At 34.7% G+C, this 137,997-nt stretch overlaps 23 protein-coding genes and 1 long non-coding RNA gene across 30 annotated transcripts; 8 read left to right on the plus strand and 16 right to left on the minus strand.

The window, feature by feature from the left end:
* Positions 1-1,710: 1,710 nt before the first annotated feature.
* On the minus strand, positions 1,711-2,756 carry LOC9321093 (protein LURP-one-related 11). The gene is made up of 3 exons (XM_002884981.2): positions 2,389-2,756; positions 1,923-2,303; positions 1,711-1,850 (listed from the first exon to the last, which is right to left on the minus strand). The coding sequence occupies exons 1-2, from the start codon at positions 2,701-2,703 to the stop codon at positions 1,926-1,928; spliced, it is 693 nt and encodes a 230-aa protein (XP_002885027.1). The 5' UTR covers positions 2,704-2,756; the 3' UTR covers positions 1,711-1,850; positions 1,923-1,925.
* Positions 2,757-4,843: 2,087 nt separating this feature from the next.
* On the minus strand, positions 4,844-5,889 carry LOC9321094 (protein LURP-one-related 11). 2 transcript variants are annotated; one of them, XM_021032997.1, is made up of 3 exons: positions 5,522-5,889; positions 5,056-5,436; positions 4,844-4,983 (listed from the first exon to the last, which is right to left on the minus strand). In XM_021032997.1, exons 1-2 carry the CDS (start codon positions 5,834-5,836, stop codon positions 5,059-5,061), a joined length of 693 nt encoding a protein of 230 aa, XP_020888656.1. In that variant the 5' UTR covers positions 5,837-5,889; the 3' UTR covers positions 4,844-4,983; positions 5,056-5,058. The 2 variants fall into 2 exon arrangements, with proteins under 2 accessions (XP_020888656.1, XP_020888655.1); XM_021032996.1 differs by having other exon boundaries at positions 4,844-5,436.
* Positions 5,890-17,075: 11,186 nt separating this feature from the next.
* On the plus strand, positions 17,076-24,822 carry LOC9321096 (1-phosphatidylinositol-3-phosphate 5-kinase FAB1B). The gene is made up of 12 exons (XM_021033706.1): positions 17,076-17,295; positions 17,683-18,562; positions 18,827-19,570; positions 19,716-19,869; positions 19,983-20,327; positions 20,428-21,285; positions 21,389-21,720; positions 21,823-21,946; positions 22,029-22,157; positions 22,298-23,782; positions 23,861-24,127; positions 24,215-24,822. Exons 2-12 carry the CDS (start codon positions 17,958-17,960, stop codon positions 24,539-24,541), a joined length of 5,370 nt encoding a protein of 1,789 aa, XP_020889365.1. The 5' UTR covers positions 17,076-17,295; positions 17,683-17,957; the 3' UTR covers positions 24,542-24,822.
* A 46-nt stretch (positions 24,823-24,868) lies between these two features.
* LOC9318941 lies at positions 24,869-25,861 on the minus strand. Its single transcript, XM_021033707.1, has 3 exons — positions 25,527-25,861; positions 25,270-25,394; positions 24,869-25,180 (listed from the first exon to the last, which is right to left on the minus strand). The coding sequence occupies exons 1-3, from the start codon at positions 25,689-25,691 to the stop codon at positions 25,045-25,047; spliced, it is 426 nt and encodes a 141-aa protein (XP_020889366.1). The 5' UTR covers positions 25,692-25,861; the 3' UTR covers positions 24,869-25,044.
* A 1,535-nt stretch (positions 25,862-27,396) lies between these two features.
* Positions 27,397-29,978, plus strand: LOC9321097 (proteasome subunit alpha type-5-B). The gene is made up of 10 exons (XM_021033415.1): positions 27,397-27,604; positions 27,709-27,759; positions 27,886-27,967; positions 28,130-28,210; positions 28,499-28,612; positions 28,705-28,806; positions 29,064-29,122; positions 29,218-29,320; positions 29,415-29,480; positions 29,578-29,978. Exons 2-10 carry the CDS (start codon positions 27,746-27,748, stop codon positions 29,668-29,670), a joined length of 714 nt encoding a protein of 237 aa, XP_020889074.1. The 5' UTR covers positions 27,397-27,604; positions 27,709-27,745; the 3' UTR covers positions 29,671-29,978.
* Positions 29,979-35,235: 5,257 nt separating this feature from the next.
* LOC9321098 (pectinesterase 1) lies at positions 35,236-37,588 on the minus strand. The gene is made up of 2 exons (XM_002884986.2): positions 36,271-37,588; positions 35,236-36,055 (listed from the first exon to the last, which is right to left on the minus strand). Exons 1-2 carry the CDS (start codon positions 37,355-37,357, stop codon positions 35,376-35,378), a joined length of 1,767 nt encoding a protein of 588 aa, XP_002885032.1. The 5' UTR covers positions 37,358-37,588; the 3' UTR covers positions 35,236-35,375.
* A 2,539-nt stretch (positions 37,589-40,127) lies between these two features.
* LOC9321099 (pectinesterase/pectinesterase inhibitor 3) lies at positions 40,128-43,316 on the minus strand. Its single transcript, XM_021031187.1, has 3 exons — positions 42,554-43,316; positions 41,658-42,144; positions 40,128-41,026 (listed from the first exon to the last, which is right to left on the minus strand). Exons 1-3 carry the CDS (start codon positions 43,145-43,147, stop codon positions 40,335-40,337), a joined length of 1,773 nt encoding a protein of 590 aa, XP_020886846.1. The 5' UTR covers positions 43,148-43,316; the 3' UTR covers positions 40,128-40,334.
* Positions 43,317-44,988: 1,672 nt separating this feature from the next.
* On the minus strand, positions 44,989-47,325 carry LOC9321100 (putative RING-H2 finger protein ATL61). The gene is given in 2 exon segments (XM_021032992.1): positions 44,989-46,374; positions 46,377-47,325. Coding segments are annotated over 2 exon segments (714 nt in total). The 5' UTR covers positions 46,918-47,325; the 3' UTR covers positions 44,989-46,201.
* A 1,287-nt stretch (positions 47,326-48,612) lies between these two features.
* LOC9321101 lies at positions 48,613-49,252 on the minus strand. Its single transcript, XR_002333454.1, has 2 exons — positions 49,218-49,252; positions 48,613-48,684 (listed from the first exon to the last, which is right to left on the minus strand). It is a non-coding gene; the product is annotated as an uncharacterized LOC9321101 (long non-coding RNA).
* A 948-nt stretch (positions 49,253-50,200) lies between these two features.
* On the minus strand, positions 50,201-53,818 carry LOC9321103 (pentatricopeptide repeat-containing protein At3g14330). The gene is given in 6 exon segments (XM_021030937.1): positions 50,201-51,257; positions 51,259-52,706; positions 52,791-52,814; positions 52,817-52,847; positions 53,355-53,480; positions 53,594-53,818. Coding segments are annotated over 6 exon segments (2,259 nt in total). The 5' UTR covers positions 53,741-53,818; the 3' UTR covers positions 50,201-50,774.
* Positions 53,819-54,043: 225 nt separating this feature from the next.
* On the minus strand, positions 54,044-58,535 carry LOC9321104 (protein STRUBBELIG-RECEPTOR FAMILY 7). Its single transcript, XM_021031013.1, has 16 exons — positions 58,187-58,535; positions 57,531-57,663; positions 57,379-57,450; positions 57,219-57,284; positions 57,063-57,134; positions 56,915-56,983; positions 56,758-56,829; positions 56,596-56,661; positions 56,446-56,508; positions 56,039-56,364; positions 55,660-55,949; positions 55,313-55,584; positions 55,094-55,226; positions 54,860-54,993; positions 54,611-54,767; positions 54,044-54,523 (listed from the first exon to the last, which is right to left on the minus strand). Exons 1-16 carry the CDS (start codon positions 58,287-58,289, stop codon positions 54,392-54,394), a joined length of 2,160 nt encoding a protein of 719 aa, XP_020886672.1. The 5' UTR covers positions 58,290-58,535; the 3' UTR covers positions 54,044-54,391.
* LOC110229894 lies at positions 54,115-54,386 on the plus strand. Its single transcript, XM_021031014.1, is given in 3 exon segments — positions 54,115-54,299; positions 54,301-54,337; positions 54,340-54,386. Coding segments are annotated over 3 exon segments (258 nt in total). The 5' UTR covers positions 54,115-54,125.
* Positions 58,536-69,304: 10,769 nt separating the features above from the next.
* On the plus strand, positions 69,305-71,587 carry LOC9321105. Its single transcript, XM_002882830.2, has 5 exons — positions 69,305-69,875; positions 69,967-70,223; positions 70,314-70,347; positions 70,444-71,105; positions 71,203-71,587. Exons 1-5 carry the CDS (start codon positions 69,521-69,523, stop codon positions 71,458-71,460), a joined length of 1,566 nt encoding a protein of 521 aa, XP_002882876.1. The 5' UTR covers positions 69,305-69,520; the 3' UTR covers positions 71,461-71,587.
* Positions 71,588-71,719: 132 nt separating this feature from the next.
* LOC9318943 lies at positions 71,720-73,628 on the minus strand. Its single transcript, XM_021033413.1, has one exon. It carries the CDS (start codon positions 72,229-72,231, stop codon positions 72,085-72,087), a length of 147 nt encoding a protein of 48 aa, XP_020889072.1. The 5' UTR covers positions 72,232-73,628; the 3' UTR covers positions 71,720-72,084.
* Positions 73,629-74,455: 827 nt separating this feature from the next.
* Positions 74,456-76,869, minus strand: LOC9321106 (serine/threonine-protein kinase WAG2). Its single transcript, XM_002884994.2, has one exon. The coding sequence runs from the start codon at positions 76,091-76,093 to the stop codon at positions 74,651-74,653; it is 1,443 nt and encodes a 480-aa protein (XP_002885040.1). The 5' UTR covers positions 76,094-76,869; the 3' UTR covers positions 74,456-74,650.
* Positions 76,870-84,938: 8,069 nt separating this feature from the next.
* Positions 84,939-86,071, minus strand: LOC9321107 (CASP-like protein 2A2). Its single transcript, XM_021033382.1, has 2 exons — positions 85,550-86,071; positions 84,939-85,459 (listed from the first exon to the last, which is right to left on the minus strand). The coding sequence occupies exons 1-2, from the start codon at positions 85,735-85,737 to the stop codon at positions 85,111-85,113; spliced, it is 537 nt and encodes a 178-aa protein (XP_020889041.1). The 5' UTR covers positions 85,738-86,071; the 3' UTR covers positions 84,939-85,110.
* An 8,123-nt stretch (positions 86,072-94,194) lies between these two features.
* LOC9321108 (diaminopimelate decarboxylase 1, chloroplastic) lies at positions 94,195-96,655 on the plus strand. The gene is made up of 8 exons (XM_021030423.1): positions 94,195-94,734; positions 94,890-95,064; positions 95,148-95,297; positions 95,453-95,614; positions 95,708-95,893; positions 95,996-96,118; positions 96,185-96,274; positions 96,377-96,655. Exons 1-8 carry the CDS (start codon positions 94,244-94,246, stop codon positions 96,455-96,457), a joined length of 1,458 nt encoding a protein of 485 aa, XP_020886082.1. The 5' UTR covers positions 94,195-94,243; the 3' UTR covers positions 96,458-96,655.
* A 1,697-nt stretch (positions 96,656-98,352) lies between these two features.
* On the plus strand, positions 98,353-99,445 carry LOC9318944. Its single transcript, XM_002882832.2, has one exon. It carries the CDS (start codon positions 98,827-98,829, stop codon positions 99,238-99,240), a length of 414 nt encoding a protein of 137 aa, XP_002882878.2. The 5' UTR covers positions 98,353-98,826; the 3' UTR covers positions 99,241-99,445.
* Positions 99,446-99,546: 101 nt separating this feature from the next.
* On the minus strand, positions 99,547-103,565 carry LOC9318945 (ubiquitin carboxyl-terminal hydrolase 25). Its single transcript, XM_021030422.1, has 8 exons — positions 102,951-103,565; positions 102,397-102,859; positions 102,245-102,320; positions 102,064-102,156; positions 101,334-101,420; positions 100,405-101,255; positions 100,189-100,314; positions 99,547-100,025 (listed from the first exon to the last, which is right to left on the minus strand). The coding sequence occupies exons 1-8, from the start codon at positions 103,129-103,131 to the stop codon at positions 99,914-99,916; spliced, it is 1,989 nt and encodes a 662-aa protein (XP_020886081.1). The 5' UTR covers positions 103,132-103,565; the 3' UTR covers positions 99,547-99,913.
* A 97-nt stretch (positions 103,566-103,662) lies between these two features.
* On the minus strand, positions 103,663-105,983 carry LOC9321109 (probable sugar phosphate/phosphate translocator At3g14410). 4 transcript variants are annotated; one of them, XM_021030424.1, is made up of 8 exons: positions 105,725-105,983; positions 105,222-105,329; positions 105,082-105,116; positions 104,852-104,964; positions 104,493-104,754; positions 104,133-104,401; positions 103,868-104,046; positions 103,663-103,734 (listed from the first exon to the last, which is right to left on the minus strand). In XM_021030424.1, exons 1-7 carry the CDS (start codon positions 105,824-105,826, stop codon positions 103,916-103,918), a joined length of 1,020 nt encoding a protein of 339 aa, XP_020886083.1. In that variant the 5' UTR covers positions 105,827-105,983; the 3' UTR covers positions 103,663-103,734; positions 103,868-103,915. The 4 variants fall into 4 exon arrangements, with proteins under 4 accessions (XP_020886083.1, XP_002885043.1, XP_020886084.1 ...); XM_002884997.2 differs by lacking the exon at positions 103,663-103,734 and having other exon boundaries at positions 103,756-104,046; XM_021030425.1 differs by lacking the exons at positions 103,663-103,734; positions 105,222-105,329; positions 105,725-105,983 and having other exon boundaries at positions 103,756-104,046; positions 105,062-105,122.
* Positions 105,984-106,357: 374 nt separating this feature from the next.
* On the plus strand, positions 106,358-108,912 carry LOC110230512 (peroxisomal (S)-2-hydroxy-acid oxidase GLO2). 2 transcript variants are annotated; one of them, XM_021033759.1, is made up of 12 exons: positions 106,358-106,468; positions 106,576-106,728; positions 106,816-106,940; positions 107,068-107,114; positions 107,221-107,298; positions 107,378-107,502; positions 107,607-107,673; positions 107,793-107,855; positions 107,955-108,024; positions 108,116-108,216; positions 108,291-108,395; positions 108,480-108,912. In XM_021033759.1, exons 2-12 carry the CDS (start codon positions 106,592-106,594, stop codon positions 108,663-108,665), a joined length of 1,104 nt encoding a protein of 367 aa, XP_020889418.1. In that variant the 5' UTR covers positions 106,358-106,468; positions 106,576-106,591; the 3' UTR covers positions 108,666-108,912. The 2 variants fall into 2 exon arrangements, with proteins under 2 accessions (XP_020889418.1, XP_020889419.1); XM_021033760.1 differs by lacking the exon at positions 106,358-106,468 and having other exon boundaries at positions 106,617-106,732.
* Positions 108,913-109,442: 530 nt separating this feature from the next.
* LOC9321110 (peroxisomal (S)-2-hydroxy-acid oxidase GLO1) lies at positions 109,443-112,013 on the plus strand. Of its 2 annotated transcripts, XM_021033757.1 has the most exons (12): positions 109,443-109,549; positions 109,685-109,837; positions 109,924-110,048; positions 110,149-110,195; positions 110,341-110,418; positions 110,500-110,624; positions 110,698-110,764; positions 110,892-110,954; positions 111,036-111,105; positions 111,195-111,295; positions 111,381-111,485; positions 111,571-112,013. In XM_021033757.1, exons 2-12 carry the CDS (start codon positions 109,701-109,703, stop codon positions 111,754-111,756), a joined length of 1,104 nt encoding a protein of 367 aa, XP_020889416.1. In that variant the 5' UTR covers positions 109,443-109,549; positions 109,685-109,700; the 3' UTR covers positions 111,757-112,013. The 2 variants fall into 2 exon arrangements, with proteins under 2 accessions (XP_020889416.1, XP_020889417.1); XM_021033758.1 differs by lacking the exon at positions 109,443-109,549 and having other exon boundaries at positions 109,726-109,841.
* Positions 112,014-112,023: 10 nt separating this feature from the next.
* LOC9318946 lies at positions 112,024-112,736 on the minus strand. Its single transcript, XM_002884998.2, has 2 exons — positions 112,376-112,736; positions 112,024-112,274 (listed from the first exon to the last, which is right to left on the minus strand). Exons 1-2 carry the CDS (start codon positions 112,535-112,537, stop codon positions 112,206-112,208), a joined length of 231 nt encoding a protein of 76 aa, XP_002885044.1. The 5' UTR covers positions 112,538-112,736; the 3' UTR covers positions 112,024-112,205.
* A 7,308-nt stretch (positions 112,737-120,044) lies between these two features.
* LOC9321111 (9-cis-epoxycarotenoid dioxygenase NCED3, chloroplastic) lies at positions 120,045-122,725 on the minus strand. Its single transcript, XM_002884999.2, has one exon. It carries the CDS (start codon positions 122,200-122,202, stop codon positions 120,403-120,405), a length of 1,800 nt encoding a protein of 599 aa, XP_002885045.1. The 5' UTR covers positions 122,203-122,725; the 3' UTR covers positions 120,045-120,402.
* Positions 122,726-137,997: the final 15,272 nt, after the last annotated feature.

Raw genomic sequence — 137,997 nt, forward strand, 5'->3', positions numbered from 1 at the left:
ATTGGGCTAGTAAACCCTAAAGCCCAAAAGCCCACTAAGTACAATATAGGCCGTCATAAGGAGAATCTTCAAGAACATGGGCATGGGCCTTCTAGGACATGGACATGGGCCTTCTAGAATATGCATAAGGTCCACGGTTATGGAGTCCATCCAACATGTGGTTTATAACACATACGTCCCATTCTCGAACGTCGTCGTTTTCCAGTTCTTTGGCTTCCACCTAACGTTACGTTGTTAAACGATATACCGTGTCGACTTGCTTATAGTTTACTTACATTACATGAGGCCATTTTTTTTCTTAAATGCGTATCTTCGTAGTTCACTAGTTACACGAAGACATAATGGCCAAGTTTCTTCTAACTATCTTATATGACATAATGGCCAAGACATATATGTTCTTGACAATCTTATATATCCCAAAAGCTCTTAGTCTTATATAGTCAAACTGGTCCATAGAAAAATTCGCTTGATTTTAAAGCTCGATTACGTTGTTAGGCTTTTCGAACATCTAATCAGTATCTGGCCACGAGTGCGTGGTGCGCAAACAAATCTGGTAATCCGCCGAGATAGGTGGGATTAGGGTAGGCATGTCAATCGGGCTAGTCCGGCCCGGCCCGGTCCGAAACCCGCAAAATCAGTACATATTTGAGTCCGGTCCGGCCCGGCCCGTAAAAATTCCGAACCTATATTTTAAAGCCCGGTCCGGCCCTAACAGGGCTATAGGGCTTTTCCAGATTTTTTTAGGCTTTTCTTCCGACAACAAAAAATAAACTTATAATTTCTAATATCTCTTAAAAAATAATCTATATATGAAACGAGTCAATCAAAATTTAAATAACCACTAACGCTAATTTAGTTTTTTAAAAAGAGAGTTAAAATCAAATAAATAATCTAAATAAATTGTTTAAATTTATACTAGATAAAATATAAAATCAAAATAATTCAAATTAGGTAGTAGAGCTAATATTTACTTCGATTTATAGTAATACAAGAAAAAAAAAAAACTAAGTTTATGGTTTTCTCGGCAGTCTTTCTAGTTATTCCCCTTAGGTATGAATGGTAGGGTCCAGGTGAATGGGTAAAACTCTATCAAAAATTTTTTTTACAACAAATCTTATAATCAAACGAAAATATTAACAAAAAAGGATCAAATTATTTTTTGAAGGGTTTTTCGGGCTAGTTCGAATCCGGCCGGGCTAAGCCCAAAAATTTTTTTAGCCCGAACCGGCTTAGCCCGAAAGGCCCGGTTTTTTCTGGACATATAATTTGAAATCCAAGTCCACTGTTTTTCAAGGCCGGGCCGGGCTAGTCCGCGGGCTTTGGCCCTAATTGACATATCTAGACTAGAGTTAGGAGGGTTTGCTGACGGAGGAGGAGAAAAATGGGACGATGGAGCTACAAAGATGGTGCGGCGTCGTTTTAGTGTCTCCCAAAGATGAACGATACAGATCTTCTCCTAGGAATCGAATCGGATCTGACCCATACAATTTTGTAATTGGGATTTTGCTGGTACTTAAACTAATCATTTTCATATTTTAATGGACTTTAAATTTTATTTGAGTAATTATCAGTTGGGTCCTCAAACATTTACTATACTCACTAATTAGCGTTACGGCGCCCCTACATATATAATTATAAAATCCATCTTGAAAATATTTGTCACTTGTCAAATTGTTTTTTCTGTTTGTTGAAGAACATTTTCAACGAAGAAATTAAAAGAGAGCTTACACTCACTTTATTAAAACTCTACTTTACAACAAGTAACAACAATTGTACCTTGTTTTCTCTCTTAAAATACCATTGTAACATTAGTTGTACTTTGATAAGTAACAAGACAAAATTTGCGGAACCTAAAAATAAAAAAACTAGTTTACAACCCAAAAATCTCATCAATTTAGCAAACGGTTAAGTAAAGTATATACCTGTTACAGTATACAATTGATAAGACTATGAGCTAAAACAAGTCCAATGATGAAAGAGTGATCAACTTGTGACTCAACCATCATCGTCAAAACATCATCTCCTAACTTCAAACCATTTATCGATTGCTTTCTCTTCACTTCTGCCAATAGTTTTCCACAGTGATCCTCAATCGCTAGACTTGATCCGCGAGTTACCATCTTATAACAATATTGTTCATCGTTTCTACACGATCCCGCGATGACTCTATAGGAAGATGATGAATCTTTATTCGGAATTTGAAAAACATTATTTTTCACTCGAAAATATTCAAGTTTTGTCGTTGATTCAGCTGTTCCAGATGATGATCTATATCCTTCCCAAGTCTTGAATAATCCAAATTTCTGCATAAACAGAAAAAAAAAATTAATTAGTACTTCGAAGTGAATAAATGTGTTATTGCATGAAAAAAATGGAACGTGCGTATACCTGTCTACGTAAGGTAAACAAGACATGACCGGACAAATCCATGAGATAAACTTCACGGCAGCTCTTAGAGTTATAATTATCGACACGATAGATTATTTTCCCTTTGGAATCGAAGACGGTGCAGCCATTTGTGTTGAACACCAACGACTTCATCCATATAGTGAAAGTCTCTTGCTCCGTCGTCAAGTACGGCGATATTGTTTCTTCTCCGGTGCCGGAGGTTATCAGATCGGGATGAATCTTCACCATAGTCTCCGATGGACAGATTCGATTCTGCCAAGTTTTTGTTTCAAAAGGTCGTCGGTTTATTTGCATATATATCTATATCGAGACTGATTTGGAATTTTTTTTTTTTTTTTTGTTGATTCGATTGGTAGACATAAGTGGATTAAAAGTTGGGTATATATGCACAGCCGATTGGTGGAAGTTACTTACTTTGTTCGTTTATGATTAATTTAAGTCAACTTAATGATTATTCAATGTTCAAAGCAATTAAGTTCTTGTCATATTTTTAATTCCTCGTGTTTTAGAAGAAAGCTCTCGTTATATGTTTGAATCTTCGATGTTTAATAATTATATTATTGATTATATGCATGTGATTTCGAGTTATTTTATTGTTTTCTTTGTGTATATTGATGTGTGAACTACTATATATCGATCTGATCAAGGTCTTCTTCCACATGTTTAATTTGAAATCATAATTAATTAATAACAATTTCTGGAGAGAGAAAAATACTATACATTAATTTATAATTTATATTATAGAAAGATCAAGGCACCTTGAGAGTTAGGGAGCTCTAGGCACCTTGAGAAGTTGCTCAATCAATTTTGACTTGTATTTCCTCGTATGCGTATGTCACACTCACAATGCTCAACACAATGCTCAACACAATGTTTGTTATACCTTTTAAATACTAGATTATATAATTTTATCTCTTTAGATGTTTTTTTTTTGTGAAACAAAATATTTATTCTAAAACTTATTATGGAACGGAAAGGATTAATGTGTGTGAGTATTAATTTGCAGTATATAAAATGATGTTAGAAAAGGTGAAATTTTCGTAGCTAAAAGAAGTAAACTGTCATTATAAACTCATGATTTCGTTCAATATACTTTAACTTTTGGTATCATCGTTCAATATACTTCTCTAGCTACTAAATTAAGTATAGTCACTTTTCTTGTTGTAATTAGATCACGCAATATCAGCAACCACATAAACAAATGAGTCAATGCTTAATATAGCCCACCAACTGAATAATTGTTAGACGCATTAAAAGATTAATATACATATACAGTGTACTACTGATATACGGTGGCTATGGATTTATTAATTTGGTCGTCGCTGTTTTGTAAATGAAGTTGAAGTCGACGAAGAGTGCATGTGCATCGTGTCACAGGTTTTAATTTAGGTCTTAGGCGGATAAGCGTGAGTCGTCAGACATCATTACCTTTTTGTCCCTGTCTTAATTACATATTCTAGTTTCTTTCTTTAATCATATGAACTAAAAAATAAGTTAGGTTTTTATTTTTGTCCTATTAATTCATACACTTGTAATTGAATAATATCAAACTTTTGGCATGTTGAACCTTTCTAGTAGCTGACGGATTCCCGAATTGATACTAAACAGCAACTTGAGTATATATTATACATAATGAGATCACTGAATTTTTTTTTTTTTTTTTTTAAAGATAAACAGAGACCCTTTTCTTATACCAGGTAACAAATTATGAATCCGGCCCGGATTGAAGAAAGTTTATGGTTTTCTCGGCAGTCTTTCTAGTTATTCCCCTTAGGTATGAATGGTAGGGTCCAGGTGAATGGGTAAAACTCTATCAAAAATTTTTTTTACAACAAATCTTATAATCAAACGAAAATATTAACAAAAAAGGATCAAATTATTTTTTGAAGGGTTTTTCGGGCTAGTTCGAATCCGGCCGGGCTAAGCCCAAAAATTTTTTTAGCCCGAACCGGCTTAGCCCGAAAGGCCCGGTTTTTTCTGGACATATAATTTGAAATCCAAGTCCACTGTTTTTCAAGGCCGGGCCGGGCTAGTCCGCGGGCTTTGGCCCTAATTGACATATCTAGACTAGAGTTAGGAGGGTTTGCTGACGGAGGAGGAGAAAAATGGGACGATGGAGCTACAAAGATGGTGCGGCGTCGTTTTAGTGTCTCCCAAAGATGAACGATACAGATCTTCTCCTAGGAATCGAATCGGATCTGACCCATACAATTTTGTAATTGGGATTTTGCTGGTACTTAAACTAATCATTTTCATATTTTAATGGACTTTAAATTTTATTTGAGTAATTATCAGTTGGGTCCTCAAACATTTACTATACTCACTAATTAGCGTTACGGCGCCCCTACATATATAATTATAAAATCCATCTTGAAAATATTTGTCACTTGTCAAATTGTTTTTTCTGTTTGTTGAAGAACATTTTCAACGAAGAAATTAAAAGAGAGCTTACACTCACTTTATTAAAACTCTACTTTACAACAAGTAACAACAATTGTACCTTGTTTTCTCTCTTAAAATACCATTGTAACATTAGTTGTACTTTGATAAGTAACAAGACAAAATTTGCGGAACCTAAAAATAAAAAAACTAGTTTACAACCCAAAAATCTCATCAATTTAGCAAACGGTTAAGTAAAGTATATACCTGTTACAGTATACAATTGATAAGACTATGAGCTAAAACAAGTCCAATGATGAAAGAGTGATCAACTTGTGACTCAACCATCATCGTCAAAACATCATCTCCTAACTTCAAACCATTTATCGATTGCTTTCTCTTCACTTCTGCCAATAGTTTTCCACAGTGATCCTCAATCGCTAGACTTGATCCGCGAGTTACCATCTTATAACAATATTGTTCATCGTTTCTACACGATCCCGCGATGACTCTATAGGAAGATGATGAATCTTTATTCGGAATTTGAAAAACATTATTTTTCACTCGAAAATATTCAAGTTTTGTCGTTGATTCAGCTGTTCCAGATGATGATCTATATCCTTCCCAAGTCTTGAATAATCCAAATTTCTGCATAAACAGAAAAAAAAAATTAATTAGTACTTCGAAGTGAATAAATGTGTTATTGCATGAAAAAAATGGAACGTGCGTATACCTGTCTACGTAAGGTAAACAAGACATGACCGGACAAATCCATGAGATAAACTTCACGGCAGCTCTTAGAGTTATAATTATCGACACGATAGATTATTTTCCCTTTGGAATCGAAGACGGTGCAGCCATTTGTGTTGAACACCAACGACTTCATCCATATAGTGAAAGTCTCTTGCTCCGTCGTCAAGTACGGCGATATTGTTTCTTCTCCGGTGCCGGAGGTTATCAGATCGGGATGAATCTTCACCATAGTCTCCGATGGACAGATTCGATTCTGCCAAGTTTTTGTTTCAAAAGGTCGTCGGTTTATTTGCATATATATCTATATCGAGACTGATTTGGAATTTTTTTTTTTTTTTTTGTTGATTCGATTGGTAGACATAAGTGGATTAAAAGTTGGGTATATATGCACAGCCGATTGGTGGAAGTTACTTACTTTGTTCGTTTATGATTAATTTAAGTCAACTTAATGATTATTCAATGTTCAAAGCAATTAAGTTCTTGTCATATTTTTAATTCCTCGTGTTTTAGAAGAAAGCTCTCGTTATATGTTTGAATCTTCGATGTTTAATAATTATATTATTGATTATATGCATGTGATTTCGAGTTATTTTATTGTTTTCTTTGTGTATATTGATGTGTGAACTACTATATATCGATCTGATCAAGGTCTTCTTCCACATGTTTAATTTGAAATCATAATTAATTAATAACAATTTCTGGAGAGAGAAAAATACTATACATTAATTTATAATTTATATTATAGAAAGATCAAGGCACCTTGAGAGTTAGGGAGCTCTAGGCACCTTGAGAAGTTGCTCAATCAATTTTGACTTGTATTTCCTCGTATGCGTATGTCACACTCACAATGCTCAACACAATGCTCAACACAATGTTTGTTATACCTTTTAAATACTAGATTATATAATTTTATCTCTTTAGATGTTTTTTTTTTGTGAAACAAAATATTTATTCTAAAACTTATTATGGAACGGAAAGGATTAATGTGTGTGAGTATTAATTTGCAGTATATAAAATGATGTTAGAAAAGGTGAAATTTTCGTAGCTAAAAGAAGTAAACTGTCATTATAAACTCATGATTTCGTTGTGAAAAAAAAAAAAAAAAAAACTCATGATTTCGTTCAATATACTTTAACTTTTGGTATCATCGTTCAATATACTTCTCTAGCTACTAAATTAAGTATAGTCACTTTTCTTGTTGTAATTAGATCACGCAATATCAGCAACCACATAAACAAATGAGTCAATGCTTAATATAGCCCACCAACTGAATAATTGTTAGACGCATTAAAAGATTAATATACATATACAGTGTACTACTGATATACGGTGGCTATGGATTTATTAATTTGGTCGTCGCTGTTTTGTAAATGAAGTTGAAGTCGACGAAGAGTGCATGTGCATCGTGTCACAGGTTTTAATTTAGGTCTTAGGCGGATAAGCGTGAGTCGTCAGACATCATTACCTTTTTGTCCCTGTCTTAATTACATATTCTAGTTTCTTTCTTTAATCATATGAACTAAAAAATAAGTTAGGTTTTTATTTTTGTCCTATTAATTCATACACTTGTAATTGAATAATATCAAACTTTTGGCATGTTGAACCTTTCTAGTAGCTGACGGATTCCCGAATTGATACTAAACAGCAACTTGAGTATATATTATACATAATGAGATCACTGAATTTTTTTTTTTTTTTTTTTAAAGATAAACAGAGACCCTTTTCTTATACCAGGTAACAAATTATGAATCCGGCCCGGATTGAAGATTTTCGCATTTATCTCAATTAAACTAGATTGAAGTTTAAAATCTACGTAATTATTTTTAAATGGCATGGTGATCAGACTCGTCAGAAAACACTAATATTAACACTTTAATCTCGTGTTCTTTTTTTTTTCACCATTTAGATTGCATTAGCTAGTCGAAGAGCTTTCGTAGTTTCAAGAAATGAATGACACTTTTTGACGTATGCATTTTAAACAATTTACTAATGGTAGGTTTGTTCCTAAGTGTACATCATCTGTTACAAATCCAATTTAGATGACAAACGGTCCAATATAGCTAACTTTTTTGGGGTCACTTTTTGTGCCCTTTTTCTGTTAGGATAAGCACCAGGTCCATATAACGATTACTGACAAAACAAAAAAAGTAAAAAGAGAGGAGTTTTAAAATTTTGTTAGATTAACTAAATTAAAACAATATATGATCTAGTGTATGAAGTACTTTATTTGAAGTATTAGGTAGCCTAATCTTATTTTAATTTGCAAGCACGTATATCTCTATTGGTCTGCAAAAGGCCAAATTAGCGATACATCTTATTCTACGTGTGAGTAATATTCCTAATTTATAGAGTGATTAAAACGACACTTTTTGGGGGCATTTTAAGAAATTGGAATGAGACACATAAGATTAGCATGCTTGAGCTTGACCGCCAAAAAAAGATAAGCATGCTTGATATATAAAAGATAAACTCATAGACTTAAATTGGGAGGGTGTTAAAGAGATGAGAGTTTAGGATTTGAAAAACTGTATTTACTCTCATAGAAATATAGTAATGCTTACATATGTTTATATGTGAGAGAGAATGCTAAACCTAATTAACCTAATTTTCTAAACTACATAGATACATATCTTGGTAATAATATCTTGCATGTTGATAATATCTTCTTGATTCTCTATAGACGAAGGTGTATAGTGCTTTGTCTACGGACGTAATAAACGAATATAAAACTACAAATCAAGTTGTAAGAATTTAAAAAAAAAAAAAAAGTTGTAAGAATAATAAATACAAATGAAAAACAATAACCACTGTATACGAAGAAATATTCCACTATAAATGTTATAATTTTTTTTTGAATCTCACTATAAATGTTATAATAAGAAAGCTAAAGTTAAAAATCAAACAGTGCATAGCCTTTTTCAATTACTTTATGCCACTTAGCTAACTCCAAACGGATTATGCACTTGTCTTAATTTTTCTTTGTTGTTGTCACAAATAGACCTGGTTTAAGTTAAACAGATACATATAAAACATATTGGGCATGTAGGTTAGGTCCATTGAGTCCATTAAACTTCAAGCACCTATAGATGGCCCAAAATCTCGACTCAAAATTATGGCAAGAACAGGGCAATTATGGTATCAATTAATTCCAAATTCTATGATTATATGATCCACCGAGTTATTTCCATGTCTATATATAAAAAGGAAAGAAACATCTGTGTAATGTATATTGGACCCATGCCGGTATAGGCTGCTATTATGTTGCATTATCCAAAGAAGAAAGAAATGAAAATGTGTGTCTGTTGTATATAAGGAAACTTCGCGTCCAAATCAAAATCATGAAATTAGGATAACTTTTTAGCTGTCAATGATTGCAATTTGCTCCTTTCTTTGCCTTCTAAAAATGGTTGACCAAAGGCTGTGTTTCTTATTTTTAAACGATATACATTATCCATAAATATCTTAGGTTTGTCACCTTCCACCGAATTATTTTTAGTTTGTATTTCCAAATGTATTAAAATCTTAATAAATTCAATTTGGGTTGATATTTTCGACTTGAAATGAAATGGATATGAGTTGTTAAATAAGGGAGATTTAACTAAGACAGGTTGAGTTGAATAAGAAATTGCTTACGGAAACCCAAATGATTAGTCGATTTTTTTTGTTATTTTTTTAACTACTAATGGAGAAGAAATAATTAGGAGTGAAGGAATGTTCTTTGTTGATAACGTTCTTAAAATTTCTTGTGAAGAAAGAAAGACACATAGGCGTATTTGGTTGGCTTTTGGAAACAAGTAAAAAACTCACGAGAACTAATCAAATAAAGCAGATGTCGTGTCCGTCTCCTATTGAAAAAATAAAATAAAATAAAGAGTGCATTGCATGTGATGGTAATCTATTAGTATTATCATGTAGATCTGGAAAAATGTCGTTTAATAGCCGAAATTTAAAAAAATGGCCGTTTAATACGTGAACTTGTTATATGACCAATTTAAACATGAAGTAAATGTTGACCGGTCAATCTAAACATGAAGTATTCGTTGACCAGGCCAAAAACCACCCGCTGTTATCTGTCGTTAACAGATTCGATAACAATCGTTAACGATTCCGTTATTACTTAAAACAACGTCGTTTTGGGCTTAATCTAAACCCCGAAAATCCCCAAATTGATTTTCAAATCCCTAATTTTGAAAAATCCCCAAAATTAGAACCCTAAGGCCAATTTTCGAATCCCAAATCTTCTAATTGTCTTTCCAAATGGTGTTAGTTAGGAAGAATAGCGTCACATCGAGGATTGGATCACCTATACGAGGCGAAGCAGAGAATGTTGTGGATGCTGGAGTTGAAGCTCGAGGCGAATCTGAGATTTTTGTCGGAGACGGAGTCCAAGCTCCACCGGCGGAAGGCGTTTCAGAGCCAGGTGGCGGAGATGGATTTCTAGTTCAACCGAATGTCGGAGACAAAGCTCGTGGCCGGCGAAGAAAACGACGTCGATTTGGGGATTTAGAGATTTCGATTAAGCGCAAAACGACGTCGTTTTAGGTAATAACGGAATCGTTATCGGCTGTTATCGGATCTGTTAACGACAGATAACGGCGTGTGGTTTTTGGCCTGGTCAACGAATACTTCATGTTTAAATTGGCCGGTCAACGTTTACTTCATGTTTAGCGGTTCTATGTTTTGGGAATTAGAATTAACTATAGTATATGATAAAATCTCAATCATAATATTTGACAAATCTAAATTTTTTCAATAAAACTAAAAAAACTAATTTCAGAAAATATTTCTAAAATTAAAATTTATTTCTCATTTATTTTTTTCCAAATTTTCCTCGATTTCCTTACTAAAACAAAACTTTTTGATTTGTAATGTATTTTAGAATAACGCGTTTATACACAACTAGGGGAGGTCTCCGCGCCCAGCGCGGGGTTATATGTTGATTAAGATCAGAATTAATAATTAATATTTAGGGTTATCAAGTTAGGGATATTTATTGAATTAATTTTGTCAAGAGTCTAATTTTTATAACGACATTAATATAGAATTATGGTAAAACGCTATAACTTTTGATATATATTATTAGTAATCAACAATTAATAGTGTTTTTGAATCACAAACAATTATTAGTGTTTATATCTTGATATATATAATAGAATTAAATATAAAAAATCTATATATTTAAACCAACAATATATTAGCAACGCCCCGACCGCCACTGTCCATGGGTTCCCACGTCCAGTCTCGGTCTTTAGGCCCATCTTCTTTGTTTTGTCGTACTCTTGATTTTATGACATATTCATGCTTACTCGTTTCTTTCATATTAGCAACGCCCCGACCGCCACTGTCCGTGGGCTCCCCACGTCCAGTTTCGGTCTTTAGGTCCATCTTCTTTGTTTTGTCGTACTCTTGATTTTATGACATATTCATGCTTACTCGTTTCTTTCATATTTGTAATGCCACGACCGCCACTGTCTGTGGGTTCCCACGTCCAGTTTCGTTCTTTGAGCACATCTTCTTGGTTTTGTAGTACTCTTGGTTTTATGACATATTCACGCTTCCTCGTTTTTTTCATATTTGTAACGCTCCGACCGCCACTGTCCGTGGGTTCCCCACGTCCAGTTTCAGACTTTAATTTGGGCCCATCTTCCTGGTTTTTGTTGTATTCTTGATTTTATGACATATTCATGCTTTTAGATTGTATGTCACTGGAGTTTTTCGTAGTAGGAAACAAATAATTGAAAAATATAATCTCTTACCATATCTCTTACCTATCAAGTAAGTCATCTTGCTCTTTGAAGTAGTTATGTACGTAAAATTTCAATGGTATAGAAACAGGCATCTCCTTTGTATATATCGTGTCATATTTATCGTCCCTATTGTAGTATCTTTGTCTCTACCTTCGCCATTGGTCGCTGCGTAACCCTTCAGTTGATCTCTTGTTTATAAAACCCATATAAAAAGTTGTAAGAGAAATATCATTTTCTTAACTGTATCGTATATGTATTTGTAGTATATTGATCTGAGATTGCAAAGATGTATGCCTATCAAGAAGCTCTTAGCAAAGTAAACACTGAAGATAGGTACTAAAAATGAGAGGGTTACAGAGAGCAAGTATCTATCCCTTAGAAACCACTATGTGCAACTGAGAATAATTCATATATGTACATACATACACATGTATACAACGTATTGAAGCTTTTAAATTTAAATATCGAATGCTACAAAACTGGAAAATTGCTTGTGGAGAAAGCAATATGAACATGGCCACATATATAACAAATAACCGATTATGCTTGTCGTAGATCATTCTCTTTCAAACCAAAAGTTTTACCTAAACAACATATCAAGTGACTCACAAGAGATACATAAGAGCCATATCCTAAAAATATCCGGCAAAGCAAAAACGCTCCAGGTTCGAGAAGGAAGTCATTGGAAAATTTGAGTATATACCAAACTGGAGAGTAATTCGGCTACAAAGAGAGATGTGTTGGCTTTGAAGAAAAAGCTATGTGATGCTCTACCTTTTATTTATGAATTTTATGCTATGAATATATGTTTTTGTTAGGGTTCAACTTCAGTCTCCGGATTAGAGACTTATATTCATCCGACAAACAATTCGATGTCACAATCAACGCTACAAAATTGGTGGGTTCTCTCTATTAACAAACAAAAAAAAATTCTGGGGTATATATATTTTTTTTGTTTTGTTAGATCCATACGACGAAGAACATGACGAAGAACACCAAAAATTCTCATCAATCCGGTACGTTTGATCTTATTTTTATTAGTTTAACAATTACGGTTATGTCCGAATCTGAAATAACCATGGCTCCAGACTCCTTCACACCATGGCCACATATCACCGGAGTGGAGACGATTTCAAATTCGGAGCTTCTCTTCGCATATAAAATCATACATATGGTCTCTTTGTTTCGGGTTCCCTCTACAATAATTAGTACATATTTCAAAACTGAGCTACAAAAGAGCACATTGGATTTTGGTAAACATCAAGATTGCTTCCTACCTTCCAAGAAACATGATAGACTAATTCACATCCAAGACCAAACATTAGCCACATAAATCCTGAATCAAATTAAACGATCTTAGGATGCTCTTCATAATCCGTAAGTTAAAGAGACTTGCATTAATATTGCAAATTAGACTCTAGAGGTCCACAATGGTTAATCAGAGTGTATCAAAGACGACGAATAAAGCATGAATTAGAATATCAGCAGAGGAAGCACACAAATATTCAATAAACGTAATCAATCACTGAGAATAGCATGGACCCAACTTTTGAAAGATTCATAAAAAGGAAGATTTTTCCTATGCAACAATATTCAAACAATGAGAAGATCAATGATTGATGACTAACCATACAACCGAAGCAAAGCCATAAACAGAAACGAAAGTACTAAAGAGCCACAACAGCAGTGATACGACATTTGTTTCCTCGCACTGGAAACAATGACGTGCTTCCATAAATCCAATCTAGTTTTTATGGAAAACAAACCTGCATTCATAATAAACACTACTATTAATTATTATTTTTTATGCAAGAATTAAATGGCAGTATAAAAAATTCAATGGTTAGTACCGAAAAAAAAAGCAAGGATTAGTTATGATATCAAATCAAAATTAAATATCAAGCAAGGTATTTACATAAAATTAAGGCAGTGGAGGATCTAAGAATTTTTTATATGATAATATCTACAACTAAACAAAGAAAATTTATATATTTTTAAAACAGAATCATTATTTGTTTTTTGGTAAGATTAAAACCGAATCATTATCATATTAGTAAAATTATCATTTATTTATTATTATCCACGTTAATTTAAAAGTTTAAGAGAATATTTGCTTTTTTCTCATAAAATGATGGAATAATAACATAACTCTTTTAGATTTATAACTATATTTGACATTATCATATTAAATCTATTAAGATAAATATATTTCTTTTTGAAAAATATAAATAAAATGATAATATAATTATTATAGATTTACAATTATATTATTATCCATGTCAAAATTTTAAAACATTTTACTTTTTTTCTCACATAGGAAGATAGAACAATAACGTAACAGTTTAAGATTTACAACATAAAAATAATATCAGAATTGGAACGCCAAATCATAATCAACACAATTAACACAACTCTAATGGGAAATTAGAGTTATCTTGTGATTAAAATACTAAACAAACAAAACTAACCGAAACAAAACAAAAGTCTTCCTTTCAAAATCATTAACGTGACGGATTGCTGACTGATTAAGTTGAAGTTTTAGGCATTTAAAGATCTAGAAAGATGATTAAGGTTAAACATTTTTATTTATTTTAAACAACGTTTGAATGTTGACAAAAAAAGAAGAAGAGAGTGTTGGGACCATCGGGAGAGACAACGTTGAGCAGCTGCGAAAGAAGCCAACGTTGTCTATTATGTTCCTCACAGTGTTTGATTTGACTTTTGATGACATTACACTCATGTCCACTTGTTGTCTCGAAAGTTCATGCAATGGAAAATTATTAAACAAAACAATTTACTTTTATGTATAAATCTTAGGGAAGAACCGATCAAGCTAAGATCAATGGTTGTGGTTTTAGTACCGTATACTTCTCAAATATACCCATTATATAACGGAAATCCGCAAGACGGAGAGGAGACGAAGTCAACCTAGCTGGCAAAGGAGCTAACCCAGCTCCTTTGGTCTTATTTATGGTCATATGTATTTAGCAAAATATGGTATACAAACCGAACCAATCAACAACAAAACATGGTTTTAAATTGTTGTATATTTCTCAAAAGTCAAAACCCATAATAACCAATGGAACAGAAGAAACTAATGCAGAGCATACTTACGCTTGGAGTAAAGAGTGATGCAAGCTTCCATTGGCACACCCGAAAACACATCAGAGCATGGAAAGAAACCTAAAAACCAATAAATTAAACAATAATTAAATCTTAGTGCATGGAAAACGAATCCTATACATACCAAAGTCCGAATCTCAGTGCCTTAGAATGACCTCGATACCAAAAACTTTAAGTTACTACTTCCATATATGTAATATTTTAGTTTGGGAAGAGAGATTGGCAACGAAGAGTAATTCCTGAATTTAACAGCCAACTTTGTTATCCCTAATCTAAAGAGAGGAATACTTAAATTGTATTAACGACAAAAATTAGCCTCCTCTGAAGATTCATCCCTGAAATAAGTCATCTTTCTGACTTTGTGGCAACTGTGTTATCAAAAGTTGAGTGTTTCTTCTGAAAAAGACATATTTGAAAATAATAAGAACATGTACCTCAACAAAATCGGGAGGTACCTCATCTTTTTACAACAAAAAGAAACATACCAAACCATCGATGATTACCTTCTCAAAAGTTGAAACCAAACTTTTTGATTATCAAAATTGATTAGTGGTGAAAATAGTGAAACCATAAATACAAAAAAAAAAATCAAATTTGTACATATAAACTATAAGATCACCTGTTTATTCATTGAATTAGGTCCAAATTTTCCATACACCAGTTCACATCGTCCCCTCCATACATCCACCCTACAATAAAAAGAAAAATTAAAATTAGGTAGAAGCAAAAAAAAGTTTGAAAAAAAAGAACAAAAAAAACAAGGGTTAGTTATGATCTGAAATTGAATACCATGAGCAAGGTATTTATATTGAATAGGAGACGGTGCATGATTTAGGGTTTCTAAATTTTTCGACGATAAATACAAAAAAAGAAAAGAAAATTTACATATTTTAATAAGCAAATCACTATCATAATAATAAATATTTGTAAAACTGCCATTTATTCATTGTTATCCATGTTTATTTAAAATAATATTTATTTTTTTCCGTAAAAATATGGAATAATAACAACTATTTTAGATTTACTACTATATCTTATAAAATATATTAAAATTTAAGGGAAAAATCCTTTCTGTTTCAAAAATAAGGCGGAACAATAATATAATTTTTGATTTACAATAGATAGACATGCATGGTATCCATATGCGTCATGTCACGCTGATCCATATTTTTTTCCAAAACTCGATCTAATTGCTATTATGTGCAAAAATCACCGCCGTTCACGTTCATGTTCACGTTAGCACTCCATACCTTAATTCACATGTAAACCTCTCTGCCTATCTCTGACTTCAGCTCTCTCATCTTCGAGTCTCCCCAAGAAAGTTTTGACACCACACCAACATTTCATTCGTCAAAATTAAATCGAGTTTGCACAAGGTTACAACCGATTAATAGGTGGTCTTTTACCTTCTATTTACGATTTTATGCTATGAATATATGTTTTTGTCAGGGTTCAAGTCAATCTCCGGATTAGAGACTTATAATCATCCGACGAACAATACGATGGCGTGATAACCGTTTCTAAATTGGTGGGTTCTCTTTCATTGATCTACATATTATTTTTTTTGTTCTTTTTTTTTTTCCAAATATTTAGATTGAAACGACGACGAACACGACGATCATACCAAAAATTTCATCTATTCCGGTACGTTCGATCTTTATTTTAATTAGTTTAACAATTAATAGCCGTTTACGATTAATTTCGGATATCTAAATCTTATTAATTTGAGTAAGGTTAGAATATTATTCTTTTATGTTTATATTAATGCTCCGATTAATAATTTTCGGATATTTGACATTATCATCTTAAATATATCAATATTATAATAAATATTTTCTTTTTCCGATTTTTTTTTTTTGGTATAATTCCTTTTCCGATAAATTATAAAACAGATCTGTTTACACAAAAGGTAAAAAAAAAAAAAAAAAAAAAAAAAAAAGCCATCAACCGTCTCCATTCACACGTTTCTTCATTATGATCACGAATTCACGTTCATGGAAGCTTCATCATACATTAACACTTACAAGTTTCTTCGTCGAGTTTTTATCCAAGGTTTCTTCGTCAACTCTGTATCCAAGGTAATAAATATTTGTTCTTTTCATTGGTTAGAATTATAGGGTGCAGGATAGTATTGACATCTTAAAGACATAACATGGGCAAGATACTATGAGAAGCTTGACTATTCTGCTTCGACAGATCAACAGGTGAAATTCTATCACTAAATTATTAAATCTCTGTTATTGCTATGAATATATGCTTTATGTTAGGATTTCACGTTTTGCCTTCGTTTAGAAGAATTATATTCACACGACGAAGAACACGATGAATTCAATTAAAGCTTTCTAACTGGTACTTCGTTGTTCCTTTTTTTTTTTTTTGGTTAATTATCATGTTTATTGTTTCCAAAATTATTTTTTCCTGGTTAATTCCGAAATTCAATTTAATTTTTCCAAAATTAATTAGATTTCATTAAGGGTAATTAAGTAATTACGTAAAATCAAGGACTCAATAAGAGCCGAGAGTCCGACACGTCAGCAAAAACACTTCTCAAATATTGTTATATATAGATATAGAATATAGATTATGGAATCTACAAGTATTTTAGGGTCCATGGGCCAAAAGAACATAAGTTACGCAGAGGGTTAAGATAAGGTACGTGAAGGTGTAGGTTAAGATCCGTGAGACATAGATAATTGACGTGACGATGTCGCTTTCTCTGCCACAGAAAAACATGAATATCATATCACTCAATAGCTCCAAATTTTCTTATTTTTAAAATTTTCAAAAAAACCTGAAAATCAAAGGGGGGAAAAAAATCCCTCAAAATTCGAGTATTGAAGACGACGACGACGATCTTCTGGTGGCCTGAAGGTTTTTGTTAAAGGTAAAATTCGATTCCAATAATTCAGATGAGTTTTAGGGTTGAAGATATTTGGAAACGATTCGCCTTACTTTTGGAATTCGTGATCGTGAAATTTTGAAGGATTTCGATTTTGATGCTTGTGATCAGTTCCTGTTAATTATTGGTTTTTGCTTGATTTTTTGATTCTCCGTTACATATTCTGGAAAAGATCTAGCTTGTTCATGAACCAAATTTTTTAGAAAACAGAACCAAGTTTTCTCCGATCGCTCCCAGAATTGTATATATATTTTTTTTTCTTTCTGATTGTAATTCGTGTTAATCCGGTGATAATTGAATTAGATCGTCATAAACCATGTCTTCTTGTTGACACTAATTTTAGCGTTTTTTTTTAATTTATTATTTTTTCAGTGAGAGGTTAAGCTCAAGGTCTCTGGATTTCTCTTTGATTTGCCTGCTATTGGAGGGGATGATAGACCATCGGTATGTGCTTGAGTTTTCTCGAGGAACGATGAATCGATACGAGCCATCTTATTGATTTATTATATGTAGCTGAGTGCCTGAAGGAGATATAGTAGGTAGCAGTTGGATATTAGGGTTTCCATTTGTTAGGTGTTGAGCTTTGTTGTTCATTTGGATTCTAGACTTCCATGACCATCGGAGCATGATGGTTTGGAAGATTTTAGATGGGTACAAGAGATAGTAATAGGACATTCTCTGAGATAGTGGGTCTGATTAAATCCTGGCTTCCCTGGCGATCCGAGCCAGCTACTGTGTCCAGGGATTTTTGGATGCCTGATCAGAGCTGTCGTGTATGTTACGAGTGTGATTGTCAGTTTACCCTCATCAATCGTAGGCACCATTGTCGTCTTTGTGGCAGAGTTTTCTGCGGCAAGTGTACAGCCAACTCAGTACCTTTTGCTCCCAGCGACTTGAGAACTCCTCGTGAAGAGTGGGAGAGGATCCGTGTTTGCAATTATTGTTTCAGGCAGTGGCAGCAAGGTGATGGTGGACCACATGTTTCAAATATCACGGAACTTAGTACTTCACCTTCAGAGACAAGTCTTCTTAGCTCAAAGACCAGTACAACTGCCAATAGTAGTAGCTTCGCTCTTGGCTCGATGCCAGGACTGATTGGTCCTTGTCATAGGGTTCATCATGGTTCTGATGTCAGCTTGCACGGAGTATCTTCAATGGAGACAAGCACGACCAGGCAAGGCAAAGAAACTTCGAGGAGGAGCAGCTTCATTGCCACAGATGTGGAAGATCCATCTCGCTTTGCTTTAAATAGGTACTCCTTTCCTCGGTGTTCTCTTTGGTCTCATAGGTATGAATGAAGCTTATTTAGATTCTTCAAACGAGCTGTAGGCTAGGTCCTGTGGCCTTTGACCACGCTTCCTATGCAATTCCAAGGTAGAGATTGATCAAAATATTTATACGGCATGTGAAGTATCTAACAGCAACTTTTATTTTTGAGTGAAAACTAGAAAATCAGCGTACTTTAACTTCACTATCGTTTTTGGGTAACTTATTTATTTTTTCTTTTCAACATCAGGAGTGATGATGAGTACGAAGAGTATGGTGTATACCAGACTGATATTGAGACGAGTCATTCTCCTCGAGCTAATGAATATTATGGTCCCATGGAATACAATGGAATGAGCATTGATGATGGCCCCTGTAAGCATCTGAGTGGAGAAACCGCTGACCAGAAAAGTTTGAGCGTCTCGCCACTCATTCATCAGTGTCTTGAATCTCTGATTCGGGAAGGATCAGAGCAATTCCAGAAGAAAGGTGAGCATGATGGTCGTGACGAATGTGAAGCTTCTTCTCCAGCAGATATTTCAGATGATCAAGTGGTAGAACCGGTGGATTTCGAGAACAATGGACTTTTGTGGGTTCCACCTGATCCAGAAAATGAAGAAGACGAAAGAGAAAGTGCTTTGTTTGATGAGGAAGATAACGAGGGAGATACCTCAGGTGAGTGGGGATACTTACGACCTTCCACTAGCTTTGGAAGTGGAGAGTACCGTGGCGAGGATCGAACAACTGAAGAGCACAAGAAGGCTATGAAGAATGTGGTTGATGGGCACTTTAGGGCTTTGCTTGCACAACTTTTGCAAGTTGAGAACATCTCTGTGAGCGATGAAGAGGGCAAAGAGAGCTGGTTAGAGATTATCACCTCTCTTTCTTGGGAGGCTGCTAACTTATTGAAGCCTGATATGAGCAAAAGTGGAGGAATGGATCCTGGTGGCTATGTCAAAGTAAAGTGCCTAGCTTCTGGATTTCGACATGATAGGTAATAGAAGCAAAAACATTTAATCCCAAAATACTGCTGTCGAGCCTGTAGTGCGTCATTTCACGCACTGTTTATTTTCATCATGTCATCTGGATTCTTGTGAAGTTTCATTCTGTAGTAATCCATCTCGTGTGTTATTTTACAGCATGGTGGTGAAGGGAGTTGTTTGCAAGAAAAATGTTGCTCATAAGAAAATGAGTACGAAGATTGAGAAAGCTCGACTTTTGATTCTAGGCGGTGGACTTGAGTATCAAAGGGTCTCAAATCAGTTATCAAGTTTTGATACATTGCTGCAACAGGTGAAATTTGCCTGGCACTTACATATTTCTTTTTCTTCCCGTTGGTGGTTAGAATTGGATTTTCTTATCTCTGTCTAAACCCTTCTACTCCTTACACATATTTTGGTTTTCAGGAAAAGGATCATCTAAAGATGGCTGTTGCTAAGATTCATGCTGAACGTCCAAATATTCTACTAGTCGAAAAATCAGTTTCTCGATTTGCGCAAGAATATCTTCTAGCCAAAGACATATCTGTTGTTCTAAACATCAAGAGGCCACTTCTAGACCGCATTGCTCGCTGCACTAGTGCTCAAATAATTCCTTCAGTAGACCACCTCTCCTCTCAAAAGCTGGGTTACTGTGAGAATTTTCGGGTGGATAGGTTTTTTGAGGAACATGATTCAACTGGTCAAGTTGGAAAGAAAGTGGCGAAGACGTTGATGTATTTTGAGCATTGTCCAAAACCATTAGGCTTTACAGTAAGCACTCCCAACTATTAGAATTTAATATAGAGACCACATTTTATATCTGATTGCCTCAGGATGTTACCTCTTACTTTTTATGTCCCTTCTTCTTCAGATTTTGCTTAGGGGTGCAAATGAAGATGAGTTGAAAAAAGTGAAGCATGTGGTCCAGTATGGAGTTTTTGCAGCTTATCATTTGGCACTCGAAACATCGTTTCTTGCTGATGAGGGAGCCTCACCTGAACTTCCTTTGAATTCCCCGATTACGGTGGCACTTCCGGATAAATCTACGAGCATTGAACGTTCAATATCTACTGTGCCAGGTTTCACGGTCTCAACATATGAAAAATCTCCGACAATGCTATCTTGTGCTGAACCACAACGAGCAAACAGTGTTCCAGTATCTGAGTTGCTCTCGACCACTACCAATCTATCCATCCAGAAGGATGCAAACCCTCTTATACCCAATGGTTCAGGCTGGCAGGCTAGAGAAATAAACCCGAGTTTCATCTTTTCACGCCATAATGTTTCATTGAATTTGCCTGACCGTGTGATAGAGAGCAGAAACTCAGATTTGTCTGGAAGATCTGTACCGGTGGACACACCAGTTGACAAAACCAATCCAGTTGTTGTGGCAGATGACACAGTGGAAAATTCCTTACATTCATCAGGGCAAGGCTTTGTGCGAAAGAGTTCTCAAAGTGGTACGAGCATTATGGTCGAAAACCAAGACAATGGTTCAGAGCTTACAACCGTCCAACAACAAATCAATGAGAAACCAAAGGAAACACAATCCCAAAAAGAAGAATTTCCTCCGTCACCCTCTGACCACCAGAGCATTTTGGTTTCTCTATCTTCCCGATCAGTGTGGAAAGGAACTGTGTGCGAGAGGTCTCACCTCTTTCGGATAAAATACTATGGTAGTTTTGATAAACCCTTGGGACGGTTCTTGAGAGATCATTTGTTCGATCAGGTGAGATTATTTCTATTTTTGTTTTGTTTTGTTTTATAAGACATCTCTATTACAGCTTACATAATAATTTAGTAACCTAAATGCATGCTCAAAATTTTTGTAGAGTTACAGGTGCCGGTCATGTGAGATGCCATCAGAAGCTCATGTTCATTGTTACACTCATCGACAAGGCAGCCTTACTATATCTGTCAAGAAGCTCCAAGATTATCTCTTACCTGGTGAAAAGGAGGGGAAGATCTGGATGTGGCATAGATGCCTGAGATGCCCGCGACCTAACGGCTTCCCTCCAGCGACTCTACGAGTGGTTATGTCTGATGCTGCATGGGGATTATCGTTTGGGAAGTTTCTGGAGCTCAGTTTCTCAAATCACGCAGCTGCTAGTAGAGTAGCTTGTTGTGGCCATTCTCTGCATAGAGATTGTCTTCGCTTCTATGGGTACTTTTTTTCTCACGTCCTCCTTGGGCCAATTATGATGAATTGTTAAAAACTGTCTTGTTTAAAAGTCTGTTTTTTTCCTAACAAGTTGTGCCCGTGCAGCTTTGGGAACATGGTTGCTTGCTTCCGGTACGCTACTATAGATGTTCATTCTGTCTACCTTCCACCATCAATTCTTAGTTTCAACTATGAGAATCAGGACTGGATACAGAGAGAGACAGATGAGGTGAAATATCTGTGATTCTCTTGGATGCAGTTTTGAAATTGAACACTTTAACTTCACTGAGTTCTCCTTTTTTATTAAGCAGGTGATAGAGAGAGCAGAGCTTCTGTTTTCTGAAGTATTAAATGCTATTAGTCAAATTGCAGAGAAAGGTTTTAGGCGTCGAATTGGTGAACTCGAAGAAGTGCTGCAAAGAGAGAAATCAGAATTTGAGGTGAAAATTTGTTTTATTAGTAAAGAGTATCTAAAACTCAGTGATGCAAACTAAATTGGTTTTATACCTTATAACAAATGGAAGACAATTGCCAAAATAAGTCAAGGTCCGTTTTGTAACTATTCTTACATTTCTTCCAGGAGAATATGCAAAAGATGTTGCACAGGGAGGTGAACGAAGGCCAACCTCTCGTGGACATTCTTGAGCTATATCGGATTCGCAGACAACTGCTTTTTCAGTCATACATGTGGGATCACCGCTTGATTAATGCATCTACTTTACATAAGCTTGAGAATAGTGATGACACAAAGAGAGAAGAGAACGAGAAACCTCCCTTGGCTAAGAGCCAGACGCTCCCCGAGATGAATGCTGGGACCAACTCTCTTCTTACTGGCTCAGAGGTTAATCTGAATCCTGATGGTGATTCTACTGGTGACACTGGCTCCTTAAATAATGTTCAGAAGGAAGCGGATACAAATTCAGATTTGAATCACGAAAAGAATGATGGGGGAGAAGTTTCTCCCAGCAAGACCTTACCAGATACATCTTATCCTCTGGAAAATAAAGTCGATGTTCGTAGAACACAGTCTGATGGCCAGATAGTTATGAAAAATCTATCAGCCACTCTTGATGCAGCATGGATAGGTGAACGTCAAACATCTGTGGAGATTCCAACCAACAATAAGGTCTTGCTTCCTCCTTCCACCATGTCAAACTCTTCAACTTTTCCTCCAATCTCAGAGGGGCTAATGCCTATAGACCTCCCAGAACAGCAAAATGAATTCAAGGTGGCCTATCCTGTTTCCCCAGCATTACCAAGTAAGAATTATGAGAATTCAGAAGACTCTGTCAGCTGGTTAAGTGTGCCATTCCTCAACTTCTACCGTTCCATTAACAAGAATTTCCTGCTTAGCTCTCAGAAGCTTGATACATTTGGCGAGCATAGCCCTATCTATATTTCATCTTTTAGAGAGGCAGAACTTCAAGGTGGACCAAGGCTACTTCTGCCCGTAGGCTTAAATGATATTGTCGTTCCGGTTTATGATGATGAACCCACTAGTATGATCGCATATGCCTTGATGTCACCGGAATATCAACGCCAAACTTCTGTTGAAGGGGAATCTCTAGTTTCATATCCTTCTGAACTCAATATCCCTCGCCCAGTTGATGACACCATTTTTGACCCTAGCAGAAGCAATGGTTCAGTCGACGAGAGCATACTTTCAATATCCTCATCTCGCAGTAGCTCACTTTTGGACCCACTATCATATACAAAAGCTTTACATGCTCGAGTCTCATATGGAGAGGACGGTACGCTTGGAAAAGTGAAGTACACTGTTACTTGTTACTATGCAAAACGATTTGAGGCGCTGCGGGGTATATGTCTCCCTTCGGAACTCGAGTTTATAAGGTCTCTTAGCCGGTGTAAAAAATGGGGAGCTCAAGGTGGCAAGAGCAATGTCTTCTTTGCTAAAACCCTGGATGATCGATTTATCATCAAGCAAGTCACCAAGACAGAGTTGGAATCATTCATCAAATTTGCACCTGCTTACTTCAAATACTTATCTGAGTCTATCAGCACGAAAAGCCCAACCTGCCTGGCAAAAATATTGGGAATCTATCAGGTACGTAACTGCTAAGATGAGAGACTTTCCCGGTCATGTTTGATTCACTCTTGATGAAAATATGTATTGTGTTAATAGGTCGCAACAAAGCAACTTAAGAGCGGGAAAGAAACAAAGATGGATGTTCTGATTATGGAGAATCTTCTGTTTGGAAGAACTGTGAAACGGCTATATGACCTTAAAGGATCTTCCCGGGCGCGCTACAATCCTGACTCCAGTGGGAGCAACAAAGTCTTGTTGGATCAAAACTTGATTGAAGCAATGCCAACTTCTCCCATTTTCGTTGGTAACAAAGCAAAACGATTGTTGGAAAGAGCTGTCTGGAATGATACTGCTTTTCTTGCAGTGAGTTTTATTTTTCTGCAAACCATTTACTCTTCACTACTCTTTGAAAAGGTATATTAGCAATAACTATATTTTTCGTGTTTGCAGTTGGGTGATGTGATGGATTATTCGTTGCTAGTAGGCGTGGATGAAGAAAAGAACGAGCTAGTTCTCGGGATTATCGACTTCTTGAGGCAGTACACATGGGACAAGCATCTAGAGTCTTGGGTGAAATTTACAGGAATCTTAGGAGGACCAAAGAATGAAGCACCAACAGTAATATCTCCAAAGCAATACAAGAGAAGATTCAGAAAGGCGATGACAACTTACTTCCTCATGGTCCCTGATCAATGGTCTCCTCCTAATGTCGTTGCGAATAACTCCAGGTCTGATCAACCTGAAGAAACCTCTCAAGCCGGTACACAAGCAGAGTGATACAAGAGTGAAGATTGTAAGTTTATTTTTGGTCTTGTATAGATTTTTGGCATTGGGGAACACATTATTATTCATTTTTTCTTTCTTTATTGGAAGGTTGGGTTTCTGTCAGATATCGATTTTGTTTGTGTCTTTTAGATTTTGGGTCATTTAAGTTAGAGACTTAGGAGATTGTCTGAAAATTCCTCAGAAAGATAGAGAGACATTTCTCTTGTGTATAGCTTTTGCTTTCATGTGTTATGAACTATGAAAGATTCTTTTGTCTATACATATGTTGGATCCTCGTACCTTTTTTTTTTTTGTCTTAAAAGTTAAAACTTAAGGAAAGATTGAAATCAAAATCTGGACATATATTCATGTTTTTGTTCTTACAAAAGAGAAACAAGAAAGAAGCAAATCGCTGCTTCTTTCACAGCCTTTTTTCTGTACATTCTTATTCAAGAGGCCATTTTGAAGAGAGAACCAGATTTTCGATCTTTCGAATCAAAAAGAGAAAAAGGGATTTAGAGGAAGTCAAAGCTGCTCCATTTGATCATCGTGAACTCTTGTTGTGAAGCAAGTATCTGTCTTTGACCATCCTTCTTTGAATTACTCAGCTCCTGATAACTTCTTTGCAGAAGATCAAGAATCTCCACCTCTCTGTTTTTCGTTGTTTATACCAAATCCATTTATTAAACACTTTGAAAGAAGATTGATCTATGAATTTAGGATTAGAGAATTTATCATACCTTGAGTAAGAAGCTACCATTGGACTCTGTGTGGGACAACGAGGACCTTCATCGTATCCTTCACATATAACCTCTCCATTATCATCTGTGTAACAGATAATCCCTTGTGTCGGATCTTCAAAAACCTGTTCAAGGAAAATCAAAAACAAAACAATTTCAAAATTCATATTTTACCAAATGGGCTGTGTCTGAATCCTCAAGAAAAGTATGATCCAGTTCTAAGGAGAAAAGGAACAAAGAGAGAAAGAGGATCTTACAGTGTTCTTGGTGGAGTATCTGATCGGCTGAGGCTGTGAAACTGTGACTTGCTTGACATTAACATGAACTTGACTTTGTTGAAGCATCCAAGTCTTTGATCTTACTGTCTTTGGAACAAAACATGGCGTTTTAAGAGGAAGGCAAAGTTTGGTTGAATATGCCATAGCCTTTGTGTTTCGTTCTTTTTCAAGAAGAAACTTTGATCTCTTCTTTTTGGACAAATCGTTTGGTTTATAGGTCTCAAGATCAAAATTATAAATTCCGATGATTGATTGAATCTGAGTTTAATAATAATATAAGATTTTTTTTTAGTCAATTATATATAGACGCAAGGTGAAGATAAAATAATAGCCAATAAGAGTGGTAATCTCATTAACAAGTTTAGTTGTCCTTTTCGTGGGGTTCTTCTAATGGTTTCGTTTTTCTTCTTACGTTTGATTTGATGAACGTACCACTGTGAAATCGTTGAATATATCTACACATATACATGTGTATGTCTAGTCAGGTGTATTTTATTACATAATCTTACTAAAACTATATTATTCGGATTTCTTACCTGGTTAATTTAAAAAATCTATTACTAAGGTGTATTCGTCCTACTTCTATTTAAGAAAAAATTAGTGTTATAACCCAATAAACTGTTTGACAAAAAAAAAAAAACCCACTGAAATTGTTTATAAATTTATACACTTAAGACATTTTACCTTCTTTCTGACCAAAAAAAGAAGAAGACATTTTACCTTCCATCCAAACTATTAATATGTAATTACATTAATTTCAAAAACTTGCATGCTATAGCTAATTTGCTATTCAACCAATTTTTTATATCAGTTTTTGATTATGTTGAGATAATTAATATTGGAGAAAAAGGGAAAAATAAACCACGAGCAATTAGTTGTTAGAGTGCTTATCTGCCGTCCAATGACGAATTAATTCCTACTTAATTAAATCGTGGCACGTGTCGGTATATCTAGGGTCATGATAATTTTTTTTTGGAGTATTTCTAATTGCAGAATGTCAATAATTGGTGTTAAATTATGAATTAGACAAGAGACTAATTGTAGGCTAAACATGGAGACATCGTCCGAACAGTTTCTCGGAAAAAGCCGTCTCTTCCTAACCTCAATAAGGTACGTTCGAGAGTTATGATATTTATCTCGCTGGTTTTATTACTAAAGAAATACCATATTATACATAATAATAACAACGAATAATTCCTCCACCAAATTAAATAAACTTATGCGAATCTTTTTTTTGGTTTGTTAAAAGAAAAATACAACAAATTTATACAAGTTTCTGAGTCATCAGCAACTTTGGAATCCTTAATAGTTGATGGACATTTTTAACCAAAATTAATACATATAAATGGTGGAATCATAGATTAGGAGGGTTGGTCACAAAACGTTGGAGCAAACTTCCAAAATCGCTTTTAACAAAATTTAAAAAACTTCCAATATCCATTTTTTTTACTGTCGGTTAAACCAAATTTAAATTATAATACTGATGATAGATAATGTTAATATCGATCACTCGATTCGATAGAATATAAATTGTTGTATATTGAATGAACAACTATAATCAAATATTGTGTGGTCTCTGTTTCAGGAGGTTGGGAGGTTATATACGTCACTAAAGTTTTTTAATTAATTTTCTAGATCGTCGTCCACTTATATCATTGCGGAGTGGTGGCCTAACTTATCAATATCGTACGATCTCCAAATTTTATATAAGCAAGTATGATTATAAAACTTGATACAAAAATTATTAATATTATCTTCATAGTCACTTATTTTATTATCAAAAAAATACTAGAAACATACGTCTACGAGTTGCTAAACGATTAGGTGAAGAGTTATATACATTAGCCTAATTTAAGGTCCTTTTGATGAGTACTAGCAATAAAAAAAATCCTATTTAGGGCCTAATTTAAGGCCCGTTTGATAATATATGTAGGCCCATTAAAGGCCCGAGTATTTTTATCGAAGTCTGACTTGTTACTCAAGAGTGCTTGTCTTCGGGAGCTAAAAAGGAACTGGGAAGAGTTGTTTCTTCGATTTCGTAGATCAATTTTCAGCTGGTAAAGTGTTTCTGAATCCATACAAGTTCTTTAGTTTCTTTAATCGTTTCCTAGTTTTCATTCGATCTGTAATATTTCTAGGGTTTTATAAATTTTTTTTGCAGACATTGAGGTTTGTGTCAGATCGAAATCGAGAAGAAGATGTTTCTCACTAGGTGAAAAATTAAACATTTCTTCCTTATTTCGACATAATTGTGTATTACCATTTCTGGGTTCACTTCGAATCCAACGATTATGGTTCCTGTATTGATCAAGTTTGTGTATTTTTTCTTCTTCTTTAGGACTGAGTATGACAGAGGAGTCAATACTTTTTCTCCTGAAGGTCGTCTCTTTCAGGTTGAGTATGCCATTGAGGCTATCAAGGTAACTTCTCGATTACTCTAGCTGCTAATAGCTTCTCTATAATCTAGTAAGTTGGAATTTTTCATGGATTGCTTTGTGTTAGTGTGCTTTGTTGGGGAATCACTGTTAGATTGGGCATGCCCTTGTGTATCTATTGATGGGTTTGTTATGGTTTGATTGCAGCTTGGTTCTACTGCTATTGGCGTAAAGACGAAAGAGGGGGTTGTTCTTGCAGTCGAGAAGCGTATTACTTCGCCTTTGCTGGTATAGTTTCTCTCCTTGTAGCTTCCCTGTGTGACTCCACTGTTTTAGTTACATTTGTATGTTTAGCAATTTCCATCTGGTTGATATGTTTGTATCTAAGAAGTACTCTTTGCTTTGCTATTTCTGTGCCTTTATGGTTTGGTACACTCACATTTTGCTACAAATTTAGTCTTGAATTGGCATGAAGAATTGAATCTGAAGGGTGGTATTACTTTGTTGTCGTAATACCATTTTGAGTTTACCTATAATGGTAACTGCTTTCTCAGTCTCTCTTTTTCTTGTAAGTAGGAACCGAGCAGTGTTGAGAAGATTATGGAAATTGATGACCATATAGGTTGTGCCATGAGTGGTCTGATTGCTGATGCGCGAACACTTGTTGAGCATGCACGAGTAGAGACCCAAGTGAGATCTCAGTTTCTGTATCTCATGGTTTCTTTCTTACATCCGAAAAGATCTTTCTGTTACCAGCTGCTTGTTTTTTTAATGTTGTGCAGAACCACAGGTTCTCGTATGGTGAGCCAATGACTGTAGAATCTACAACACAAGCTTTGTGTGATCTTGCTTTACGGTTTGGTGAAGGAGATGAAGAGTCAATGGTAGTAATCGCTTCATTACTCTTTATAGCATAGGAGATGTTTACTGAATTTTACTTTCTGCATGGGAGTTATGATCAATTATCAGAGATAAACCATTAAGTTTTAGTTGTGAATTGATAGATACAGGCATTCAGCTCTTTAAGATTCAGTATAACAATCCCTAATCTTCCATAATGTTTTAGCAAATATTCTTTGGTTCTTTACGGTCTCCTTTTTATATGGATGTACTTATGCTCGGTCTCACAAACTTTTTGCAGTCTCGTCCATTTGGAGTATCCCTTCTCATTGCCGGGCATGATGAAAATGGACCGAGCCTGTAAGTCGTTATTCATTTAGCTTATATCATTTTCTAAGGGTGTGTATTATCTCAAATTGGTATACAACAATGATTAACAACTCAATCCTGTACAGGTACTACACAGATCCATCGGGAACATTCTGGCAATGCAACGCAAAGGCAATTGGGTCAGGCTCAGAAGGAGCTGATAGTTCTCTCCAAGAGCAATTCAACAAGGTAAAATAACTTGATTCTTTCACTGTCCCAAGTGCATTATAGAATCTATTCTGGTTTTTTTTTTCCTTAAACTTCAATTTCACAACTCTTACAGGATATAACTCTTCAAGAAGCTGAAACAATCGCTGTATCTATCCTAAAGCAAGTAATGGAAGAAAAGGTATTCAATTGATTACAAGTTTGTTTACCAAAAACCTCCCCATTGAATCCCACTCCGGTTTAGCCCTTACTGATACTCTCTACTTTTTCTGGTTAAGGTGACTCCAAACAATGTCGACATTGCCAAAGTAGCACCCGCATATCACCTCTACACTCCTCAGGAGGTTGAAGCCGTCATCAGTCGTCTATGAAGAAATAAACCGGCATTCTCTTCATGTTATCTTACCTGGTCTGTCGGGTAATTTAGCAGGCTTGGTATGCTTCCGGTTATCTAAACCAAAGACCTTCTTTCACAAATGGCACAAAACTTTTCACTTTTGCATTAATCCTATCGAGTTGAGTTTTATTGAGCTTTCTATCTACATTTTTTAATGGTACACATGTTTGTTATTCAAAGCCTCGACTGTATACTTGTGGGCCTCTTTGTCTGTCATCTTCGGTTTATATCCTATCCATTTAACCCGGTTACCAACACTCGAAACCGGTCCATAATTCATAATCAAATGTATTGATTGATTATAAAAGTAAACTAGATATTTAAAGTTAGTATAAAAATATTTTGAAATTATATCTTCTTGTAAAATATTTCTTTATATTATAGTTTACAATTGTTATTAAATAACGGGGTACCACGAGTCAACGCGATAATTGTTAATAAACTGAAGATTTAACCTGTATTAAACGGCATGTTAATGATATTTATAAATATAGATTCAAATTCGTCCGTCATATAAACCCGTTCCGAAATATAACCCGTTCCATAATTTCTTAATCCGTCCCGTAATTTGTTTTTATTTTAAAATTTAATGATTATTTATTATATATAAAAGTTTACAAATCATATCATTCTCTAAGACATTTATATTTTATAATAAACTGAAGATTTAATCTGTATTAAAGCGGCATGTTAATGATATTTTAAAATTTTATAAATATTGATTCAAACTCACCATATAACTTCGTTCTGAAATATAACTCATCTTGTAACTTCTAAACTCGTCCCGTGATTTGTTTTCTAAAAGTAGTAATTTTTAAAATTTAACGATTATTTATTATATATAAAAGTTTACAAATTGTATCATTTTCTAAGATATTTATATTTTATAGTTTACAATTGTTATTAAATAACATTATACCACATGACAATTTTTGGTTTTATACAATCTTTTCTAAATGAGACTGATTTAATATGTCTTATATTGGTGGTATTAAAAAAAATTAGGGATTTAATCCGTATTAAAGCGGCGAATTAATGATATTTTAATCTTTTTTATTATTGTTGATTCAAAAACCTGTCCCGCCAAACCCGTCTGGCCAAAAAACTCATTTATTTTATTAATATTGATCTTATTTATGATATGATTCTGAATCATTGTCTAAATATTTTAATCGATGTAGAACGTTGAACACACATTTTTGTCAATTGGATAATATATGTCCGTTTTTAATATTTCGAATCACAATATATGCAGAAAAAATTGATTTATATTTTATTTTATGTATTATATGATTATTCAAAACAATTAAAAACAAATCAAACAAAGATGATAGGAGAATCATAGTTCTAAATCTTAATCAAATCTTCTAAATATATAAATTATTAAATATAGAATATCCAGTGTATGAGTTGGGTTAAATATAAACCGACCCAACAAATTTTTTATGACCAAAATTTGTACGGGTCGGGTATCCAAATAACCCGAGAGCATTTTTACCCACCCGTCACTAAAATGACTGCAAAAACACTAGTATAGAAGTAACTTATAACTCAAGAAAAATAGTGTAAGAAAAAAACTAATGACCTCATAAGATAGAGAAAATTTTCAAAAATGCAACATTTATTATATGATTTTTTAAAAATACGACAAATACGGATTCATAATTTTTTGATAAAGCATGTGGTAAAAAATATTTATAAACTTTTATAACAACTAATTAAATGTTTAGAAACTTTTGTAAGGTTTATAACTTTTGATTATGTATCGCGCGTTGTGCGGAGTTTTAATTTAAGTTTTTTTTTTATCAATGCGATTCTTTGAATTATTTAAATTTTAAAAGATTTTACTTTATTCATTTTCATTATTTTTCCATAGTAATAAATATTTTTTCACACTTTTCACTACAATTTTTCTTGTTATCTTCTATGATGAACTCGTCGTCTCCCGATATCTACTCTCTTCTCACCTTATATTGGCTCACATATAATATACTCGACTATGAATTAGTTCTCAAGATAGATCGTATAGATTTTCTCATTCATATCTTTCAAGGGAGACTCACAAAAATGCCCCTTTTTCAATACCCCTTTTCAAAAATGCCCCCTTTAGCTGTCCATTTTTAAAAATACCCTTTTTATGTACAAAATGACTAAATTACTCTTCTTTTAATATAAGATATCACAAATATATAAGGAAATATAACAAAATTAGGTCCACAAAATACAAAATATTTTTTGGCGGGAAAAGTGATACCGCAATTTTTCCCGCCAAAACACTTGTAAAAACTTGTAAAACCTTTAAAATACATTGTAAAATTTTCTCGTAAAATTTCTTCCCGCCAAAAATTTTTTTTTGCGGGAAAAGTGATTCCGCAATTTTTTTGGCGGGAAAAATTTACAAGGTATTTTAAAGGTTTTTTACAAGGTATTTATAAGGTTTTACAATGTATTTTAAAAGGTTTTACAACGTATTTATAAGGTATTTATAAGATATTATAAGATTTTACAAGCTATTTTATAAGGTTTTACAAGTTTTTTATAAGGTTTTACAAGTTATAAATACCTTATAAAACCTTATAAGTACCTTGTAAAACCTTTTAAAATACATTGTAAAACCTTACAAAACACTTGTAAATACTCCGTAAAACCTTTAAAATACCTTGCAAATTTTTCCCGCCAAAAAAATTCCGCCAAAAAAAATGCGGAATCACTTTTCCCGCAAAAAAAAATTTTTGGCGTGAAAATTTTTACGGGAAAATTTCAAGTGTTTTGGCGGGAAAATTGCGGGATCACTTTTCCCGCCAAAAAATATTTTGTATTGGCCTCATTTTATCATGAACCTTCAGTTTACCCATAGCTGGAACAAATTTCCCGCCAAAAAATATTTTGTATTTTGTGGACCTAATTTTGTTTCAAATAAGGGTAAAATGGTCATTAAAAATTAAAAGAGGGCAAACTTAAAAATGGACTCTCAAATGTGACATTTTTGAAAAAGAGTATTGAAAAAGGGGCATTTTTAACAATTTCTCTATATAATTTGACGTATATTGTGATTCCATATAGTATTCTTAATGTTAATTTTCGTAAAATTTGTAACTTACAAATTCATATAAATCATTCTAATTTTAAAATATTTTTTTTTAATCCTTAACTTTTACTTCTATTTATGATGTTTAGGATAGTTTTTGTTTTATTTCAAATCACCTTAAACTTTTTCGATCTATGTTAAGATTTAATAAACACTGACTAATATTTAGTTTTCTTTTTTAGGTATTCATTTGATTTTTTTTTTTAAACCCCACTTTTTAATTTAGAAAACACTGATTATAAAAAATGTAACTATTTATATCATATTATAATTATAAATAATAATATGTACTCAATCCTACTTATTTTTAATCAGTATCATGAATTGATACTTTAACATTAAAAACATATTTTAATATTTTTAATTTTAAAAATGTAGTTTTCATAAAGAGATTTCTTTTTAGTTTCAGTAAAAACTTTTAAGTTTAGTATTTTAAGTCTTATTTTTCTTTATTGTACTAAATAATTGTAACTCTCAAAAATGATTGTTTTATCACTAAAATATAGAGAAATATATGATAAGTTCTTTTTTCATATCTCTTGTCATTTAGGAATATTTACTCATTATATGTTAAGATACAATTATCTAATTTTATATTTATCTAATCTCTATTCAAAATTTTCATATTTTGGGTTATAAATTTATTTTTTGTTTTTTTAATATTTAATTTATTCTTTTATAAATTATTGTTTTTGTTTAAAATATAATAATATAAATTACAAAATATGTGAATTAATTATAGTTATTGTAATTCTTAAAATGATTGTTTTATCATTAAAATATAGAGAAATATATGATAAGCTCTTTTTCATATTTCTTGTCATTTAAGAATATTTACTCATTATATGTTAAGATACAATTATCTAATTTTATATTTAGCCAATCTCTATTCAAAAATTTCATATTGTGTGTTATAAATTTAGTATGTCGTTTGTTAATAGTATTTTTTCTTGTTGTAAATTATTATTTTTGTTTAATGAAATATAATAATATAAATTACAACATATGTGAATTAATTTTTGTTTTTTATATTATTTTATCTTTTGTATATTATTGTTTTTGTTTAATGAAATATAATAATATAAATTACAACATATGTGAATTAATTATAGTTTTAATTTTTTTGTTTTAATAAATAAAATATGTGGAGCCCACACAAAATTAAAATAGGATGACTTGGATGATGATGTGGACACCCTAGATGGAGAGAGAGACAACTCTCCCATTATATATATATAGAGATTCTTATGTTTTGCTTATATGATGCTTATGTTTTGCTCTTCTTAGGAAGTGCAGCCAGACAACGTTAAAAAGTCTCATGTTTCTAACGAAAAATTGGTATCGAGTAACCGCTGGTAAACCAATTACGTACAAAACCAGACATAATTAGAACGAGAAAATTGAATGGTTAAATAAAAAATTGATCTCACTCACAGAATATTGCGGTTTGATACGTTGTGAACTCTGGATTGTCGATTCTACTCAGATTGTGAGTGACGATAGTCTTTTCTCTTCTATCGCCATTGTTGCGTTCGGTCATGTGATGACAACGTTTTCGGCGTAAAGTCCAGCTTTAACGTGTATCACAACTCTACCATTCTTCTTAGATATTGCGACTAGACCTGCCGTGATCGTGAAGAAATCTCCGGAGCCCTCAGCCGCAACGGTAACTTTCGGAGTGAGCTCGCAGCTGATCTTCTTTAAGAACTCAAAATCTTCAGTGAAACAAGTTACAGTCTGTGACTGTGATAGAAAGAAGATGATGATTCCAATGAGAAAGCATTTTTCGGTCATTTTAGTTTTAGAAAATAACTCGATGATTGGTTGTCCAATGAGACGGATTAACTTTTACTCTTATAAGAGTTAGATGTCAATTCCTATTTCATTATTACGTTTTGTTTTTAGCTAAAATAAGACACTACTCTCTTGTGATACACATTTCTATAAATGTGAATTTACATGAATATTAAGTGAATGTTTATACGTGAAACTTATACGTTATTATACAATATATACGTGAAATTTATGTTATTACAATAACCATTTTGTATATCTTTATAACCCTAATTGAATTTAATCCAAACGGCCAAACCCCAACATTAACTAATTCTTTGCACACTGATCAAAGAATTCTCCCATCAACAATCTTCCAAGCTATCGATAGAAAAATCCGAAACATTATCACCGGAAGACGTCATAGGCGGCTTTGGAGGTCTCTTATGCTCCTTTGGATTAGATAAATCATTTTCCTAATGTGTAATTTATTGTGCCTTGTTTTTTATTTTATTTTTGCCAAAGTTACTCTCTCGCTTTAGGTAGTGCTTTTGTAATGTCTCAACATTTATTTTATATGATATTTATAAGTTTAGTAAAAAAAATTTATTAAAATTAAGAAAGATATGTAACGGGTGTTGACCAAAAAGAAAGATACACAGTAATAAAGAGATGTGCTGATCATGAAAACTTAATAATAAAATATATTTCTTTGAGGTTACAAAAGAATATATTATAGCTAAAACATTCTTAAAAAACTATCTTAAAAACTATCACAGAAATAATTAAAACCAAAAAAAAAAACAAATAATAAGTAATTAAGTTTGCTGATACGGCACTCCCATCACCGGTAACCAATCAGCCCCTCGGAGAAACGTGGCAACCGTAAACCTTCCTGCCTCATCATCAGACATAATGGGCTTATACCCAGCCCATTCAACTCTCTGGGTCACATCCGACCCAGGACCCGAATTTTTGTACTCTCCGTAAAGTATAGTACTCGGAGGCGGGTCAAGAGTCGAATTCCACGCAATCCACCCAACGGGATTAACGATCGACCCAATCACCGATTGCATAATCACCGTCGTCGAAAACTCTTTCCACGGACGGCCAAGATACGTCGGAGCAGTTACATTTCCGTTGGCAGAGATTGTGCATCGCTGGATCGATGTTCCGGAGTTCTGATGCTTATCCTTTTTACCTTCAGCGGTGATTGTGTTGAACTGATTCGGAAGCGGCTGACGCGGCCGGATGTTGCAGCCTTGGAAGACGACGGTTGCGGCTCCGAAGATGAAATCAACTGTTCCAGTGACGTCGCAGTTACGGTAGAATTGACGATTTGAATGAGGATAGAGAGTATCTTGGAAACCATCGAATGAACATTGATAGTAGACTGATAAATCGGATCCTGATCGGAACGCCACCGCTTGATGCTTCTCTGGTCCGGCGGTATTTATGATTCCGATGTCCTTCATCATAAATCCTTTGCCTTGAGTTGCTGCGTGAAGGGTAAAATAGTAATAAGTTATTACTGTTTAAAACGACAGCGTTTTATCTAAATTACCAAATCAAGGTAAGAAATTGGCCTAAAAACAAAAAGTGCAGTACTACTATAGTTCAAAAAAACTCAAAATCGGGTAAAAGAATTTTATTCTAGGCCAAGAAATAAGTAAAGCAGAGAGTATTAAATAAGAAAGATGATAGAGTTGTTACCAAACGTCGCCGTTTTGAAAGTAGATGTCCCGTCGACGTAGTTCTTGCTACCGGAAATAATGGTCTTATCCTTGCCGTCGCCGTAGATAAAAACATTCCATTTACTTTTATCCAAAAGCACATTCTCCACATACGTACCAGCTTTCACGTATATAACAAACATCGTTGTCCCATTCTTCGGAATTCTCTCCACCGCTTCATTCACCGTCCTCACATCGCCGGAGCCATACGCCGCAACCGTGACATTAGGAGTTAAATTCTTCGCCTGAAGTAACCGCCTCACCCCTGGGTTAACCCAATTTGGAAACGAATTCGAGTTTAGAAGCCGTCTCCGGTGAATCGAAATCCCGAAATCGCTTAATGTAGAGAGAATCTTCGCGACGATCGCTAAGCTGTTGCTTGTGAACTCGGTGGAATTAACCATGGCGGATTTGAGCTTCAGTGAGATTGTTGAATTCGCGTACTCGGTTTTGTTCTGGCTGAGTTCATCAAGCGCGTCGATACACGTGTCGTGATCTGTCACGGCGGCGCTAAGCCAAGTTTGGAGATCGTCGATCGTCTTCGAATTCAAAATCTTCTTCCCGTCACCAACTTCCATGGCGGAAACAGTTTCGTTAACACGATCAATCGCCTCGTCGAACAGATCTCCACAAACACCAAGCGCCGATTTGATTCTCTCATCGTCCGTCTCTTCCGCGAGCTTCTTCGGTAAATCGGCGATCGAATTGAGTTCGTCGACGACAACTTGTAACGAAAGCCTGAATAAAACCTCCGGATCCGTCGTGTTGGACGATGGAAGCTTCGAGATGCTTGAGATACAAGAAGCAGGGTAACGAGTTACGCTACAAACAGTTCTGAGTGAAGCGGCGGGAGTCAACTCGTTGACCGAACTCGGTGTTGGATTAGGTGAATTGTTTTTCCGGCTATGAACAGCGACGGCGACGACGGAGCTGATGAGAATCGACACCAGAACCACCACGGAAACGCCTATGAGAAACAACCGCTTCCGCGTCTTTCTCTTCAACGCCAAATCTTCAGCTTCGTCTACTTTGCCATAGCCTTTGTTGATTGACTTGACAGTATCCATCAAAAAACCAAAATCAAACTCGGTTTCTAGGGTTTATACTTTTGTGTGTGTGTTGTTTTTCTTTGAATCGAGAACAATAGAATTGGTGGTTATTGATGTGACTGTGTGGATGGCTTTATATAAGTAGTGGAATGTGAATATTTTTTTAACGTGACGAGTTTATTCTGTGATTGCTTCTTAAGGAAGTGTGTGTAAATGATCCATTAGAATTAGGCATGTAGAAGATTCATCGTGTTCTGTCACTAATTAATTTTATGATCATCCTATTAGGTAGTTTCTGTCACTAATTAATTCAAATCAATCTTCATTAGGTAGTTTCCTTTCACAGTCTTTCACCAAATTGTAGTTGAATATTGTATAAGTTAATGCAGAATATTCGACCTGGTTTAGTAAAAACCATGAATTTGGGTGGTACTGGTGATTACAAGTAATACTAGTTTCAAGTCAAAGTCCAAAATGTTTGTCTTTTTTGTACACATTTTAATTTAAAGTAACAATTTCACTTGTAGGCCCATAGAAAGTGATACCAAGACTCTTCACATGTACTTAAGTGTAGAAACCATTCAAGTCTTACTTACTTGATAACACATGCAAATCATTCCAGCGAAAGCTAGTAAGCATAGTAGAAAAAGTCAATGTATATAACACATTATTTGTATTGTCAACGTTGTATTGTCAACGTGGAACGTTGGATTAGAATAACAATTTAATTTCAAATAATCGTTTTAGAGTTATTTAAAGATTACAGTGTTTTTAGAACAGGGGAATTATTTGAATATGAATGCGGAAAAATATCCTCAAAAGTAAAATTGATAAATTTTTATCTTATTGAACATTTTCATGTAATCTTATATTTGTATCATGATTTTATTTGAAGATCTTTTTTATATATTCTATTCTTTGGTGTCTTTGTTATGGAAACTTTGGATGTACAAGATTTACGATTTTAATGATATAATTGGTGAGATATTGTGGTGTGATTTGGGAGTCGATTTTAGTGATATTTCCACGAGTCGATTTTAGTGATAAACTTACTGTACATTACTTTTGGCCTTTTGGGATAACTTTTTTGCAGAATACTAAGGAAGTCTGGTTGTCAAAGTTCTATAAATGTCGTTTATGGAAATATCATATTCAAAGGAATATTTGGTTTTAAAGAGGTTAATCTGATCCATTTTCTGTCATTGGAAGATTGACTTTTTTTTTTTTTGGGCAATGGAAGATTGACTTTACTTAGGGGAAAATACCAGCAAAAAAAAAGAATATCCAATTAAATAAAAATGCAAGATCAACCTCAAGTTAAAAAAAAAACTTAGGTCATATTCAAATTTAATACCCATTTAAATGTGTTATCAAGAATGTCTCCCAACTGAAGATTGTGGTCTAAAAAAAGGCCCATAAGATGAACCAACAAACGTGTCATATATCAGTACTGTTATATTTAATCAAAAGAGTTGGACATTTTTGAAATCGAAGATCAATGAATACTTAGATCAATCGGCCGGCCTAGATCTAAAAAGTTTCGAACATTCAATCAGTGTCTACCAAATGTCATACACAGATACACTCATACTATTGATTTACGTTTACCATTCATACCCAAAGTATATTATACTTGATAACACATGCAAACCATTCCACGAACTCGATACCGCCATGTGCTTTCTTGTCAAGTGGCATCTCATCCACATCTCTAGTCGACTCACTACACTAACTTGAGTTTTCGTAGCTATAATGACTCCGGTTATATGATTAATTTAGTTGGCTAAGGCCAGTTTTCCAACGGATAGTAGTTAATGTAATTACTAGATCACATACTTTCAGTTAAATGATCTAGTTAGTCGTATAAGTGGTACTAATCCACGATTTGTGAATCAAGATCCAATTTAATCCACAATTGACCTCCGGTCAGATTGAACCATCTTCGGCTAAGTTAACCACGCGCTAACATGCCCGATAGGCCAATATGCTGATTATTGTGATTTTGACGTTAAACACGTTACAAGTACAAATGAAAGTTGGAGTCTTCGAGATACTAATTTGAGTAATGATAATGTATTGATGTCAACTTTGGCCAGATAAATCTAACCAAGGTCAACGACGAGTTTTTTGTACGCTTTCGAATTGTGAATTCACCTTAAATTAATAACAGGAAACTGCGCAATTATCTGTATCATTCATGTGGTTTATATATTTCCAACACAATTATTGTCTCTTTGCTTTTATTCCTTTTCACAGTAACAAATTTCTAGATTAAACATAAAAAACATCAACCGGTCGATTAAATCAAGAATAATAATAAAACAATTAAAGTACTCGAACCGGTTACCGGTAGAGTACGTCATCCTTGAACCGGGGAATTATCCTGAAGGCCTAAAGTTCCCTTGCTTTGCCGTGACTGTCCTCATTGCTTACCTTTCTAGGTCGGATTATCTAACAAGTTTTTTGTTAATTGATTATCTAACAAGTTCTATACTCTAATGTAGTCCGCGATCCACTCTAAGTAATAGCTAACTTAAATTTATACTTGGTGATATATATATAGGATTTATCGTAATGAAAGCTCAGTATTATTGCAAAGTTCAAAAAGGAGTGTTAAACGATTCTCAATCTTATATGAATATGCATGCATGCATATCAAAATATATTTTTTTCTTATATATGGACATAAATTTCGTTGACAACAAAAAGAAAGAGAAGTTACATAGAAATACATGTATTTGTTTTGTTTTTTTATTATGACATCATTTCATCGTCAATCATCATCAGATAGGCAATATCCTCCTCCCCAAATTCATATTCTCAATCTCAAGGCGAAAAAATCCTCGTTATTTCATCTAGTTTCTAATACTACGATATAGAGAAATACACAACCCAAAAAAAAACAAAGCGAACAACACGATTTGATTCATACAATATAATCAGTAATTTTAGTAGCCCAACAATAAGTAGGAACACATTACACAACAACAATCTCTCAAAGACCGAGCGAGAAGGGGAAACCGGTCGACGATAACCAGCCTCCACCACCAATAAACTGACCAGCCGTATATTTTTGAGCTTCAGCAGCAGCCGTAATTACCTTAAAGCCCCCCCACTTCACTCTATTTGCAGTTCCAGCCCCTGCTCCTGTATTCGCATACTCTCTATAAGTCAGAGTGTTCAACGCAAAAGTCCCGGTCCACTCAGACCACCCTTCGGGACGGATCACGTCGGAGATAGCCGACTGCATTATCACCGTTTGTGAATACTCTTTCCACGGCCGACCAAGGTACGTAGGGAAACTACCTTTCACCGACTGTAAATCCGACGTGGCACCGATCCTACATTTCTGGATAACGATCCCTGTGTTCTGGTTCGGATCGGTTCGTCCCTGAGCTGTGACCATGTTTTTCTGGCCGGAGTTGGGGCGGCGAGCGTGAATGTCACAGTCTTGGAGCACGACGGCGGCGTTCCCGAAGATGAAGTCGACGGTTCCGGCGATGATACACTTGATGAAGAATTGACGGTTAGAGTGGACGTAAAGAGTGTCTTGATAAGCCAACATGTCGCAATTGTAGAAGGCGGAGAAATCAGAACCCACACGGAGAGCCACTGCTTGGTGCTTCGACGGACCCGCCGTGTTTTGGAAAGTGATGTCACGAGCTAAGAATCTCTCGCCGACAGCAGCTGGGCCCCACATAAAGAAACAACGGTTAATTAACGGCATCATTAGCTAAAAAGATTAAGACAAGACTTGTTTTGCTAGAAATTATCACTTTAGTTTAACGAACTTTAAAACATACAAATATTAATATTTTGTATAGTAAATGGAAAAGGGAATTCGAATGGTACCAAATGTGCAATGAAATGATGATACAAATTTAATTAAGGGGAAAGTTGATATAAAAGTTAACAACAATAAAACAAAAAAGATAAGAAAGAAAAAAGGTACTCCATAAAACTAACGGCTCTCTTCACTAGTGGAAGAGCCATAAAACCAATCCACATAACGTGACTTGGAAAAGCATATGAATAAAGCCAAGAAAATAATGGATAGAGACTCTTACATGACTCAGATCTAACTAAGTATTTTGTTCAATTTAGTAAATTCAAATTCACATTTAATTATATATCGTTATTTACTACTAGGCTACATGTGCGCGAATATCTGTTGTAGTGGGGGTACTAAGACAAGAATCTACATGTGTATATTTAATGTGCATGAAAAGAGTAAAGATTTTTCCACCAAATAAAGGACCACAATCGTGCAAAATTGCTTTTTATCTTTTTCAAAAAGTTAATAATTAAATTTGCTTACCAACGGTGGCGGAGTGGAAAGTGGTGCTACCGTCGACGACGTTTCGACTTCCGGTGATAATAGTTCTCGTCCGACCATCTCCCATAAACATTATATTCTTTTTCTTCTTTGCAACCTCCACATTCTCTCTATAAACCCCGGCTTTAATATGTATCACATACCTCTTGTTACTATTTTCCGGGGCCGCCGCAACAGCAGCAGCCACCGTCTTAAATGTACCGCTACCGTCAGCTGCCACGGTGGCGTCGGCTTTCACACTCGAACCCTGAAGAAGCCTCCTATCTCCAGCGGATAACCAAGTTGGCCATCCCTCCGCGTCTAGTTCTCCGGCTCCGGCGATATCTGCCACCGTAGTTTCCTGATTCTCCTCCTTGAGCTTACGGTTGTTTGAGGTTATTTTAGCTTTTTGCTCGAAGTTGGCTATGTCAGTATCAGTCATGTTCTTGATCATTGCTAGAGCGTTGCTGCACATGTGCTCTACGTGTATCTACATTTAATCATTTCGTTATAAAGCAATATATTTTCAAAAAAAAGTGTTACTAACAAGTTGATATATTTACAAGTATCAACAATAGATAGCTACTATTCGTATGTATGGACCAGCACTAGCTAACAATATCTCAATGTAAAGAATAAACAAGCTCTAAAAATTGTCACTGAGATGTGATGTGATGTATGAAGTTTTTTGTTTCTTTGATAGTTATGATGTGATGTATAATACATCTAGTTTTCTAGTAACTCTATATAATTTTTCCCACTATTACATTTTCAAAACTAGTGATTTATGTTGAGCCATTATCTATTCTATAAAATTTAATGAACATAGACAAAATGCAATTTGTCTATTTAAAAACAAATGCATTTTGTATACATTTGCGATATTTAAATTTACGTACCTGACCCTTCAACAAGGCTTTACGAACTTGCTTATCGGCGTCATCATGAGAGAAGCCGTCGAGACAAGTCTCCTGGTTGGTAATGGCGGAGCTAATTAGGGTTTTGAGATCTCCGGCGTGTTCCCGGAGAGTTTTTCTGGCTGGATACAAATGTAGATCTTCCACCGTTTCATGGAGCTCGTCCAGCGTCTCATCAATAGTCTCCAAACAGTCATGAAGCGCCGTCTTCTCCCGCGGCGTTAGTCCTTTCCTCTTCTTGATCAGCTTCTTCACGTTGAAGTAATTGTGCTCCACGGCGATTATTGTTAGGTTCAGCGATGCCTCGATGACGTCTTTTTGCGACGTTATCTCGACGCCGCCGGTATTTGCCACGGCGGAGATACAGAGCTCAGGGTAACGCGTGGAGCTGCAGGAGGATCTTAGCACGGCGTGAGACGACGGGGATAGAGTTCGTTTTTCGTTGGATTTTGAAGCTCCGGCGGAGAATCCGGCGACGGCGGCTACGAGGAGCAAAGCTACGGCGGAGGATAGCAAAACAAGTTTCTTGTTTTTCTTGAAATTATTGGAAAAGATTTCTTTCATTGATGGTGCCATTGTTTGACACTGGTGAGTGATGATGATGAATGTACTCGTGAAGAGTGGGTGTTTATATAATAACTATATTGATGAAATTGAAATCAAACACAATACTATTAAAATGGCTTTTTCTGGTTTTACTTTTCTTCACTCTATTATTTGAGTGGAATTTTCAGAAAAACAAAAAAAGTTCCTCTGGGTTATATAAGCTGCAGCCTCGCTCATAAAGATAAGGTTTTCGTTTTATGATTTTTTTTTCCCTCAAGTTTTCGTTTTATGTTTTAATCAGAATATTATTCATATTATCGGAAATTGATTAGCAAAAAAAATATTATCGGAAATTCGACAGGAATCTATTGTCGTTTTCCCAAATTTTGTATTTGATATTGATGATTTTTCTCATACAGTTGTTACCTAATTATTCGTTGTTTTGCATTGCGGGTGATGAACTCACCAGTCTCGTCCACGATTATCCTCATAACATTAGGAAACTAGGATTATATTATCAGTAACCGACAATAATATACCTTTTTCTTGTTTACGAAAAAAGCATATTCTTCTTTTGTGATTTTAATAATCGTTTCGTCATTCAAGCAATTTGAAAATCTCAAAGTGTTACAAAAACTATACTTTGGATTCAATTGGTGTGTAACTCGACCGTCGTTTTCAGAAATACTAGTTATTTCAATTTTGATTTGATAACATTTGTGTCTTTGAAGAGTTAAATATTATATTAGTTCTATCTTACTTAAAAGTATAAATCTTCAGTACTTAGATTAAAAAAACCATTAGGTATAGAGTTGATTTTTTTTTGTCATCTATAATTTACATACAAGTATAGAATGCTGATTTATGTATCTAACAACAATACTTTTAAAAAACGGCCATTATACTAAACTATGGCGGTAAAGGACTGTTTTTACCTATCAACGGTAAATGATGATGGATCTTGGAACGTCTAATCATTACATAAAAGGAATTAATTGACGTTTCTATAAATATTATGGCAGAACATTATAGTATACATGTGTAATTAAAGCAAAGCAAAAGTGTTATAGCGATTAATTATGTAAATAATCAGATTTTAGTGGCACCGAAATTATTGATGAAATTATAAATATATATTTAGGCCGATGGCTGTGGCCTAGGCTGCAAGCCTGTCATGGGTCCATCTACTATTTTTTTGAATAAAGCTATGCCAGCAATTCGATGAAAATAAAATTTAAATACAAGTTTTTGTTGCTATAACGCATACTCTAGCTTTCTCTTTAGATCTGATTGGCAAAATTTGTAAGTAAAAAAGTTAGAGTAAATGTACAGTAATTGAATGGTATAAAAGTACAGTAATTTAATCTTCTAATCTGATTGTTTGTTAACCTTGATAAATTTTGGTTCTCTTATAATAACATCTCTAAAGAATAAAGACCAATTGTCTGATTTCACTAAACATAACATGAAAGTAAGTTCATATCGGATACCTGGTACTCTGGTAGGTTTACTAAGATTATAAACATAGTCTCATATTTTCTTCAAACATAGTTTTAAGTAGATGTCATATATAAAGAAATGTTTATTTCAATGTCGGTAGTTTAATTGACCAATTCTAGAAAAACTTTATTAAGAGATACTCCTTCCGTTTCGTTTTAGTTGTCGTTTTAGAACTTAAATTTTGTTTCGTATTAGTTGTCGTTTTAGGTTTTTAATGCAAATGTTTGGTAAAAATTTCAGTATTATCCCTATTGTTTTAATGTTGTGGCCAATGAAATTTTTTATAAAATATATTAATAAAGAGTAAAACAGAAAATTTAATGCTTTCTTAATTTGTGTAAAAAAACCTTAAATGACAACTAAAACGAAACGGAAGGAATAGATTGTATCCTAAATCCAAGCATCGGATACAGGAGAATGACTATTTTTCTTGGGTCTTTGGTACAAAGAAACTATAGCATTATGAATTGTATATAGGATAAAATGCTATAGATATTTATGAATGAAGTTTTTGTTCCCTAGTTTAGAAAAGCATACAGTAAACTCGTAATCATCACATGCTTTCTTTTTAATTTTCTCATTTTTTTTGGCGATCTTTTCTACTCTTTTATATATATAAAAAGTTGATGTTATAATCATGTGAATATTTTGATTCCTTCTTTATCATTAATCTTTCATTATCTAAAGTAACTAAATTTAAGCCTGGGAACTTTTTTTCAATAAAAATAGTGATAAATCGTAACGAGTATATTAAAAGAAATAAAACATAACAACTTGCATAATCTCTTTTGTTGACAGCAACAACATGCATAATCTTTTCCATCAACAAGTTGCAATACAGGGCATCCGATGCAGTGATACTAATTTATACTCTCGACTTTTAAAAAAAAAAAAAGTAAAAATAGAGAAACTATCATGATCAAATACCTTAACTTTACAAATAATATCATAATTCGTATTTAAGTTAATTACAGTGAGGGCGTTTATTTTTCCAAAGCTAGATTAAGACTTCTCAAAATTTGAGGGCAGTTTAAACATTTTTGCAATAATGAAAATAAATCCTTTGATGTATCAAGTTGTTTTAGCATTTAATATTTAGTGAATAATAGTAGAAAACAAAATTTACATTCCCACAATTAATTTTATGAAGATACCTATTACCACACTACTTTTATGAAAATTTGTCTGTTGCAATAAAACCTCTAATCCTATTCCAACCTTCCAACAATTACGAGTCTGCCAATTATTTATTCTTTATAGAGGTCACATTGTTTGGTTGATAGATTTGTTTGTCGTCACGCTTTGAACGTGCTGCTGCACATACACAGTTTATCTATTTAAATTGTGTCAGTAGAGAGCGTTGGGAAATGTAATTGTTTCTAAGAAAAGTTACTACAAAAATAGTTATATCATCAACAAAAAAAAACATTCACCGCGACATTCACAGTATCATTCATTCGTATCTTTCTTGCAAGTTGAAATATCACGTTTGGACTATATAGTTAAGACTTTGACGTTAAAAATAAAAAATACTATAGTGAAGAAGAATCTTAAGATTCATAAAATTTGCGCACAAAAAAAAAGTCACGGTAGCTTACTAGTTAAATACATGGACAGTATAGTATCTTCACATATAATGGGCCTAAAATGACTAACATGGGCCTGATTTATCTCTTTCGCCGGAATGTCTATCACAACCGCCGTTAAATCTGGTTGGCCTTCGTTTACTTCGCCGCAACCACCATCTTCAATAATCGCGTGTCTGTGTTCGTCGGAACACCTGTCGGAAACTCATCATGATGTTCTGATGTCGGGTCGTGATTTTGGGTCAAACTCTGGTCGCCGCCGCCAAGTTCCGGTCACATTCGTGACTGCTTCAAACAAACTCTCTTTCTACATATAGGACAAGTGGAGTTTGATTGAAGCCACGAGTCGATACATTCAACGTGAAACAAGTGATCGCAGCTCGGCAAAACCCTAGCTTTGTCTCTGTCGGCTAGCTCCGAGAGACAAACGACGCATTCGAGGACGTCGTCTTTGAAGTCTTTGGAGTTGAAGTCTATGATAGGGATCGATCGGAGAACATACGGCTTTATTCCTACACATTGCCTGATGGTGATGCTGACATGATCATCGTTGTTGTTGTTGTCATGATCAGGATCATGATGATCATCATCATGAGTATAACTATAACATTTAATAAGACAACTCACTACCACGGACGAAATCCTAAAGAAAAACAAAGCGAAGCCAATATTTATTCCGAGATGTATTAGATTGACGGCATCTGATTCTTTCATCTTCTATAAAACCTATTGAAGAAGGTCAAAATCTCTGTAAAGAGAAAGCAAGGAACAAAAAACACAGTTCGTACGTAGAAAAAGCTCTTAGCTTCCAATCCTAATTAATTTGTTTAGGTATTTATAATAAGGGTTTGTTTGGAAACTAGTACGTTTCTAAAACATAATTGTAGAAGTAGTACGGTTACTATTCATAATTGTAGAAGTAGTACGGTGGGACCAGTTTGTGAGATATAGAATTGTGAGATAGAAATATTAGTGGATTTTAGAAAAGATCAAAAAGGGCTTTTGTTTGTCTCTGAGAAAAAGAAACGTGGGTGTGACAAACGTGGGTCAGGCTGTTTAAAAAGATTTTTTTTTCTTTTTTTATTACATTACATTCCTTCAAAGTTTAATAATTAAAATGCTCTTAGCTTCCAATCCTAATTAATTTGTTTAGGTATTTATAATAAGGGTTTGTTTGGAAACTAGTACGTTTCTAAAACATAATTGTAGAAGTAGTACGGTTACTATTCATAATTGTAGAAGTAGTACGGTGGGACCAGTTTGTGAGATATAGAATTGTGAGATAGAAATATTAGTGGATTTTAAAAAAGATCAAAAAGGGCTTTTGTTTGTCTCTGAGAAAAAGAAACGTGGGTGTGACAAACGTGGGTCAGGCTGTTTAAAAAGATTTTTTTTTCTTTTTTTATTACATTACATTCCTTCAAAGTTTAATAATTAAAATGCTTGTTCCTAAATTTTATTTTTGTAAAATAGATCATATACATAAAAATCTATGTTTTTTTCTCTATCATTTGATATGCATTTTGTTTGATGATTTTTAAATTTATATTACAGACCACAGTACAGATGTAAACCACTGTACAGATCTAAACCACTGTACAGATCTAAACCACTGTACAGATAAACACCACTGTACAAAAGAATATCTGTACAGAAGGATGCATCTGTACAAAAGAATGTATGTACAGAAGGATACATCTTATATTTCATCTCTTCAAGTCTAATAATTAAAATGCTCGTTAATGGTTTTTTTCTCTCTACAATTTATCATATACATAAAAATCTATGTTTTTCTTTCTATCATTTGATATACATTTTGTTTGATGATTTTTAAAATTTATATTTTAGAGACCACTTTACAAAAATAATATCTGTACAATTATAAACCACTGTACAAAAGAATATCTGTACAGAAGAATATCTTTACAGAAGAAAATATCTGTACAGAAGGATACATCTGTACAGAAGGAATCATCTGTACAGAAGGATACATCTGTACAGAAGGATTTGACAATGTTTGATAGTTTTTATTGGTTTTTAGTTTCTAGTTTTTGGATTTTGGTTTTTGGTTTTTGATTTTTGTAATTTTTGTTTTTTTGGTGTAGATTTTAGTTTTTGTAAAATCTTGAATGGTAATTTGTTTAGTTTATAGTTTTTTACATAATATCAATTTTAAAACGTTTTTAAGTTATTTATTTTAATTTTTGGTTTATATTTTGTGATTAAAATGAATAGGTGAATGGTGAAATAACATATTTAAAATAATTAAAAAAAAATTTTAAAAACAGTTTGACGTGAATTGTTAGAAAACCCACAAAACTTGGTTTTTGGATTCTATAAAGAAATGGACAAAATCTCTTAAAATCTTGTTTATCTATTTTTTCCAAGATGCAATTTCTCTTCTTCTTACCAATCTGGACATCCTCTTGCCACTTCTCCTTTCCATTGGAATATCTCTGATAGCTCTCCCACTTCACCCACCTGCAACATTTTCCATACTCCTTAAGCTCTCTTCATTTTTCTCAATTCACTTACTAAATCTTTTCTAATACAACAAAACACACAAGCAACATATAGTTTTGACATTTAATTCTGACTATGTTGACTAGATTGTAGGGCATAGAAGGTACATATGGCCGAATCAAAGTTGAACACTTTACATAAGAAAAGGGACAATCACATGTTTTTGTCATTGTTTATGTCTTCAGATCTATGAGTCTTCCACTTCCAAGTTACAATCAAAGTCCAAATTATACAACCAAAACAGAGCAAGTCACAATATATATATATATATATATATTTGTTTTTGTTACAAAAAGATTGAAACTTTTCATGGAAACAAAACATCAAATTAGAGAAAAAAAAGATCAGGAGAATAACAGAGAAAACCCAAATCAGATATCAGATTTAATAGAGAAAAAAGCCAACTTTTTTGTTTATCAAACAATCAAATAAAAACAAGACCCATTTCAATTTTCATAAGACATAAGAGATTGATCGTTCCAAGAAAATACCATCGCAAGAAGGAGATTTCTTGGGCTGTGATACTAGTTGAAGCATAACCAAAAAAAAATTAATTGAAACAGAGTATGGAATCATCGGCGAACCTTAACAGCGGCGGCTACGGCATCGCCGATGAGGCCAGGAGAAGCTTGCCATGTTCCAAGACCCACCGACGGGAACTTAACGCCGGTGTTGAGCTCGAAGAATGTGATCGCATTTGCCATTATAAGATGTGGTGGTGGTTGTTCAACGCTCAAGATTCTCGTGGAGCCGACGTCTTCATCGCCGGAGATGATGATGATTTCGCCGGAGATTTGTTTTATGATTTCGCCGGAGATTTGTTTTATGATTTCGCCGGAGATTTGTTGTTTCACTGAAAAAATCACAGAATCGGAAAGTGATAATATCCGTGAGAAATTGAAAATACACAAAGAAGAATTCGCTGACGATGGCAGCAGATCCGTGTAAAGTGATGATATCTTTAGCAGCCACTATTTTGGACGCCATTGAAGAAGCGATATAGATATGTGATTTTGAAAATCTATTGTTCTGTGGAAGCAAATTGAATTCGACGCTTAGGGTTTTGATGATTTTGAAAATGAAAAAATAAAATTGAGAGAAGATTAAAGAGATCAGACGAAATGTGTAAAAAAAAGAGAAAATTAATTTATTTTAATTTGGATGGCATGCTTGTAAATAAAATGGTTTGATGAGAGTTTGGAAGTCATATAAACAGTAGTGTACAGTGAAAACTGGGTGCTTTTCCCATTGTAAATAGTAACCGTATCACTTTTCTAATTATGTTTGAAAAACGTATTGATTTCCAACTTAACCCTTATAATAACGTAACAAAAACCCATCTCACTTGTAATTGGGAATAATAATTTCCATTTTTTTTATAGTTGCCTTTTTTCTGTGTAACTGATTTATAGATAACAATGACAAAATTTACAAATTACAATCCTAATATAAGTCACGACATTGTGAAGGCAGCTTTTTTTTTTTTTTTTTTTGCGTAATAACTATTAACGTAACAAAAGCCATCTCAATTACAATTGGGAATAACAATAATTTCCGTTTACATGATTGTAGATTCGAATTTCTGATCACGTGCTGATTTTGTCAGTGATTAAAAGATTGTAAAGCTGACGAACTTTTCTCGATCCAAATCTTCTGTCTTGATTATTTTGTTTTTCATCATTTTTTTCTTAATACTATCTTTAGTTTGATTTGTTGACAAAATCAATCACTTGCATATTGATGAACTAGGGCTCATTGGGCTAGTTAATTAGCTACCATAATGGGCCTAGGTGATCCAATTTCAAGGTTTGCCAGAATATCTACCACAATCCACAACAGCGTCTTGAGTAACGGCCACGTCTGTAGTAAAAGTAAAACCCTCGTCCCCGCCAAGTTCTGGTCTCCTTCCTGGCTGCACCGAACCAACCTTGCTTGCTTCAAAGCCACTTGTCGACGCAATCAGCGTGAAATCAGTGATTACAGTTCCCCAAAAGTCTGGCTTTGTCTTCTACTACTCACTTGTTGCACATAGAATAATACCTCACCAGTCACCAGTAGTCTTTACATGAGCAAATGCCGGCAACGAAATGGTGGAATCGTTTGGTGTCTCTGAGGACTATAACTCTCCCAGTTACTTGCGATACAATCTTCATCCATGAATGGCAGTCTGCACATACTCTGAGATTCTTGGTAACCCTAACTGGAACCCCTTCACCTGTGTGAATTAGGGAGTAGGTTGCCGCGAGTCTTTCGCTGTGTCCACAAACCCAATTTGCCTTAGTTTCTTCATCAACATCATGAAGCACCACGCTCGTATCAGGAGAATAACCGGATTTTTCAATTGCTTCCTGTAGTTCTGTCCATACTTTCTTATACTCATCCGAATTACGAAACTCGTAACCACCTCCTGCGACAAAGATTTGAATCTTGTCTTTAACCTGTACCCAACTGCAACCAGCTTCCTTTTTGATCCCTCTTTGTTTCATCATCTCTCGAATCTTATCGACATTGTCCCACATCTTTGCTTCAGCTATATATGTTCGAAGCCATAACATAGTTCCCTGGATTATGAGGTTCAAGAACAAACAACTCTTTTGCTGCAATCTCCCCCACTGAAACATTCCCATGGAGCCTGCAAGAGTTGAGCAGTGATCCCCAAATGGATGCACTTGGCTTAAATGGCATTGTTTCTATTACCTTGACTGCTTCTTCGATCTTACCAGCTCGGCCCAAGATGTCAACCAAACAAGCATAATGTTCCAAGGCCGGTGAAACTCTGAATTCAGTTTTCATGCGTTCAAACAAACTTATACCGTATTCCGTTAGCCCTGTATCGCTACACCCGGATAACAAAGCAACAAAGGTAATCCCATCTGGTGCGACGCCTGACTCTATCATCCATTCAAACAGATTTATCACTTCTTCGATATTTCCGTTGATTGCGTAACAGTTTAGAATCGTGTTCCATGTAGTCAAATCCTTAGTTAACATCCCATCAAAGACTCTCCGAGAATACTCAACATCTCCACATTTCCCATACATATCCATCAATGAATTAAGCAACGGAACATCAGGTTTCTCTTTCGATTTCAGAATCTGCGCATGAATCTCTTTCCCAGTGATAAGAGCAGCGACACGTGAACAAGCGGGTAATATTGTCGTCAAAGTCGCCCAACTAAACCCAATCATCTCTTCCTGCATCTTTCTGAACAAATTAAACATCTCATGAACCCGAACTTTCTTGCTGAGTATCGAAATTAAAGAATTCCAAGTAACAATATTTCTCTCAGACATTCCATCGAACACCTTACGTGCATCATCAAATGAGCCACGTTCCATGTAAAGCTTCAAGAGCACATTATACACCACTTGATCAACCTTCTCCTTACGTTTCACAATCTGGCCATGGATTCCTCTACCAACCCGAAGATCTTTCAAATCCACGCACGCTTTCAACGCTACAGATATCGAAAAATTCCCAGGCTCAATGAAACTACACAACATATCTACATACACGATCAAAGCATCTCTTGGTGACCCGTTTCTAGAATACCCAATCGCCATCGCTGCCCAGACTTTCTCAGTAAGTAGACTCGAATCAGTGACATCGTCGAAGATTTTCCGAGCGAGATCCAATCGGCGACAAACCGAGAAAAGGGTAATGAGCTTGCTAAGCAATTTGGGATCGTGACGGAGACTAGGATTGTTGAGAACCAAAGAACAGATTTTTATACCATGGTGAAGCGATTTAGCGGAGATGCAAGCATGAAGTAGGTCTGTGTAAGCTTCGGGAGTAGAGAGATTGGACGGTGAGGTTGATGACTTCTCTATCAAGGTCACGGCTTCGTCGAGTTTGGTGGATTTACAGAGACCTAAAGGCTTTTTGAAGACAAATTGTCTCCATGGGATTTGTAAGAATTTAGCATGGTTGATAGTTTGAGACCTCAATGGAGTAAGATAAGCTTGTGTAGTGACAACATCTGAATGTTTTTTGAATCATGATCATCAAGGGTAAGAATTCGAACCAATTATCCAAAATGTTCTAAATAAGAATGTCAACGTACCTAAAGAAGCCATTGGAGATTCTTCAGCTCAGGAGCGAGAGAAGGCGAAAATTCAAACTATCCTCTCTGTGCCACGACCAGAACAATTACAGTCAGTAATCCTCTGTGACTGTGATTGTGATTGTAGAGACGAGCGAGACAGAGAAGAAGAGGGAGATGGATAAGCCAGACTTAATGGGCCTTTACTCTTTGGGCTTTTTAAGTCACGATAAATGCATATATTATATTTTTCTTTTATTCGAGACCACATAATTAGAAAAATCGTAGTAAACTTAGCCAAAATAAGATTCGAAGAAACAAAGATTACTAGAATGCAAGAATGAAAACCAATAGGCAAACAACTTGTATTGTTGTTCCGGATGCTGTTGTTGCGCTACTTAGCGACGACGTTATTGGGTCTGCGCGCCCAAGGCGAGTTCGCTCGTAGTTTGTTTTTTTTTTTTTTTTTTTTTAATAAATGGGAGCTAGACTCCCTTTTCATACCAAAAAAAAAAAAAGATTACTAGAATGCGTATTGTAAAATTATAGAGATTAAGCAGGAAATAAAAACCATGACCATCATCACCGGTCGGAAGATGCATCTTCGCCGTTAGATCCTCTCCGAGAGCCTTCAACTTTTTTCTCAACCTCTCTTCTTTTGTGTTCTTTGTCTTCACTCCCTTTACTAATCCTCTCCCTGATCTCTTCCTCCTACGCATTAAAATAATTTGATCTCATATAACTCATAATTACTATGAAAGATAGCTTAGTAACAAACAAAACAAAAATGAAAATTATGAAATCTCAACTAATTATTGACTAACATTGTCAAGTGCTTTAGCGTTGGGAAGTTTCGAACCATGAACACCAGCTCGGTTCGAGGCTTTTCCAACCATCGTCCTCACGCCATAATGCCGACCATCACACTTTCCGACGGTTCCCACAGATCTACACAATTTTCCGATCATCATTCTTGTGATTTCCCCCCTCAACCTTTTTCTTTGCTTAATGTTTCAAGAATTCGTGTATATTATATGGGTTTGATTCAGACGTGAGGTGTGCATTACTATAGTCGAATGTCTGCCACGTGTCATAAAAGCGTCCACGTGACATATCCACGTTGCACTGAAGTGTTTCGGGTCGGGTTTCTAATATTTATGTTGGTTTACGGTTCCGTCGTCGCCTTCAATGCCGGTGAAAATCCAAGATCGCTATAAAACATGCCTTCAGTCAATTCAGAAGCAGCACACAACTTGAAATCGATCATATTCCAATTTATTAACATGAAATTTATTCAAACAAAATAAAAGATTACAATGGAAAAATACCGTCTTTGATCGGAACTCACAAAAGGGGATGGTTTTGTTCATGTTGTCGGAATCTAAAAAAGCTACAAATTGGGAACAAATTACAAAGAAACATGGGAGTGTACAATGCGTAAAGGGTTTGTTGTGCTGTTATTCTCTCATCAGTTTTATGAAACCAAAAAAAAAAAAGGATTTTGTTTTTTTTGTCTTGTCTCTGTCACTTCACTTGTTGTCGTCCGGCCCAGAATCCGACAAGACAAGAGAAAAGGGCAAATTTTTATGTTTTCTTTTGTTGGTTCTCATCAGGTAAAGAATTTACATGTAATCATTGACGCCGGAGCTACCGGACCCGGCTCCGACAGTTCTCTTGCTCATGTTAGCTCTCTGCACCAATACAACCAACGCCTGCACCACTTCAGACATTGGTGGTCTAAACTCTGGCTCTGGCTGTAACAGATTAAAAGAACAATTTACATTCAGATTTTATTTGTTCAGATCATCACATTTCATTCATTTTGTTATACAGATGATTACCTGAACGCAAAGGGCGATAACATCTGCAAATCGGGAGAGCGATTTAACCGGGTAAAGCCCTTTGAGAGCTGGATCAACCATTTTGCCCAAAGCATCAATGTCGTGAAGCTGAGGTGTTGCCCATCTTACCAATGACTGTTCAGATCTTGACCTTGAGCTGTCACACACAACAATCACCAAGACTTGCTTTAGTTCAGAACATATTTTCTCTTACAATAGGATGGCAAGGGATATGGATCGTAATAGTACCTGTCGAATGGTTTTCTTCCGGTTAAAAGCTCAAGCATCACTACTCCAAAACTGTAAACATCGCTCTTTAAAGAGTATTGGCCTGACATTGAAGTTTCTGGTGCACTGTATCCTTCATCGTTTTGGTTCAGTAGCTGCACAACATAATAGAATGCTAAGGAACAGGTTCAATGGAGTAACAAAAGGGAGATATATTAGAGTTCTGAGAAGTTAAGCCTACAACATTATATATACCTCATTTGCAGTGGGAAGGAAACTAGCAAGACCCGAGTCTGAGAGGTGCGGGTTCAGCTCTGAGTCAAGTAAAATATTTGCTGATTTAATGTTCTTGTGGACTATAGATGGTGAGCAAACTTCATGCAAGTACCTGCAACAACAACAATACTTTCCATGAGGCTCTGCTGCCTGCTGGTATATCGAGCAATAATGTGATTGAGATGTTTAAAGACTTACTCCAATGCACGTGCAGTGCCAAGAGCGATCTTGACACGGGGATTCCATATCAACGGTTTGCTTTCCTCTTCCGCAAGATGTAAAAAGTCATGCAATGAGCCGTTTCTATGGAACTCATAGACCACCAAGTGTTGCCCGTGTTCAGAACAGTAACCATCAAGCTTTGTGACATTTTCGTGATCCAAATGCGCTATTTTCGATACTATTTCGGTAAAATCATCAGCCGTATCCGTGGGAAGCGCAGATGAGTCGATTTTCTTCACAGCAAGTACCTATTAGATCAAAACAATATCTCAGCAGCAGAATATTATGACATTGTGCTCTTACAATTATATAAAATTAAATACCTTTCCATCTTCAAACTGAGCTCTGTATACTCTTCCAAATGTCCCTTCACCAAGAAGATTATCTACGCTGAAACTGTTGGTAGCTATTTGAAGATCTGCAACCGTATACGTATTCACATTTGAAGGAACAACAACAGCAGCTTTCTTTGCTACAATGGGTTTTCTCATTGTTGAATCATCGTCATCAAACGACTTATGTCGCTCAGCTGGTGGAGGACGTAGATTCATCGACAATGAAGTATCCAGTTTCTTTGTCTCAACTAATGGTGGATTCTGTACAGACTTATTCTCTGCAACCAGATGATTACAAAAGTTAGACAACCATAAGATTTTTTAATGTATATTACATTTTGACAAAAAAGGTTTAACGTGTTATTACCATGATGAAAGTCATTTGACGCTAGTATAATGGGTTGGTTAATGTTATTATCAGTCTTTTCAATATCGGTGGATGATGACCGCTTTGATCTTTTTCTCTTGATCAAGAAGAAAGCTATGACTGCTGTTACAACCAACAATGAAATGACTATTCCTGCTATTCCACCAGCTCCAAGCCCTGATTTGCTGGAGTCTTTGCTACTGCTGGAATCACCATTGGACCGAGTTTCACGGTTCCCGGATTTCGGAGTAGGTGATTTACTAATCGGAGGTGTACCGGGAGGTGGTGGAGGTGCAGGCCCAGAATTTAATAAATTACCATCTTTTCTGTTTCCAAAATCATTCAGGAAAAAATTAGTGAGATTAGAGAAAAGATCCACGAATCGAAGAAAGTAATGAAAAACTTACTGCAAGTTAATGCCTTTCAAAGAATATGGGATCCATCCTGTGAATCGGTTGTTTGCAATATTCCTGAGGAGAAATCATTCAGCAAGAACAACATTCAAGTGGTGTCTACAGGTAAAAATTCCTAAAACTGGATAAGCTTAAGTTACCCACAGATTTTCGAGAGGAAGAGTGGCTAGGATATCAATGGTGCCTGAGAACTGATTGTTCTGAAGATAACTGTAAAGTTCAGAAAACATAATGTTAGTATTAACTGGGTCACTTACAGTGAGTTTTTTTTATCAATACATAGAGACCTACTTAAAGAAGTCTTACATTGATTTTGCACTCGTAAGAGAGCTACAAGAGTTTGGGAGGGACCCCGTAAAAGCATTGGAAGAGAGGTCCCTGAAACACAAACAAAAACTTTGTTTATTAACTAACCAAGTTTTTTAACTTATTTCTTTAACCCGGGAAAAAAATAGGATCTTACAAGATAGAGAGAGAGGTGAGTTTTGTGAAGTCAATAGCTAGTTGCTTCAACTGGTTATGAGCAAGATTGCTGGACAAAACCAATGGAGCATTTAAATAACCAATCATTCTCCAAGAGATGTTTGAGAATAAATAATTCAAGAACTTACAGGTACTTAAGAGGTGCCATCATAGAAATGGAATATTGAGCAGATCCAGTGAACTGGTTATTAGCAAGATTCCTAGACAAAATCAGAAATTTATCAACTTGCAAAACAAACAGAGAAATTTGTAGAACATATAACAGAGAGAATCATCAAACATACAATCGTTCCAAGTTTGGAGGAAGCTGATACGGCAAATCGCCTCCAATGTTATTGTTGCTTAGATCACTGCAGGTTTCACCAAAACAATACACGGTTATAAGCCACACCACGAAATACACAAAAGTAGAAACTTTGGAGTATCATGGAAGATGAATCATACAACTCAGTAACAGAAGTCAATTTATCAAGCATATATCCAAGTGATCCAGAAAGTCCAAGACCTGACAACTTTCTGCAAGTAGATAAATGTATTAAGGCATGGATACAAGAAACAAAACAAAGTGATCTTGAATTTGATACAAAAGTGATTACATTTGAGTAACTCTTGAGCCAGAGCAAGTTATGCCTTTCCAGTTTTGGCCACAAGGATCACCTCCTGATGTTGTCCATTGTGATAGCTGTCCTGGAGAATTCATGGAGCTGAACATGGTGTTTAACGCTGAAGCTGCACATATTAAGAAACAGACACCATGAGGAAACTATTCCAAACCATCATAATCATCTTGATTTTTTTTGTCGGTTCCATGAAATAGATCCAAGATTTGAGAATCATTAGGGGTTTTATGAACTAAACAACTTAAAGATTTTCCGGTCTAATTAGAGAAGTGATTGAGGCTGAACAAAAAAAAAAAAAAAACTCAGAAAAGAGAAGAAACACACAAGAAAGGAACAGAAAGAAAAACAAAACATAAAGTGTGTGAAAAAAGGAAAAAGGTTTGAGATTTGGGAAAGAAAAAAAAAAACTCATTTGGTCGAAACAAAACCTATTTTGAAGAAAAGAACATTATGACACAAAAGTTTTGAGTTTTGTGGATGATTATGAAGAAATCAAAGGTTTTAGATGAAAGATAAACCCAGAATCATCGATAAAACTACACAAATGATGGATTAAAAACCTGAAAAAAGATCGAGACTTTTAGGAAGATTTTCGAAGAAAGCAAAAAAGAAAAAAAAGAGTAAAAACTCACTATCTGATGAATCTGTAGCTCCATGGATGAAACTTGGCTCAAACCCAACAATGCAGAGTATAAGCAGAGCCAAAACCACCCGATTCTCAGTCATCTTCTTCATCCTTCTCCTTCTCCTCTCACTTCTCTCTCTCTCTAAAACCAGATGAGACAGAAGAAAACCCAAATGGCAAAAACCCAAATTTGTATAAAAAAAATGCAGAGAATTTTTATTATTAATTTAATAAACTTTTGAGGATAAATTTTGTTTAAGCTAGATTTTATACAGTTTAAGCCATAAGACGAATTTATCAAGTAAAAAGCTGGCAAGCACGATTTGCTATCAGTAAGAAAGAATCCAAGAGCCTTACAAATAGGCTTCGGCGCTTTGCTTTGCTTTTTATTTTATTATTTCTTCCCATATACTTTTTTTACATTTGTTTATTAGTTAGTACTACTAATTTTTCATTTAATATTAGTTAATGTTACACTTATTATGCTAATTTTCCTTTCTAGTTTTTCATGAAAATTTTGTTTAAAATAATTAATCTTGGTTGGTGTATCATGGTTATGGTCTGACGCATTGTCTTTTTTGGTTTTTGTGAATTCTCTCATTTCCACAAATTAAAAGAAAATAAAAATACAAAATTAAATAATAACTAGCTGTAGTTTTCATAAGGCCTACGCGCTTTTATAGGTTGTATATTCTTCTTTCTTTTTGGTGTTTTAATTTCCTTTTTAGCTTATGTATGAAAATTTCATATACTGAATTAATTGTTATAATAAGAAAAATAAAAACGAAGCTTACATAAGTATAAGATTACTTTGAAGATTGGTTATGATTGGGTCTTTCCATCATTGCTTTGAAGAATTAATTACTTTCCCTTCACATCTAAGTGGAATCAAAAAAGGAAATAGAGTGAAAAAAGTTAATTGTTTTTACTAAATTAAAAGTGAGTTTGTTTGTGCAGAAAAAGGTAGTTTGTTTTGCTTGTAAAGAAGAGACATGTGGGTAAAATAAGAGTAAAAACACGCATTAATGTCGCAATTATGAGTATAATAAGGTACTTAACAAAACCTTATTAAAGAAACTCACGAGATTCTTGTAGCAAATGTGACCTTTTCTTCTAGACGGAAATAAATCCAAGTAATTTGATTATTCGTACTAGAAAAGATAACTTAGCAAAAAATTATTTACTATTCTCTCCGTTTCGTTTAGTTATCGTTTAAGGTTTTTTCACACAAATTAAGAAAAACATTAAATTTTCTGTTTTACCCTTTATTAATATATTTATAAAAAAATTCATTGGCCGAAACATTAAAACAGTAGAGATAGAACTTGAATTTTTACCAAACATTTGCATCGAAAACCTAAAACTAAAACGACAACTATTATGAAACAAAATTTTAACTCTAAAACGACAAATAAAGCGAAACGGAGGGAGTACTAATTAATACTTCAATTTGCCGGTCCTGATATTCAGCATTTATATATATGCCAATCATTTCGTTAACTTCCAAATTATTGTCAAACAAAAAGTTACATCATCGATAATCAATCATTTAGTTTAGATTATCCCAATTTTATGTGAAGGCTTAGTTTTGTTAAAACGTGTTAATCGGCCATTGTACGTGGTTTGCCTCTCATTTCCATACTATGTCTTCGTTGAAAATTTCTTCGTGTACGTTCGCTTTCTTATCAATTTAATTATTAACTTGTTCTTGATATTTGACCGGCGAAAAAAATACGTGTTTGGATATTAGTTTTCTAACGCACCGACGAGAAATATAAATATATATATATATATATATATATATATATATATATATATGTGTGATATGGGGTTTTTAGTTTAGCATTTAAGAATAATAGTACAAATTGATGATTTTCTTTAACAGAAAAAAAAAAACTAATGTTTTTGATGAGTATATTTAAGAACACCATGCCCACATCTATCTATACGTTCCTGTTAGAGATACAATCCAAGTCCTACATCGGAAGTTTGATGGCCAATCCACTAATTGCCAATTGGTTTTTAGTTGGAAGCCCAGAATTAGCCCAAATTTAACATGGTATCAGAGCCCAAAGTTCAAATTCTGATGGACCTAGAAAAGTGGATACGGACATACCTCAAACCCGAGTAATGGGGGCCCGAGAAAGAGGCTTATTATCGGTTCGAGTGAGGGATCGAGGAGGTGTATTAAGATCCATGTGGTCCTTGGATTGAAGGGGAGATTGTTGGAGATACAATCCAAGTCCCACATCGGAAGTTTGATGGGACAATCAATAATATATAAAAGGTTATGGCCAATCCACTAATTGTCAATTGGTTTTTAGTTGGAAACCCAAAATTAGCCCAAATTTAACCGTTCCTACAATTCATTTATCATATAAATGGTATATTGGGATCCCTGGTAATATTAAATTTAGACAATAGCTTTTTATTATATAGGTCCATGAAATTGTATACTGTTGTTTACTACAAATCCCTTGGACTTTGTTTATTATATATGCACACATAAATAAAATAAAATAATTTAATTTAATTTAATTTAATTTAATATAAAATAATAATAATAATTTAATTTTACCAAAAAAATAATAATAATAATTTAAATATTGTTAAAACTGAATTATGTTAGAATTTAGGTACATGAATAGATCAATCGAGGCTTGAAGCCAAGCGTGTGCCAGCAAGAAGGGGTGACGCTGACAGTATAAATTATATATAAGGAAAGATATGATGTATCTCTCCAGCATTTATATATATAATTGTTTTTCAGAGATTTATTGATTAAAATTACAACTAAATATTTAAAAAACAGATATTAAGAACAAAGTAGAAAAAAAAAACGACATACAAACAAGTTAGCTTAGCTTCAGTGAAACCTGACGTGTTTCTACAAGTATTCATCAGGTGACAAAAATAATCTCGTCAGCCTAATTTTTGTTATATCATCGTTTTTGTTTTTCTCATTAATGTTAGTCATTTTTGAGTTCATTCATTATAAGCTATAAGTTTTATAGGGTTATTTTTGGACATTTGGGAGTATCATGGAGTAGGTATTAGGTACCTTCTAGTGACATTAGCGAAAGAATACTTATCGGTTTTAAAAATGAAGAATCCTTAACAGAGAAAGAAAAAGAGAGAGGTCTACACTTCTACTTAACACACAAATATAATTTTCAGAAATAAACAAGACAAAACACATTTATTAAAAAATATTTATTCAAGAAAAAAAAAAACTATTAAGCACTCGACGACGTCGTTCGATCCCTGAATAGGCTACGCCTAACGTGTTGCCGTTTATTTTGTTGCCGACAAACGACGCGTCGTTTGATTTCAATTGCTACAAAAGCTAGGCGACCTAATTACGTTATTTTGGTAGGTCCAGATGAAGAACTATATTGCTCGCATAATAAAATGGTCGGTGTGTGTTAGTGTGTTTTGTGTATGCGTTTTTTTACTACTTTAGTGTCCAATATTTTTTATAATCGATGGTGTATCAATTGTCTACCCACGAAATTTAAAGTAAAATGTCAATTAATAAATCGATCAGCCCACTACAAACCCTTTTATATAGACTCTAAATCCTATCAATTATTTGTAAGTTAATACGTTCACAAAATTTAGTCGTTAATAAGTATTTTTATGTCCTTTAGTCGTTTTATTCCTTCGGAGTGTAGGACTCTGGATTGTATATATTTATGATTTATATCTTACGATGTAAATAAAATAAAGTACTGAAAGTTATTCCAACACTAGTTTCTAGGAATATCAAATAAGCCACTTGTTAACAAGTAGTCCACCACAAATAATCGTAGAAAAACAAACAGAGAAAAATATATACTATTCCATCTGTTTGTTAAAGATTGATGTTTTAGAGTTTTCACATATATTAAGAAACAATTATTATCTAATTATTTGTCAATTACTTTTTTATATCAAACATTTTTTAATAAGTTTGAACCAATAGTATAACAGTTAATCATTGCGCCTTGAAGTTTACGATATATTAATATCAATTAATAAAAAATAAAACAAAAATCTTGGAAAATCAATCTTGGTGGAACAAATTAAAAAGCTAGAACATCAATCTTCTAGGAACAGAGGAAGTATATTTTATTTTATAGACAGCATTTGTTTTGTAAATTATAATAAATACATATATCCTATTTGTCTTTTGTCAAAACTAGTTCTTTATATATTTTACAAATTCAAAGTACCATATTTGAACTAAAGATATCACATCAAAGATTCTGCTGTATTTGTTGTGATATTTTGTTACAATTACGCCATTTTAATACTAAAAATCATAAGCTGTTATAAACCATATGGATGGACTCCATAACCGGCCCATGACCCATTAGGGTTTTACCTTATTCTCTGTATCCTGCTATTATCCTTGTATATATATCCTTTATACTATTAATGAAAGACATAGTTCACAACACGTTATCAGCACGATAGCTTCTTACCCTAAAAATTAAAAAAAATTCTAAAACCCTAAATCTCTCTCGCAAAAACCAAAACCAAAACCCTACCGTCTTTGTTCCTCAACGATATCGCTTATCTCTCCGTCTCGTTTCCTACCGAGCTAAGTGTATTACTCATCATAATACTTAGACCTCATTAATACATTCATGCTTTAGTGCTCAGTCGTTTAATTATTAAGATCTATATAACTATATTATTCTATGATCGACACATGCTTTAGTGCTCTATTGTTTAATTATTGAGATCGATACTTTATTGTTTGTTTATCTCATGCATCGATTATTGCTCGTGTATTTAGTATCTGTTTGTATACTTTATTGATACATGGTTTTATATATCCATGACAAACTTATTATGTATTCGTCATGCACATATAATAATCGTTTAGTTAATTCACGGAAACACATGTTTTATCATAGATTTTATTCATGAATCAACCGATTCATGTAGTCACGTTTGTCATGATGGTCAGTTTAATAAATCGATAGTGTAAGTTCTAAAGTTTAATTCACTTTATAAATTATAATGATCACTATGGTTACGATGCATGATCCCATGGCTTCATATATTGTTTTCATCGCCACATGTCTCAGTTATTTGATTCATTATTTTATTGTTTAGTAATTCGTTTGGTTTGATAGCACCAACAATATTAAAAGAATTTAATCATTAGTAGTGATATTAAATAGGAAACTAAAGATGGATTTTTTTTACTAATGTAATAGCCATGTTTTCATGAGCAAAATTTTGAGTTTCTCAAGAATCAGGATTATATATATTGAGATTTTGTAGGAGGTCCCAACCAGCTAAGAGACATAACTGTTTCCAATCTCCGTATCAGATCTCGGGTCTCTGTTTCAGTTCTCCAATTAAGATAAGTGCTATTTATTTATTATGCTTTATATACATGATCCAATTAAAGTTTGATAAGATAAAATTTGCATAAAAAATGTATACAAAGACATATGTATTTGGAGAATTAATTGAGAAGTTAGTGAATGGAAAGATGTTTAATGGCATGATAGATTGAATGTTTTAATATAAACCCTAGGTTAAACCGAAAGTAAACCGAAACCCTAAATCCTAGGTTAAACCGGTTTAATAAACCCTAAGTCACGGTTTAAGATCAAGCTTCCCATAAATGGAAAGTTTCCAGAAATAGAAAGTTTCCAGAAATAGAAAGTTCCATATAAGGAAAGTTTACAGAAATAGAAAGTTTCGTAAAATAGCAAGTTTCCCAAAATAGAAAGTTACCAAAATAGGAAACCCCTTCATAAGGAAATATTCCAAAAACCTTAAAGTACACGTTTGTTTAGGATTTCTTTCTAGATGAGAAATATATAGTTTCCATAAATGGAAAGTTCCATATAAGGAAAGTTTCCATAAATAGAAAGTTCCATACATAAAACCGAAATCCTAGCAAAAACCCTAGTACTATAAATCGCGGATGCTAAAACCCTAAAACTTAACCGCGAAATCCTAATATCCTAATCTAGTATGATCCGATTGTTTGGTTGTTGCATACTAGATCAATCTTCTAGGGTTGATTTCATCAATATATATATATATAACATGATTGTTTAGAAAACACTTGCTGAAGACAAGCATGGCTCGGTCTTAAATACCGCATGACTTGGCCTAACCGATTACATGAGTTCTCATTTAACTCTATATATTATAGATATCAGAAATCAACTATTATGAATACACGGCACTCAATGCCTCTGGTGACAATTATTTGAAATGGGCTTTGGACACTGAGATTATCATAAAGGAAAAAGGACTTGGTAAATCTATTGTGGAAGGAAACAATGTCACCAGAAGAGAAAGATATAAGGCGATTACTAACATACGCCATCACCTCAATGAGAGTCTCAAAATCAGTACCTCACTATTAAGAATCCTCTGGACCTCAGGACAGAGTAATCAAAAAAAAAAAAATCAATATAACCACCAAAGAACGGTGCTATTACCCAAAAGCCCGATTCGATCGAAAGAATTTTAGATTCTAGGAATTCAAATCCATGAATGAGTATAACTCAGCACTATTTAAAATAGTGTCAATACTGAGATTCCGTGGTAAGGAAGTTACTGAGAATGACTTGCTAGAGAAAGCATTCTCGACCTTTCACACAAACAATATATTGCCTCAACAACAATATCGTGAAAAAGGTTTTTACCACATATGCAAGTCTAAACTCTTGTTTTTGGGGAGGACTCCTCTGTAGAGAGTGAGTGAGGCTTTGGAGAAACCGTGATGAGAACATTGATTTTGATATGCTACTTGCTGAGCAAAACAATGAGTTATAAATAGTGAAATGAGACCTCCTGGTCCTACCCCATTATCAGAAGCCCGTTGGGCTGAAGAGCCTAAAGAGTCTAACCACGTCCAAAGAGATAAGTATCATGGCCACAGTCATGGTAAATGGAATGAACGTGGTAGAAGTGGCAATTGTAATTTATATTATGATCAAGGAAACCATTCATATGGTTAAGGCCGCCGACCCGACTTTGGTCGTAATCGAGGTAGAGGCCGCGGTATACCCAAACCACAACACTCAAATAAACTTGTTTGCCACTGATAAGGAATGGGGAAACCATTGGACTAAGACGTGCATGACACCTAAGCATCTCGTTGATCTCTATCAAGAGAGTTTGAAAAGAATCAAGAAGCTCATTTAGTTCATCACGATGGTGAAGAAGATTTCAACCATGAGATAGATGATTATGAGAATTCAATAAACGAAATATCTAAAGACATGGTTCATTAGCCAAATTGCGGGTATAGCTAAATTTAGTGAAGGCTAAGGGCAGGCCCATATTCCCAAGGGCACGCATCCTCATATGCTTCATATTCACCCAGCTCAAAGGGGCTTGTTGAGTTTCAAAGAAATGTGTTTGAATGGTTTCCACATTGAAACTAAGGGTGAAGGGAACAAAGGATTTCCATATATTACTAAGAACACCCAAGACCATGAGAAGGTCTTAGAGACTATACCCGCATCATAGATCTTTACTATGCCAAGATAAATATGATAAGGGCTAATAAAGTAAACAAAAGGGTTTACTGAGAGATTCACTAATGGCATGACCGGCTTGGCCAGCCCGGTTCGAATATGATGCGTAAATTAATTCAAAGTTCTAAAGGGCACACCCTTAAAGAAAACTGAGTTTTTCCCTAAGCACCACACGTGCATAGCCTGTTCACAAGGGAAGCTTATCACTCGACCTTCACCAGTCAAAGTGTCTAAAGAGACCTTACATTTTCTGGAACGAATTCAAGGAGACATATGTGGTCCGATCCATCTACCTTGTGGAACATTTCGGTACTTCATGGTTTTAATCGATGTATCGACCCGCTGGTCGCATGTTTGCCTATTGTCTTCTAGGAACCAAGCGTTTGTTAGGTTATTGGCCCAAATCATCAGATTGCGAGCCCATTTTCCAGATTTTCCTCTTAAGACCATACGTTTAGATAATGCTGGTGAATTCACTTCCCAAGCATTTAATGACTATTGTATGGCCATGGGGTAAGTGTGGAACATCCTGTGGCACATGTCCATACACAGAACGGATTAGCTGAATCCCTCATTAAACGAATTCAACTAATTGCTCGACCATTACTCATGAGGTCGCAGCTTCCGGTCTCAGCTTGGGGACATGCAGTTTTACACGCTGCTGAACTAATACGCATTCGGCCATCTAATGAGCATAGATATTCCCCATCCCAATTGCTAACAGGTCATGAGCCAGACGTTTCCCATCTAAAGACATTTGGGTGTGTCACCTATTTACCCATAGCACCACCACAGAGAGCAAATGATGGGACCTCAAAAGGAGATGGGAATATACGTTAAAAATGATTCTCTCACCATCATTAAGTATCTCGAGCCAAAGGCCAGATACAAGGATTGTCATCTCAATGAATCCGTTTTCCCAACACTGGGTGGAGAGACTAACAAGCTGGTCAAAGAACTTACATGGAATCAAACATCCTTCACATGGTAAGATCCTCGGACTCCATCAGAGATCCAAAAGACTATATATCTGCAAAATCTAAATAAAACAGTTGCCAAGATTCCTATAATGACCCAAAGAGAGTAACAAAATCGTACATACCAGCTTGTAATGCACCAGTACGTATTGATGTTCACAAGGAACACAATCAAGTTGCTACAGAGGCTACAACACGTAAGAAACGTGGTAGACCCAAAAGGTTCCAAAGATAAGAACCCTCGGAAATCAAAGAAAGGTGCAAGGGGAACCGAGAAGGTTCAAGAAACCATAGACATGGCCGGCTAATAGACATAACCCTAAGGTACCAATCAATGAGGTTTGGGACGCCAAACCTCAAGGTCCTGAAAGTATAAAGAGATCTCTATAAACTATATCATGTCTAGAATACAATGGAACCGAAAAGATATCGACATCAATGATAAAATATTTGCGCACAAGGTAGCAACTGAAATGAATGAGGATTAGGAGCCCACGTCTATACTAGAGTGCACTCAAAGACCTGATTGATTAAAATGGTACAAGACCATAAAACGTGGAGCTAATAATTATCAAGAAGAAGAATGTGTTTGGTCCAATACGAAGGACACCATTCAATGTAAAGCCAGTGGGACAAATGAGTCTTTGTGATTATGTGAAATAAACATAGTGAAAGCGTGATATATCAGACACGGCTTGTCGCACAAGGATTCACACAAAGACCAGAAATAGAGGAGATATACTCCCCTGTGGTGGATGCTAAGACATTTAAATCTTTGCTAAGTCTGGCTATATAAAAGAGAAAGATTTGCGGCTAATGGATGTAATGCCTGCATATTTATATATGTCCACTGGATAATATATGAGATTACCAGAGGGTATTGAGCTCAAAGATAAGAAAGATTCTCGAGAACAGCACTGCATAAGGCTGGACAAATCCTTATATGGACTGAAACAAAGCGGACGTATGTGGTATAACCGGTTAAGCGAATATCTCATCAGAGAAAGCTATAAAAACGATCCGATCAGTCCATGTATTTTTATCAAGAGGTTTGCAAACAAAGGATTTGTAATCATAGCAGTGTATATGAATGATTTAAACCTCTGGGTAATCGACCAAACAGTTGAGTATATCTAAAGAAAGAATCTGAAATGAAAGACCTAGGCAATAATTAAGTTCTGTTTGGGGTTACAACCTGAGTATGTGAATAATGGAATTCTTGTGCATCAAATGGCATACACTGAAAGAGTACTCAAGGAGATTTAATAAGGACCAGGCCCGCCCATTGACCAGGCCCAATGGTGGTGAGAAGCCTCAGATTGGATAGTGATCTATTCAGTCCAGAAATGCCAAACCTCAGTGCCATAGGAGTTCTAATGAATTTGGCTAGACACACTAGACCAAACATTTGTTTTGCCGTGAGTCTCCTGTCTAAATTTAGTTCATGATCAACCCAAAGGCACTGGAAAGGGTTAAAGGAAGGTTTGGCTAAGTTTTAAAGTCTATTCTTCCTGCGTTGTTTACTTGGGTTTTGTTCTATACTGATCTAACCAAAGAAGGGCCAGTTTGCTTTGGTTTAGTTTGATTTGCTGATGCAGGTTCTTCGTTCGATCAGATTATGGCATGGTCAATGAATAGGAACTACGTGTGGCTTGATCCCTTCCACTGGTACGTAGGCAGCCTTCCTTAAGGCGCATCTACTACTACATCAAAGACCATCATATTTGAAGACAACGCATCCTGTATTGCTCAACTCAAGGATGGCTACACTAAGAGGGATCGAACGAAGCATATTCTGCCCAAGTTCTTCTTCACTCATGAATTACAGAAGGACGGTCAGGTCAAAGTTCAACAGATCCGGTCAAGTGAGAATTCAGCCGACCTATTCACCAAATCATTGCCGACTTCAACGTTCCGGAAGCTCATTCATCAGATCGGGATGCGCGGACTTAAAGATCGACAGTGATGCTCAAATCAGGGGGAGTAATGCGTGTTGTACTCTTTTTCCTTCACCATGGTTTTGTCCCACTGGGTTTTCCTGGTAAGGTTTTAATGAGGCAACATTCCCCAACGCATTATAGAGATCCCGGTTTAGTATCGGGCACGGTTATGTCTTCCAAGGGGGAGTGTTATAAACCATATGGATGGACTCCATAACCGGCCCATGGCCCATTAGGGTTTTACCTTATTCTCTGTATCCTGCTATTATCCTTGTATATATATCCCTTATTCTATTAATGAAAGACACAATTCACAACAGCAGTAAGTTTTTGAATTTTTTTTTCTTTCTTTTCGTCCAAATGACTAGTGCAACTTTCTAAAACTAGTTATTTTAGCCAGCTAAAAACCTCATAACAATTTTAGCGTCAATATATATTGAGTATTGACAAAAATATTTTGGTTTTCTCATTAACAATTAATAATTTTAAAATAAAAAGTAAAAATTACAAGTTACAAGCTCAATAAAAATCAGAATCTGCAGTCCCCTAATAAAAAAAAATGAACAATGACCAAAGTTTTTCTGCAAAAAAAAAAAAGAAAGAAAAGACCGAAGAGGATCCAAGAAATCATTCTTGAAGTCGAAATGTTTACAAGCAAGGGTTCATATTCCAGGTAAAGGGAGCGATTCGGGCCTCTTTGCCTCTGTGTTGCTCAACCCACTATTAGGAACTGTGAACCCCGGCGAATACTATTGCTTCAATTTTGTTGAATTCTGCAGATGCTGAGTCTCCTCTCTGCAACAAATTAAATTCTAAAAAAAACCAGAGCTATATATGCATGCATATACATACATATATCTATGGTATAAGCTAGTCTCCATTGAATAGAAAAAAAAACAGAGAAGAGAGAAAAACCAGAGACATGCACAAAGACAACGAATCGGGTTCGGGTTCGAATCCGGGTCAGGGTTCGAACTACTTGATTGTTCGACCGCACCGAGGTGGGTACAGAGACTTGTTCTGGTACGGTGTGAGAGATGACCAAACGAGCAAGGCAAAGTTCTTGGAGAGGCCTGATAACCGCGAATGGAGTACGATGATGATTGATGAGGAAGCAGACGATCACCGTTGGGTAATTGTGGTTTCGATTCTGGTTCGTAAGATCATCAGACTTCTCCGAACGCCAATGGAATTGACAGGTTTCGTCGTTGACTTCTTCCTTAATCTGTTCTCTGCGAATGGTGGATTCTTCGGTTTGCTTCTCCGGTTGATTCAAGGTAAGTAAAGTTAGAAACTTTGAATCAAAAAAAGCGTTTTTTTTTAATGAGTTTGGTTGATTTTTTAATGTACAATGAAATTGTGTTGTAGCGAAAGTTGTGATTCCAGAAAGAGGCTCTGTGACGTTTGTTAGTACACTTGGGCAGCTTGATGGGAGAATTAGTCTGTTTAAGGAATGGAATTTTGTCGAACACTTGGAGGGCATTGACTCGGTCAATTCGGGTTCTTCTGGAAAGGTTGAAATCGAATTGGGAAGTCGTGGGCTTATGGATTTGTGTGTGATGGCGTCGAAGCTTGCGTATGAGAACGCCAAGGTTGTTGAAAACGTTGTTGATCTTCATTGGAAGGCAAGTTTTACTAAGTCAAAAACTTTAAGCACATTTCATGAGAAAAAAGTTTCCAACTTTATAAAGTTTTCATCTTTTAATGGTCTGCAGATGAATTTGGTGGAGTTCTTGGATTGTTGGAATGGTGAGATTTAGCTAGCAAGATTTAGCCTTATAGCATTGCTTAATTAGACAGTTTTTAGTTTATATATGGATGTGTTGTTTTTGTCTATCTTTGCAGATTATCAGAAGCAGATGTCTACACAAGTTTTTATATTTACGGATAAGCAGAAAGATGCAAACTTGATAGTAATCAGCTTCAGAGGCACTGAACCGTTTGATGCTGATGATTGGGGAACAGATTTCGACTATTCGTGGTACGAAATCCCCAATGTGGGAAAGCTTCACATGGGATTCCTTGAAGCCATGGGTTTAGGCAACAGAGACGACACTCCCACTTTCCATTACAATCTCTTCGAGCAAACCTCTTCTGAGGAAGAGAATAGTAAAAAGAATCTCCTAGATATGGTAGAGAGAAGCGCCTATTATGCAGTTCGAGTCATTCTGAAACGTTTGCTTTCGGAACACGAAAACGCTCAGTTTGTTGTCACTGGTCACAGCTTAGGAGGTGCTTTAGCGATACTGTTTCCCACATTGCTGGTGTTGAAAGAGGAAACAGAGATAATGAAGAGGCTGCTTGGAGTTTACACGTTTGGACAACCAAGAATCGGGAACAGAGATGTCGGGTTATTCATGAAAGCTCAACTGAATCAACCCGTAGACCGATACTTCCGAGTTGTTTACTGCAACGATCTTGTCCCAAGATTGCCCTACGACGACAAAACGTTCCTCTACAAACATTTTGGGCTCTGTCTTTTCTATGACAGTTTCTACAACGAAACAGTAATGCCTATCATCACTTAAAACAACATTTAAGGATTTTAGATTTAAAAATGTGAAATTGATTTAACTGATAATCGATTTCTTGAATACTTGACAGAAAGCAGAGGATGAGCCGGACCCGAACCCTTACGGTCTGCGTTACGAGATTCTTGGGCATGTTATTGCAGTTTGGGAGTTGGTTAGAGGCTTGACGATGGGGTACACTCATGGACCGGATTACAAAGAAGGATGGTTTAGGATCTTGTTTAGGCTCATGGGGCTGGTGATTCCTGGTCTGTCGGATCATTGCATGACTGATTACGTGAACTCGGTTAGGCTTGGACCCGATAATGAACTTCAAATGTCCTCTCTTTGAGGAGTGCTCTGTTTTTTTGAAACGGAACTATTGTAGGTTCTTGGAATAAATCTTAACTGAGCCGGAACCCGGTTAAGACGTTGGTTCTTAAAGTATAATAAGATGAGTTTTGGTTTGTTTAGTTTCAGTTTGAGCCAATAAAAGAACCTAATTTTGCCAAAATTAAAGTTTTATTAGTTTGTCGTCGCATTATTATTACAACTAGAGGCAACAATCAAACAAGATCTTACATAACCAAAAGAGACTTCTTTGGTCAAAATGAAACTAAATCCAAAGATTTCAAACTCGTTTTCTTACATAATAACTTCATCCAAACTCCGCCAGCTCAATCGGCGGATAAAATCTGTATCTTCTGATTGATGTAAAATAACCGATGAAAACAAAAACCTAAAAGATGAATTCTTTTGGTTAAAAAACGTAACAAGATTTTGCATGGGGTTATTACACCAAATGAAGAGAGAGTATCAAACGTTCTTGGAGAGGGTTCAAGCCATGCAACCAAGCAGCCACGAGCCACCAACATCAATGGAGCTTCAAGAAGAAGAAACATGGGAAGGAGAAGATCTATATACAGATATACTAATATGTAGAGGTTAATATGAAGGAGAAGTCAAAGGGTTCTCTCTACTCATCGCCATGGATGTACCAGCAGCAAAGCATGGTGGCACAACGGCGGAGAATGTAGAGTCGAGCTCGTTGTTCCTTCACCAAGGAAACACATTTGCTTGTAAAGGCATGACCTTTGTTAAACTTTCTCTTTAATCCTGCCATGGGGTCGAAAATTAGGGTTTCTATTATGTTTTAGTGATCAAAAGTTGAAAATTTGGGTGCCTCCCAAAAAAAAAAACCTTTTGTGGGTGAAGGAAGAAGATTTGTGATGATGGAGAAAAAGGATTTGAAGAGTATATATATAGAAAAGAAAAAGAAGAAGAGGTGTCGTAAATAATAAGGAAGTAAAATAAGAGGAGATGAACATGGTCTTGATTTTTTAGGTGCATTGACATTGGGATATGCATGGCTGGTTGGTTTTGGGTTCCCCAAGGATCTATACTTTCATGAAATCATAACTTTGGACATTAATATTTTATTATATCATTGTCTATATTATGGGCTCACAAAGATAATCTATTATCTTACATCATTTGGTTTGTAACTGTATATTGTTCTACTCGATAGTATTAGATCCGAATTTGAATAGTGTTGTTGTATATGGAAAAAAATATGTTATATTCGCGCTCTTATGAAAACTATATTCATCTTATAAATAGATAAATTAGTCTTATTTTGTTTACCTTTATTTAAATGTAAGAAACGCGGTAAACATAGCTGTTGATCCATATTATTTGTTTTTAACCCTTAAAAGGAAATGAGTAACCTAAGAACATTATTTAATAGGCTACAACACAATTTTTTAACTCAAAGAAAAGAAGATAGAGTAGAAAAGGGAGAAAGGTGGGCTTAAAAAGAGGAGAGATGTTGAAAGAAGACAAAGCATTGAGATTGGGTTTAGGGGAACATGGAACCGGCAATCTTATCTTCGGTTTCTCCACTTGAGTAGGTTTGTTTGGTTTGCTGATCTTATTATATAATCTCAACTTTCATATTCGCAATAACCAAAAATTTTACAAATAAACCGGTATCACAAAGTAATATGAACTTATAAAATATATTTTCTAGATTGTGGTCGGACCAACCATATCAGATTGGGTTTAAATACATTATCTTTAACCTTAACCATTGTCATAATTAAGTTACGAAAACAAAAATCTGAAAGAGAGATTGTGATTGTTTCCGTTTCTCTATCATTCATTCGTTGCGGTTTTACAGCTGCTAGAACAAAATCATCCCTTTTGATTTCTTCCTCATTTTTGTAATCAGTTCTGCATCACTTCGTGTATCAAATTCCGGATCACAACAGATTTGGATCACATTGATATCCTCACCAGTCGCATTGTTTCGTACATATTAAAATATACACACTGATAAAAACATATAATACTATTGTCGGTCTAAGATTTTCTAAGGCTTCTAGGCCCAACCAGTATCAAAAAATTGATTATCATGTTTCTTATTAATACGTCCATGTTCCAATAAACTACTGAAGAATATCATGCAATTGCATGGACCATGGAGAATGAATCGCCCTAATGGTCAGGGCCCAATATTTAACACCAATCCATTTTGAATATACAATGGGTCTTAGGACACATCTTTATTACGGAGTTTTTTTTTTTTTTTCCTCAATTATTTCCGAGTTTTGTTATGTGAAAACTAGACTTGGAAATTCCTGAAATTTATAAGGAATCGTGTATAAGAATGAGAGAGTGTATTACAGTATTACAAACATCGAAACAAATTGGGCCAAAGTAACTAATATAGAAATTCTGAAATTTATAAGGAATCGTGTATAAGAGAGCGTATTGGTTTCTACATAATAACTATATATAAAAAGTAGTTATAGTTTTAAAAATTCATTTATGTTGAGTTGCAAACTTGCAAATATGCTTTTTTTTTTTCTTTTAATTTGATTTTTTTATAACTCGATAGCCCTAATGGTCAGGGCCCAATATTTAACACCAATCCATTTTGAATATACAATGGGTCTTAGGACACATCTTTATTACGGAGTTTTTTTTTTTTTTTCCTCAATTATTTCCGAGTTTTGTTATGTGAAAACTAGACTTGGAAATTCCTGAAATTTATAAGGACATATAGAACTCGCCACCGCTAAGATTCAAACAAACATCGAAACAAATTGGGCCAAAGTAACTAATATCTTACTGTTACGTTTCATTTTCACCTGAATGTTTTTTGCAGTAGAAATTCAATTCGTATGTTTGGGGGGGAAAAAAAAGGAGTTTTATCCGGACTAGTAATTTTTTTTTTTTTTTTTTTGACTAACAAATTTTGGATTGGAGCTATAGAGACTATATAACATGTTAATCAGTCTTTTTCTATCACTGGTGTTCTGGTTTGAGATATCTATACAAGTGCATTCACTGAGTTTGCATTCCTTTGCTAATATTATAGACGAAATAGATCAATACTCGTATAACTTCCATATACAAAATCGTTGAATATATCCTATATACCGTATACATACTCTAACACACATCATATACACGCCCTCTATATTTTGTTGTTGTTTTAACCCTAAAATCGTATAAGAAAAAGAAAGCGTGAGACAGCCTTAAACGCGTTTGCGACTCGCGTAGCTTTTGCCCACATAATGATAGTAATTACTATTGCTCTGATTTTTACTCCCACCACTAGAGTTTTTACCGCGCAGTAAATATGACAACGCCCTCCACAAAAATGACTTCCTCCGTCTTGGTGAAACGGCAATCACGTGACCAGCATGTGATCTCGTTGACTTCTTTATCACAAGACCTCTAACTTCTTCCGGTGGCTTATAATGCCTAATCAACGGCCACTTGATTCCATCGAAAAACGGATGACGTTTGATATCTTGCGCACCCCTGGCGCATCCTAGCCTTTTCCTCGGGTCCTTAACCAAAAGCTTCTCAATCAAATCCCTAGCTTCCTCTGAATCAACGTCCACGTGGAAACTCGCGGACTTAGTGGTCGATACTATATTGCGCAGGGTTTGCTCTTTACTCTCTCCCTTAAACGGCGTCGTTCCGTACAACAACTCGTAAAGGAATATTCCAAACGCCCACCAGTCTACTCCGCTTCCGTGTCCGTTGCCGGCGACTAGCTCCGGTGCAAGGTACTCATGTGTTCCGACGCAAGACCTTGAAAACGCCGTCACAGGCTCTGCCGCAAACTCCGAAACGATCTCCTCTCTCTCGTACTTTTTCTCCGCAGCAACGGAGAAGCAACCGCTCCTTCTCCTACGAAGCGACGGAGACGAAGAAGTTCTCCGGTACCGACGAGATTTAAAGGTAGGGACAACGTCGGATTTAAAACAAAGATCAAAATCCGACAACATGACGTGACCGTCTTCACGAAGCAAAACGTTTTCAGGTTTAAGATCGCGGTATACGATTCCCATTGCGTGAAGGTACTCTAATGCGACGAGAACTTCGGCGGCGAAGAATCTAACCGGCTGAATCGGTAAACGGTTACCAGGTTGCTTGCGTAACAAGGAATGTAAGTCTCCGTTTGGTGCATAATCAATGAGGAGACACGTGTAGTGAGACTCGTCTATACGAGCGTAGAGCGTAGGGAGGAAAGGGTGGTCTAGCAAGGAGAGGATCTCTGCCTCCGTCTCGACCTGAGAGAGCTTCTTCTCCGTCGTGAGACAGTTACGGTCGATGACCTTTAGGGCGAATCTTGCGGAGGAGTCACGGAGGTTGCAGAGGAAGACTCGGCCTAGGTTTCCTGTGCCGAGGTGGCGTATAAGTTTCAGGTGACGGAGGTGGATGTTTCCATCGGAGGAGAGAAGTTTTGCTGATTTGATTGCTGACCAGTGAGGATCGTGACGACGGTGGTTGACGGTGGAAGAGGATGTGGAGGAGGTTGTTACGGCGGAGGAAGTGGAGAGTCTGTCGTTGAAGCTTAATGTTAGACTTGTGCGAGCGCTCGAGGAGGCAAATGTACGGTCGGTGGTGGTGGATGTGAAGCTGAGATCAAGATCGGTGTCAGGGAAATAGAAATCTTCTTGTTCCATTTTTTTTTTCTTGATTCACTTTTTTTTTTTGCATTTAAAAGGCAGAGAGTTGTGAGTTATTTATAAAGAAGATAGTGGGGAGACTTGAGAGAAGAAATTAAAGGGTGTTTAATTAGTTAATTAGTTATTTGATTAAATGAAAAGTTTATGTTTGGGGTTTATGTTTGGGGGTTTCGGGAAGTTGGGAAATGACAAGGGAAAGTGATGATATGTTTGACCTTAACGGCTTATTTATTTTTATGTGATTTAAGGATTAAACAATTAGTATTAATCATGTGTGAAAGTCTAAAACTATCACTAATCTTGGGTGTGCAAGCACATGTTTATTTTATCAAACACCGACGATTGTACATATTTTAAGAAAAATTAAACAGTTACAATTAACAATAGCTCGATAATAATTACGCATAAAATTGTATCATACAATTCCTAGTTAGAGAGCCTTAAAGAGGAATGAAAATAAACTTGACGGGAAAATCTTTTTTACGAAAAATTTCAATTGGTTTGTTTATGTTTTTAATACTAGGTGGGTAAGAAAGATGAAGATTACATAAATAAAATAAAAATTGGATGTGAAGAAACACAAGGTCAGTGAAATTAATTGCGTACATTAATGAGGCAGTAGCAGCTTGTCGGCTGTAACTTTCCTCAAAGTTAGCTTCATCACACTTACGTGTACTCACTCGACACGTTTAAGGAGTAATTATATATACATTATTGCTAAATGGTACTACTACACTACTACTATAGTTTGCTTTTATTAGTACTTTCATTTTAGACTATTAGTGGCTCTTGCTTCTGGCGAAGCTTCTAGCACTAGAAAAAATAGGCTTGTATGGCAGGAATACCACTTTTGAGGACCATATAACTACTCTATATTACATAACCTATAACCAAAAAAAGTAAGAATTATTAATTCGCAACGTATTCCAACATATACAAACTATCTCATGATTTTCATCTATCAAATTTTGATGCTAAAAGAAAGAGATTACGAATGCATCAATGATGCATGGGCATTTGATTCTTAACGTGTTTGGGAATTAAATTATATTTTAAAAGTTGTATGTTAATGACAACTTATGATATTGGAGGATTTTAAACAATGTATCTTTCTTTATAAATTATTTCAGTATTTTTTGTTAAACAGCAACAATTTGCTTACGAAAAGTATTTTCTATTATTCTCACAAAACAATACAAAATTTTAATAACTTGTATTTAGTAGTATTAAAACTAAAATAATACTAGTCGACAAAAAAAAAAAACTAAAATAATACTATCTTTAATTTTTTTGTGTGGGTCAAAAATTTAAGAGGGATTCGCATGTTGAAGAGAGAATATGGGAAATGGATCCATGTGATGGGCCATTACGAAGGCTTCTTACCGTTGCGGGACCCACGTTCGCTCAAAAGTCTTACTTTGTCTGCCACGTGGCAAACATTGGACCCATCTTTGTCGCTTTTAAACTAGTTTTATAATCTCATATCTGTGGGCCTCTGGCTTTTAAATTAATTTAGGTTAATAATTCTTCCAATAATTTATTTTTCATTTATTTCCTACCTAAATTTTTATTTTAAAATTGAAAAACACTTTTTTCTTTATATAATACTCCCATCTTTTTAAAAATCAGTTATGGTTGATCAAAAAGAAAAATTCAGTTATATTTTCAGTCAATTATTGAAGGTATCAAATTATTAGCTCGTGGTTTGCTCGTTGATCAGGTTAATTGATACATGGAGTTACTATCTATAAACAAGAAAGCTAGCAGGTGACATTTGGCGATTAATAGATGACATAACCAGCCGTATAGAGAAGGGTATACATAGATTAATGATTGGTTTAGGTGTAATTTGTTCAAAGAATATGCTTATACCCAATTAAGAACAATTTTACATATTAGGTGTCCAAAAAAGAGAGACAATTTTATATTATATTAGTATACTCTTTTATTTAATCGTTTAATTACTGTCTACAGAAATTATACCAGATCAGACCGGTACATAAATTACATGATGCAAGTTGCAAAACAAAATCGTGAAACATAAACTTGTTAAACCCAAGATCTCAGGAAAAAAAAAGGAAAACACGAGGATCGTTCCCTAAGTATATGTGTTAACCGTTAATTGAACACAATAATGACAATATATATCATTAAGCGATTTGCATTTCAAGTAATGAGATTCTATTACTTAACCACGTGGTTTGGCAGATTATGTAACGTGATAATAACATAACTACTACATCCTTATCTTTCATATTTCTAAATTTCCAATCAAGCAGCCCCACTTTACAATATAGTACTACTGTGATTAAACAGTATAATATGTAATTAATTTCAATATATCACGAATGAAGTAACTCTCATTAAAGATTTCTTGTTTTTATTTGCTTCAAATTCAAATGCTATGAATCAGGGCCGGCCCAAAGGATTCGGATGCCTAAAGCCCAAAATTTTTTTGTTACTCATTAACCAACAAAAATACAAAAAAATGTTAAAAATTCGTCTTAATGTCACTCGAACTCGTCAACTCCCGCAATAAATGAGACATTAACCACTGTACTACAAGATCTTTTCTAAAATTTTATGCCCCTTAAAAACTAAAATATAATCTAATGCCTAAAGCACCTGCTTGATGGGCTTTAGGTCTGGGCCGGCCCTGCTATGAATGATACACTGCAAATTGAAAAAAAAAAACAAGAACTTTAAGAAATAATAATAATAATAGATGTGGAGCAAGAATCCAACCTGTATTTATAATCATTAAGAGAAACCATTATTTGAAGACAAAAGAATGCTAACCTTTCATGTGATGAATAATTGCATTTTGCCACAACTACTTCAAACAGAAAGAGAAAAATCTTCTCATCTATATGATGTCGTTTTTTTTTTTTTTTTTTTTTTTTTTTTGTATTTGTAAACCATCTATATGATGTCTATAACATGTTATATTATATAAGATCACATTAGTCACTTTAGTCTTGAGATAAATCTAATCCGTGCCTACCATGAGAATGTAAATATATATAAACTTTTTGTCACTTATTAAATATTTTATATAGTAACTAAAAGTTTACATTTTAAACTTATACTGTGATAGTTTTCAATCCGATCGATCTTATACATACATACTTTTTGAGGAAACTTGCATAAACCCTTGACCTAATTTGTCAATATTTTAACGCTTTTTTCTACAATTCTTCTTTTCTAGCCTATACTATTAATGGATTGGAGTCATGTTAACGTCCAGAAAATATGCATTGGCGTGTGTAAACCATAGTTAGTCCCTTTTGAGGTGCAAATGCAATGCATCTTAGTTGAATTCTTTTATAATACGATGATTAAATTTGTTTCAATTATTAATTATAGTTAGTGTGTCCTAATCAAGCTACCTGATTAATCCAACAAGTTTGACATGGTCATATCACATGTACCAACGTTCATTCAGATCAAAACATATAACAGAACGTCCTAATCATCACCTTGGAGCCTACAACCATTTTATTTAATAAAACAACATAACATATGGGTTTTCAAATACATTGAATTATGCCCACTTTTAAATTTAAATTATTTAAGTATATAAATAAATATCTAACTAGTAGCTATAAAATATAATTAACGTTACTTATGAATTATTAACATAACCCACCAACAAACAAAGGGACACAAACACATCGTTTCAATCTACAATTACTCTCCCGAAAGTCAAACAGCCGACGTTTGTAGTTGACAAAGTAAATCTCGGCCCAGTCTCTTATCAGGCAATCTAAGCCCATATCTGATAAATGGGCTTTGTGATTAGTGACTTAGTGTTATAGTGATTAGAAAACCAAGCTCGTTGAGGAATAAAACCCGTTCAAGCTTTTTGTTTCAAAGTTTGTTAAGATGGTTGGAGAAAGTTTCACTCATTTGTCTTATTAGATTAGGACTTGCAATAGAAAAATATTAAACCTTGAAGATGACAATAGGTCAACCGATTAAATCCAAAAAGACTATCTTAAAACATAGTTAATCATGTTAAGCTATTGATAAAAATATTTAACCATGTTTCAAGTTCGAATCTCGAGAAAAATAACGAATTTAATATGATCTAGTTTCTGAAAGAAAATGTGTATTTTATGTTTTTAAGAGAATGTTGGTTTAAGCTTGAGAAGTAAACCGACAATTGCTTGAACCGCAAGGCAACGGTTTAATGAAGTGATAAGGCTAGATCTTTTAGGAGTTATCTATAAGATTTAATGTAATCCTAGTCGAGTTATGATTAGGGTTTTGAGGTTTACTATATAAGCATATATCGGGTTGTGATATAGCTTAAGAGAATTGAGAGAGATTAAGAAGAACTTTAGTTTGAGTTAGTTCTAAAGTTAATAAAGAAGGTGTTTTCTTAAGCGTATTCTTAACTTCTTATTCATATTATTCAATTCTAGATTTGGTATCAGAGCTATCTAGCTTTGTTTCTAAACGTGTGAGATATGAGTGAATTGGCCACAACGAGTAACAAACCAAACGAGGGAGGATCTTCATCTATAAAATGTCCGATGTTAACAACTTCCAACTATACAGTTTGGGTCATGAGGATGAAGGCAGCCCTCCGAGTCCATGAGGTGTGGGAAACAATCGATCCCGGTTCCAACGACGTAAAGAAGAATGATATGGCCCGTGCTCTATTGTTCCAATCTATACCAGAGTCGATGATCCTACAAGTTGGAGAACATGAAACTGCAAAAGGTGTCTGGGATGGCATAAAAGCCAGAAACCTTGGCGCTGAACGAGTGAAAGAAGCAAGATTACAGACTCTTATGAATGAGTTTGATAGGCTGAAGATGAAAGAAAGTGACACAATTGATGACTTTGCAGGGAGAATCTCTGAGATTTCTACAAAAGCAGCATCCTTAGGGGAAAATATTGAAGAAACAAAGGTTGTTAAGAAGTTTCTCAAGAGCTTACCTAGAAAGAAATACATCCATATAATCGCAGCCCTAGAGCAAGTTCTTGATCTCAAGCAAACAACCTTCGAAGATATTGTAGGAAGACTCAAAACATACGAAGATAGAGTTTGCGATGAAGAAGACTCACATGAAGATCAAAGCAAACTCATGTATGTCAGCTCAGAGTCACAAGATGGAGGCAGAGGAAGAGGCCGCGGTCGTTTTGGAAGAGGCCGAGGCAGATTTGGTTACCAATCCAGAGAATATGGATATCAGCAGAAAGAGTTTGTTCAAAGAGACAAGCCCAAAGTGACTTGTTACCGATGTGACAAAACAGGGCATTATGCTTCTAATTGTCCGGATAGGCTTTTAAAATTGATCAAGCTTCAAGAGACACAAGAGAAAGAGGAAGATGATACTGAAGACGCATAATCTCTTATGATGCACGAAGTAGTATACTTGAATGAGAACAATGTGATGCCTAAAAACTTTGAAGTGTGTTCTGAAAAAACTTGGTATCTTGACAATGGGGCGAGCAATCACATGACAGGACAACGTGCTTGGTTTTACAAGATGAATGAGAGGGTCACAGGTAGAGTAAGATTCGGAGACGATTCGTGTATTGACATAAAAGGAAAGGGCTCGATACTCTTCTTGACTAAAACTGGTGAAAGAAAAATCCTAGAAGATGTGTATTACATACCCGATCTCAAGAGTAATATCATAAGCCTAGGACAAGCCACTGAGTCAGGGTGTGACATTCGGATGAAAGAAGAGTATCTAACTCTACATGACCGAGGTGGAAATTTGCTAGTAAAAGCAACAAGATCAAGAAATCGATTGTACAAGGTAATTTTAGAAGTTGAAGAAACTAACTGCTTACAGCTTGTAACATCAAGTGACTCAACTATATGGCATGCTCGTCTTGGACACATCAATCTTGAGACACTTAAAACAATGGTTGAAAAAGAGATGGTTAAAGGAATACCAACTGCTCCAAAAGAAAAAGAAACATGCCCATCTTGCTTACTTGGAAAACAAACAAGGAGGACGTTTCCAAAAGCAACTGTGTATCGGGCATCACACATTCTTGAGTTGGTGCATGGTGATCTCTGCGGTCCTATATCACCCTCTACAGCTGCTAGAAAGAGGTACGTATTCGTGTTGATAGATGATCATTCTCGCTACATGTGGTCAATTTTGTTACAAGAGAAAGGAGAAGCATTTGAGAAGTTTAAGAACTTCAAGAAAAGAGTTGAGCAAGAGAGTGGTGAAAAAATCAAAACATTGAGAACAGACAGAGGAGGTGAATTTTTATCTCATGAATTTCAAGATTTTTGTGAAAAAGAAGGGATCAACAGGCATTTAACCGCACCATATAGCCCTCAACAAAATGGAGTGGTTGAAAGAAGAAATAGGACTTTGCTAGAGATGACTAGAAGCATTCTGAAACATATGAGTTTGCCTAATTATTTATGGGGAGAAGCTGTCAGGCACTCAACATACCTAATAAACCGAGTAGGAACTAGAGCCTTAGTTTACCAAACTCCATATGAAGCATTCAAGAACAAGAAGCCAAACTTAGAGCATGTGAGAGTATTCGGATGCGTTAGCTATGCCAAAGTTGATGGACCACATTTACGAAAACTTGATGATAGATCGAGAGTTCTCATACATCTCAGGACAGAACCTGGGTCAAAGGCATACAGACTACTTGATCCAACCACTCGGAAAATCACAGTAAGCAGAGACGTCATCTTCGATGAAAGCAAAAGTTGGAAGTGGAAAGACTCCGAGAAAACTAGTCAAGAAATAGGAACTTTTATATTCAGTTTTGGAGAGTTTGGTAATCATGGAATTGATGATAATGGAGCTAATCAAGAAACAGAGGAAAACAGAGATGTTGAGAACGGATCCGACAGAGAGGAAGCAGAAGGAGCTGACGAATCCGAGACTGACAATGCTGAAACTGAGCAGCCACAACCTCCACCGTTGCTAAGAAGGTCTGGGAGACAAGTTACAAGGCCAACCTATCTAAGTGACTATGTATTACTCGCAGAAATAGAAGGAGAACAGCTTCTACTAATGTTGAATGAAGAACCATGTGATTTCAGAGAAGCAAACAAATCGCAAGAGTGGAGAAATGCGTGTGAAGAGGAGATCATGTCTATAACAAAGAACAAAACTTGGAGTCTTGTTGATCTCCCTGTTGGAAGTAAACCCATTGGTCTTAAGTGGGTTTTTAAACTAAAACGTAACTCAGATGGGAGCATAAACAAACACAAGGCAAGATTAGTAGCAAAAGGATACGTGCAAAAACATGGAGTTGATTTCGATGAAGTCTTCGCCCCTGTAGCTCGAATTGAATCAATCCGTCTTATCATTGCCTTAGCAGCCTCGAACGGGTGGGAAATACACCATTTAGACGTGAAAACCGCCTTCCTTCACGGAGAACTGAAAGAAGATGTTTATGTTACTCAACCAGAGGGTTTTGTTACCAAAGGAAGAGAGGAAAAGGTCTATAAACTACACAAGGCTCTTTATGGCTTGAGACAAGCACCAAGGGCATGGAACACCAAACTCAACAAGATCTTGAGAGATTTGAACTTTGAAAAATGTTCTAAAGAACCCTCCCTTTACAGAAAACAAGAGAAGGATACTCTCCTCATTGTAGCGGTATATGTTGATGACCTGTTAGTCACCGGCTCCAGCTTAGATTTGATAAATGCTTTCAAGAAAGAGATGTCGGGAAAGTTTGAAATGAGTGACTTGGGTAAGCTTACCTACTATCTTGGTATTGAAGTTTTTCAAGGAGAAGGTGGAATAGTGTTGAAACAAGAAAGATATGCAAGGAAGATTTTGGAAGAGGCTGGAATGAGTGAATGTAATGCGATTCAAACACCAATGACAGCGGGCTTAGAACTTTCTAAGGCACAAGAAGAAAAACAGGTCAATGAACTAGATTACAGAAGAAATATTGGGTGCCTTAGGTACCTACTACATACACGACCTGATCTCTCTTTTAGTGTTGGAATATTAAGCAGATACTTACAAGAGCCAAGAGAGTCACACGGGACTGCGTTGAGACAAATTCTGAGGTATATCCGAGGCACTCTTGAACATGGTCTCTGTTTTAAACAAGGAACAGAGTTGGGACTAGTTGGTTACAGCGACAATAGTCATAGTGTTGACGTCGACGATGGGAAAAGTACCGCAGGACATGTGTTTTACCTTAATGAATGTCCAATCACGTGGTGCTCTCAAAAACAACAAGTTGTGGCACTATCTTCTTGTGAAGCAGAGTTCATGGCGGCAACAGAGGCAGCTAAGCAAGCGATTTGGCTTCAAGAATTGCTAGCCGAGATCATTGGTACAATGTGTGAAAAGGTAACCATACGAGTAGACAACAAGTCAGCGATTGCACTGACCAAGAATCCGGTGTTTCACGGAAGAAGCAAACACATTCACCGGAAGTACCATTTTATACGAGAATGTGTTGAAAATGAGCAAATTGAAGTTGAGCACGTGCCGGGTGAAAAACAGAAGGCGGACATATTGACAAAGGCTTTGGGAAGAAACAAGTTTAAAGAGATGAGAAATCTCATTGGTGTTCAAGACGTGAAGAAGCTTGAGCTCAAGCTTAAGGGGGAGATTGTTGGTTTAAGCTTGAGAAGTAAACCGACAATTGCTTGAACCGCAAGGCAACGGTTTAATGATGTGATAAGGCTAGATCTTTTAGGAGTTATCTATAAGATTTAATGTAATCCTAGTCAAGTTATGATTAGGGTTTTGAGGTTTACTATATAAGCATATATCGGGTTGTGATATAGCTTAAGAGAATTGAGAGAGATTAAGAAGAACTTTAGTTTGAGTTAGTTCTAAAGTTAATAAAGAAGGTGTTTTCTTAAGCGTATTCTTAACTTCTTATTCATATTATTCAATTCTAGAGAGAAAATTGTAATTAGCGAAAAACCTTAATATTCAGTTACTCTTTTATTCAAGGTACTCTTTCACTTCAACCAAACAAGACATATATCTTTCTGCCTCTGTCACTCTTGTTGCCTTTGTGTTCTTCGGTTTCGCGGCTTAGGGTGCTTCAAATCTGCTGAAGAGTCGATAGGAAGAGATAAGCGAGAGCAACATGTAGAGAAGGGAGACAACGAATGTGAACACAACCGAGATCAATGCCTTGTGACAGAAGATTCCATAGGAGTCACAAGCAGAGCTCCAAGTGATGGGTATGTTTCCATAGTATGCTAAGTAAACCGTCTCTGCAGATACAGCCCCAGCCGCTAGAACCACGTATGTGACCACCTGGTCTAGCAAGAATAATGTCCTGACTTGGACCTTGCTTATTGGACACGGAAGGGCTAATATTGCGAGAGCAGAAAGAAGAGAATAGGCAGCACAAACGCCATTAGCACCCACCAAATACCTAAAATCAGGGAAAAACAAAAGAAAAGGTTCATTGATTGATTACTCTCTAGTGAAGCTAGAAGAGAAAGAAAGATAGAAGAAGATGAACATGAAAGCTCCAAGATTTGAGTAAGAAAGAGAGCCAAAGTCGTTGGAGATAGAGTTCTTGATCATGATGACGAGACCCGTAATACTTAGAGCCATTGATGCTACTCGCAAGACCGCCTCTACCGTTTTCTCAGTGCGGTTAAGCTCTAAAGCTGAGCCGTCAATAGCTGTTTGATCAGTCTTGTCCATGATTTTGTTTTTTGGTGTTTAAGGAAAGAGAGATCTTTGTCTTTTATAATGTCTAAGGGTTTCAAGCCATAACAGACAAAACAGTCGCTCAAGCATTCAATATAGTGATGTGATGATATGAAGTCGCCAATCTCAGTTTTAGGTGACTCTCTTGTTTTGTCTGCTCTATTTTATCATTTTTTCCAAATTTGGTATTACGTACAAGAAACAGAGAGTTTGATATTTGATTAGGCCTTAGTAATTAATGATATATAGGTTGTTTATGTATTAATCTTTCTCCGTTCATTTATGATTTTCGGGTTTATGGGGCTATGTTCTCTCAATCCTTGTTACGAAAATTCATTCACATGGTGTATTTGCACATGTTGGAAGGACCATCTGCTGTCTGCACAACAGGAGACTTCCATCCGTGTTCACATCTTTACCTAAGTTATTTCAAGAACATTATATATGTACGCTTAATTCGAGTTTATAATAGTAAATGGCTTGGGACGACCAAAAGAATTTTGACCACCTCAACACAGATAATCGAATAGAAGAATCTGAATAGTTGAAATGTGAATAGTATTGATTTCGTAGCACTAGTTAGAGCATCAGCAATGGTCGTATCTAGTAGAATCCTTAACTATTAAAATAAAATAAAAAATGAAAAAGGGAGGAGAGAGTGATAGAGACGTTTCTCTAATAAGAAACGTTTCTTACACATGACCTTTTACAATTAGTCTAGTTAAAATATTTTTCAATAAATTATGAATATAATTTGTGTTCACACATATAATTGTGTTCACACGGAAATAAAAAACCTAAATTGAGAGACGGACCGTTGCTGATGGTCTTATCTTTTTGTATCGACCGTTGTATAATCCACGCGTCGCATCTCCAAGCAGCATACGAGTATCAAACTATATCTACCTCGTGAATCGTGATTAAAATTTATGGGTTTTGAGAAAAGTTGGTATATATCAACTTTTGTTAATGGCACACCGTACACATGTTTTTGTTAAAGATTAACAATCTATTATACATTTTTGCAGCAGTTTTTGGGGTACCCAAATCGGATCAAATTTATTTAATTTTGACCTAGAAATCTTCAATCGGATCTTTCCTCGAATTTTGGCAAAATTAAAAAACGAAAATAATTAATAAAATCTAAAATATATATATTTTCTCAACTAATTACTATATTTAAACGCTTTATTTATGGTATATTCTCCACGATTTTTATAGATAAAGAAATCAAATATGATCTATATATACATTTTTGGATCACAATTAGCAAATAAATCCTGAAGTTGAGAAGTATTTACAATGACATGCCACTAGCATTAATTATTTAGATTTGTTTTATTTTTATTTTTTGGACAAAGATTTGATTTGTTTTATTTAAGTAAAGATTTTTAATTGAAATTCATTTCTCATATATTTAGCAAAAGTCTCTACAAAATCTTTCTTTATCTATTTAAGTAAAGATTCTGAAATCAAATATATTCTCAACAATTTACCAAAAATCTCTACACAATCTTTTTAAAAATCTCGACTTAGTTAACTTCTGATTTTTATCTGCAAAAAAAAAATTAATTGTAACGAGTGATGTAAAAATCGGGAATGTTGATACTACAATTTCTTCTACTTTTTTTTCATATAATGAAAATTATTTTTTAGGGATTTTTTCTTAAAACCTCTAAACAAAACAAAGGGTTTCAAAAGATTGCTTCTCTTTTGGCGGATCGATCCGCAAACCCGCAACTCTCTACGGGCTTATCCGCATGAACCTGCAACCCGTAGTGTATAAAAATATTATTCAAAAAAAATAACAAATGATGTTTAATTTTACGGAACGGGGTTATATGGTGCAACGGGTTTAGATCAATATTAATATTAAACAATATACTTTGGATGAAATCCTAGAATTAAAAATCAAAATTTAATTATAAAATCAGAAACACTAAACAAAATAAACAATATTAACAAAACAAATACAACTTCAAATTTTGCAAAATAATTTTTTAGTTATAAAAAAATTGACCCGCGGGGTAAAATCTAGATTTGGAAGTTTAAGGAGAAATATTTTTTAAAAAAAATAATAGTTCCGCGGTGTACCGCAAGAAAAATCTTTCTCCTAAACTGAGGCAAGAAGAAGAAGAAAGTCAAATGTCGTTTAAGTGTATATATAGATATACTATTTAAACCTAAAACACAATTAATATACTCAAAATTATTAATATAGATATATGGATGGTACATTTATAAAATAGGTCGAAATATTATATTATATTCTCTATTAATAAACAAAACTAATTATATTTAGATTTTTTTTTAAAAAATTATAGCCCCGCGGTGTACCGCGGGTTCAAATCTAGTGATTTAATACTAATATAACAAATTTGCACTAATTTCCTAAAACCTCTCTACCTAATTTAAACATAAATATATGATTCTTATTTCACTTTTATTTGATCTTATATTTATATTATTTTAAATTATTATAAAATATATAAATAGTTAGTAAATTTTAGTTTTTTTTTTCTGCATATGTTACAATTCAAATTTTTTAAAACGGACATATATTACTCAATCGATGAATAAAAATATGTGTGTAATCTATATTAACATTTTTAAGAACAAATTGAGCATTTAATTTATTTTATTCAGACCCGAAATTGAGTCATTCGGATCTTTCTTTAATTTTTACAATTATCTAAAATAGGACAGTATATCACGGGTGAAATCCTAATTAGTATTTTAAGATACAATTATAAATTGTTTTTACGGGTTGGTCCAAAAACACACACTAATTTAAAAATATACATGGAAACTATTTGAAAGCAACTTTCAAATTAACTCGAATTATATGACATTTAAATAAAAGTGTTATTAAAAAAGTAACAAAATGATGTTTAATTTCATTTTAGATTATATGGTTGGACGGGTTTGGGTCAATATTAATACGAGAAAATATACCACAGGTGAAATCCTATAAATAACAAATCAAAATACAATTATTCAATCTTAAACACTAAACAAAACAAATACAACTTAAAATTTTTTATTTTAGATACAACGCATGTTACCCGCGGTATACAACAAAAAATATTATACACAATAAATTCATCAATTTATAAAAATAAAAAAATCAAATAATTAACCCGCGGTGTATTTTTTATGTACCGCGGGTCATATCCTAGTTATATATTATGAGTAATGCGTACGAGAACGTGCTTTATGATTAAATAATGTGTTTTCAGGAGAAAATACCATGTTATTTGCTGAAATTACCACGCAAAGCTGAGGATATCGAACGGTAATAAAAAAACAATGTCATTTCCTTAAATCAAATGTATTAAGGGCATTTAAATCAAATTCTACACTTTTTTTTACCTATAAGCTTTCCAAAGTGTAGAATTGATAAGTAGAAGGCTCAAAGGTAGCTATTAATAAGCGAACTCACTTTTTGCCCAAAAGATTTCACTTCTAACATTTGCTTGATATAGTTACCCAAAAGTGTATATATATTCCCTTATATTCTATTTTCTGGATGATAAGGGGAATAAGAAAAAAAGAAAAAAAGAAGAAAGAAAAAAAGACAGTATATAAATTATAGGGTTTGTTGGCAAAATAGACACATTTTGGAAAGTAATTTGAAAAATACACATCTTGTAAAAATAATTTGAAGAATAGGTAGTTTTACTTTTTGTGAGATAAAAGATAAAGACAAAATAACTATAATAAAAGATAAGACAAAATAGCTCTAATAGGAATAAGACAAAAAATTTGTTAAAAGTCGGATTTATCATTCATTTTTAAAATAAATAAAACTTTGAGTGGATCCTTCATTTTGTATAACATCATGTGCAACGACGTTGTATATTGACGCTTGTACACTTTCGCATACACCAATCTCGTACACCATCATTTTAAATACTTTTATGTACACTAATACTTGTACACCACACTATACTCACACTTACGCTTGTACACTTTCACATACACCGATCTCGTACACCATCATTTTTAATACTTTTATGTACACTAATACTTGTACACCACACGATCATGTATACCCACACTTACGGTTTAAACCAGATGTTATACTTAATATGATGGTGTACATCATTAAATTGAACAGGACGGTGGACAAGTGTGATGTACACTATTAAATTGAAGTGATGGTTTGTATATTATATTGTAGGGTACACCATGGTTTGTACATTTTGTATACTAATCTCCTATCATTGAAACATTGTTTTGTACACTAACGCTCTTATACCTCATCATCTTGTACACTGATGTTTGTACACGATCTCATAGACCACTAAGTACACCGACGAAAATGGTTCTCTCTTTTATGGACGTGGTGTACAATATATGTGAAAGTGTATGGTGTTGTAGACGGCACACGAGATGGTGTATAGTGCGACCCAATACCATGTACACCATTTTTTACATCATCTTCGTACACCATCGTACTTTGTAGTTATACACTACTATAGATTATCGTTGTATACCACTTGTATATCCGTTATACCGTGTATACCAATTTTTACATCAATCTCATACATTGGTTTTTACATTATATTCGTACATTACCGTATATATACCATTTTTAACGTTAACAAGTATACCGTCAAGTTGAAATTAAATAAAATAAAACGTTACATATTTGCAAAATATAGCAAATGTGGATTTTTTAGATTCACATAAAAAAATTAAAGATTAATATGTTATTGTCATAAAAAATTGATGAAGAATTTTTAATAAGACAAAGTAAAAAATTTAAGTGAAAAGAAGAAAGAGATAAAAAAGAAAGAGAAAATATGTGTGTAAAACAACAAAAAAGGTATTTATGTCATTACACATAATCTTCTCTAATAGAGAGTTCTATTAGAGGAAAAAAGAGAAAAATGTCTATTTTGCATATTATTTATAACAAGTGTCAATTCTTTAAATTATTATTCATAAAAGTGTCTAATTTGCAAATTGAGTCTAAATCATATAATACTTTTATAAAGTGATGTTAGATTCTAAGTTTTAACGAAAAGTTCAAAGTGAAAGGTAAAAAAACGAAAAAGTGATCTGTTTTGTTTTATATAACCAAGAAAGTTTCTCAGATTTACAAGAAGAAGTTAATTGAAATTAAAAGAACATATGAAGCATATGAAAGACTAATTAACGAGGTGAATAATTTTGAGACAAATTATAAATAACATTTTTAGGGTTTATATGTTATATAGTATATATGACATGATACGTCCGAGCCATGACTAAGTTTATATATATACGAGTGTGTACATATATATCTGGAATCTAACATGGAAGAATAGAGAACGAAGCAGAGCCAAGGTCAACTTGCCAGACACGAATCAACAGATTGTGAATGAGACCAAATCAATGGTCATAATCCGGTTGTGTTTAAACCGGCAAGTCATCCTTGGCTCAATTCCATTCTTTATTCCTTCATGCAAGACCCTCTGATACAACCAAAGACTCCCATCATCATCTTCTTTCGATCACGAGCTACTTACTTATTTCAAAGTTGTCACCTCTTTCTTGACTCTTGTGTTGTGGTAATGCCTAGTCGAGATGTGTAGGTATTTATAGGCATACAAACAAATGCGACAAAATATGTATATTATATTGTTTTATTTCTAGATTCCATTTCCATATGCATGGCTGGGATTTTTGACCAAAACCCTAATTCAAGAATAATAGACTCTAAAAGATGGGATCAAAGAATATAATCTAATCGATCGATGGGCTGACCACATTTCCCGATTTAATTCGAATAGTTTATATTCGTTCCACTACTTTATGCCGCAGAAATTTGTAATTAAGCAAGAGAAAATAAATATATATTTATATATAGATGGTCGTAGAAACCAGTAGAGGAATTTCATTTTTGGTGGATAAGTAATATAATAAGAGAATGGTCTTTACAGTGGGAAAGGGAATAGTATTATAATATCAGATTCTATATATGTCTATGATTGTATGTTTGTATAAATTTAAATAAATACGTATAAGCATATTCTTCAACAAGATTTACTACAAGTTCTAGACTCTCTTAGCGTCGGCAATTTATATTCTATCCACATGGATCGTGTCTAGTTTACACGACATTTTCAGGAAAAGAAAACTATACTCACTAGCAGATTATTAAATGCTAGATATTTTTCATATGTTGAATCAACCTTGAGATTTTTTTTTTTTTTTTTTGTGCAAATCTTGAGATTTTATTTTTGTTGGCTGAAACTTCAGTTTTCTTTTTTTGTCGCCAAATGGCATTTGCTTCATCTTCATCTAGGAGGTATAAAAACTCATAGATCCTATATAAAATATACTATAGTGACTAACAACAAGGTTGTTTCCAATCTATATTTCCAAAGCAAAGCTATAATGTATGAATACTAGATTTTACCCCGCGGGTCGATTTTTTTATAACTAAAAAATTATTTAGCAAAATTTTAAGTTGTATTTATTTTGTTAATATTGTTTATTTTGTTTAGTGTTTCTAATTTTATAATTAAATCTTGATTTTTAATTCTAAGATTTCATCCATAGTATATTGTTTAATATTAATATCGATCTAAACCCGTTGCACCATATAACCCCGTCCCGTAAAATTAAACATCGTTTGTTATTTTTTTTGAATAATATTTTTATCCACTACGGGTCGTAGGTTTATGCGGATAAGCCCGTAGAAAGTTGCGGGTTTGCGTGTGGACCCGCCAAGAGAGAAGCTATCTTTTGAAACCTTTTGTTTTATTTAGAAGTTTTGAAAAAATATCCCTAAAAAATAATTTTCATTATATGAAAAAAAAAGAAGTAGAAGAAATTGTAATATCAACATTCCCGATTTTTACATCACTCGTTACTATTAATTTTTTTTTTTTTTTTGCAGACAAAAATCAGAAGTTAACTAAGTCGAGATTTTTAAAAAGATTGTGTAGAGATTTTTGGTAAATTGTTGAAAACATATTTGATTTCAAAATCTTTACTTAAATAGATAAGAAAAGATTTTGTAGAGACTTTTGCTAAATATATGAGAAATAAATTGAGAAATTGTTAAAAATGCCCATTTTTCAATACCCCTTTTCAAAAATGCCTCCTTTGAGAGTCCATTTTTAAGTTTGCCCTCTTTTAATTTTTAATGACCATTTTACCCTTATTTGAAACAAAATTAGGTCCACAAAATACAAAATATTTTTTGGCGGGAAAAGTGATCCCGCAATTTTCCCGCCAAAACACTTGTAAAAACCTTTAAAATACATTGTAAAATTTTCACGTAAAAATTTTTCCCGCCAAAAAATTTTTCCGCCAAAAATTTTTTTTTGCGGGAAAAGTGATTCCGCAATTTTTTTGGCGAAATTTTTTTGGCGGAAAAATTTTTGGCGGAAAAAATTTACAAGGTATTTTAAAGGTTTTTACAGAGTATTTACAAGTGTTTTGTAAGGTTTTACAATGTATTTTAAAAGGTTTTACAAGGTACTTATTAGGTTTTATAAGGTATTTATAACTTGTAAAACCTTATTAAAAACTTGTAAAACCTTATAACTTGTAAAACCTTATAAAATAGCTTGTAAAATCTTCTAATATCTTATAAATACCTTATAAATACGTTGTAAAACCTTTTAAAATACATTGTAAAACCTTATAAATACCTTGTAAAAAACCTTATAAATTTTTCCTGCCAAAAATTTAACGCCAAAAAATTGCGGAATCACTTTTCCCGCAAAAAAAACTTTTTGGCGGGAAAAATTTTGGCGGGAAATTTTACAAGGTATTTTAAAGGTTTTACAAGTTTTTACAAAATCAAATTTGTAATTTTGATGTGTGCACATTCTCATGTTTTCCTTATATATTTGTAATATTTTTTATTAAAAGAAGGGTAATTTAGTCATTTTGTACATAAAAAGGGTATTTTTAAAATTGGACAGCCAAATGGGGCATTTTTGAAAAGGGGTATTGAAAAAAGGGCATTTTTGTGAGTCTCCCAAATAAATTTCATTTAAAAATCTTTACTTAAATAAAACAAATCTAAATAATTAATGCTAATGGCATGTCATTGTAAATACTTCTCTACTTCAGGATTTATTTACTAATTATGATCCAAAAATGTATATATAGATAAATGTTACATTTTGATCACTGATCACATTGTAAAATTACCAAACAAGCGATATAGTTGCCTCTTCCTTCTTCTTTAATTTATATACTACAATCTCTTTAACCTTTACCTAGAGTGGTGCACCAACAATATTTAACAGGGCTAAATTTCGAAAATGATTTACAGTTTTGGAACACAAGTGACTACCGACACATAGAATTACTACGGGACACAAACAAAACTAACATGTCCGAACAATAAGTAACACAAACCATCAAGGCCTTGAAGATGAGCCGGCCCAATTAAGAGGCCCAACAAGCTCGACTGTATACACAACTCAACAAAAACAGCTTTTAAGAAGTCTTCTTCTTCACCACATTTTTGGGAATCAAAACCCTGAAAATGGCGGCAGCTACTCAATGTCTCTCCCAACCTTCATCATCTCTAAATCCATACCAACTGAAGAACCAAACCTCACAACTCTCCAGAATCATCCCTATCTTTTCTCTTAAATCCACATTGAAGCCACTTAAACGCCTCTCCGTGAAAGCCACCGCCGTTTCCCAAAACTCCACCAAAACCCTCACGAAGTTCGACCACTGTTTCAAGAAATCATCAGATGGGTTTCTCTATTGCGAAGGAACTAAAGTTGAGGATATCATGGAGTCAGTCGAGAGAAGACCTTTTTACTTATATAGTAAACCTCAGATCACGAGGAACCTCGAGGCTTATAAAGAAGCATTGGAAGGTGTGACATCTGTCATTGGTTACGCTATCAAAGCTAATAACAATCTCAAGATTTTGGAGCATTTGAGGTCTTTAAGCTGTGGTGCTGTGCTCGTCAGTGGAAATGAGCTCAGACTTGCTCTTCTTGCTGGTTTCGATCCCACAAAGTAACATTCTTTATTGCCCTGTATCTGATTTAGAGAGATTTAACTTGGAGTTGACTTCATCCCAATAATAAAGTGTTTGACTTTTTGAGTGAATCAGAATATGATTTGGTGTAATTGCTGACTCAGAATATGTATTTGTTGTACAAAATGAATAGGTGCATTTTCAATGGAAATGGCAAGTTGTTGGAAGATTTAGTTCTAGCTGCTCAGGAAGGTGTTTTCGTTAATGTCGATAGTGAGTTTGACTTGAATAACATTGTGGAAGCTTCAAGAATTTCTGGTAAGCAGGTCAATGTACTGCTGCGTATCAATCCTGATGTCGATCCTCAGGTAACTTTATTTTAGCATCATGTATAACATAATTGGGCTTGGATATTAGTTAGTGAGCTTTTCTGTTTGGTTACATTTTTCAGGTGCATCCATATGTAGCTACTGGGAACAAGAACTCAAAGTTTGGTATCCGGAACGAGAAGCTTCAATGGTTTCTGGATCAGGTCAAGGCACATCCCAAAGAGCTGAAGCTTGTTGGAGCTCATTGCCATCTAGGTTCTACCATTACTAAGGTAACTTCGATTATATATAGTTGCTAAAAGCTGTGTTTTGATGTAATCAGATGAATATGGATTTCTCTCTGTTTATTTTTTTCCCATGTTTTGCTCCGTTTCTTAGATCTCGACTCTTGAGCTCTACATATTTGCGTATGATTTGTTTATTCCAGGTGGATATATTCAGAGATGCTGCAGTTCTCATGATAGAATACATTGATGAGATCCGGCGTCAAGGTTTTGAAGTTAGTTACTTGAACATTGGTGGTGGTTTAGGGATAGATTATTATCATGCCGGCGCTGTCCTTCCCACACCCATGGATCTCATCAACACGGTAAGAACAACATTTCAAAACTCTTTCCTTCATTTGATCTCATAAGTACTGGAACGGTAGAAGTTTTTACAATCCTTGATGTGTGTGTTCCAGGTAAGAGAGCTTGTTCTTTCACGAGACCTGAATCTAATAATCGAGCCAGGGAGATCTCTGATTGCAAACACTTGCTGTTTCGTCAATCATGTAACTGGTGTGAAGACGAATGGAACTAAAAACTTCATAGTGATTGATGGAAGTATGGCTGAGCTTATCCGTCCCAGTCTTTATGATGCTTATCAGGTAAAAAAACAAATATGCTTCTAACAACAGCATCTGCAGATTTTGGTCCCTTGGAGTTAAGCTAAATATCCATGCTCTTGTTCTTGTTTCTTAACGCAAAAGCACATTGAGTTGGTCTCTCCTCCACCGCCTGAAGCAGAGGTTACCAAATTCGACGTAGTGGGTCCTGTCTGTGAATCTGCTGATTTCTTGGGCAAAGACAGAGAGCTTCCCACTCCTCCACAGGTATGATAAGGATCTGATTCTGTTTGGCAGCTCAAGTAATGTGGAATCTAATGAGTTTCATTACAGGGAGCCGGTCTGGTGGTTCATGACGCTGGTGCATACTGTATGAGCATGGCTTCCACTTACAATCTCAAGATGCGCCCTCCGGAGTACTGGGTACCAACACATTTTCTTGTTTTCTGGGGAAATCTTAGGAGAATCAAGATCCCGAGAGAATTTTAACTAGTTTTCTTCAATTTGTGTTGTTTGTTTTTGCAGGTTGAAGAAGATGGGTCGATCAGTAAGATAAGGCATGCTGAGACATTCGATGATCATTTGCGTTTCTTTGAAGGTCTATGAACTCTGAGATTTACTCATCATTGTTGGTTTTTATTTGAATTGTATGATTATTTGGAATCAGAACCATAATGCTATTGCTGTTTTAGATTTTCACATTCTGTGCTTTGATTCAAAGTCCCCAATGAAGTAATCATATGAATAAGAAAAAGGTCACAAGTCAAGACAGAAAATAAAAGGTGAATTTGTGGGTTATGATTATTCTTGTGGTTTCTTCTTATTTACTTCAAGTCCAAAGTTGTCCATTGTCCAAACACACAAGACTTGAGAAACTAAACTTGAAGCCAACGCAATGTCAAAGCTGTTTTAAAACCAGAAACCAAGATTACACCGAACCAACAAAATCTGTAATACAGGACTCCAGAAGCATCCGCATACAAAAAAAAATCCTTGAGAATTAAGTAATGGATGTCAATTGTCAAGGATGGCCTTTAAGATCACCTAGTCTGTTTTGGTTTCATTACACAAATTGGATGAATAAATCCTCAGGTTTCAAGGAACACAAGATCAAAGAGAGAGCCAGTAAGAAAAAGTTACCTATGAAACCGAATGCTTCTAAACAGAAGCATAACAGCTGAACACAAAAGCCCCAGTGAACGCCCACTGATGACATATCGATTCGCATTGCATATTTTGTTGACAATGTACCTGTAGAAATTAGGGAAGTAAACTAAGTGCAAACATAAAGACTCATCTAAGCTTTCTTTCCATAGCTATAGGAAGATTTTTTCAAGCTTTTTGTTCACAAATTTGCTTGCAGAACAAAAGGCGAACACGCAACCAATATCTACAATTACCTTGTCATCATTAATCAAGAACCTGATAAGAAGATTCATTCCATAAGCTAAAACAAGATAGTTCATAGTTCACAGGACAAGTAAAGTGAATTTGGTTTATTATGTAGTGAATTACCGTCACTAGTAAAATTTTATCATGGTTTATTAGGAAGATTCCAAAATAAACCTTTTTTTGCATGTAAATGAGACGGTGGCGGAAACTTAAAGTAGCAAAATGGTCCCATGCGACGCCGTATTGGCGCGGCCACCACTCTCCGCCATAGAATAGAGGTGGTCCTTTTCTTTGTGTGGTTTCTATAATACCGTATCAACTTTAAATGCTACAATACATGGTACAACGTCTAACAACTATGTTACCTGAATTGTCCCATCGGGGCATCAAATATGTGGTTGTATTTTTCTTCTTCTAAGTGATTAACTTAAACTTGGTAAGTGTTTAGTAACATCCATTGGAGTTGTAATAGCATAGTTTAATAATATTTGATTCATCAAAATAACTTCAAAAGTGAAATGAACATGTCTAATTTGGAAACTAATCACTTACCAAAATTTTGACGTTAATTTATTTATTTATTTTTAGTTGGATGATCATAAAACTAGCAAAATAATTATTCAGAAAAAGAAGAAGCAAACTTTTTTATACAACAAATAAATTCTAAATACTCTCAGCCCCTACAAATTGGCTTTTGAATTTAGTAAGAGACGGTAGTGTATGTATGTATGTATATGTCATCTTCACGAATTAATGCTAAAAAGTTTGGCAAATCTTTGGTTGGCCAACTCATTTTGCTGTGATATGTTGTTACCATTATATGTGCATGTTGCTGTCAAATTTTCTCTTTTCCAGAGTTTTAGAAAATTATTATATAGTGATGATATTAACTGGTACGTATCATATTACTCGGCCTTACATTAAGAGGATTACATAAAAGGAATCTGGGATATTAAATTTAGCATATTTTTTTTTTGTTTTTTTAATCATTGAGCCACATTATCTAAATCTGAAAAGAAATACTTTATTCCGTATAGTCTTGGGAAATATAAGATGAAAATAAATAGCTATGAGAAGTTGAGAACCGATCAATAAGATAAAAAGAACAACAGATAATTCATAGGACGATAATTTGAGAAGAGCAATTGAAAGCTAAAAAGGTGATAGTTGTCGCCAATTTACTTTTGCTAAAATTATAAATGTAAGCCCCCACACGGTCGTCCCTTTTGAAAGCAACTTCGTACCTATCAATTGATTTTGCATCCGTACCACTGTTTATAGATATAATCTGGATTTGGTCTTTGTTCTGGTGGTGTTTATATGTTGTGTTGTCGAATGATTTCTTCATCATATAGGTTCAAAGCCAGAGATGCATGGTTGTAATTTGGTACATTGATACTTGACACTGAATAATACCATATAATTAAGCTCGGTGACAAAAGAACAAGTTTTTGTGTGTGTGTGAAATATGGTGGTTGATTAATTTGCATATCTAATTTTATAATATCAACTAATTGAAAATTAGGTTTTGATTTTGTCGGGAGTGTAAGTACTCTTCCACGTATATTATTGTCCTTTTGTAGATGCAATCATGCAAGTACTTTAACACTTTCATACTCTCTATAAATTCATTTCACTTCTTACCAAAACCCTGCACAAATAATCTTGTCAGCAATCTCTCATTTCTATCTTTTTTTCCTTCCCATGCTCAACGAAGAAGCTTTCTTCTCCCAACACTCTCTTTTCGATTCACAAGATCTCAATCAGAAATGGAAACAGTTAAGACCTCCAGGTTTATCACTGAGGTGGCTCCGGCTAAGTTTATATCGGCGACAAGAGAACCATTCAAGAACATGTTGACAACCATCTCCGAGGAAGACTTTGATTTTGATGAATTAGTCAGAGCCACTGCAGATAGACTCTCTTCTTCTTGTCCAGGCTCCTCCTCCTGGTCTCTTGCTCACTACGCCAAGATCAACAGAGTCTCTTCTTCTTAGAGCATTCAATTGCCATCCCAAAATGCATTTTTTCTCTCTTTTTTCAATAATACCAAAGAAGAAGATTTGTTTGTAATCTCTTCAGCATCAGAGTTTTCCATCTACTTCTCGTTGTTGAATGTTTTCCCGCTAGCGTTCTTGAATTATATGTTATGATCACTTCTGTTTATTAGCATTCTTGAATCACCTATGATCAATCCTTTTATGAACAAGTGTACAACCAACCAATCATCAATATATTTTACTGGAACGAAACCAAGTCGTCGACGTTAATGCATATCGAAAAACCACACGCAAATACACAAATTCAAGAACGTTCTTATACTATTAATTTCCAAAAGGACTTTGTATATTTGTGTAAAGCTTCATCGATAAGAGGCAAAATAATAAGAAGGCTTTATATTATACAGAATGAGATCTGTTTTTCTTTTTTTCTTTTTCCGGTAATTACGTTTACTCTCCCAAAAATGTAATAATAATAGAAAAGAAAAAAACTCACTTCACCCTCACAGTGGCAGGAAAAAATGTTGATCCGCTCTCTCTGTATCAGACCAGTCGGATGGTTAACCAATGGTGAAAATGAGGACTGAGGAGTGTGTATGAAGGGAACCAAGTAGAGAGGCTTCAAGCACCCAGAGATTTGAGTCATTTTTGTTTAAGCAAAAACAATGGTTCACGAGTACTTCTTCTTGCTAATTTCCCATATACGGTTTACCAGATCTGCTTTCAATCCCTCTGGAATCTGCGATTTTAAACTTGATTTCACATCTTCAATCAACAACCTCCTGCACAAGGTCCAACCATCCACAACATGAGTAAAAAATAAGACGATTATAGTGAAGCACAAAGCCAAAAGAGGTCCAAATTCTAGCTGTTATACTCAAGTAAGAGGCAGAGAGAAAGTATGAGAAGATAGTAAAGAACAGCAAAAAGTCGTGTTTTACTTACTTTAAGTCGTTACCATCTTCTCCTCCTGATTGCTCTGTACGCAATCTCTTCTTGGCCCGCATGGAGATGTGTACCTTGTCATACCATCCGCATGACCGTAGATGTGACAACGCATCTTTCTTCAGGCTGAGGAATATGCAACACAATCAATTCTAGGTTAGCTATGGCATCAGATATAATCGTGAGTATTAAACAAAAGCACAAAACTGAAGTTACCTCTCTTTGATTGCTTCAAGTTCATTCCGAGATGATTCGTCTTTTCTAAGCAAAATGCAGGGGTCTTCATTTGTTGAAGAACACAAGCCTTTGGATTGGGTGGTACTAACACCGTTCCTCTCAATTTCCTGGTGAACAGTTCCATTTTGTGAGCCATTACTTCCACATGGATGTAAGTTATCCTTGTAGTGATCACCCCCATTGCAGGAGCCATTACTACGCTCATGGGGATGCACTGTCACTTTATGATTACTACTACCTGGTGCACTGCCGTTTTCTTTAACTCCATTGCCACCATTTTCAGTACCAAACTTTCTCTCCGTGCCAGACTTAACTCTAGTCGGCAAAACTGATACACTATTCTCTTTGTTCGCTTTTGGAGCTATGTTCTCATCTTGGTGGAAAGAAAGTCTACCATTGACAGAAGGAGAGACCCTTTTGGCACCAAGGTTGACAGATATAATGACTTTCGCATGTGGCTTTAAAGGCGCCTTTTCAACTTTGGAAGAAAGCAGGTTATCCTCTTGGAGGGCCTGCTCGGCTCGTAGTTTGGGCCCAATAAATTTATGGGGCTTTGAAGAAGCCAGTTTTACCTTCTGGAAGGACTGCTCGGATTGTGGTTTCATGTTGACACCATTAAGGGGCCCAATAAACTTCTGGGGATTTGATGTCTCACAGCCATTAACTTCATGAGATGTAGTCCCATTGGATGTTACCAGAGTTTTAGCAGACGCTGGCCTCTGGTTTGAACGGCTGAAAAACAGGATATAAGCTTTCTCTGATAAAACCTCCTGCAAGGTGGAGAGCGAGACAAACGAATCATTGCAGCAATACCATCTACCCAAGGAATCCTACACAAGCAGTTAAGATATCAGCAAGAAGTTCGAGAGTTCTAGTTGCATGGAAATTGAAAAAGGACAGAAAAGAACCTTAACGTATGCATAATAGTGCCCAGATTCAGGAGAAAATCCTGAGTGCACAATTATCCCAAAAAGCTTGTATTCCGGTTGAGGGTCCTGCAGTTTTTAACAGAGTACACCGATAAGCAAAAAGTAGAAATTGGGAAGTACGGTTACATACTTACATAGAGCCAGACAATTTTCACAAGCTAGAGCACTATGATGATCCAAAAGGTGTGACACAGGGACTGAAAATCATATTGAATTTCATGTAAAAGAACTTGGAAGCATCAAATCAAATGTTTAACAGCCTATGACGTGATCAAACATGATATAGACTGGAAGCATAATAGCCAACTAAGCTGTTTGACTAAACCTTGTCTCAACCTTAAATTTTTTTCATTCCAACTTGTCGCATTCTTAACTAACCAGATATAATCAAGCAATATTTGAAAGGTGATGTCAGGCTTCTGTGTGACAAGAATATCCGTCCTGTCAGATTAATTGACAGTAGTTCAAAGGATAAAACTTAGCCAACGTAAAAACTATGAACGTTGCAATTCATTCGATATTCTATATGCAAATAATGTCGAAAGGCTTAATCAGGTTGAAAATCCAGTTAAACGCTGCACTAAACTATTCATCATGCACTACAACCCTAAAATTTCTGATATGCCTCTAACTAGATGTGAGAACCAGTGCACACTAACAGAAACCGGCAACACACTTAAAGTAAGTTGAAAGAGTCAGAATCTTGTACCTTGCTTGCTTTACTCATGAAGTTCGAGAGAACCAGAATCTCACCAAATGAAATGGCTTTATCAATCTTCCCACCAAAAATACCCCCAAACCTCTGCAAACCCAATTTACCAAAACACATTAAAGATATGATATATCTAAAATAATTGTCGCCTTTTGTAAAGAGAACATGATACACTTACTTTCAATTGGATAACAAGGATATTAGGCGCTTGGAGTATAGACATCTGCTTCCTCGCCGTCACCAGTTTTTCGCAGCTATATCAAAGAAAAAATATCAGTAAAAAAACAGAACCACAAACTGAAAGAGTCCTAAAGAAGAGAAAGCACTTACGTCTCGCATTTATACTTATTGTTGCCATCTAAAATCTCTGATTGAAAAAACTTTTGCATAGACTCCTTGACAGAGCTACTATGCAAAATCTCAAGACTGATATCCATAATCTCATCGGCTTTATTAGACTCGGCACCACATGACAAACACTTGACCTGGCTCTGCAAAGCACCACCAAAAATCTCCTTGACGACAGTATTGCCATTAAAGGGCTCATTACCCTTGATCCTCAACTTCTTGAGGCGGAGAGACGTATTGTGGCATGCATCAATGACGTACCGCAAGAACTCATGAGCATCCTCTTGACGCCCAAGCTTAAAATGCTCAGCAAAAATTTTGAGACAGCTTGAAATCTTGTTAGGCGCATCGGTTGTTAGATCCACACTAAGAGACCTTGCTATTCTTTTCTCAACTATGCAAAATGGACAATCCCGTTTCCTCTCCCCATCCACATATGAGTCACCTAATCACCAACCAAAAGCGTCAGAGATACAAAACAACAAAATGAAACAATTAGAGAACTCGATAACCCTAAAGTAGGAGGAGAAACGTACAGTGAGAGGAGTGTTTGTGAGTAAGGCAGAAATTAGCGAGAGGAGGAGTGAAAGTGAGACACTGAAGGACACTATTGAGGTAACAGGTGTTGCCGAGATTCCGTAACCCTAAGGGAGGACCATTCCTACGCTTCTGACTCAGTAGACTCGGCATCCAGCTCATCTGCAGTTTAAATCCCATTCAGAATCGGTTATTCTCCGCCGGAGAAAACCAACGAAGCAACCGCTCATCGCTGACTCGCCGCCGCGGCCAAGCCAACAGCTGCGATCGCATCTTTTGCCACCACGCGTTTTCCGAGCTTTTTCTCTTTCTCTTCTAATTCACGGTTTTGGGGCTTCTTCGCATCAATTTCTAGTCGAAATTAATGGAAGATTTTTAACGATTTTTGAGGAGTTGAGGAAAGAAGGAAGAAGAAGATCGAATTCGATGAAGGTAACTGCCGAGGGAAGAGACCCGCCCAGCAACAAACCCCACAATCCCTTCGCGATTTTTATTTACCCCTCCATTCCATTTTATTTTATTTTATTTTTTAATATAAATTCCAGGTAGGTAAACAAAAAAAAGAAATACTGTCACTGGGCCTTTTAGGCCCATATTTTAAACCAATAGAAAAGTCGGTACACGATTTATCTACGTGTAGTGATATTTTCTAATTATTAATTTTTAAGCTGATTGATATTCAGAAAATATTTACTTCTTGGGAAGGAAAAAAAATAAAACAAATTTTTTTTTTTCTCTGCCTTATGTGAATGATAAATATTCGTTCACCGTTCATATAATAACCTACAAAATGTGAATATCAAATTATGAGAATTGAACAAATTGATTAATCTTTCTTTTTTTTCCTGGTACAGAGTTTTGTATAAGTTATATAATTCGGACGGTACATATGACAAAACAAACAATCAAAGATTACCTCAAGAGTCAAGTCTGATGATGAGAAGCTACATTTTCTCGGCTATCATCATCTCTCTGAATTAGTATTGGTCTGTGACACCAACGGTATTGATTCACCATCTCCTGAAGTTTCTGTGGTAACTTTGGATGCTTCCTTCTTCAGCTTATGATTGTTATAAGCCGCTACACCGGCAATGGCTGCGTGTGAACACATAGCACAATGTAAGAGAAGCAAAACTCTTTCATTTTTAACTCCAATTGGTATGTGCGGAGTTTTGTCTTACCAATGGCGTAACCGAAAAGATTGATGATTGTGAGTTTTGTGTCGGCAAAGAGAAGAGCTGATACCAAGACAACCACCCAATCCTTGACAACCCCAGCAACTCGGATAGTGAGAGCGCTCGTATGAGAAATCACCAAGAAAACCGACAAGTTGAGGGCGAATGTACAGAGGGAATTAAGGGTCAACACTACAAAGTGGAAGTTCCATGGGCCATTGCCATCCATCTTCGATTTCTCTAGAAAGATCCACGGCACAAACAAGCAGATAGCACTGCAAAAGGAGTCACATAAAGATTTAAGTAAACCTTATGATTACATAATGAGAGAATTGAGATGGCTTCTTCTTCTTCGATTTTACTTACCTGCAGGGACTCACATAGTACATAAGAGAGATTGGGTTTAACTTGATGCCCTTCCTCTTGACAAGAAGTTCCATGAAGATTAGCCTCAGGGCTTCTCCAACAACACCACCCATTTGGTAAACCACTCCAATCCAGTTGATGTTTAATTCCCCATAAGAAGCTACTAAAACACCAAAACTTATGATAGACATTATCAAAAGCATCCTGCAGCTCATCATTTCAAGTCCAGCAGCTACTCCAAGAATAAACACAGCAACAGGCACTGCAAGTATGATGTAAGAATATATTGGTATCCGTAGTCAGATATAAGAAGTAAACATAAGACTTATAAGGAACCAAGAGCATGAACAGTTCCTTACTTATAGCCTTCAACATCTGCGCAAATGCAACTGATATGTACAGGTAGGCAGTGTTTCCCAACCAGAGGGTCATCGCAAACATTGCACCTATTGGAATAACTGATGTAACATATCTGAGTACATAAAGTGAATTATTACTACATTGAACAAAATTGGTAAAGATATTTAAATTATGGGTATTTTCAACTACTCCAAAATCAAATTGCTTACGAAGTCTCTTTCTTCCTTACATTTCTAGTGTCATTCCTTCCTCAACCTTCACGATCTTCATAGAGACATAAACAGAGAAAAAAAGAGACCAAAAGTTTGCATCACTTCAGTCTTTACTTGTGAACAAAAACAAAAAGATCATTTATTGCAAGATTACTACCTTAAGAACTTTGGTGAGAAGAAAGCACAAGACAGAGGAAAAGATCATATGGAGTAAAGTCAATCCAAGAGGATAAGGGAAATTAATTTCCTTAGATGACAAAACCCACTGCAGCAGAACAAATCAAAGACAAGAACGTTAGTCATGAAGCAAACTTTCCATTAACAACCATACCCTGAGGAAAAGAGAAAAAAACCACAATGCGTGAAACGTCAATTGCTACAATTTGAAAAACGGTGAACTCTGATGCATAAGCAATAAACAGAGAGGTCAAGAGCAAACGAAACAGGATCAAACAAAAAAACCAGCACAATCTTATGGCTAAATGAACAATGGGTGTTGGATTCTAAAATCTGCTAGTCAACTTCCTAGAAACTAGCACAGTACATTGCACAGAACCAGCTCAATTCCTTACGGAAACTAGCGATCGGAAAGAGCACAAAACAAATACGATGCGAGAACATAGATCCAGGGAAATCTAGATTGTGAGATTTAAGTTAAACCTTATTGAAGAAGATTTGACCACTAGAAAGGGCGATATAGAGAAGAATGTAAGCGTAGGTCACGAATTCATCTCTCATAAAGCCTTTGCTCCGATCCGCCATTGAAACCGATTATTATGATCTCCGATTACGGAATAAAAGTTGTTGCCTCTGTTTTTTTTTTTTTTTTCCCACTTTTCCGACTGCTTTTGTTTCTTCTTTTCTATCGTCTTCTTCTCCTTCACTGAGTACTTTTTTCACTTTTCCATCTTCTCAAATCTCAACAACATCTAAATAAGAGAGACGGTGACGACTATATGTGGGTCCCACTTTTATTATCCTCCTCGACGTATAAATCATAACTGTGGGCTTTCCCTCACATGTAAAGCCCAAACTATTATGTTTCGTCAGGCCCATAGTTTCGGACCTTGCACACTCGTCTATTGGAAATGAAAATAATTAAATTTTTCCTCGAGATTGTGAACGATGATAATATGAAAGAAAATGTAAGGAACACACAAGTAGCTTGTGGATTAGACACAACCCATCTGATCTTTGTCCGTATCTCCTCAACCATTCTTCACCTCCAACTTCTCATCCATATTAGTATAATCCAACTTGCCAATAATTTTTTCTAACTGTTACAGATTACTACATCAACAAAATTTTAAATATTTAACAAAGGATAAGAGTTAGATATATGTGATATAAGCTTTCCTTAGCAGTCACACTTTTCCTCTCTCGAGAGAGAGTTTTCAATCAAAGGTGTGTAAGATTCTGTGTTTACGATCAAACAGAGACACTGCGTCTGTGTTCTCGAGATTAGAATCACAACCGATAACTAACTCAGGGCTTTCTGGTTCTTTTGACAGAGTCACACTTGGGAAGATGGAGATCACTAACGTTACCGAGTATGATGCAATCGCAAAGCAGAAGTTGCCTAAGATGGCATACGACTACTATGCATCTGGTGCAGAAGATCAATGGACTCTTCAAGAGAACAGAAACGCTTTTGCAAGGATCCTGTGAGTTTTTCTCTTCTTAATAAGATAAGATACACTTTTTGTTATTGGTTTTCACAAGATAGATACCTTGGGATGATGTTTTAACAGCTTTCGGCCTCGGATTTTGATTGATGTGAGCAAAATTGATATGGCGACTACCGTCTTGGGGTTCAAGATCTCGATGCCGATCATGGTTGCTCCTACTGCCTTTCAAAAGATGGCTCACCCTGATGGTAAAAGACTTTAGCTTTTCCCTGAAACATTTTATAGAAACTGAGTCATTTCTAGAGAGTGAAAAAACTTGCTTTAGTATCACTAGAGACAAAGACTAAGGCTTACTCATTTGGGAAACTAATGCAGGGGAATATGCTACGGCTAGAGCTGCGTCTGCTGCTGGAACCATCATGGTATGTTATATTGAAAGGAAGATTTTTAAGTGTTAGAGCTGCTTAATCCACAATCCATGCATAACCATGTCTCTGGTTTGTGTTCTTTTCTTCCATGATGTTTCAGACACTATCTTCATGGGCTACTTCCAGTGTTGAAGAAGTTGCTTCCACAGGGCCAGGAATCCGATTCTTCCAGCTCTATGTAAGTCGCTTGATGAACAATCCTGATATACCTGGTCACACTTGATGGTTCACACTAACCTTATGATTGTTCCGAGTAGGTATACAAGAACAGGAAGGTGGTTGAGCAGCTCGTGAGAAGAGCCGAGAAAGCTGGGTTCAAAGCCATTGCTCTCACTGTAGACACACCAAGGCTAGGTCGCAGAGAGTCTGATATCAAGAACAGGTAAAGCTGCATCAATTGAAATGTGATAAGAGTTGGTTAGACTCGAACATGCAATCATATAGCATAAAAATTATAGATTAATGATGTGTGTTCTTCTACTACAGATTCACTTTGCCTCCAAACTTGACATTGAAGAACTTTGAAGGTCTTGACCTTGGAAAGATGGACGAGGCAAGCATCGATCAGATAGTATCCATTGCTTTAGTCTGGCAATGATCCATTTAAAAAACAAGTTATAAAGCATACGGTGTTGTTTCCTGATTATGTTCTTGTTATGTTTCCACCTACAGGCCAATGACTCTGGCTTGGCTTCATATGTTGCTGGTCAAATTGACCGTACCTTGAGCTGGAAGGTAAGCAAACATAACAAATTATCAGAGAGCACAGCAGAACCGAGTAGTTGAAAACAGAAATATGATTCAGATTGCTCTAACTTTCATCTACACGAACAGGATATCCAGTGGCTCCAAACAATCACCAACTTGCCAATTCTTGTCAAGGGTGTTATTACAGGAGAGGATGGTGAGTTACCATCTGACAAACAAATGTTTTACAACAACTCTAGTTTCATAAGAAATACCTGACAAGGTCAACTATTATTTTCCTCGTGCAGCAAGGATAGCGATTCAAGCTGGAGCAGCAGGGATCATTGTGTCAAACCATGGAGCTCGCCAGCTTGATTATGTCCCAGCAACAATCTCAGCCCTTGAAGAGGTAGATCATTCTCGACTACAAACATTAATTTGTGCTTATGTACAAAAACCTTAGCTCTATTCTCTTGTGTTCAGGTTGTCAAAGCGACACAAGGACGAGTTCCTGTCTTCTTGGATGGTGGTGTTCGACGTGGCACTGATGTCTTCAAGGCACTTGCACTTGGAGCCTCTGGAATATTTGTAAGCATCATATCATATATCCATTTACCAAAAAGCTTCTGAAAACCATTGACAGTAAATAACACAAAATGCTCTCAATCTCAGATTGGAAGACCAGTTGTATTCGCACTAGCTGCTGAAGGAGAAGCTGGAGTCAGAAAGGTGCTTCAAATGTTGCGTGATGAGTTCGAGCTAACCATGGCACTAAGTGGGTGCCGGTCACTCAGTGAAATCACCCGTAACCACATTGTCACGGAATGGGACACTCCACGCCATCTGCCCAGGTTATAGAGAAGAAAAAAACACAAAAACCAGAGAACAGCAACAACACAGAGCATGTAATGGCTAAAAATTATTCATATTCTGATTGATCACTTTGCTTATACTTTGCTATATTTATCTCAAAAACACTTGTTTCTCCCTATATCGGATCACAAAGAAAACATGCCTAGAGATTCTCTGTAATGCTATTTGGCTACTTTTACCTTTCATTTTGTTCTTCTTGCTTGTACAATAGATGTTGTTGATTTCTACACTACCGATGAATACTAAAATCTGGTTCCCGGAAAACTAGCATAGTCAGAAAAATCTTACATTGCACCTAACTTCCACAATCTTTATATCAATAGATAAACCAAAAAAAAAAAACTTCCACAATCCACAATCTACAAACTTCAAATCTGTGAATCCCAAAACAGCAGCCAAAATCTCACAGAAACTAGCCACCAAAAAAGCACAAAACATTGGGCTTACGAATCCGTGAGTCCCATATTGGCTCTGCTAGCATCGAAAGGCCCAATAGAATTAGGCTCACGAATTCAGAACTCTTGGATGGATTTATTCACTTTTTTCAAACAAAGAAAAACAATTGGTTTACGAATTATTTATTTTTTCGTCGAGATTAAGAACACGATAATATGTAAGAAAAATCTAAGATACACACAATCCATTTGATTTTTGTCCCTATCTCCTCGACCATTCTTCACCTCCAGCTTCTCATCCATATTGTTTCTTTCCATTGCCAACATTTTTTCAATCTGTTAAAAAAATTCACAAGCCAATTATTCCATCACAAATATTTAACCTTTAACCAAATATAAACGTTGAGATATATAATAAAGCATTTCCTTACCACTCACACTCTTCATCTCTCCCGAGAGCTCTATTCCATCAAGGTGTGTGCGATTCTCTGTTAATACGAAAACAAAAACCAGATTGTTTTGTGTTCTGGAGACTGAGAATCGTAGCTATGACTATGTCTGAATATCACAACTAATAACTAACTCTGGGCTTTTTTGCTCTTTTGACAGAGAGACACTTCAGAAGATGGAGATCACTAACGTTACCGAATATGACGCAATCGCAAAGCAGAAGTTGCCTAAGATGGTTTACGACTACTATGCGTCTGGTGCAGAGGACCAATGGACTCTTCAAGAGAACAGAAACGCTTTCGCAAGGATCCTGTAAGTTTTTCTTTTCTTAAGACAAGATATACTATTGTTATTGGTTTTTACAAGCGGTGTGATGCATACCTTGGGCTGTTTAATAGCTTTCGGCCTCGGATTCTGATTGATGTGAGCAAGATTGACATGACAACCACCGTCTTGGGGTTCAAGATCTCGATGCCCATCATGGTTGCTCCTACTGCCATGCAAAAGATGGCTCACCCTGATGGTAAATACTGAGTTATGTAGAGAGTGAAAACATGCCTTAGTATCGCTAGAGACAAAGACTATAAGGCTTGTTCTAATGACTTTGTTCGAAACTGATGTAGGGGAATATGCTACAGCTAGAGCTGCATCTGCAGCTGGAACTATCATGGTATGTTCTTATATCATACGAAATATATCATCCAAAGCAAGATTTCTTATAACCTTTTTGGTTTTCGGTGTTTGGAGCTTTTAAATCCTTGGCCCATGCATACCCATGTCTCTGGTTTATGTTATTTTCTTCCATGATGTTTCAGACACTATCTTCATGGGCTACTTCCAGCGTTGAAGAGGTTGCTTCCACAGGGCCAGGGATCCGATTCTTCCAGCTCTATGTAAGCTATCTCCATAGCTTGTTGTATATCCTGAAAAACCCGGTCACAGTTGATGGTTCACACGCTATGATCGTGGAGTAGGTATACAAGAACAGGAATGTGGTTGAGCAGCTCGTGAGAAGAGCTGAGAGGGCTGGGTTCAAAGCCATTGCTCTCACTGTAGATACCCCACGGCTAGGCCGCAGAGAGTCTGATATCAAGAACAGGTTAAGCCAAGTCATTTACTGGATTTTAATATGCAAACAAATAGCTAAAAAGTATAACATTCTTCTACTACAGATTCACTTTGCCTCCTAACTTGACATTGAAGAACTTTGAAGGTCTTGACCTCGGAAAGATGGACGAGGTAAGCATCCATCAGACACTATCTAGCACTTCAGTCTGAATATGATCTCACAAGACAAGTCTTACCGCAGACTTGTTATGTTTATGTGTCCTAAGTGTTCCTGAGCTTGTTATGTTTACTCCTGCAGGCCAATGACTCTGGCTTGGCTTCATATGTTGCTGGTCAAATTGACCGTACCTTAAGCTGGAAGGTAAACAGAGTAGTTTAAAAGATAAACAACTTAAATCAGAAACTTGATTTTTGACTGTTGTCACTTCATTCACACGAACAGGATGTCCAGTGGCTCCAGACAATCACCAAATTGCCGATTCTTGTCAAGGGTGTTCTTACAGGAGAGGATGGTTAGTTACCATCTGACTAACAAATGTCTGCTTCACTTAAGTTCATTAGAAAACACCTAACCACGTCAACTATAATTATCCTCTTTCAGCAAGGATAGCGATTCAAGCCGGTGCAGCCGGAATCATTGTGTCAAACCATGGAGCTCGCCAGCTTGACTATGTCCCAGCAACAATCTCAGCCCTTGAAGAGGTAGATCATTCAAGAGTACAAATGACAACGTGTGTTAACAAGTGCTTTTTATCTGACAATTTCAGATCTGTTCTCCTGTGTTCAGGTTGTCAAAGCGACACAAGGAAGAATTCCTGTCTTCTTGGATGGTGGTGTTCGACGTGGCACTGATGTCTTCAAGGCACTAGCACTTGGAGCCTCCGGGATATTTGTAAGCATCGTATTCTCGTTAACCAGATAGCTGCTTGAAACCATTGAATTAATAACACATTATTTTTATTCCCTCTCAATCTCAGATTGGAAGACCAGTGGTATTCTCATTGGCTGCTGAAGGAGAGGCTGGAGTCAGAAAGGTGCTTCAAATGCTACGTGATGAGTTCGAGCTGACCATGGCACTGAGTGGGTGCCGGTCTCTGAAGGAGATATCCCGTAACCACATTACCACCGAATGGGACACTCCACGTCCTTCGGCCAGGTTATAGAGAGCAAAAAACAACAACAACAACAACAAGCAGAGAACAGCAGCAACACAGAACCAAACTATTGGCTAAACTTATTCATACTCTAATTGGTACTTGGCTTCTACTCTGCTATCTATCTCAAGACTTGTTTCTCCCTCTATCAAATCACAACAATCCAAGCCTAGATAATGCTATCTGGCTACTTCTTTCTTAATTCCATTCTTATTGCTAAATTCCATGTATTTACATCCACACAAATCAGTATCTTGTGATTCCCAGATGATACGGTGAACTGAAGCATTCGAACACGAACGCTTTATTACTCAAAAGACAAACGAAGGAGAATTACATTGACCTATTGAGTAAACTGACATGTACAAGAAAAGAAAGATAAGCGTTCATTGCCGTATACAAGCACACACGTCCTACAGAAACATGAGCTTCACCCAAATCATTCAAAACAAATTCTTTTAGAACGGCCAGATGTCAGATCGACCGGGTTTCTCCACAAGAATCCGATTATACTCCGGCCTCGACGTCTGCAAAAAGAAAGACGCAAATCAACATGAGAAAAATGCGATCCGGAGTCGAAATCGAGCTGATTCAAAAGAATTTAGCCACGAAACTCAGATGAATTTACCAGATCTTTGAAGATGATGTAGGTTATAAGTATGAAGAGCACAAACAAGATCTCAAACTCAGCCAATCGGAAGAAATAGAATACTGAGTCAACAAACCGGGTCAGAAGAGAGTCATCTCTCCTCATACCTACTCGATTCGTTCCAGCACGTCGCCCGATCATCCTCGAAAAATTCCTCCCGCCGGTAATGATCACAGACCACCGTCGCTTCTCGTTTGCTCTCTCCCAAATCTTACCAGCGAGTTTGTTATCCGTCGACGAGTAAGAAAAGATATTTGCTTTTTATCACTAAAGCCTTTTACAATAATTTGGGCCATTATTTTTATAAGGCTAGATTTAATCAAAGCCCAATACGAGAGGATCAAATGATGCGTTAGTTGATTTCTGTGTGTTGGGCCTGGATATTCGTCGTATGACCCGAAGATCTATATTGTGTGTGGGCTCTCTTTCTTCGTGGGCTTGTTTCACTGGCCAGGTTGGTTGAGTACGAATCCTGATCAGAAGTTGTAGTCCCCAATATGTCGGCCGATGGATGTAGCACATCTTTTGCTTCTCTCTTTGTTTCTCTTGACCTTATCAGATTTTCCATTTTGGTTTCAAACTCCAAGTGGGTCCTTAAAAGAAGCATCCTTATCATGTCATTAAAGAGATGAGAAGAGAATGTTAAAGAGAGAAGATATGTTCTTTTTCTTCTTCTTAACCAGTGAGTGCCCTATGAGACTGGGCTTGTGGTACGTTGACGGTCACGTGGTCGTGTCCTTCTCTGGCCTTCAAAACTTCTAATACGTCCAGAAGTTTATGCGCGTGGCTGATTATGACATTTCATCCCTTTCGGGAATATGACGATGATGAAAGCAAATTGAAGTTAAAGTTAAATCTCAAAAGAAAATAAAGATAGAGAAAAAAAAGAAAATTGGTAATGCTTTATCCATTTCGTGGCTTTCAATCATGTGCTAAGTTTTCATATCATCATCTTAATTAAGCGGTCCATGGTGACTTGCCTCCAGACAGATTTTTCTTTGTCGCGATATTGCAAGATATGGAACCTGATTAATACTTTATTGTAATAACTTGCGACCTGTATTTAAAATGTCCTGGATAAAGTTTTCAAACATGTCGTACATCTCTGGATATCCAAATTTTATTACCAAAGTTTTTGGTACATTATTATTGCTTGTGCCAAATTATATATATAGATCAGTATGCTTTTTTAGTATTTGAATTCATTGGAAATTGCGTGCTTACAAAAGGGTGTTTTTTTTTTCGGTAACCAAAAGATTTCGAGTTTTAGGTTTTTAATCCCCTCAAAACAGAGATCATAGTATAGGCCTGGGCATAATTAATACCCGAACCCGAAAAACCAAACCGAACCCGACCCGAAAAATCCGACCCGAACCCGAACCCGAAGTTTTAAAATACCCGAACGGGTTCTAAACTTCACAACCCGAAAATCCGAACCCATACCCGACCCGAACTCGAACCCGAACAAGTACCCGAACATACCCAAAATATAAGTACATAGTTATAATATATTAGTAATATTTATACTTGTAATAACCTAAGTGCCTAAATTATTCGGATGTTAAAATATTTTCGGGTGTTTTAGCTACTTTGGGTTAGATATGGGTTAAAATACTTGGGTTTTTTAGATTTTTTGAGTATTTTTCAATACTTTGCATAGAATCGGATACAAAATTTCTAATATTTGGATACTTCGGGTAAACCCGAATCCGAACCCAAAATATCCGATCCGAATCCGACCCGAACCCGAAGTTTTAAAATACCCGAACGGGTCTTAGTTTTCTAAACCCGAAAAACCTGAACCCGAAAAACCCGACCCGAATATCCGAACGCCCGGGCCTATCATAGTAGGTTAGTTAGTCACGTCCCTAATAGCAAGACTCGAACTTAAGACTAGGCCTGGGCATAAAACCCGAAATCCGAAAACCGATCCGAAACCGATCCGAAAAATCCAGAACCGAATCCGAACCGAATAGTCACAAAATCCGAATGGATAATGAATTCTCCTATCCGAATTACCCGAACCGAACCCGATCCGAACCGAAAACCGAAAGGATATCCGAAAACCGGAAATAAAAATTATATATCCAAAAATATTAGTTATATTTAGTTGTAATTTTATAGCAAATAACAAAAATATCCTAAATATCCTAGATTTCGGAAAAATTTTAGTTATATTTGTTAAAATTATACATATTTTTGCAAAATTTAACCAAATTTTAGTAAGATTAAACCAATTTTTATTAACATTGAACTATTTTTAAGTTTTTTTTTCCCAAAAACCGATCCGAATCCGACACCTATCCGAACCGAAAGCGAACCGATGACTCATAAAATCCGAACGGATAATAAATTCTCCTACCCAAATTATCCGAATCCGAATATATCCGAACCGAAACCGAACCGAAAAATCATTAAATCCGAACGGATAATAAACTCTCATTCCCGAATTATCCGAATCCGAATATATCCGATCCGAATCCGATTTGAAATCCGAATGCCCATGCCTGCTTAAGACTTTAAAACGTATTTTCGTTGGAAGGTTATTCTAGTACATCAATATAGCTAGTGAAGATGGGTTTTGTAGAGTTATTCAGGCGTGTCTCTCGTAAAGATTTTACGATTTTTGGTGTTTCGGTTCATAAATAATAGTAACATGTACAGTTTAATATGAGTTTAATATGGTTTTGATTTATATTCGGATTTTAATCCAATATATATTTAATTTCCAAAAAATAGGTTTTATGTAGAATGATTTTCTTTTGGTTTTTGCATGGTTCATTTCAAATTCGATTTTTTGAATATAGAAATAATGACTCTATTTAAACTATATTAAGATTAGAACACATATTTCCGTTTCACAATTATTTTTAATTATTAATTCGATAAAATTATATAGCAGCTAGTCAGCTACTAATAAAAAGGATAATGGGTAGCCTCCTAATCAGTGTATGTGTAATATTCACGTAAACATTGAAAGATTATATAATTTTTTTAAAAAAAAACTTACAAAGAAAAGATTGTAGTACTATAGTCGTCAAAAAAAAAAAGATATACTGGTACATTAATACTATTAAATAAACATCATGTATCAAAGACATGATTGGCCTGTCTTAACGCTGAAAGGTCGACCTCCACACAACACAAATCCCCCCAGCTGTTTAATGCTGGTGGTTTCTTTCTGGGGAGCTTTACATTATATAATATCTATAAATAATGTATATATTCAGCATCAAATATTCATTCAAATGAATCGATTATTCTATGAAAAAGGATGATATCCAAGTAAAATTCGAATATATGTTATTGGATCTATGAGACTAATATATATGGTAGTTACTAGCTAGTTAGTTAGGATATTGTGTATATTATGCTAAAGTTTTGGAGGTGTAAGTAATGTGGCTTGCATTATTGGCGTTTTATCTTTTCATAATATATGAGGCACGATTATAGTGGTATACATCATCTTGTTCGTCACTCTCCTCCAATCCTTCACATTTTAAAAGCAACAAAAAAAAAAAAAAAAAAAAAAAAGCAACAATGAATTTTAAATTTTATATTCTATTGTGTTGCAAATAATCATTATCGCTTTTATCCACAACAACGATCTTATGCCAATGTATGAACTATGAACACGTGCCCCAGTCAAGATAGAGTAATACTTTCTCTCCTTTTTAATATTTTATCATATTTCTTACTTTGATCAATGACGCTTGGAATAAATACATAAATAATTCGTTTTGCATTATCATATAGTATACACTTATTGGACGAGTTTAAGGAGTCCCGATTTGGAAAATGACGAAGTCTGACTAGAGATATTGATAAATGACCAAAATAGTTTTTATATATTTGAGAATAAGACTACACAACCAATTTGTTTTGAAGAAAATCGACAAATTTAGTTATAAACTCTACACAAACACACATATATACAAAAAAAAAAAAAAAAAACACACACGTACACATAATAAGATGTGTTTATGTGTATCCCTTCATATCTTCAATGAACCATCCTTTTGTGTCGACTTCCCGATATAGTAACACATGTAAAAGTTCAATAGATACTAGATCACTAGAAAGCTGTACAAACTTTAATTATTTAATTTCAAATAGTTGAAAGCACAAGGGGTCCCCTCAATATTTCTTGTCACTCTTTAATATTTTATTATCTTTGGACATTTCGATATACTTTAGCTAGCATTCGGTAGTTTTGGTTCGATGGCTGATCATAACTAACATTTGCTGCGTTTGCCACCTGGCCATGCTCAATTATAAAAATATAGTATTATTATTTTATATACATATAAACTATACGACAGATAATTGTCAAAGAGAATATCCTTGGACGTTTCGTTGAGCTAATCATTTGATGCTTTATTGATTATCTGACTAAAAATTTAAATGTCGTGTTTAAAACTTAAAAGTGAATTCCAATCTCGAACCAAAAGAGCTATAAATTATAGAAATCTGAATTTCACAAAGTAAAAGTATGTTAATTCGTTGACAGAGAAAAAGTACGTTAATTCTTGTCAAGTAAAAAAGAACGTTAATTCATATTCATTATCGCTTTTTTCTAGTAAAATTGCATAGATAATCTTTTTAACTGTTTACGGGAACAAAAACTTCTTAACGTTTTGAGCTTTGTTTTTTCTGCACGAGAAAAATCTCGTAAATTATCGGCGTGTCGGCAATTTTATTTTTCAGTAGCACTAGTTTGCATAATTATCATGCCGTGGTTCCAAATGTTTTCTAGAATTTCTAATTAAGAGGAACAAACATTTTTATATTTCGAGAATAACAATGAACTGCTAACATTATTTGTTGTGGTCTCTTCTGATCAACGAAGAGCCAAATAAAGCGCCGCAAAATTAATCAATGAAACAAGGATGAACAAATTATGCAGAAACCAACAGAAAGATATCAGCTTTTATAATTCATGGCCTCCACTAGCTAACTATCTCTATAAGCTATGGACTCTTATTTTGCATTTAACACTATTTTTAGCTGGCTAAATTATTGATGATAAAAAACATATCTAAGGCTTAATGATAATTCATTTAAAATGATAGAACTGTATTCTACTTTTGTGACCCTTTACAGTTTTTTTGTTTTGTTTTACAAAACTGCATAATCTTTACTTGTGTTTGACAATTCCGCTATTTCATCAACCATGGACATTAATAAAAAAAATGTTCCCAGATCCATTAAGTTTGCAACTAAGTTAATTCTCTTAACAATTTGAATTTTTAAAAAAATTTAGATTGGACCATCACTATTTTAGACTTTGGCATACATGTTACCAAAGTCTACAATTCTAGAAAAGAAAGTATTAAAGCACACAATTTCTACATGTGAACCTTACATTACCAACCACATATTTTCTTGTTAGCTAAGAACTTTTAAAATAAATTCATAAAAATATCTAAAAAACCAAGATATCGCATTTGGACGTATAGTTCTCCAAATCACAACGCCGGATTTCGCGGTCTATATTGGGTAAGAGTAAGTAGTAACTGCTAATATATAAATGGAAAGAATAAGTGCCAACCTTCCACTAAAGGAAGGTGGTTAGGCTTGGATTAGTTGGGAGAAAAAGTCAACTTCTAAATTGGGTAAATAGTGAATATCTAATTGGTTGCTTCAGTATATTCCCTCAGTCACATACATTTCTTTAGCCGTTTATTAACATTAAAATACTGAAACGTGGACGGCCGTAATTAATCGTCTAAGTATTATTTATAAATAATTCCCATGCAACCCACCGTATCATTTCGTCGTATCGTATCCAATGAAGTTTTTTTCCGACTAAAGTTTTTTTTTTTTTTTTTTTTTTTCCGACTAAAGTTTTACTTTTACTCGAATCACATTAAGTTTATGATTACGTGAAATCTCCATTAACCTACACACTGTGATAGATATATACATATACTGATATACACTGTAACTATATTCCAATTTCCAACAAGAATATTTATTAGTGGGTTTTTAACTTTCTATAATATTGGAGGAGAACGTGAACAAACAAACAAATTAATAATCCACCATATGAAGATATCTCCAAGTTGGCCAAAAATTAATGTTTCTTTTTGACATTTTTCCAAAATCATGTATGACCTCTGTTTTAAGTTTTAACACTTTTTGGTGTTTGAGATATTTTCGTTGAATGTGAAAGTGAACTAATGTGCTTTTGATCCCTACAGCATTAAGCCATTAACTAATGCGATATTCAGTTTATGCTTCTTTTGATCACCATTACCCAATCAACTAGTTTCCTCTTATCCTAATTATCCTATATATATTCTATACACATACACACATATATGCCTAAATACGCATAGAAAATAGTTTATTGCTTGTACTTAACCGCAAAATTTGATATTATCTTCCCATATTTTTTTTTTTTGGATAAACCCTATCGGCTATCCGGTCGGCCTCGGTAGGAACGCACCGAGGTGCTACATAGTGGACTGGTCCACCGTGTTAACGGTTAGGCCCTTACGGGCTACCACTCTGCCTATCCCGAGTTTGGAATGCCTTCCGACTAAGTGTCAGGGAGTAGTCAGACCGCCTGCATTTCTAGCTACCAGGTAAACCAATTTTTTTTTTTGGGTAGAATTTTCATCCCATAATTGTTCGATCTAAACAAATATTGAGTAAGAGTAAGTTAAAGGTTATTCAGTAGTATATATGAGTGTTGTGCTTAAATTAGTATAGTCGTTAACATTTTGACAACCCGCAAGACTAAAGTTAAAGATAGATTAACGTCTACATAACATTTAAGTTTGAACTCTAAGTCTATGCAAACATATGTATAGAGAGCAACCTAAGGTTATTCTTCCCTAAAATCTTCTCTAATTAAAGGTGATAAATGATACAGTAACAAATGTAAATCATTGCAAACCTATTACTTTGGAGATGTCTTAATCTCAATACACCGAAACACGCTTTTGGACAGTTGACTTTGCTTTCTGTGCTTATATATTTAAATCTTCCAACGATCAAACATCACCCTATAAGATTAAGTGTTGCATTAAAAAAAAAAAAGGATTGAAATATATTTTATAAAAAAGGAGTAACAAATGCGTGATTACTTATATTATAAGAATAATGCCGTTAATTTCGTCACAATTCCACTATTTTTGATTGGTCTCTCCACTGTGTTACCACCCACCACGCACTCACATATCCAATGTATACGGTTCTGCTTACCAAAATAACAAAATGTTCTTTAATATAGGTTTATGACAACGACCGGTTACTAGATGTCAATGAATATCTAATGGGTTAATTTCAATAGGTCATACTCAAATTGCATACTTACCTTTTTTGACGTGGGTTAACTTCACTCGTTGGTTTCTATTTCGAAATTGACTGAATTGACTTTGATGATTCTCTTCCATGCAAATACCAAAAATTGACTAACTAAGCTTATACGGCGTATGATTTGGTTATTAACTTTTGTTTTTAAGTCCAAAAGTTTACGTGAATCTTGTCTAATTCTCATTGGTCCATTATTTACCAATAAAATCTATAGGTGATGGGCACAAACCAGAAAACGTTTAGAATTTCTATTACATCTTTATTTTAACGTGGAAACGTTTCGATATAGAAAATGAGCGATAACTAAGTAATAAATACATGCACATATATAAACATATCTTTTTGTTTAATATTTATATACTTCTCATTACGATGAACAATAAGTGAAAGAATAACAGAAACCAGCTGAGCTCGAAACGGCTAGGCTACCCTACAGCCCAAAAGCTACAAACTGGTCCCTCAAAATCTTTCAGATTTCTAGATTGACCCCAAAAAAAAAGGGAACTAGCAAACCGCACCCCAAAAGAAACAACAACCAAAGAAACAGAGCACAAAAAAAAACAGAGGAGCAGATTCCGGGGACGTATATGCAGAGCATCCCACTGGTAAATCTCGCTCTCTCTTTTCTTCTAAAAGCTTCTTCATCACGTATATGTATTTTGTGTGTATATACACATAAGAACTCACACGACTTGCTTAGCCAAATCATCTGCTCCGATGAATGTACCGTGAAATCCGTACGGAACCCTTGACGGAAGTTTAACCGTTGCTTCAACCTCCAAGCTAACGGCGTTAACTATCTGTAACTCCGATGTCCATGTCTTCTCGTCGTGAACGAAACAGAGGATGTGTCCTTCGTCTTCTTCTCCTCCTTCTCCGGGGAGAAACAGAGGCTCTCCTCCGTAACGGTTATCGCCGTAGAGATGTTTCTTGACTTCTCCGGTAGTGAGATCAACTTTAGCGAATCCTGAGACTTTAGGCCATGGCTCGGCTAAAGCCAAGTAAGCGAATTTTGTTTTCCGGCCGAGCATGTTTCTGTTGACCATCCCTGCTTCGAGGTTGACTTGTTGATCTTCGTCGGAGATGATCGGACGGCGAGTTGATTCACCGGTTTTGAGATTCAGGCGGATTTCAGAGAGGACACTCTTGAGATTCTCGTCAGACTCGTTGAAAATTGAGTCTGGTGGAGTCATACACGACCCGATCACGACGACTTCCTCTGTTTCTGGCTCTTCCCAAGCGTTCCAGAGATGGAAGCAGAAGCAGTCAGGCGCATCAATCCACTTAATATTCGATGAATCTTCGGCGTATTTGTCTAAAATTCCGAATCTTGAGACCTTGTTCTTGTCGTAAACCACCGGAGAGCCACCGCGGATCATCTCCGGCAACTTGAAAACGACTTGCTGGTCCGGTATCACGACGAAGTTCTCTGTAATCGCGAAATCGTGCATCATCGTCGGCTGATCAAGCTGAATCTCGACGTCCGGTGATTTAGTTCCGTCCGGCGAGAATCTGAAGTATTTCAGGTAAGGCTTTGAAACGACGTCGTAGCTTAAAGCGAAGAGTTCACCGGATTCCGGGTCGACTTTCGGGTGGGCAATCATTGTGGATTCCAATTGTCCGTCAAAATCGAACCGACCAACGGTTTTTAAATCTCCACTGGGAGTGATCCGAACTTGGTAAGGCAAATCGTCCTCCGACATCGCCAATAGCCGGCCGTTGAAATAGACCAAACCGGCGTTGGCTACACCGGTTCCGTGTGCCGGGTCGACTATACCGGCTGCAGCTCTGGCGTAGAATAGCATGAGTCGGGCAATACCGGTGTGGCCGTGAAGCTCACCGATAGCTTTGGGGAAAACCGGTCGACCCAATTCACTCTCCTGAATAAACCGGTTAGTCTGAGTAAACCGGCAAGCGTAGCTAGCTGAACCGTCCTCGAATTTGACGGCGTGAACCATACCGTCTCCGTCGAAGAAGTGGTGACCAGTCACCGGCTCGTGAAGTGGGTTAGCTCCGTTGCGCACATACACTCCTTTGATGGAATCAGGTATTTTTCCGACCACCGGAAGATTACGCCGGACGGGCTGTTCATTCACCGGAGCAAAATTTCCGGCGATCTGAACACTAGGATCAGACGTTTTAGGAAGAGGGTGTAGCCTCTCGTGCCTCACAAGGAAACCCTCCGCCGCGTCCAAAGCTGCCGCCGCCGCTCTCTGGAACAAATTCATCTGTTTAGTGTCGGATTCTTTGGCTTTGGGGTTAACAACAATGGCGGGAGAGTTTGATGATTGCTTAGGGAAATGAAGAGCTGGAGGAGTATGAAGCGCAGATGAAACATTGAGCTTTCGTGTGACACGACTGGTCATAGGTAAGGAGCTACAATAACTCAAGTCGGAGCTTTGAGAAGACGATAATGGCGGCTGAGTATGATTGCCACCAACCCATCTCCGAGAAACCGCAGCCGTCGCCGTGAAAGAAGCCATGTTTTCAAGAAAGTCCAATCAGTATTTGGTGATTAAATTGGTTCGATCTTGAGATGTGTAAAGGCTCTGTTTTTTTTTTTCTTATTGTTCAAGTGAGAAGAGAGAAGAGAGAGTTGGTTTGAGAGCGATGAAGTGTTTGTGAAGGGTTTATATAAACCGGGAGGTGGGTAAGAGAAATGGTGGATCCCATCAGTTTGGCCACGTGTTGAATCAGTGACAGGGAGAGGGAATGGAGTGAGTGGGTATAGAGGGAATTAAAAGAAAAGGAAAAAAAAAAAAAAAAAAAAAAGGAGAGTGAGAAATATGTTATGGTTCAAAGTTGAGACTTGAGACCTTTCACACAGACAAATGTATCACTTCAATCTTTAACTCCCTTTGTCTTTCTTGTGGCCTCTTCTGTTTCTAAGTTTGGTAACAAAAGCTTCCAATCCTTTGGCAACTTGAAGATATCAAATTCTCTAATCTAGCAAAATGTATCCTCTTGAGTTCGAGGGTTCGAGACATTATGAAGCACTGTTTGTCTACTGGTGATTTTTTTTACCGTTGTAAGATGAAGTTAGTGTGTTGAAAAATTCTAAGACAGTTTAGAATTTGTCGATCAATAAAATATAGATAAACATATCTAGTTTAGTAGTTTATATTAGACCACCATTATTGGTGGTGTCTTAACTATTTCTTAGCTAAATCTTAGCTAAAAAATTAAAGAAAAATCTTGTTAAAGACTAAGATCCAAAATTAAAGTGGCTTAGCTAAGATCCAAATTTAACATTAAGATCCATTTTTAAGAACCATTTTTAAATTTATTATTTTAATACTCTTAAGAACCATTTTTAAGTAACCTTTGTTAATGATGCTCTTAGTGTTGTTGTTGTGTCAATATTCGAATTCAAAATCCAGTACATATGTTAGTTTTTTTGTTAAAAATATTCAAAAATTCATGCTATAGACCTTAAACAGAAAAATTGTGTGTAGGGGTCCCTAATACATACCACACACATTTAGTGTCAAGATGATGTTTCATTAATTACAATCATCAACTTGGCTTATGTCGTCGCTCAAGAGCTTCTTGTTTGCAAACTCCAACTTGGCCTATTCATCTCCACATGAAAATATCTTAAGACTTCACAATATATATTTTCATGGGTATGTCATGGTCGAGTAGTGTTAAAATTTAGAAGAATAGAGTAACACAATAATTGGAATGTTTTTTTGGCTTGTCTTATTATGGCTTGAGTCATGACTTTTTGTCCGTACAATTAGATTTATATATGTTACATAATTTAGAGGGTGATCTCCGACCTTTTTTGAGGATATAGAATCTATTAATTATTCGGACGCAAGAACCCAAATACTTCGCGATCTCATCTAAATTTTGAATCTGACATCATTTAAACTTTTGAAAACCTGAAATATAAATAGCTAACGCAAAGAACCATACGAAAAACTTGTGCTTCGGTAAATATATATTTGAATTAAACAAAACATCAACCACTAAATAGTACCTCTTTCAATTGTCTATTATCCTGGAAATTTCCCAAAATAATAACTTGAAGAAATGAACAAACTCCTTAATTGAACACTAATACCCTACGCACGCAATTTACCAAAAGTCGGTGTGTTACATCATTTAACGTGCTCTCTAAGATATTAACTTTGAATTGTCTGGTGATAATGTTTTTCACTTGGATTTTAGTTGACGAGATCTATAGAGATGTTCGACCACTCCTTTTTCTATTTGGTCAACACTCTCAACAGGGATTCTTACATGTATGTTTTTTACTTTTGTCATCAGATTCTTTTTTTTTTTTTTTTTTGATAAATTTTGTCATTTACGTTTAAATTAATTTACCCGGCCCAAATACTTGTTGGCAACAAATACTTACCGACATGCATAATTTTTAAATCATCGTTACTTTTGGATTCATATTTGTTTTCAAAATATGTTGTTTATGTCACCAAGTAAAGCTTTAAATTTATGATTTACGTGGATGATTCCTTTAAAAGTCTAATTAAGCACAATAGTTTCATTTTTGTATTGATACTACTATTAGTCTATGACCTCGAGTACGAATTCGGAGTTACTTGTTTACTCTATTATACATAATGAAATTACTAGAATTAGAAGAGTCTTGAATTTGTGAGTATAATATGTCGTCGACACATATATTAAATTATCGTAACAAACTTCGCGTATTATATGACGAAGAAACAAACTTCACGTATTATTTTTCTAGAAACTCCGTCTAATAGTTTAATACAAAAGAAGCATATACAAATCGGATGGAAGAATCCCTACACCAAACTAACTTTGAATAATCAATGATATGGCCTCGTGTAACTACAAAATATTGCATGATAGGTGTTTTTGGACATTTTTAAAAACTAAAAGGATAAAATATTAGAAAATTAAAAAAAAAAAAATAACACGTAAAAAGATAAGTAAGAGGACATCAGGGTCGATATTGTCTCACTATTCTCCGATTGGACCATTGTGTCGTCTATTTTTTTTTTTTTTTTTTTTTTGTTTGGGTTAGAGAAGTGAAATCAAATTGGTTTGGTACGTCGTTAGTGAAGAGGACACGTTTTAGAGACAGCCCGCGTATTTGCCTCATAACCGAGTTCTCAAATACAACACGTGGCATTCTTCTCTTTTTCACTATTCTGCTCTCCATCACGATTGCTTTATTTTTTTCTCTTTTTATCTGTGTCTTTTTTCATATCATTTCTTCTTTTTCTGTTTTTGTTTTTCTCAACAAATAAAAATCTAACTTACTGTTTAACAAAAAGAAACTCAACAACCCCGTATCCGTTTACGACTGAATAACTATAAATTTCATATACGTAATTTAAATGAAATAACAAAAATTTCGAATTTTACAGTCAACTATAACTTTTTTGAGGATGCATCCAAATTTTCGTAGTTTTCCTTCTATCTACGTAAAATAATGCAGATAAATAACTTACATACGCTCCGTTTGATTTATACGACTAAAAATGATATAATAAAAGTAATATTAGAAGGTAACGAATCATATTGAAATCTTAGAGAAACCACTACTTGTTTTATTTTTAAATAGGTTAGTTATTATCTTAAACCGTCAAAGTTAGGTACACACTTTTTATTCATAATCACATATATATTCTTTTTATGGCAACCACTTATATATAATTATGTTCTAAAAATTGATCTAAATGGTACACACGTTTCTTAGACAACTCGGTTTAGCGATAAGCTCTGTTGGACTTCACACGATTTTATGTTCTAACAACAATTGTCGACGCATCTAATATCAAGAATTTCAAACCTAATTTTTAAAACTATAATTCACACGCTCACACTCTCAAATTTGAATGAGTTACGTTCTAATATCGTAGCGACACTAATATAAACCATTAGATTACAAGATCGAGTTCAATCTAAAGATTATAATTACCATATTGATGATTTAATAGAGAATAGATATACTAATTTCAGTTTAAATTTTAGTGCTATAGTATATTTTATAAAAATAAAGATTAAGAAAAAATTAAACATGCATGGATGTATGTGTAAGGTTTTTTACCGGCCAAATAAAAACATGACTTTTAAAATAGAGAACAGATATAGTTAAAGAGTAATAAAAGTAACAAAAGTTTGAAATGTCAAATTATCATCTGAGATGTCATGCAGATGCGTAACATTTTTTTAACTATAATTAGAAAGGAAAAACGGATGGATAATTGTGGACTATAATGAAGATGAACAGAGTGGAACTGGGCACCAGCCAATAAGAAATTAACCATAAGATAACTTCTTCTTTTTTTGAAAAGAACCATAAGATAACTTTTTGTTAGATTAAATTATGCATTCTTCGAGTGAGGAACAAAGAGGCATCGGTGATCGGTATCATGCATATAGGGATCAGTATCTAAATCCATCAACCCTCATGCACCTCCATCCGTAAATATTTCTATATCAAATATAATATTCTAAAAATGATCACTAATTATGTTGCTATTAAACTTTAATTGATATTTTTCTACATTGTTCATACAAATAGAGTAAATATACTTATAAAAAAATGATTTTAACATATAATGTCACTAGAAGAAAAGTAACTAAAAACTAATTTATATAGTCTCAACTAAAACATAAGTCTAAGTGGGATTTTTTTTGTCTCTTTTGATTAGAGTCATCAATGACTCAATAAAGCCCCCATGAAAAGTGGATGGTGAAATTAAAAATTAGGAATAAGAACATATAATATATAAGTAACGGTTGATTCGATCAGCCTTATTATTTTTTTATTTATAGATAAAAATTCTAATCATGCTTGTGATCTTAACCATCCTTTCTTTTTAGTTTTATAAAGATACAAAAAAATATATATCACAAGTTATCGCCACGTCAGTTTTATCGACACCTCATTCATAATGTGAGTGTATATATCTCTTAAATATTTATTAGTGTGTACACACGATGCGTATATACAGCATCTTATGTATTTATGTATGTATATATAACATGATCTCGAAAAAGGTAACTAGCGAAGATGTTGTGTTTAACGGACGAACTCGTGGCTCACGAGACACCTCCTCAATAATTGTATATCAGGAACGATCTACGATTTTCTTAAACAATAATAGTATATAAGATGAAGTTATGTTGTTGTTTTTAATCTCTTTCTGTTGACTCGTTTAATTTAATTGTAATTTTTACCTACGATGGTATGTAGGTTCTTAACCATGATCGAATCATATGGATATAGAAGGATGTTTTTTTGGGTTAAAATTATGAGAAAAGTGTGATTTTGAAGGATTAGAAGAGATTTAGATACAAGCTACGTGGGCCAATCATCTATAGTTTTAGTACCGTAGAAAAAAAATCGTCTATTTTTGTATATGGAAAAAATGTGAGAAATTGTTGTCTCGGCTGATCTTTCCAATTAGCAAAAATTCTGTGAGTTAGTTCATATCGAAGTAGAATATATATCAGCCTGTTTTAACCATGTAACCCTAAGTACTAGTAAAGAGACAATACATGTCAATATCTTTTTCACTGTACAAACTAAGAAGAATAGGGACATTATATATATATGCTCTATTAAGAAAAATAGGGACATTATATATGTGCTCGATCTATTAAGAAAAATAGGGACATTATGTTATGAAACTTTTTGATAGTGTCATGAGGTTGGAACAATTATACAACACTTGGAACATCTTATCCACCTTAGAATGGAATATTGTCAGAACCCTATTGATTAGACGTGGTTCCATGGTTTCTATTTTTTGGTGGGTCAAAGGTCGACTCGTTCACGCACATTAATAATTGTGTCCTCCAATTATATCCGATATAACAATTCTGCGTATAATTGTGCTATTGGGTTTAAAACTTTGAATTGTAACTCCGCAATATAGAGTGTACTGTTTTGACAGAATAACAGTTAACAATCATAATCGTAAAAATGATATTAAACATTATTAGAAGTGATATTAAAAACGTTATTTAATTTCAGATTTTTTTATCTTTCATGTATTACTGTTTTGTACAATTTTACATTATTCCGTAAAAACTTATCGTTCCAACTTACATCTACAAAAATTATACAGCTTTGTGTTATTAATCGGACCAATTATTCTTGTAACATAATCCGACGCTATATGCCTATGTGGCACTATACGAGTATACGACTCAATATTTAATTGCTAATCTATTGATTTACTATGATACTATTTATATATTCATTTACACATAACATTTGTTGTCAAAATATCAAACATGTCTTAACTAAAGTTTAGTGTTGGAGTAATTTAACGAGTATTTTTGGAAGCATCATTCTCTTTCATTGAATGTGTCGTTTTGACACACTTTAGACATATTAAATTTTTTTAATAGATATTAAATGCTACTAGTTTTTTTTGGTGAAAATTAAATGCTACTAGTTTAAAGTTAAAGTTTTTTTTAATCTAACGTGAAAAGTAAAATAGTTTTCACTGTAAAAGTCACGTCAAAAATATAAATTTCATTTTTAGAAAAATAATTCTACAAACTGTATTTTTTTGTGAAACAAGAAAAGGAAATATATATATATATATATACCGATATACGGTATATTATTTGACGAATGGAGTTTTGGTCCATTATTTTATTATAGTTCTTCCGTGAACATATGGCGAACGAGAACCTCAACAAAATCCAGTTGCCGGTCAAAGAGTCAAACTTCCATATTATTCATACGTGGAAACTTAAGATTGGAGGGCATCAACCCGACAAAAGATTTCGTCTCCATGTGTTACACACGTTTATGTCACACCATATACTTTCTCCGTTTCACAAAAATATCATTTTAAAGTTTTAATCTTGTTTTACAAAAAATATCGTTTTATGTTTTTAATACAGTTTTAAAGACTGATTCTCTTTTTTAACCTCACTATTTTAGCTTATTAATTAGAGAAAAGTTATTATTTATTGTATTAATAAGTGATATAAATGAAATTTGTTTACTTTTCTTAATTTGTGTGAAAAATGCTAGAATAACACTCTTTGTAAAACAAAATGAGTAACATAAAGATGTCCTAACGCAGCGAGTTTCAGTTCAAGTTTATTTTGTATTCATTTAAAGTTGTTAATCAGATTTAAATTTGAAACATTTAATCATTCACATAATCACATAGTATTAGAGAGTCATATATATTGATCAGATTTGAATATAGTTGATCTGTGAATGAAATCTGGTTTTGCAATTCCTTCAATTTTTTATTATCATTTCGGCAAAGTGTTAAAACATACATCGAAAATAAGACAAATTTTAAAATAATAAAGAAATAAGATGAACTGAAATTGATTTTGATATTGAATAATTAAAAATATATATATATATATATATATATATATACATAAAAGATATATCTAATAAACTGAACCGAAATATCCTATAAAATTTATATTTTGCATTATATTTTTTTTCTGTTTTAATCAAGAAATTTCCGATTGAAGCTCATAATCTTTTTAAAATTGAGGACCAAATGCCTTGTACATTAATAATGTCCCAATTTTTTTTATTTTGTCACGAGAATATCAAATCTTTTAATAGTTAGTTGAATCTGAAAGGTGTTGACTCATATTTTGCCTAAAATTGCTTCCTTTTTATTTTTAATATTTCAAATATGCGCTGATGCAAAAGAAATTAACGCGTATACACATATAAATTTTGTCTTTGGTTTTTTTCTCTCATATACTTCTTCCGTTTCATAATATAAATCGTTTTAGGTAAAAACACGCCGATTAAGAATATCTACTTTTTAAAAATTCAATCAATCATAAAAGAAATGACATAATATAAATAATCATAAAATATTAAATTAATATATATTTTACATTGAAACTCGAAAACGATTTATATTATGAAACAAAAAACTTTATTCAAAATGCCTTCTATTATAAAACGGAAAGAGAATTTAGTTACAGAGAATTTGTTTTCCTTTGGAAACTATGGTCCTAAATAAATGAAAATTATGTGTTAGACGTGTAATACTAAGTGAAATACGTAAAATAACTACGCCTAAATAATTATGGATATCCTTTGTCCATGAGTTGGGTATATTCTAACTGGATAAGAATATTTTATATAATTTTTTGTAAACTATTTATGTTTGGCGGGGCTTATTATTCCCATGTTATTGGACAATGGTGATAAAAAAAGGCTGCACCTGATAAAAAAATAAATAAAAAGGTACCTCTGCTCTAAAATTAACCACAAATAAAAACAACCGTGAGTTTATCATAATGGGCCACATTGTGCTGCGTGTGGGACCCATCCAAGTGCTCCTGATTCACTTGACTTTTTGTTAGCCTTGCGCCGACCGGCCAATCAGCGTTCAGATATAGCATTCACATACATGTGCGTAAGACCATATCTCCCTCTCTCCCCTTATATATAATACAATTAGTTACATGTGTGTTTATCATATGTTTAATTAGATGAATATTGCTTGAGTGTTTTTAAAAAGTTATATGAATGGTTGAGAATTGAAATTTTTTTTTTTTTGGTGAGCTGTTGACAATTGAAAATGGTGATGAGAAAGATGATATGTTTATAACAGTTTGATTGGTATCCACAAAATGCTATTCAATTTTCGAAACGTAAAGTATATGTACATATGGACACTACATATTATAAATAAATAGTATTTATGAAGCCCTTAAAGATTAATGCATATCATAATTAAATATATAAACTTTCCAGATTTAAAATAATAAATATAAATTTGATTGCTGACTAGCTAAAACGTTTTTGTCACCAAACAAATTGTATGTTGATTCGCATTTTCTATTATTTGAAAAATGAGTTATCTAAACAACCCTAACTTTTCATCTATAAATTTGGTCACAATCGGTGTCACATATTTTTTGTTTTGGAAGTTCCAAATCAGATAATCAAAAGTATGTCTTAATTATAATTTATAACGTTTTCATATGCTTATATATATGTGAATGTAAATAATTGGAGCCAATATGTGTGGGTATGACGACACTGGAAGTTTGACCATGACCTACTTGGAGGAGAGACAAGCACGAGAAAAAGGGGAGCAGAGAGGACATGTTTGGCAGGTGTCAATATCAAGCTTCTGTTACTATTAAGAGTTGCAGAGAAAACGCCACAATTTGGCCCCCACTCCAAAAGCTGCCTTATTTTATCATGTGCATGTTTTATTTCTTCGAAATGCATTCTCAAGTGTGAAGAACAAACTCACTTTGAACGCTGGCATTACTATCGCAACAGAATTTCTTTGATTTCTGGTTATAATGCATACAAGCGATCAATCATTAAAGTTTTGTGTGCCGTTGAAATGGTTAAAATAGCTTTAGTCTGCATGAATGCACTCTGCACAATGAATGTTGTTGACAAAAAAAAAAAAATTTGTAAATTATAAGTTAGGAAAATTATAGAAAATAATTATTTTCTTTATTAAAAATATATAAAGATAAATACATATGTGCCCGAATAGTGCCTAGAGTAGGTGTGCAAATATGCTTATTATCCCATATGTTCATTATGATTCTGTCTATATTCATATGCATTGATTTTGTAGTTGATTAACTTCCACGTAATAGAATTTCTAGAAACACTTTTTTAGAAAAGGTAAATGGCTTAATCAGTCAAAAGGAAAGTAAAGAAGGGCTTTTCAATGAAATTACCAAAAGAAGGCTTTATCAGCCTCATTTAATTTGTTTAGTCTTTAATTACATTTAACTAACTTTAATTTGCTATATGAGGAGACGATATTTATTTTCTTCCATCAGCCAGTAAAGTTGGTCAAAGTTCAACGTATTTATATATACATCACTAATTCTAAGATCACAAGATCATAGTATTACGTCTCACTAATTTCTAAATTAGTTTTTTTTTTGAATTCGTAAGTATCGATAATAATTGCCGTCATTATCTTCTCCGGAAAAGATATACTAGTCAAACAAACAAAAACGTTAGGAAAAAAAAAGATGCTAGTCAAACAATTTCCTTTTTTCGTTTGTTCTAAATGATTTCCAAACTAGTGAGCTCGACTATATTGATGTCTCGTTCTCTATAATAATCGACACATATCACAACATTCTAAAATAGTTTTACCAACAAAAAAAAAAAAAAAATCTAAATAGTAAGCTCGACGTACCAGAATTTGTTCGTTACAAGAAAATACAAGTATAAATTTATAGATGACAAGCACAAATCACCTTATCAACAACATTGTGACACGTCTCATAATTTGTAACACAAATGGTCTTATTGATAATATTGCAACGCATGTAAATTCACAAATGTTTTGTTTATGGGTGTCCATCCGATGTGGCTATCTATATGATTATATTAAGTATTGATATATTTATTAATTGAATATATCAACTGTTCGTTTTAATATATTAATATTAGTCTCTCTCTCTTTTTTTTTGCCAACATATTAATGTTATCACAACAAGGAATTAGTAGAAAAATACAACTTCAAAATTGTTTCAGTAAAAATCCATAGAATTTGGAGGTATATATATTATGCATATATAACTGCACTTTTTTTACCGTTGGAGGTATATATTCAAATTGCTGGTTCACAAATAAAATATGCATATATAACTGCACTTTTTTTACCGTTGCATGCAATTATTAAATACGACCAACGAACTAAACGACTGCAAGCACTGGAAACAAAAACACAGAATTTTTGTTTTCTTTCTAAAGCAAACTTGTGATGTCGGCAAACGATCACTAAAATGATATTATATATATAATCAATCACTAAATATCTATGAAGATAGATATCACATTAGAAAGATAAGAAAGGACTTGAATAGTATATAAGAGACTTGTGTCAATCCACTCATTGCCAATTGGTTTTTGGTTTGAAGCCCATGAAACATAATATGGTATCAGAGCCCGATCCATATGCTGATCCATTAATCCGGCCCGAAAAGTGGGCCGATCACCCCCACTAATTAATGGCCCAAAGGAAGGCTCAATTCTATCGAGATAGCTAGAAGATCATTATCTCGATGGAGCGTGGTGAATTTTGTCGAGATTAATGGCTAGAAAAGTCATTATCTAGAGAGGGCGTGTGGAGAAAGATTTCATATTGGAAAGATGGGAAGAGACTTGAATAGTACTCCCTCTGTTTTTTAAAAATTATCGTTTTAACTGTATTTGGACAAATTAAGAAAATGTATACAATAACTATATTAACCTCATAAAAATGACAAGTAATTATTTACAAATAATTTGTGTTCAATAAAATGAGGGTAATTTGGGTAGTTATTGGCATAAATTACATTATTACCTTAAAACGACAACTAATTTAAAACAAAAAAAAAACTCTAAAACGACAACTATTCAAAAATAGAGGGAGTATATAAGAGACTTTGGTTAATCCACTCATTGCTAATTAATTTTGAGTTGAAAGCCCATAAAACTTAACAATATCATTTGTCTTGTCTGATTGGATAATTTGAATAATAATAATACTTATTATAAATCGTTTTTGGTTTAAAATCACTAAATCATCTCAAAAATTTTTTTAAAATATTCCCTCCGTCGAATAGCTGTCGTTCCAAAGATATGTGTTTGCGTGGTGAGCTATCGCACCCGAAACCGCGTTCACGTTCAAGAGTCACACAATTTCTGGAGTGGGATTTATTAATATTAGTTCCTACAATTTTTATTATTATTTAACCTAAGCGAACACTAATACCTAACAATTGTTTGTTTTAATTGCATTTTTAACACTACCAGCTAATGCCGGGCAAAAAGGGCAGTGTTTTGTACCACACGGAATTTGTGCAGTACTAGTAGATGTCACTAATAACAATAATTTATAATAATAGCAACATTAACATTAAGATACATACTTCCACTGTTAACTCTTTTTTTTAAAAAAATTTCCTAAATTATTCTTAACGCTCTCGATGAGAATAATGGAGGTGATGACAATTTCCAGATGAGTATATAAAATTATAAGAGATGGGACAAAAATAAGATCTTTCTTCTTGAAGAGCTTAGTTGTCGTTCGTTTATTCGTACCTAACCAAGAGTGACTTATAGAGTTAGTATGTAATATTCTCTTTGTTGACCTAATATAGTATTTAGCAAAGCCTTATCTTTGTAAGCTTTTTCTTATTTCTATTTTGATCTTTGTAATCTTTGGTTCGGTGTACTTAATCACACTTTTCGGGATAATCAAAGACTGCTTTTGATATGATACGGTTTAATCATTTTTTAAAAATAAATTAATTAAAAAGGTTCAATTAATAAAGCTTAGCCTACTACTACGTATAACAAATAATATAAACATTTGTGAGGGCCGGGTTTATGTTTAATGTTTGTGATATAAAAAGTTTAAAAAGTTAATCTACTTTTAAGTTTTAACACAAATATCTTGTATCCTATACTGTTTGACATAAAAAGGACAAAAATCCATATATTTATTATAAAACAAGTAAATCTATAGTAATAGTAACCATATGCAGCTAATTTGGATTTCTTCTTCTATAGAACCAAAGAAGTTAAACAATCTATTATAGTTTTGGAACTTTCTTCTTTTTTTCTATTCTTCTTTATATGGGGTGGGCGTAGGTCCATAGTGCACTGATGAGTTGCATCTTCAATGCCCCTACATCTTTCAATGTAGCTTCAAACAAGCGAATAAATATCTAGACCTTTGTTATTACTTTATTCACATCAAAAGACATGTGTGTTGTTTCTAGCTATTTGGGTCAAAAAAAACTTCTTTATGTTAGATATTTTGGCATAACTATTATATTGTATATTTACAAAAACTTTTAGGATTATTATCGGATTTTGCCCTTTTTTATAATGGCATTTATGGATTTGGACCTTTTTTGAATAATTTATGGATTTTACCCTTTTTTAACACTTAAAAATATACGTATTTATGATTTTTTTTTGCAAAAATTCGTACATTATACCAAATACTAAACCCTAAGAACAAATGGAACCGATTAAACCCAAACATAACGAATGAAACGCATGTTAAATCATATTTTTGGAGCTTAAAAAAGGGCAAAATCCATAAATTATTCAAAAAATGGCAAAATCCATAGATGCCATTATAAAAAGGGCAAAATCCGTAATTAATTCTTTTAAATCCTACGGTTAAGATCTTGAAATCGCTAAGACGTCGACCATTTTCAGAGTGCGGTTGTCCGTTTATATATGTTTTAAGTTGTTATGAAATAACACTTCTCTTATATATAAATCCTAATAATCAACCAATTATTGTAGAAGGAAATTCATATCTTAGACTCGTTTATTTGTTTTTATATCCGAAACATTGTGGGGTGAAGTATAAGTATTTTTTTACTGGATCAAGATTAATACATTTATATATCATGACAATTTAATCGCTTTAGGTCTAGTTGTTTTAAAAATAAAACGAAACTAAAAAAATAATGTTCTTATTATTGTTATAAACCCCATAAATTATATTTTTTTGTTCGATAATCATACATTGGTATTTTTGAATATATGAGTAGCCTTATCATCCATTCCTATCTTTCTGAAATATTGGTGTGAAAAATGGTATGGCATGCTTTTCTTGACAAAATATTTATGTGTATAAAAGCATAATATATTTTCAACATTAATTAATTTTCTGAAATTCTGATTCTTTTAGGTGAAAGATATATCAAACAAATTTTTTGTCAAAGTATATCAAACAATTGTCATCATTAAAGACATTAAACATTTAATAAGAAAAAAATCAAAAGCAGTCGTGAGAACTTTATATATATAAGGAAGAGAAAGCTAAGGAAGAAGGAAGACTCCTTTAAAGATTCTGCATAAACATATCAAAAGCCAACAAAACAATAAAAAACGATTAAAGGAAAAAAAATCGCAAAAGGTGAAAGGATATGAAATATCTTTAAAGATGGGGTCAAAGTCAAAGTTACCAAATAAGCATGCAAACAAAATTTTATAGGGTTCAATTGATCTTCGTCCTAAAAAGAGACAGTATAATGATATAATTTTTTTGTTAAAAATTAAGTCTCAAAACAATATAGTATTTGTATTCTAATGTGATATACTATTAGGGAGTCCGCCACATTAACACCTGCAGCGGAAGTAAGATGCACAGCTTTGCCGCAGAATGGATCTAAACCAATGTTTTGATACCATATTAGGAGAATTGAAGAAAAGTTGCGTGTGAGAAAATCAACAAAGAAGAGTAATTAGAATTCTAATTAACTCAACGGAACCATATGTAGTTTTACTATAGTATCGAATGCAAATGCACGTTCAGATAACAAACCATTATAGTTTGAAAACTGATATTTGTACTGGATACTTGATTATTGTTTTCAATATAGTTGATTGACTTGATTCTTAGTCTGTTCGTTTCATCGGCGGCGGCAGCGGCTGTGGCAACCGCAGCTTTTAATCGTTTGACGCTGATTTTAATTAGCGTCCAAAATTTTTAGCCGCAGAACGCAGCGATCTGCGGCGACCAAACGAACAACCTCACCTGCGGTTGCCGCTGCCGCTGCCGCAACTACCTGCGGCGACCAAACGAACAGACTATCTATATATGTTTTATATAATTGAAATAAACGAACAAAACCATTTTGACAAAAAAAAATAAACGAACATAACCTCCACATTGTTTCGACTTTTCTCATAGAGAGAGAGAGGAATAAAGAAGTTATGATTAAAGAAGGTGCGTAAAATAAGAGATAGAGACACTCACTACCTCACTTTTTCATTGATTCATGCACTCCTTTCATTTTAATAGCTCTCTTCCAATCAAATTTCATTTTCTGTCCCACTCTCTCCATATCCCTTCTTCTTATTTTAATTTGTTTTCATATTTATTGTTTTATTCGACCGTCTTGTCCAATCAATGCATGTCGTTGAATATCTACTTACTTTAAGATTCCAAATTAAATGAAGAAAAAGAGAAGAATAAAGGTCTCTATCAACTTCTATAATCTATCTACTTAAATTAATAATCCTGGATTGGCGGAGAGAATAAATTTGTTTTTTTTTTTTTTTGTTTTTGTTACATGTTGGTTAATCAATTTTATACACCAAATAGCAAACTACATCCGATACACAGCTAAAATCCTACTATAAAGCTTAACTTTTACAAAATTATTCATTTAAAAATCTAATAATAGACTATTTTTATAGGCTATATTAAATTAAATGAAAATGTATAATCGTAGATTTTAGACAAGTAATGTCACTAAATCACGGAAAAACCGAAAGTGGACAAAAGAAGACAAAAGGCATTTTATGTATTTGTGATCCCTACTCATATTGATGTATTATTATGTTCTTTCAACAACAAAAAACCAATTATTATCAAGCAGCAGTAAATAAAAAACAGAGTAAAGCTGGTTTCTCCAACGGCTCAAAACTGCCGCCAAATATAAGATACCGTTAATAAAAAGACACGTCATTTCCGACAGAAAACGACGCGTAGGAGAAAACGTGTCCGTTTCACCAAGAAGATTGACCGACACGTGGCTTGGCGTGATTTTGTGTGTTTAAGTCTTTGAACGCGTTTCCATAACGGTCATCAAAACGCTTTAACCGACCGCACTTGATGAAGTTGAAACTTCGAATTGCTTTAATTATTTTTTGCTAACGCAATCCTAAAATTAGACGACCTCTTTATATTATCCAAATGTTATTTCGCCCTAATTAAACAAAAATTATCAGCAATTATTTCGTAAATTGTTTATTGAAATTTGATACAAAATGTAAGTACTATATATTATCTTCAAAATTGCTTACTGTTGCATATGAAAACCTTTTCTAAAAGTATTACAAAATTTTAAAAATGTAAGTACTATTTTTGTGTGTGTGTGGTCATTTTCATTAGTTAATAGGATTGATTAAATGTTGGTATTTTTTTCTTTCTATAACTTCTCGATGTTAATAACTAAAATCATATATATGGTTATATAACCATTACGGGTTCTATACTTTTATGTACTAATTATGTTATTAGTTTGATGATTGGTCGAAGATACACATTTAATCAAAAACAATCTGGTAGTTTTCCATGCAATTCGTTAAAAACACACACATGTAATCAATGAAAAGGATAGGTCATGTTGATACATTTCTGTTTATTTTCTTGTAAAACGTATATAGTTTATTTCAGCTACGTACCATTTGTGGTCAATTATTCTTCTTTAACTATAAAAAGGTGTTTATATAGAATATATATGTTGAAGGAAGTTTCTTAGAATTTGTTTTGGAAGAAAAATAGAAAAAAGGAACTCAATTCCAATTTTGTTAGCTC

Source organism: Arabidopsis lyrata, assembly GCF_000004255.2.
Source record: "Arabidopsis lyrata subsp. lyrata unplaced genomic scaffold ARALYscaffold_3, whole genome shotgun sequence".
Classification (NCBI taxonomy): domain Eukaryota; kingdom Viridiplantae; phylum Streptophyta; class Magnoliopsida; order Brassicales; family Brassicaceae; genus Arabidopsis; species Arabidopsis lyrata.

What these genes read in the sequence shown, in the direction of transcription:
- LOC9321093 (XM_002884981.2), bottom strand. Translation starts at nt 2,703, where the DNA reads ATGCAAATAAACCGACGACCTTTTGAAACAAAAACTTGGCAGAATCGA. An exon ending in TGTTTACCTTACGTAGACAG is followed by an intron (nt 2,304 to 2,388) that starts GTATACGCACGT and finishes CTGTTTATGCAG; the next exon opens with AAATTTGGATTATTCAAGAC.
- LOC9321094 (XM_021032997.1), bottom strand. Translation starts at nt 5,836, where the DNA reads ATGCAAATAAACCGACGACCTTTTGAAACAAAAACTTGGCAGAATCGA. An exon ending in TGTTTACCTTACGTAGACAG is followed by an intron (nt 5,437 to 5,521) that starts GTATACGCACGT and finishes CTGTTTATGCAG; the next exon opens with AAATTTGGATTATTCAAGAC.
- LOC9321096 (XM_021033706.1), top strand. Translation starts at nt 17,958, where the DNA reads ATGGGTACAAGAGATAGTAATAGGACATTCTCTGAGATAGTGGGTCTG. An exon ending in TCTGGATTTCGACATGATAG is followed by an intron (nt 19,571 to 19,715) that starts GTAATAGAAGCA and finishes GTTATTTTACAG; the next exon opens with CATGGTGGTGAAGGGAGTTG. An exon ending in CAAAACCATTAGGCTTTACA is followed by an intron (nt 20,328 to 20,427) that starts GTAAGCACTCCC and finishes CTTCTTCTTCAG; the next exon opens with ATTTTGCTTAGGGGTGCAAA.
- LOC9318941 (XM_021033707.1), bottom strand. Translation starts at nt 25,691, where the DNA reads ATGGCATATTCAACCAAACTTTGCCTTCCTCTTAAAACGCCATGTTTT. An exon ending in GATACTCCACCAAGAACACT is followed by an intron (nt 25,395 to 25,526) that starts GTAAGATCCTCT and finishes TTCCTTGAACAG; the next exon opens with GTTTTTGAAGATCCGACACA. An exon ending in ATGGTAGCTTCTTACTCAAG is followed by an intron (nt 25,181 to 25,269) that starts GTATGATAAATT and finishes AACGAAAAACAG; the next exon opens with AGAGGTGGAGATTCTTGATC.
- LOC9321097 (XM_021033415.1), top strand. An exon ending in ATGCACGAGTAGAGACCCAA is followed by an intron (nt 28,613 to 28,704) that starts GTGAGATCTCAG and finishes AATGTTGTGCAG; the next exon opens with AACCACAGGTTCTCGTATGG. An exon ending in AAGGAGATGAAGAGTCAATG is followed by an intron (nt 28,807 to 29,063) that starts GTAGTAATCGCT and finishes AACTTTTTGCAG; the next exon opens with TCTCGTCCATTTGGAGTATC.
- LOC9321098 (XM_002884986.2), bottom strand. Translation starts at nt 37,357, where the DNA reads ATGGATACTGTCAAGTCAATCAACAAAGGCTATGGCAAAGTAGACGAA. An exon ending in TTTCAAAACGGCGACGTTTG is followed by an intron (nt 36,056 to 36,270) that starts GTAACAACTCTA and finishes CCCTTCACGCAG; the next exon opens with CAACTCAAGGCAAAGGATTT.
- LOC9321099 (XM_021031187.1), bottom strand. Translation starts at nt 43,147, where the DNA reads ATGGCACCATCAATGAAAGAAATCTTTTCCAATAATTTCAAGAAAAAC. An exon ending in AAGCCTTGTTGAAGGGTCAG is followed by an intron (nt 42,145 to 42,553) that starts GTACGTAAATTT and finishes GATTAAATGTAG; the next exon opens with ATACACGTAGAGCACATGTG. An exon ending in TTTCCACTCCGCCACCGTTG is followed by an intron (nt 41,027 to 41,657) that starts GTAAGCAAATTT and finishes TGTGGGGCCCAG; the next exon opens with CTGCTGTCGGCGAGAGATTC.
- LOC9321104 (XM_021031013.1), bottom strand. Translation starts at nt 58,289, where the DNA reads ATGAAGAAGATGACTGAGAATCGGGTGGTTTTGGCTCTGCTTATACTC. An exon ending in ACTCTTCCTCTCGAAAATCT is followed by an intron (nt 56,509 to 56,595) that starts GTGGGTAACTTA and finishes ATTTCTCCTCAG; the next exon opens with GAATATTGCAAACAACCGAT. An exon ending in GGAAGAAAACCATTCGACAG is followed by an intron (nt 54,768 to 54,859) that starts GTACTATTACGA and finishes TGTGTGTGACAG; the next exon opens with CTCAAGGTCAAGATCTGAAC.
- LOC9321105 (XM_002882830.2), top strand. Translation starts at nt 69,521, where the DNA reads ATGCACAAAGACAACGAATCGGGTTCGGGTTCGAATCCGGGTCAGGGT. An exon ending in TTGTTGATCTTCATTGGAAG is followed by an intron (nt 70,224 to 70,313) that starts GCAAGTTTTACT and finishes AATGGTCTGCAG; the next exon opens with ATGAATTTGGTGGAGTTCTT. An exon ending in GTTCTTGGATTGTTGGAATG is followed by an intron (nt 70,348 to 70,443) that starts GTGAGATTTAGC and finishes CTATCTTTGCAG; the next exon opens with ATTATCAGAAGCAGATGTCT.
- LOC9318943 (XM_021033413.1), bottom strand. Translation starts at nt 72,231, where the DNA reads ATGGCAGGATTAAAGAGAAAGTTTAACAAAGGTCATGCCTTTACAAGC.
- LOC9321106 (XM_002884994.2), bottom strand. Translation starts at nt 76,093, where the DNA reads ATGGAACAAGAAGATTTCTATTTCCCTGACACCGATCTTGATCTCAGC.
- LOC9321107 (XM_021033382.1), bottom strand. Translation starts at nt 85,737, where the DNA reads ATGGACAAGACTGATCAAACAGCTATTGACGGCTCAGCTTTAGAGCTT. An exon ending in TCAAATCTTGGAGCTTTCAT is followed by an intron (nt 85,460 to 85,549) that starts GTTCATCTTCTT and finishes CCCTGATTTTAG; the next exon opens with GTATTTGGTGGGTGCTAATG.
- LOC9321108 (XM_021030423.1), top strand. Translation starts at nt 94,244, where the DNA reads ATGGCGGCAGCTACTCAATGTCTCTCCCAACCTTCATCATCTCTAAAT. An exon ending in TAGGTTCTACCATTACTAAG is followed by an intron (nt 95,298 to 95,452) that starts GTAACTTCGATT and finishes TGTTTATTCCAG; the next exon opens with GTGGATATATTCAGAGATGC. An exon ending in TGCGCCCTCCGGAGTACTGG is followed by an intron (nt 96,275 to 96,376) that starts GTACCAACACAT and finishes TTGTTTTTGCAG; the next exon opens with GTTGAAGAAGATGGGTCGAT.
- LOC9318944 (XM_002882832.2), top strand. Translation starts at nt 98,827, where the DNA reads ATGCAATCATGCAAGTACTTTAACACTTTCATACTCTCTATAAATTCA.
- LOC9318945 (XM_021030422.1), bottom strand. Translation starts at nt 103,131, where the DNA reads ATGGGATTTAAACTGCAGATGAGCTGGATGCCGAGTCTACTGAGTCAG. An exon ending in TCACAAACACTCCTCTCACT is followed by an intron (nt 102,860 to 102,950) that starts GTACGTTTCTCC and finishes GTTGGTGATTAG; the next exon opens with GTGACTCATATGTGGATGGG. An exon ending in GAAGATGGTAACGACTTAAA is followed by an intron (nt 100,026 to 100,188) that starts GTAAGTAAAACA and finishes GACCTTGTGCAG; the next exon opens with GAGGTTGTTGATTGAAGATG.
- LOC9321109 (XM_021030424.1), bottom strand. Translation starts at nt 105,826, where the DNA reads ATGGCGGATCGGAGCAAAGGCTTTATGAGAGATGAATTCGTGACCTAC. An exon ending in GCAGATGTTGAAGGCTATAA is followed by an intron (nt 104,755 to 104,851) that starts GTAAGGAACTGT and finishes TCATACTTGCAG; the next exon opens with TGCCTGTTGCTGTGTTTATT. An exon ending in TACTATGTGAGTCCCTGCAG is followed by an intron (nt 104,402 to 104,492) that starts GTAAGTAAAATC and finishes CTCCTTTTGCAG; the next exon opens with TGCTATCTGCTTGTTTGTGC.
- LOC110230512 (XM_021033759.1), top strand. Translation starts at nt 106,592, where the DNA reads ATGGAGATCACTAACGTTACCGAGTATGATGCAATCGCAAAGCAGAAG. An exon ending in CTGCTGCTGGAACCATCATG is followed by an intron (nt 107,115 to 107,220) that starts GTATGTTATATT and finishes ATGATGTTTCAG; the next exon opens with ACACTATCTTCATGGGCTAC. An exon ending in ACCTTGGAAAGATGGACGAG is followed by an intron (nt 107,674 to 107,792) that starts GCAAGCATCGAT and finishes TTCCACCTACAG; the next exon opens with GCCAATGACTCTGGCTTGGC.
- LOC9321110 (XM_021033757.1), top strand. Translation starts at nt 109,701, where the DNA reads ATGGAGATCACTAACGTTACCGAATATGACGCAATCGCAAAGCAGAAG. An exon ending in AACGCTTTCGCAAGGATCCT is followed by an intron (nt 109,838 to 109,923) that starts GTAAGTTTTTCT and finishes GCTGTTTAATAG; the next exon opens with CTTTCGGCCTCGGATTCTGA. An exon ending in AAAGATGGCTCACCCTGATG is followed by an intron (nt 110,049 to 110,148) that starts GTAAATACTGAG and finishes AAACTGATGTAG; the next exon opens with GGGAATATGCTACAGCTAGA.
- LOC9318946 (XM_002884998.2), bottom strand. Translation starts at nt 112,537, where the DNA reads ATGATCGGGCGACGTGCTGGAACGAATCGAGTAGGTATGAGGAGAGAT. An exon ending in ACATCATCTTCAAAGATCTG is followed by an intron (nt 112,275 to 112,375) that starts GTAAATTCATCT and finishes TTCTTTTTGCAG; the next exon opens with ACGTCGAGGCCGGAGTATAA.
- LOC9321111 (XM_002884999.2), bottom strand. Translation starts at nt 122,202, where the DNA reads ATGGCTTCTTTCACGGCGACGGCTGCGGTTTCTCGGAGATGGGTTGGT.